Genomic DNA, 141,605 nt, shown 5'->3' on the forward strand with positions numbered 1-141,605 from the left:
CTCACCATTGCTGTTTCTATATCTCTCTCCCTCTCTTTTCCTCTCTCTGAAATCAATAAAGATGTATTTTTAAAAATACCTATGTGCTTATGGATACAGTGGTTATTAATTAAGGCCTTCTGGTAGACTCAATCTAAATGTTCATGTAAAGGTGTCAGCTTGACTAAGCAATGCACCAAGGCTATAAGGACTATTTAGTAGATAATAGCAAGAAAAAAACATACCTGTACATGGATTCGAGAGGGAAAATAAAACCTGTTTTTCTTCATCTCACGACAGCATTTTCTAAAAGAGCATCTTCAGTGTATGACCGTGAATGCCTCATTCCGTTTGATAACACAGGCCTGCTCCCACGTTTCACTACACCTGTGTCCTGTTCTCCCACTTTTCCACGGAACCCATCTGCTTCCAGTAATGCACTGCGTAACTTAACATGGGAGCATCACTTACAGTCTGCTCCCCTCAACCAGAAAAAAGTTCCATGGGAGTAAAATTATTTTAAGTTTTGTGTGCTAGTATATCACCTAGAAAAGTGTGTGACTCCCATAAGCTATAAAATTAATCTTTCTTGAGGCACTGAATAAATACGTCGCTGTAATGTTCCTGTCTGTTTGAGCCGCTCTGGCTACTCCCAACTACTCAGTCACTATCCCCTCCTTCAGCTTCAGTTCCCCCCGAGACTCAGGAATTAAAAAAGGAATCATATTTTGAAGACAAACCACCAAGGTGATTAAAAATCCAGCAGAGTTGGTGTTGACGTCCCTCACCTAATAGATCTCAGTGTCCTCTACTAAACTTCCATTGGGATTATTGATTTCAAACTTGTGGTCTCCCCCATCTGTTTCTGCTACTTCCGTTGGGTATTTTTAGTCTTCACTTTAATAGCCTTCGGTAATTTGCACAATTAACAAATGTTTTTCAGAGACAATTTCCACCCCCCTTGCAGACATTATCACTGTAATCACAGGTGAAATGATAATCACTTCCCAACAAGGAGATGAGATCATGGAAACCCCAACCTTTATCTCAGGGTCAGATGCACCTTTCCACACCTGCACAGGTGCTGCCTGGGCATCACTGCCCCAGTTGCAAATGCCAGCCAGGTAAGCAGAATTCAGTTCAGATAAATATCAGACTCTGAGATGGGCTTCCTCAGGAAGTTTAGTGTACATATGAAAAATGATTCTGTGTCTTGGGATTGGAACATAAAGCTGTATCTCTCTCTCTCTCTCTCTCTCTCTCTCTCTCACACACACACACACACACACACACACACACACGTATGTTCATTCAGGACAGATTTTATGTTGGAAAACCCTGGGCATATTGCCAGCCTCACTCGCCTGGTTTGAGGGCCTGACCTTGCTTCTCTCCTTCCAGTTAGAGCCCTGTCTGAAGTCGTCTCTCCCGTGTTCCCCGACTACACACAGGGACCCTCGGGTTTTCGCTGTCCAGGCTTCATGCTCCAGTCAAGTGATGAGCAGAAAGAGAAGATGGGCTCCAGCTGCTGATCAGCGTCTGAGTGACAGGTGCTGTACCTGCATTTGCTTTTGTTTTGTTTTTTGGGGGGAAGAATATGTTGGACTAACTGGAGTCTGTGATAATGTCTCTAACGTTTCTGTCCTTATGAAGAGAATGTTAACATTTATTAAAAGAAAATGAAGGCTTGTTCCATCTCCCATGTTTGGGTTAAAAAAAAAAAGGCTTATTTAAGGAAACCTGTGGCTATTATGTTCGACAAGATATTTTAGGCAGGTCTCAGATGTTTTTTGCTTCACACTCAAGTGTCACTTGTCTTCAAGTTTTTCTTTGTTTTAGTGAGAAATGATGTTTAGATATCACTTTACTTTAGATGGTCATTACTGTGGACCATGATGTCTAGACTCTTTCAATGAAAATAGGATACATATGTGTTTTAAAATTATATACTACATGCATTATTTCTTCCCAAATTTATAGGAGTAAAGATTTCATTTAAAGTTGTATTTCATGCACAGATCATGTTTTGTCTTATACTAAAAGTCTTGTTTACCAATTATATTAATAGGTTTTTATATGTGTTAATGCCACATAAATTATTAATATCAGTATAATTTGCAAGATATGGGTATGAACGACATTTTACTGTTTCTTTTCAGGTATTTCTGCCATCATCTATGCCTGTTTTTTGGGAACTTGGCTTTTTTCTTACAAGTGCACATAGAATACCATGCGGATAGACCATTAGGGTGATTTTTTCATATAACTGAATTTTATGGATCATGATATGTGATTTTGTTGTTTTTCAACAATTATGTAATATATTTATATTTCAATACATCAGAAATGTAACTCAGACTACTTCATAAAGCCTAGCCTGCATTTATTCTGTCAGCAAGATCTATGCCCCTACATTTATATATGTGTAATTCTTAAAAAATAATCTTACACATGTTCGGTATCTTGCCTTTTTCATGTGAGAACATACTGTGGGGAATAATTGTATCTGTGCACAGAGCGTTCCTCACTCATCTCCACACCTGCAGGGGACCCGGGTGTGCTGCTGAGGCCCTGCGTTCACCCTGGACATTATACCAAGGCTGTTTAATACCCAGGTCTTCACTGAATTGCCTATGTACACATCAGCAAAAATTGTAACTACCCACTTCAAGTAAGTATATGGGAGGGACTAAGTTTTTAGAATTGAAGGACATGGTGATTCTGACACATTTACTTTCCTTTAACTATTCCTATGACTTCACTTAACACCCATGTTCTCTAGTTTCTGAGAAGATGCCTTCTTCTGGCTCAGAAACGGGGATTATGCTTCTTACTCAGACAGGAATTGGCCTTCTGGGAAACATCTCCCTCCTGTGTCTTTGTAACTCCACTTTGCTCACTGGACATAATGTGAAACCCACAAACCTGATTCTCATGCAACTGGTCTCAGCCAACTTCCTGATTCTTTTCTCCGGAGGTATCCCTCACACAATGGCGGCTTTTGGATGGAAGTATTTCCTGGATGATACTGGATGTAAATGCATCTTCTATTTTCACAGTGTGGCCATAGGCGTTTCCTTCAGCACCATCTGTCTCTACTATGGCTTTCAGGTCATTAAGCTGAACCCCAGTATTTGGAGATGGATGGAGCTCAAGTTTAGATCCCGAAAGTTCATTTCCTTCTGTTGCTTCCTCTGCTGGATCCTGCAGCTCTTGATAAATTCATGTGTTCTCATACTAACGAATGGCCCACTGAATGGGAATTACCGGAGTGTGAAAAACAACTCGGGATTCTGTTCCTGGAACATACAGGAGAGTTTGGTAGGCTCACTAACTGTAGTAATTTATTTCTTCCCTCACTTTATGAATTTGGGCTTTTTGATCTGGGCCGGTAGCTTCCTTGTTCTTTTTCTGCACAGACACAAGCAGCGAGTCCAACGCATTTGCAGCAGCAGACTCTCCCCCAGGCCTCCCTACGAGGCCAGAGCCACACGCTCCATCCTGGTGCTGATGAGCTCTTTTGTAATGTTCTATTCAGCCTACATTATTGTGATAATCTGGGTGACTCTAGCTGCACAGCGCAGCCTGTGGGTGCTGAACAGCTTCGTGTTTATGGAACCATCTTTTCCAACACTCTTCCCCTTTGTGCTCATCAGCAGCAATACCCGTGCCTCTCAGCTCTGCTTGGCCTGCAGAGCTAGGAAATCAGTTTCCTAATCTGGTTGTAGTTCTATGAGTCTCCTCTCAGTGTCATTTAAAAAATTATTCCAACTTTGTTAATGTTTGGGGACATCTGAAATGTAAGGAATGTGTAATGCTATTGCAAATAAGGGCAGTAACGTCCCTGTCTGCAGCAATCTTACTAAAAATGAACATCGTGTCTATAATGAAGCAAAGACTCCTTATTCCAACTGTTAGGTTCTTCAGTGAAGGCCAGGATACTTAAAACACTGTAATGGAGGGAAATTCCTGAGTTTAAGGCCCCAGGAACGTCTATCACTTTGAGCCTTATAGAGAGATTCCTGGAAAGTGTTCTGTTAGCTTTATTTAAATATATTTTCAAGCATCATTGAGTTCATCTGTTTCTGAAAGGGGAAAATCATCATGAAAGACCCACATGAGGAAGTATGTGCAGCTTCATGGCAGCGGGATGAATCCCTTGTGTTGGGAGTATTGAGATGGGAGCAGCAGAAATGAAGGGGATGGTTGTTCTGGGTGACCACTTAGGACAGGCCGAGAAACCTGAACTTCAAGGTATTCTATCTGGTGGGTAAAAGAGCTGTGCTCGTAATTTCAAATTATTTCTAAAATATAACTAAAGCAATCTACTTGTTTTTACTAGTAATGCTATAACTCTTTTAGTTTAAAAGTGTTGACAATGAATTAGCCTACAAAGGAAACACATCATCAGTTTCTAATAGGCAATATTAAGAACCCAGGTAATTTACAAATTATTTTTCTCAGATATTTTCACCTAAATCAAAAATTTCAAAAGGTTTTCCTATCCTAAAGTAATATAGTTTCAAGGTCTGATTATTTCTGTCTAGAAAATTGAGTATACTTTTCAATGCCTCATTTAATAAGATTTTACTTAATAAATTTGTTTTATTTAATAAATTAAATGTCCTAATTTTTTATTATCTGATATTCCAGCTACTTATTCCAGTTTATTATTTACCAATCTCTGTAATTACCATGCCTATCAAAATGTCAATAGTGTCTGTTTATTTAGTACCAAAATCATAAGGCTTCATATCTTAATTCCAAAATTATAAAATCTATTTATTTAAATAAAAATGTACATATTCTATAAATATTAACTTTGACACAATTACCTGTGAGGAAACTTTGTTATTCTTGTTGCTTACTTTCACCAGATTTTAAATCAGTATGTGGTTAAGTTGGATATGTTTCCAATGTGTAAACAGTCTGCATTAAAAATTAATCTGGGTGGCCCCCGCTGGTTTGGCTCAGCGGTTAGAGCACCAGCCCACAGACCAAAGGGTCTCGGGTTCAATTCTTGGTCAAGGGCATGTACCCTGGTTCTGGGTCAATCCCTGGCCCCAGGTGGGGTGCGTGCGGGAGGCAACAAATCAGTCTTTCTCACATCGACGTTTCTCTCTTTCTCACCCTCCCTTCCACTCTCGCTGAAAAGCAATGGAAAAAATATCCTCGGGCGACGATTGTAAAAAAAAATTTTTTTAATTGGCTAAGATTAGAACTGTGAGTTTAGGTAAATTAGAGGTCTGAGTAGGTGTTAGCTTGAGATCACTCTGCCCCAGGGCAAGGCTAAGATGGAAGACCTGTCACTCCGCCATGGTCACCTCTCCCACAACTTCACAAGGTGGAAGTGTTTATGGCCCTGCAGGAGAGTGTCCCAGGACCTCCCTGGCTCTAATTCCTACCCCCTCCCCGCCCAGTCCCAGCACACGGATATAGACTAGCCAATAGTGGTATCCTGTAATTCTTTGTTCTTGGATCTGGGGCTTTCGGGGTTTCTCCTGCCCAGGGTTCTGAATCAGTCAGGAATTATAAGGAGCGATTCCCACTTCAGCGGGCAATGAGGCGACTGAAGGTACCTTGGGCATAGGGAGTCTCTTATCCAAACAACTGGACGTGAGAATTAGTCACAAGTATTTAGGGAACTGTAGGTCTGCGTTGTATTTATTGGAAAGGGGGAACACAGGGCAGGAGTCAGTAACCCAATAGTTGGCTGAGAGGTGGGCCTGTTTTTGAGAGAGAGAAGCCATGGAATCCTTGGAGCAGATGGAAGTGACCTGAAGGTCACACAGGCTTTCTTTGCCTAGAGTGGGGAACAGATGGTAGGCTGAGGGTCGAAGCACCTGCAACAATCCAGGTGTTTGTTTATGGCTGGGCCACAGCCCCAGCTCCCAAAATAAGAGGTTAGTTTCTCCACCTGCTGCGTTTGTAGGATCTAGATTGTTTTGGAAGGTGAAAGAAAAGAATCAGGAATGACATCTTTTGGCCTTAGCATTGAGCATATGAAAAATGACCTCAGCTGAAATGGAAAAGCCGTGGTGGGAGTCATTTTCTGAGGTGATATCAGGAGTTAAGTGTTTGGCCATGGACTCAGGCATGTTTCAGATACCCTGGGAGGTAGGGGCAAATGGGCAGCTGGGAACACAAATCTGGAGTTCAGGGGAGGGATTCAGGTTGGCGACCCTCATAAGCTTGTGGGCCCCGTGACCAGTCCACATTTAGGAAGACTCATCATCTCCTGGTGGCAGTGACATGAGGGGTCAAGGAAGGAGAGTGGGGGTTTTGGCTTGAGCACTTTGTTGGGCTCCCCACCCACTCTCATTTGCACCTGTCCCCAGAAAATGACTCTGGAGCGGACAGGGTGGGTGGGAATGAGTGGATGGAACACCCACAGTGGGCTCTGGAGGCTCCAGGTCTGAGGCCTTTCCCAGTACCCTCCCGGTGGCATGCCAAGCATGCACATGCACACACTACCATTTCTCCCCAGGGCAATTCCTAGCTGCCACAATCCCTAACGTCCCAGGGTGAAATGTCTCAAACCCAGCAGCATCCCATAGAACCAGCAAGCAGCAAAGGATGCCAGTGTGTGTGCAGCCGTCAGTGATGCCAAATCATTGGGGCCACCTGTGCTAAGGCCTTTTGGTTGTGTCCTGGCCTCTGAGGCTCCCTGGCACCTCTCTGGTTCTGTCTAGCTGGTGGTGTGGTTTTGCAGTTTGACAAATGAGGCACCTGGGCCTTGGGGGGACCCCCTCCAAGAGTGTTATGGCCTCAATGGTATGTGCCCCTCACTAGATGGCATGATGTTGCCAACCAATGTGCCCACTGGCTCCCTGCACTCTTACCAGGCCCATCTGTCCAGGAGCACCAGCTTGTCTCTGTGGAACCCAGGAAAAATACCAAGGGAGCCTAGTGACTGACTGGGACCAAATTTAAAAGCAGAGCCTTCAGCAGTCTTTTCCCCACAGGGGCCTCTCACGCAAAGTGTGTTTAGAGGGAAGCCTGCACTGAACTTCCTGCACTGTCCCTGCCATTTGAGCAGCCCTTATAAAGAAGTCCCTAAAATTGCTTCCACCAATAGGACTGAGGCTTTCCCCACCCAATAGTAGCTGTGCAAACGTATCCACATCACTTTAACCCTTTCTAATGGAGATGTTTTCCAGCTGAGGTTGAAACAACAAAACTAACACTGCACCAGAGCAGGTGGAGCAGAGCTATCTCGCTGGCAGCTGCAGGGGGGCTGCCTTGCCCCAGGGCTTACCTCACAGCTGTGCAGCCTCTGCCGCACTGGCTGACACGTCAAAGTTGAAGCAGGACATGTCTAAGTACATGCTGCTGGAACAAGCACTCATTTTCAGCCAGTTATGGATCTCTTGGACTGGGCTGACATAATTCTAGTGCTAATACAAGTCAATGGATGTTGAACCCACCCACCCCCACCAGTGGGGAGGAAATGCTTTCAGTTCTCAAAATCAACTATGTCAGCCTGCCCCCCGCCCGGAGGCTTTGGAGACTGTTCCAGAATCTGATTGCAGCCCCTCCTGGCAGCAACCCACTTAGAAATCTGCTCTATCAACTTTCGGTGGTAGTCATGGTGACCACTGAGACCACAGGTTAACACAGAATGCAACTTACCCACTGGATCAGAGGGAGGTAGTGATGAAGATAACGCAGAACTTTTGTGGCCCTGCATTGGAATGAGCCCACTTTTAAAGGTCTCTTAAGAACCAGACGGCATATCTGGTTGCCAACTGCAGAAACTACAGTTCCATGTCGTCTGAAGTGAATCTTAAATTTTGGTGAACAGTGTGCAGTCTTTGGTACAGCATTATTTCTACACTCCTTGGAAATGACGTATTTGACACCTACAAAATCAAAGTAACTATTGGGAAGTATTAACTGGGCCACCTCACAATTCCACTTACCCCTCTCCTCTCATGGGCTTTTGTTGTCTTAATGTGTATAATGCTGACATTAATAGTAAGTCATTTTTACCAGCAAAGTGTGTGTTTATTCAGGAGCAGCAAAGAGCTGTAATTCAGGAAGGAGAGGAATGTTATGGGGGCAAAAAGAAAGTTGGGAGGGGTTGTTTTGGAGAAAAGTGGGAATTCAGAGCAACAACTGCTTCTCATAGGGTGAGCAGGTGGAATAGCTGACTTCATGGATGAGACGCATTTACACTGATAGTCAAACGTCCTCTGCTGACAGACTTAAATTCATCGAGAATACTGTTCAATAAAAAGATCAAGTATTTCACAGAAGTGTGATTGACGTCTATAAGCCTCAAAATATGAGCATGAAGGAAATTGAAACATAAAACCTTTGAGAACTCATGACTTAAATCATATAAAATTCTATAAAACACAAAACCCATGAAAGACACTAGCACCAATCCCTCTTGCTGAGGGCAGAGGGAGATATTAAAAAAGGGCACAAGGTGCCCTGGCCAGTTTGGCTCAGTGGTTAGAGCATCAGCCCACAAACTGAAGGGCCATGGGTTCGATTTGGGTCAAGGGCATGTACCTCAGCTGCAGCCTCAATACCTGGTTGGGGAAATGTGGGAGGCAGCCAGATCAATGTGTCTCTCTCACATCGATGTTTCTGTCTCTCCCCCTCCCTTCCATTCTCCCCTAAAAAAAGGAAAAATATCCTCGGTGAGGGTTAACAAAAAATAAATAAAATAAAGGTAGGTTTTTAAAAAATAAAAACGGCCTAAGAATGAGACAACTGTTCATTATGATTTTGATAAGTTTCGTGGATACATGCCAACACTAAACAACTAAAAGGTGTAGTCCCATAGCACGTCAATGTATAAAAATTGTTCAAATGATAAATCTGGATCCCCCTGCATTGTTTTTCACACGCATTCTTTGGGAAGCACAGCTCGGCCTGGAAATAGAAATGACCTTATTTGCCAGTTTTCCTGACAGTTACTTGGCTGGGACACAAAAACTGCTACATCCCTGGTCTCTCACTCCTATTTTCATTTCCTTGCCTGTGCAACATGTTCAGATGGAATAGCAACGTGTTCTGACACCACTATAATAACCAAATAACCAAAGCTATACTTGCTGACAATGGCCTCACTCACTGGACACTCATCCCCACACAGCCTTTAGTCACTGGAACATGCATGGAGGGTACACCCTCTCTCGATGCCCCAGTATCACTGTGTTTTGAAACAAATTATGGTTTCAGCCCAGCCTCTGCAGTCTTACAACCACTAAGAGCAGACTACCCAACTCGAGACATGAAAGGCACATGATTCCTCTGTGTAGCACCTGGGAAACAGCTTCCTTACAATAGTGCTCAGCATATGATGTGACATCCCTGGGAAAGGGAACCAATTTATACTTGCAAAAGCACTGGAGGTTGTCACAAATCTCACCCTCTTCCTCTGGGCTGATATCCAGGGTAAAAATGAGGGCCAAAAGGTGCTGTCGGTCTCTCATAGGAGGCCTTAGGGAGCAATGCGAGTTAGAGCATAAGTGGAAGAAACTAACCCTTTTCTTCAAGATACCATTACCCATCCTGATCTTGGCTAACAAAACTGGGTCCAGATTATGCCCTAATCAGTCAGAAAGGAGAATGAGTCTCCCTTCCTCAACTCAGAAACATCTGAGGAACCTCAAGGTGGTTGGCAGAAGTGAGAGATGGCTTGTGGCAGGGGCATGAATTCAGGCAAAGGGAACTGGCAGGGTAGAAACAAAAGCTTCCCACGCACCCAGAATTCATGGGGGAGAATCTCCCTACTGTAGACGTTGAAGCATAAAGTTCAATTTCAAGCAGAGGGCTTCCTAACAAAAAGTAGCATGTTCCCTGAGAGAGGTCTCAGGCTTTTCTCCTATGTGGACTTTCTGGGGCCAAACGACGTTAATATCTTTAGATAAAGTATCTCTGGGTTTAAGCTGTCATGCTGAAATGACAGCAGAGCGGGGGCTGACAAGTTTCCCCAGAGGCATTGCATATTTGTGAGGTTATCTGGTGTGAAGTTTTCTGTGTTGAATGATGTGGGAGCTTTGGCTAAAGGATTTCCCACATTCCCCACACTCATAAGGCCTTTCTCCTGTGTGAACTCTCTGGTGCTGAATGAGGTTAGACTTTTGGCTGAAGGATTTCTCACACTCATCACACTTATAAGGCCTGGCTCCAGTGTGAATTCTCCTGTGTTGATTGAGAGTAGAGCTGTGGCTGAAAGATCTCCCACAATCCCCACATTCATAAGGCCTTTCGCCAGTGTGAATCCGCAGGTGCTGAACAAGTTTGCACTTGTAGCTGAAAGATTTTCCACATTCACTGCATTTATAAGGCCTCGCCCCATTGTGAATTTTCTGATGTTGGACAAGGTTGGAGCTCTGACTGAAGGAGTTCCCACACTCCCCACACTTATAAGGCCTGGCTCCCGTGTGCACCCTCTGGTGTTTAATGAGAGTGGAACTGTAGCTAAAGGATTTCCTACACTCCCCACATTCATAAGGCTTGACTCTATTGTGAATTTGCAGATGCTGAACAAGCCTGAGTTTGTAAGTGAAGGCTTTTCCACACTCACTGCATTTGTAAGGCCTGGCTCCAGTGTGAATTCTGTGGTGCTGAATGAGGTGGTAGCTTTGGCTGAAGGATCTCCCACATTCGTTGCATTCATAAGACCTTGCTCCCGTGTCAGGTCTCTGGCAATCACTAATGGGGGAGCTTTGGTTAAATGGTTTCTCACATACATCACAGTCATAATGACTTTGAGGGTGAAGCTGCGGATGCTGAAGGAGTCTGTATTCGTAACTGAGTGGTTTCCCATAGTCACTGTCCATGTAATGACTCCTCCCGCTGTGAAAGGCCTCCTCATCCCCACACTGGAAATTGCTGGGTGACTTTGCCACTCTGAGAGTGGCTTGATGCTGGAGAAGGCTCAACATGGCCAGGAAGTCCTTCCTGACTGCCCCACAAGTGAAGGTAAAGGGCTTCCCTGACATGTGGAACTTGCAGCCTGTCATAAATGAGGCTGTGTCCATGTCCCTCCAGAGCAGCTTCTCTTCATCGGGCTTCTCGTGCAGGTCTGGGCTAAGACAGGGTTGTCTTCCACAGGGCTCACAGGTGTGTGACTTCTGGCGAGAATGTGATCCTGGGTATCCTGTCAGGTACAAAACATCTCCCCTGACCAGGACACACTTCTCACAGGGTTGAGTCTCTTGAATGGCTGGGTCTAGACTTGGATTCTGGCCCAGTGACGTTTCTGCTATAGAAACACTCTGCACAGACAGTGCTGCCTCTTCCTCCATTCCGTACCAGCAACCTGAGGACACAGAAAGGCTGGTGAGTGCATGCTGACTCTGCGGGGTGGGAGCAGACTCATCACAGACGCGTGTGAGGGACACCAAAGAATCGAATTCAGTGGACTGTTTTGTACTAATCCTGGGACTCTAGAAGCCCCAAGAATTAAGGGGGGGTTCCCAATTGATTCCTCTTCCTTATGGCCTTGAGAGATTGTTTTAAAGACATGTGCAATCCTTGCAGCAAGTGTGATGCAACCGAGGAACAGAATCAGGGTAGAAATGAGAACTGGGGGAAATCTCAAGAATGGGGAAGGGCAGGCAGACACGAAATGGGCATAGGACAGGTTCCTGGTGTGATCTGAGCACACCCTCCTGCTATGTGCTGCCCCAGCTGCCTTTCATCGTCATGTCCATCCTGTGAGGCTCCCAGGACTCTTCTTCCTAAACCCCAGGTGAACAACTGTGTGGAACCTGGATGACAGAAGCCCTAAGGAAACAGGTGAGGAACTAGCACTGGCCCAGAGCAATTCTGCACATAGCAGACAACAGGAAACAACTAAATGTTACAAAAAGAACCTCAGACAAATCTTGAAAGAACAGCCCTTGGGACATACCAGTGACAGCACGTGCTGGCATAGGTGGGGAAAAATGAAAGGTAGGGAGAATGGCCTGGACAATGTCCCAGCTGGGGGAGGGCAGGCAAGGTAAACTGGGGCAACACATTTTGGGCTCTAGGTTTAGGATCAGTCTATCTGGCCAGGGACTGGGAAATAAGTGCAAATGTGAGAAGAGCAGTGTAGCCCTGGGAGAAAAAGCAAAGATGGAGTCTCCAGCTGGGTACTGGAAATAGCAGGGGAAACACACTGTCAAGTATTGTCTGAAACTAATACAATAATGTTGAATGCCAACTGTAATTTAAAGATATGGAATCTAGGCCATGCACTGGGGTGGGTATGAGGACTTACCCAATGAGGTCACAAGGGCAAAGTTCTCCAGCATCACGTCATGGTAGAGGCATCGCTGCGTCTCATCCAGGAGCCCCCATTCCTCCCAGGAGAAGTACACAACCACATCCTCAAAGGTCACACGGCCCTGCCATGAGATGGAGAGATGAAACTACAAACAACTCCTCTGCCAAGGCCCTGCAATCCATCTCCCCACACATCTGCCTCAAGCATCCCAACTCAGAGGAGATACCAAGCCTTCTTCATCAGGAGGCGGCCCAAACACACATACTCACCAGCCACCCTGAGCCACGCAATTTCCCTAAAATATCCTCCATAGTATACCTCCCAGGTACACCTAAATGTACCCTCAACCTTGACTTAAGTCTCTAATGCCAAGGACCTGGGGGCATTGGCTCAAATGCACCCTCATGTGCACTTCTCTAGCACCTGTTACCCACCACATGGCATCAAGAGTGCTTGGCACAAACAGGACCTAGTGCTACTACAGACCTGACGGACCCGAAGTCCACTGTGAAGGCCCTGTCTGCTTGGGACCCTTGCTTCACCCTCAGCCCCGTCGCACATACCCATGGTCTTCTATTCCTGTGTTGTGCCGATGTTCCCTCACCAGTCGGTCCTTTCTTTCTTTCCAGGGGCCATGCTAATCTACTCTGTATTGTTCCAATTTTAGTGCATGTGCTGCCAAAGCGAGCACTCAGCCCTTTTCTTTACACCTTCCCTCATTTGCTCCTTAGCTATGCTGCTTTGCTAGGGGCTATCATAACAAAGTACCCTGTCATATTGTAGTAGAGCCCACCTATTACCTCATTTTAACGTAATTACCACCTTAAGAACCCTATCGCCAACTATAGCCACGTCCTGAGGTACTAGGGATGAAGTACTTTAACATAAACTTTAGGGGGACACAATTCAGCCCCTTACCTCACAAACGAGCACATCTAACGGCCTGAGTAAAAAACCCCCAGCTCCATGAAAAACTGCATTAAAGTTCTGGTGAGTCAAGAATGACCTTTAGGTCGGTCACCTTGCCTTAACTACTTCTAGCTTTCTGTATCTTCTGTCCATTCTTCCCTTGGAGGCATTGGCCACCTGCTAGATCACCCTCTTCCCCGCCCTCACCTGTGTTTGACCATTCCCTCCAACCAGGTGCCCAGAAAGAGACCCAGACTTCACACTGACCCTCTCCTTCCCAGACTGTTAATAACATACCAGCCAAATTCCCCGTCCTGTGACACACACAGCTCTCTTCCAGTACACACAGTAGGTGTCTAATGCTGAACCTCACCTCAAATTTGTAGTCCAGCTGCCTCCACTGAGTATTTTCTTGACCGAAATTACTCCCAGTACCGACTGCTCCAGTCCAGTTAAGGGAGCTCTCATACCCCTAGGTACTAAGATAGGATCCGTAGGGTGGTCATCCCTGACTCCTCCCATTCTGTTCCTTACTCTCCAAAAACTTCTCCCTCCTCCATGGCTACATTTTACATTCATCTCACCTGGACTTTATGGCAGCTTCCTCCCCAATCTTCCCAGGCTTTTTCATGGGTAAGACCACCACCACTTTACTCATCTCTCTGTTCCCACCATTTTGCACATACTGGTCCTGTGCCTAGAAATGCCTCCATACAGCCAGCCTGGGTTTGATGCTTCTCCAGGGGCTCAGAGAATGGCAGATGAAGAGCACCAGGACACCCCTCCCCTAACATGTATCGAGTTACACAAATCAGTGGGCAGAGAGTAGGGGCAGAGGCAATCGTGGTGGAGCTCACCTGCTCATTCACGGTGTCAGGAGACCTCATGCCAACTGTCTACACTTTGAGATTCAATCCTCAGTGCTGACTCTTAACTCAACCTCCCTGTGCCTCCTCACTGTCATCAACCCTCTTTACTCTGTTCTTCCTGTAAAGAGCCTCTTGGCAAGCTTTTATCCCCAACTCAGATACTGTTTCCCCTTTGGTGCATTCCCCCGACTCCCAGGACCCTCAGCCTGTTATTTCCCAGTGTCACTCCAGCTCACACTCTCTGCTCCCTAAGGGGAGAAGGTGAACCTCAGGTTCCCAAATCTTCCTGGGTCAGTCCTAGCTCCACGTCTTTGCATGGTTGGCCCCTGTGAGGTGTCACCATTGTCCTGGGCGCTGGGGTCTGGGCTGCAGGACATGACCGATGCCCTGCACCTGGGGCTTTAGGGTTTAGGGCATGGGCGGGGGTTGTGCACTCACCTCAGCTGGGCCCCTCAGTGCAGCCACTGCCATTGTACTCTGTGCAACAAGGACAACAGCTCCTGTCCCGCCTTCTGTGCCTGGTCGTCGCATCTGGAATCTCTGAACAAGGAGCGGCCACAAGGAGGATGCTGGCAGTCCTGGACCTTCATTGGCTCTACACAGATGCCACTCCACACAGGGTCCTTGGGGTGATGGCGTTCTCACAGCTCCAGAGGCCTTCAAGTCAGGCGGCCCACAGTGGAACTTCCTGGAACAGAGGAAAAGCAGCAGTGAGAGGGGTGTCCTGGCTGTAAGGCCAGGGCAGGTGACTCTTTCTTAAAGGGGCCATGCCCACATTCTGAGGGAGCTGCCTGTAACTAATTGCTTATGTGTTTAGAGACATTATTTAAGACTCCAGGAAGTAGCCAGAAGCTACTATTATTTCAGGAACCCCCCCATTCCCCCAACTTTTATATTATCCAATTTTATAATCACATAGTCACTGACACCAACTAAACTCACTAGCTTCTATGGCTTCTGAAGCTGAGCCTTTGTCTATTATTTCTATTTCATTACTAGACCAGCCAAAAGAACCTTGAGGGTAGGGAGAGTTTCTTCCTCCCCCACAGGATACAACAAAAATGAATGAGGAAAGGAGCCACATGTGCTGACCAGGGTCAGGATGGTGCCTGGTTTCCTAGGAAGGCTGGAATGCAGTCCAGTGCTGATTGTGCAGCACTCACCTTTTAAATCTGTCGAGCACAAAGACAACAAAGCCATTAGCCCACACAAGGCCAAACACATTACACAAAAATCACAGATTTTGACAATATTTCCTGAACCTCTCCATTCTATCTGGAATATCCCAGGGAAATGTGCGTGTCACTCTCATAAAAATGTCAGTAAATACACCAAGAGTTTCAGGATCCAGTGGAGGAAAGAGCAGGAGCTGAGGTACTGGGACAAAACTAATGACCTAGTACATACTCAGGGGGCAAGTCTTGCTGGGGGAAAGCCCATGCCCATTCTGCGCAAAACAGAAGATGAGGTAACATCCAGCAAACCTCCCTTTAGAAAAACAATCATTTGTCAGCAAGTTGCTACCAAGGGCCCCATGTCTTTGGGTTTCAACACCTGCCCCCTTTTTGTTATTGTTATAAAAAAAAGTGAGGAATTTCCAAGAACCCCAATCCCTGTGTGAATGAGGAAGTATCCAATTTTAAGCATGTTCAGAGGCTGACTGTATTTGAATGAGAGGAATGTGATGACAGAACAGAGAGTCCACTATCATCACACCAGAAAATGGCTCGACTCACACAACAAATTCCTTTATAATTACAAAGCTGTTTTCTGTAGATTAGAATAAATCCTGTACCATCATGGTACTAGACATGCTCAATAAATTTTGCATAAGGCTGAACCGGCAGATCATAATCTTACATTAAAAAAATTATCAGAATATCATGCATAGTTAGCTTTTTTATAGAAGGGGATGTAAACTTGTGTCACATTAAACATTTAAAAAAGTCATCTCAAATCTCTCAACGGTACACAAAACTCCAAACAAGCAGCGGCTAGCCTCGGCATGACCTGCACTTCTTGCTAAGCATCCCCAAGCCAGCCTAAGTTCTCAGCATAGCCTCTCTCAGGTGCCTCCACTTTGCACTTTGTGGAGATCACTTTGTAGCTCCTATCAGGCAGGAGCTGACCCTGGCCTCCACTGGAGGCCCTCCCAAGAGGCCCCAGAACCACACCAGAGTACCACCGAATTGGCATAAGTGACAAACCCAATGGGTGGACTCGATAGGCACCAGAGCCCCACTAAAGTAAATCCTGCTCCTCGGGATAAACCCCCACTCAACAGTGTACAATGTAGTCAGGACCAATCCCACCCACTGAAGTGCCAACAGCAATCCAGGCTCAACTACAAAAGAAGGGCACACACAACTCACACATGGGATGCTCCTGGAGCACCCAGTTTAAGTGATCAGGAAGGAAGACTGCACAACTGAGCCCCACAAAACATCTACCTAAAGCCACCCTGCCAAGACACAGAAGATCTATAGAAACAAAGACATGCAGCCAAAACAAAGAAACATGCCCCAAATAAAAGAACTAAACAAAATGGAGGCATGCAATCTATCAGACACACAGTTCAAAACACTAGTTATAGCCCTGGCCAGAGTGGCTCTGTGGTTTGAGCACTGGCCCACTCACCCAAGGGTCATGGGTTCGATTTCCAGTCAAGGTACCTACCTGGGTTCCAGGTTGGAATACTAACCTGGTTGGGGCATATGTGGGAGGCAACTAATCAATGTGTCTCTCTCATACTAATGTTTCTCTGTCTCTCTCTCTCCCTTCCCCCTCCCTCCCACTCTCTCTAAAGATCAATGGAAAAAATATCTTTGGGTTTAGATTAACAAAAAAATTAATTAAAAAAAATAATGATAATAATGGAAAAAAACACCACTGGTTATAAGGATGCTCAATGAACTTAGGAGAAGAGTAAATGAAATCAGTGAGCACTTCTACCCTAAAAGAGAACCAGTCTGAAATGAACACGTCTGATGGACTCAAGGGTAGATTACACGAAGCAGGGAATCAAATGAGCGATTTGGAGACCAGGCAGAGGAAAACACCCTAACGGAACAGCAAGAAAAGAAAAAAACAGAAACAGTTTAAGGGGCCTCTGGAACAATATAAAGCATACCAACATTTGCATAATAGAGGTGCCAGGAGCACAAAGGACTGAAAACCTAGTTGAAGGTTTATGATGAAAAAGTCCCTTAATTTGGCAAAGAAAATAAGCATACCAGTTCACAGAGCACAGTGTGTACGAAAGATTAAGGACAAAGAGAAAAGCTTAAAAGCAGCAAGAGAAAGACAGTTACCTACAAGGGAGCTCCCATAATACTGTCAGCTGATTTCTCAACAGAAACTTTGCAGGCCAGAAGGACTTGGCACCAGATAGTCAAACTAATGAAAAGCAAGGACTTATAAACCATTTAGAATCTTAGGAGAGATAAAGGGCTTCCCAAAGGAGCTCGGCACCACCAAACCAGTATTACAAGAAATGTTAAAGGGACTTCTTTAAGAAAAGAAAAAAAAGCCCTGGTCAGGTAGCTAAATTGGTGAGAGCGTTGTCCTGGTATACCAAGGTTTCGGGTTTGATCCCCGATCAGGGTACATACAAGAATCAACCAATAAATGCATAAATAAGTGGGACAACAAATCGATGTTTTCCTCTCCCCCTTCCTCTCTAAAATCAATCCATAAAAAAAAATTTTTAAAAAGAAAAAATATAAATAAAATGGCAATAACAATATATCTATCAATAATTACTTTAAATGTAAATGGATTAAATGCTCCAATCAAAGGACACAGGGTGACTAAACCAAGAAGAAAACAAGACCCACTTCAGGTAGAAAGACTGGATGCAAAATATTATTTATGAAAATAGAACAACAAAAAGCTGGGGTAGCAATACTTCTATCAGACAAAATAGACTTTGAAACAAAAGCTGTAAAACAAGAAACAAAAAAGGATACATAATGATAAAGGAATGAACCCAACAAGAGGATATAATAACCATTGTAAACATTTACACACAACACAGGCACACCTAAGTATATAAAGCAAATATTGTCAGACATAAAGGAGAGACTGACAGTAATACAGTCATAGTAGGGGACTTTAAGACCCCACTGACACCAATTAGATCATACAGACAGTAAATCAACAAGGAAACAGCAGCCTCAAATGACACATTAGACTACATTAATTTAATTGATATTTTTAGAACATGTTATCCCCAAAGCAGCAGACTATACATGTTTTTTAAGCGCATATAGAACACGGTAGGCTACAAAACAAGTCTCAACAAATTTAAGAAGACAGAAATCACATCAACCATATTCTCTGATCACAATGGTATAAGAAACCTGAAAACACAAACACATGGAGCATAAACAATGTTACTAAACAACGAGTGGCTTAGCAACAAGATCAAGGTAGAAATAAAAAGATATCTTGAGACAGCATTTGAGATCTTACTTCCTGGCATGCTAAATAACCTTTTTTTTTTTCCTTTTGGTTAACACACTCATCCTAGGATAATTTTTCCATTGATTTTTAGAGACAGTGGAAGAGATGGAGGCAGAGGGAGAGGGAGCGAGAAACATCAATGTGAGAGAGACACATTGATTGGTTGCCTCCCCCACACACCCCCCATCCGGGACTGGGGTTTAAACCTGCAACCCAGGCACATGCCCTTGACCAGGAATTGAACCCACGACCGTTCAGTTCGAGGGCCAACACTCTAACCACAGAGCCGAACAGGCTAGGGCATCTTCTGCATTTTTATTTCCGAAAGCTGGCAGTCCTAAGTAAACCAATAATGTACTATTTTAATTGGGTATAATTTTAATATGTGAAACTGGTATAGTAAGGTTATTATTTCTGTTACAACAAATTATATAAAATTTGAGATACATGTTCTCGGTTGGAAATATTTTGCAAATGTGTTATGGTCTCTGCCTTTTCATTTTTAAGTCATTTGAAAATCAAAGTTTTTAATTTCAAAAATCCCTCATCTTCTAGCCCCCAGAACTGTGAAAAATTCCTGCTATTTATTAGTCACCTAGATTATGGTGTTTTGTTATAGCAACAGAAGCACCCAAAGACACTTTCCTTCCACATTAGGAAATCTAGTTGTTCCTTAACAAAAACACATCCAGAATCCGGCCACTTCTCCTAAGCCACGTCTCTGGTTCCATGAACCCTGTACTGAATTACTGCAGTAGTCTCCACCCTGGTTTCCTTCCGCTTCCTTTACCCTCACAATACACTCTTCACTGTGCAACGATGGAGCCTAGGACCTGAGTAAGGTCATCTGCCTCCTCTGATCAAATGTCCCAGAATAGATAACCAGCTTCTCGCAAGTCATTCCAGCCCTGAATCCTGTCCTTCTGCTGAGTTCCCATCTGAAAGGAGCCCTATCCATCCTGAATGCTCCCAGCTCAGCTTTACCTCTAAGCAGTTTTACATCCGGGCCCTAGGATAACCTTTCCACACCTCTGTACATCGGGTGCCAGGAAGGAAAATAAAATACAACCACGCCAGGTTTAAATGGGTTCGTACCTGGCCCTTGAGCCAGGTAGACAAGGGCTGGCTGTCTAACCTCTGTGCCTCAGTGTCTCACCTTACTGGCTCTGTGTCCCTGAACAAAGATTTAAACGCCTGGTGTCTCGATGTTTTCATTACCTTCCTTCCGCTGAACAGCCTCTGGGAAACTTGTAAAACCCTAATGTAGTTCGTGTCCCTCCTTTGTTTAAAATCCATCCTGGCCCGAGAGCTCAGCGGGGTAGATAGATATCCTGATACACCAACGGCGCGGATTCCACCTGGTCAGGGCGCGTCCAAGAACCACGCCTGAATGCATCGAAAAGGGGAACGAATCCGTGTTCCCCTCCCTTCCCCTCTCTCTAAAGTCAACACGTAAGATAAATAAGTAAAACAGCTCCCGCCCGGCTTCCACAGCGGGCAGGTGGGACGCGCGGCCCGCCTTCCGGGCTGACCCCGCCGCCACGCGGCCTCGCACGCCCCGCGCCCAGCGGTCCGGGCCCCTCCGGCTCCTCACGCCCCCGGGCGTCGGCACCCGCCGCCCCGCCCCTGGTCCCCCCCGCGCGGGACGGCGACTGCTGCAGCCGCGACCCCGAGCAGGGCCCACCTACGAGCGCCTCCGGGTCCCGCACGCCGAGCCTGGCGGGCGGCAGGGCTGGGCGGGCGAGGCAGGGAGGCCCGCGGGACGCGCGCTCACCTCAGCCGGGCGCCTCGGCGCGGCCGCCGCCATCCGGGCCTGGGGGCGGAGCGGGACGACGGCTCGTCTCTCGGTCCCGGTGCCGCTGTGTCGGGCGGCGCCGCGGCCGAGGGTCAGACTCGCCTTTGTGAGGCGGCCACGACCCCGCCTGACCTCTTCCCAGTCTCGTTCACCTAGCCCCACGCCCGCCCCCGGGAGGAACACACCCAAGCAGCCAAAATGACCGCCGGGGAGGAGGACGCCGGAAGTCCCGCCCCGCGCTCGACACCACACACGGAAACGCCTCGGACCCGAGCCCTCATTGGCCCAGCTTAGCTGCCACTCAACGCAGAGCACACGGGGTACTGTAGTTCCCGCGGGCTGCTGCGGGCGCTGGGGCTCCAGGAGACGGCGTCGGCGGTCCGAGGGCTGCGGACAGTCTCCGTCCCTTCGTAGAGCAGAACTCAGGCCTCCGGGGAGAGCTGTGCGTGGCCTGCCCCTGTTCGCCCAAATGTTTGGGTTCATTATCGCAAACTCCAAGAAGTTCAGCTAGTTCCCAGGAGCCAAACATACTACTTGATGCCCCCGCGAAGGGCACGGATCAAAATGCAGCGCGCAGGCCGTAGTCCACCCCTCGCTGTTCCGCCGGAGCCGGTGCCGCCGCCGCCTTTGGATCAGTCCGCGCACCTTGTTAGTAGCTCTGTGTAATTTGCACTTCACATGCTGGGAGTACCTTAAATGAGTTCAGCGCCTCCCTGGGAACTCATTTCCACTTTTCTTGTCCCTGCAGGGACTCAAATCCAAGAGATCACACAGCCCCTCACTGTCATTAAGGGTAGACCGTTACCTACCCAGCACCCACCTAAATAAAAGAGGTGTCTGCCACTTCACTTTTTATCCAGTCCCAGGGGTTTCCCCCTCCCCCCTTGGCTTGCTCCCGCCTCCCTAATCCAGCACCAACGGAGTCCATGTAACCCACTTATGTCTCCTCTTTAGACTGTAACGTTTAAAACGAGGTGCCAAATGGCCACTCTCAGGAGCATCATCACAATCCTTTGAGAGTGTCTTCCTGACATATGTGGACAGTCTGGCTCAAATAAAGTCACAAAAATTCTTCAGATAATGTAGGCCAGCCAAAGCTGGACATATTCTTACTGCTCTTCAAATGTGTAGCCTGAGTTGTATACCCCTGTTTTGCTTTAATAGAATTGGACAAGAACAATCGAAATAACTCCATACACAGTCATGGCTGTCAAGAAAGCAGAGGGATAGTCTGAGTTAGGCAAATAAGCAGCAATTTGTGCATGGAAATGGGGGTTCTATGGAAAGCAACCTCCCAGGGTGATTTGGTCATTAACTGGGCACAGCTGGAGAGTACTGAGCCCAAAGCCTAAACCTTCCCATTCTTTATTTTTTTCTTTCTTCCTTTCTCTCTTTTTCTCTCTTTTCTTTCCTTTCTTTTTCACTTTCATGCAAGAGGGGGACTTACTCTTGTGTATAAGACAAACTTGGCTGCACAGCAAGGGAGCAGAGATGCTGAGGGGCTGCTGTCTGAGCGTGCGGCTGACCAGGAGAGGTCTAAACCTTTTCAGTGAAACGTTTTAAGGCAGCCCTGTTCATTGTTCTTGGGTATCTAGAACATCTTTGAAATACCCTAATAGCCCTCTAAAGAAGGATTAACCCTCAAGAGATCATTCACACAATTTTGTTAACTATCCTGTAATCCGATCCCCACTTTGCTTTCCCCAAACCCCACGTGGATTCCTTGCATTCCTTCCTTAATTTCAGCTGCTTAAAAGAAACTGCAAAACTGTTGTTCTTGAGAGCATGTGCGATCCTGCTCCCAGGTGTATGTCGTTAATTTTGGCTCAAACAAACTCATAAAAATTCTCTACAGCTTTGGACGTTTCTAATATTGACAAGTTCTAACTCTAGTTTCCACAGAAACCTTTCTCATGCCTGTAGAGTCAATGATTGTGCCCTAACCATTGACGAACACTTTAATTCAAATATTTCTTAGTCCATAACTAAGATATACAGTTGTCCCTCAGTGTCCACGAGGAGTTGGTTCCAGGTACCTGCAGATACCACTATGGATGCTCAACTCTTTTATATAATATGGCATAGTATTTCCATATACCCTAGCCTATATACATCCTCATGTATACTTTATTTTTTAAAATAAAGTCCTTTTTTAAAAAATATTTCTTTATTGATTTCAGAGAGAGGAAAGGAGAGGGAGAGAGAGAGATAAAAACATCAATGATGAGAGAGTCATTGATCGGCTGCCTCCTGCACGCCCCCAACTGGGGATACAGCCCGCAACCTGGGCATGTGCCCTGACCGGGAATCGAACCACGATCGCCTGGTCAATGCTCAACCGCTGAGCCATGCCTGGCATCATGTATACTTTAAATGACCTCTAGTTTACATATAATATGTAATACAATAAAAATGATATGTAAAAAGTCTTCATATTGTATTTTTAGGGAATAAAGGCAAGAAAATAGTCTGTTCGTGTTTGGTACATACACAACCATGCAACCATGGTAGGCCTAACTACATAGTACACGCCAGGAACATAACATTCATTTTAGAATATTTTCCATTCTGAGCTGAATACAAGAATGTAAAACCCACAGTACGATGCAGAGGATCGACCATACTTTTTTTTTTCTAATTCTCACTCGAGGAAATTTTTTCCATGGCTTTTCAGAGTGGGAGAGAGAAACATTGATGTGAGAGAGACACATTGATTGGTTGCCTACTGCAAGTGCCCCAACCTGGACCGGGGGTTGAGCCTGAAACCTAGGTACATGTCCTTGGCCAAAATCGAACCAGGGATCCTTCAGTCCTAGGGCAGAGGCTCTAACCACTAAGCAAATGGCTAGGGCTGTACTTTTTCCTTTTTATGAACAGAAATCTCAAATGTAGAGCATCTTAATAGTATTTTGGTATGGGTCAGTGGATGCAACTTTCAGTCACAGCACTTGTGCAAAGGGAGCACCTGAACACGGAGATAAAGGGGGCACCTTAAAGCTATGATCTCCTTTCTGGTAATTATCATTTTCCATTGATAGCAGATACAGTTCTTCGTGAGAAACAGGTTGTATGAAAAAAAGTTTTGAGATGCAAGTCTCTGAAACTTATTAACATATTTAGGTAATTATTCAAAGCAAGTGGCATAAATAGCTCTGGGTAAATATCAGAGGATGTTGAAGAAAGTTAACATCTCAGATAAGTTTTTTTAATTTATTTTTAAAATGTTTTTATTGATTTTTATAGAGGGAGAGGGAGAGAGAAAAACACCCACAAGAGAAAAACATCCATGGGATGCCCATTGCACACCCCCACTAGGATAGAGCCTGAAACCTGTGCATGTGCCCTGACCTGGAATCAAACCCGCGTCTACTGGGTGCATAGATTGACGCTCAACCAACTGAGCCACACCAGACGGGGCTATTTTTTTTCCCCCACAAAGAACTTTTATTAGGACTTATATTCTTGAAAACATTAAAGAATACCAGCATGGAGAAAGAGTTGAAGGGGATATTTATAGTAAATTAGTTAAAATATACAAGAACTTCTGGTGCTATGTTTACTCATGGTTCTGATAAATGTTCTCTGAGCAAGTACTCAGCATCAGGCATTGCTGTAGGTGCATGAGAGACATGACAAAGACCCCATGCACGCTCATACAGCTTAAATTCTTCAATGCACACAGACAGGAAATATAAAAAAAAAGTGTGATTATACAATAAATTACAATGTGATATAAAGAAGCCCAAAGACTCATCTAAATATTATCTAAGTCAGATATGAGTGAGAATCAACATCCAATTCATCCTGAAATGAAATTCCTCTCCACCTATCAACCTGTGAAATTAAGTCATGTGCTTCCAAAAGACAGTGCTGGCACAGGCATGGATACACACGTGTCCATTCCAGAAGAATGAAATAGAAAGGGATGAGGTGCTGAAAGTAAGTTCAAAATTGAGCAAACTTCATGAGATGACACAGCTCATGAATAATCTTCTTTGGCTTGAAGCTCTGCCTTCCAGACCCACTGGGACAATGGTCCAGTCTCCGCAGCTGCAGTGGACAAGAGTTCTGACCCCGGGGATTGGCCTGTTGGGAACCACACACCCAGGGCTCAGTACAGATGCTCTAGTTGGTTCCATCCACGGGACATTGAGGTGAGTGTTGATGATCCTGTCCATCAGGACCACCTAGGGACTCATTAGAAACAATATTTCTCACTCTAACCAGTTTGGCTCAGTGGTTAGAGTGCCAGCCTATGGGCTAGAGTGTCCCTGGTTCAATTCCCATCAGGGGCACATACCCCTGTTGCTGGCTCCATATGGGTGCCTCTGGGAGGCAAGCAACCAATGCATCTCTCTTCCATTGATGTTTTTCTCTCCCTTCCACTCTCTGAAAGAGTAATGGAGGGCAATTATTAAAAAAAAGAAACGCTACTTCTCACCTGGCCAGAGTCACGGTTTGTAGAGCATCGTCCTATGCATCAAAGGACTGCTGGGCTGATTCCTGGTCAGGGCACATACCGAGGTTTTGGGCTTTATTGTCAGTTGGGGTGAGTATTGGAAGCAATTGATCATTGTTTCTCTCTCCTATCGATGTTTGTCTCTCTCCCTTCCTTTCTCTAAACATATGCTAGGTAAGGATTAAGGAAAAGAATGGCTCACCCATCGGGCCTGGCTCAGTGGTGGAGCATCGACCTCGGATCCAGAAGACTGCAGTTCAATCCCCAGTCAGGGCACGTGCAGGCTTGGGGCTCGATCCCCAGTCCGGAGCGTGCAGGAGGCAGCCGACCAGTGACTCTCTCATCATTGATGTTTCTCTCTCTCTTCCTCTCCCTTCCCCTCTCTGAAATCAATAAAAATATATTAAAAAAATAAAAAGAAAAAAAACAGACTCAAGATTTTTTAAAAAAACCTTATGTTCTAATCTTTTTGGAAAATGGGTTTGGCCACCCTATATTCACTCCACCATCTCTCCCCTCACGCTCTCTAGGGGTCAGTATTCCCTAAATAACACAAAATATGTTAAGTAATGAACCTTTCCATCTGAGGAAGCAGGAAGGAGGCCTGGCCCAACAGCCACATCCCGGGACTACAGGTCCCTTTTCCTTCTTTCCTGTTGTGCAGTACTGGCTTTGAGGCAGACATCACTGAGTGACTATAGGAATCCACAAAACTATTTAATCAATTTTATTTCTTCTGACAATGAGGTCAGCTACACAAGATAAACATGCCTGGGGGTCCTGAGTTCTGTGCACACGGATCATGCAGTCACTGTTGCAGATGCACTACTGGACGCACATTTAGAAGAGGCATGTTCCATCTAGTTAGCTGCAGTCTCCTCCAATCCCTATTATGGCAGTGTTTCTGTACCAACTATGGTTTTCCCTGGAGCCAGACTTTCCATCACTGACCCTAGCCCAGTGAATGGTGGACATCAGGGAACATCAGCCTTTATAGACCTGAGAAAGATATCCCCTCAACAGTGCTGGTATAATCTGCAATATCTGCTTTGGGTGAAGGAAACATGCTACTTTTGTAAGTACCTGAGGATCTCATATCTGCCTTCTCCTCAGGGTCATCTCTAAGACGCCTCAAACACATAACATCCAAATGAGGACCAGAAAGCCCTTTAGTCCGAGGAGTCTGTGGACAGGCACTCAAATTTGGTCAAAAATGGCCCACTATTTCATGCCATCATACAGTCCCCTCCACAAGCAGAGAAAATTTGAGGCCATAAAAAGCCGTCAGTAGTATATCACCTCTTCATGCTTGCAGAGCCCAAGGCAGGTTACATACGACCCCATACATTTCAAAGAACAAGCAAGTGCCCAGCCAGCGTGGCTCAGTGGCTGAGCATTGACCTAGGATCCAGGAGATCTTGGTTCGATTCCTGGTCAGGGCACATGCCCAGGTTGTGGGTTCGATCCCCAGCGGGGCATGTGCAGGAGGAAGCTGATCGATGACTCTCATCATTGATGTTTCTCTCTCTCTCTCCCCCCTCCCTTCCTCTCTCTGAAATCAATAAAGATATATTAAAAAAAAAAAAAAAGATTAAAAAGAATTAAAAGCCCTGACTGGCTGGTGTCTCAGTGGTTAGAGCATCAGCCCGCACACATTAGGGTGGTGGTTTGAATTCCCAGTCACGGGCATGCACCTGGGTTGCAGATTCCATCCCTGCACCGGCTGGGGAGTGTGCAGGAGGCAACCAATAGATGTGTCTCATATCAATGTTTCTTGTTTTTTTTTAATGTTTCTATTGATTTTAGAGAGAGAGGAAGGAAGGGGGAGAGACAGAAACATTAATGAGCATTGATCGGCTGCCTCCTGCACACCCCCCACTAGGTATCGAGCCCTTAACCCGAGTATGTGCCCTAATCAGGAATCAATCTGGTGACCTCTTGGTTCATGGGTCAATACTCAACCACTGAGCAACACCAGTGGAGCTCTCTCTCTCTCTCTCTAAAAATCAATATGAAAAGATACCCTTGGGTGAGGATTAACCCCCTGCCCCAAAAGAATTAAAAGAGTAAGGTCTCAATTACTGTAAAAGCCAAAGACATGAGCAGCAGGCAGTTCCCAAGTTCATGAACTGGAAGCTGGAATATCTCATCACAGGCATCACTTTAGATGAACACGTCCTTGGAACACATAGTCATTTCTCTGCAAGCTGCAATTCATATTGTCAGGGCCAACACATGGACCCAGGTCTATGTCCAAATTAGTCATAATAGAAAAGCTGACCCATTAAGGGTTCTATTCATTTCTATCTAGCTACAGTATACGTTCGAACAAAGGTCAGCTTCCCAGAGCACATTAGGGTGTTGACACAAAGTCTGTGTACCTGCCAGGTGGTAAAGGTGAAAGGAATATAGCCTCAGAATCTAGCAGCACCATAACCTAGGAGGAGCCTTGGGTAAGTCAGAAGGTGCAACATACTTACACACGCTTCCTACATAAATAAAACTTACAGGGAATCTCCCCACTGTGCATATTTAGATGTAAGAATTTCAATTCAGACAATGGGCTCCTCAACATGTTTCCTCAAATGTTGTTACACTGAACAGAGTATTGCTCATTCCCAGCACTTTGTCCAGTGTGAACTCGTTGATGATAACGAAGTTTGGAACTACTGATAAAAGATTTCCCACATTCACTGCACTTATAAGGCCTTTCGCCAGCATGAACTCTCTGATGGTAACGAAATATGGAGCTGTAGATAAAAGATTTCCCACATTCACTGCACTTATAAGGTTTTTCACCAGTGTGAACTCGCTGATGATAACGAAGTTTGGAACTATAGATAAAAGATTTCCCACACTCACTGCACTTATAAGGTTTTTCACCGGTGTGAACTCGCTGATGATAACGAAGTTTGGAACTATAGATAAAAGTTTTCCCACATTCATTGCACTCATAAGGCCTTTCGCCCGTGTGAATTCTTTGATGATAACGGAGGGAGGAACCAGAGGCAAAAGCCTTTCCACACTGGTTGCACTTGAAAGGCTTTTCTACTGTGTGAACTCCCTGGTGATAACAGAAAATATCACTACTGGCAAATGATTTCCCGATTTCACTGCAGTCATAAGGACTTTCTCCAGGATGCACTCTTCGATGTTTTGCGAGGCTACTGCTTGTGGCAAAAGACTTTCCACATTCACTGCACTCATAAGGCCTTTCTCCAGTGTGAACTCTCTTATGACAATGAAGGGCATAGATCCTGGTAAAAGATTTCCCACATTCACTGCACTCATAAGGTCTTTCTCCAGTGTGAAGTCTCTGATGATAAAGGAGGCTACTTCTACGGGTAAAAGATTTCCCACAGTCACTGCACTCATAAGGCTTTTCTCCTGAATGAGTTTTCTGATGAGAGTGGAAGGTAGATCGACAGATAAAAGATTTCCCACATTCACTGCATTTATAAGGTCTGGTTCCTGTGTGAATACTGAGATGATAACGAAGGCCAGAGCTAGTGGTAAAAGATTTCTGACATTCACTGCACTCATAAGGCCTTTTACCCAGGTGGCCTTGCTCATGATACCGAAGGGTGAAGCTATTGGTAAAAGACTTGCCACATGTACTGCACACAAAAGGCTTTTCTCCTGTGTGAATTCTCTGGTGTCGAACAAGTTTCCACTTATTGTTAAAGGATTTCCCACACTCATTGCAGTCATAAGACCTTTCTCCAGTGTGAACTCTAAGATGATAATGAAAGGCCCTACGAGTAATATAAGATTTCCCACATTCACTGCACACATAAGGCCCATCTCCTGTGTGAATTCTCTGGTGTCGAACAAGTTTCCACTTATTGTTAAAGGATTTCCCACACTCATTGCACTCATAAGACCTTTCTCCAGTGTGAATTCTATGATGATAACGAAGGGCTCTACGAGTGACATAAGATTTCCCACATTCACTGCACACATAAGGCCTATCTCCTCTGTGAGAGCTCTGATGATAAATGAGGCCAGCAACAGAGGTAAACGACTTGGCACAGTAATTACACTTATAAGGCTTTTCTCCAGCTTGAACTCTCTGATATCGAATGAACACTGAGCTATGACTAAAAGATTGTGTACATTCACTGCACATGTAACTGTTTTCTCCACTGTGCCGTTCCCGGGGATAGATAAAGGCATGTTTCTGGCTTAAGGATTTTCCACATCTGCTGCACTTGTACTGCTTTGCTCCTGTATTAATTTTTCTATGCTGACTGACAGTTGAGCTTCCACTAAAGAATTTTCCACTTTTGCCACACACATGAAAACTTTTTCCAGTGTAGACTGTGCAGTGCCTAACAAATGAGGATTTATACTTGAATGTCTTTTCACATTCACTGGACACAAAACACTGTCTCCCAATATGGACATCCTGGTCCTGAGCAAGTATGTGTTGGGGGTTAAATGCTTTCTTGTATTCTCCTGAAGTGTAAAGACTTTTTCTGCTTTGTAAAGTTGCTTCCCATTGGGTGCCTTTGTTTGGCTCCTTCACTTTATGAGTGTCCTGTTGCTGCTGATGTCCCAAGCTGGACAGGAAGTTCTTCTCACCCTGCTCACAGGTAAAGCTGTTCCCGGATATGTGGATGCTGGAGCTGCTCACAAATGAAGACCCATCCACACTACTTCTGAAGGGTTTCTCTCTCATGTGCTCCTCCTGGTGCTGGTGACAGTTCACACTGAAATAAAATCGTTTTGCACATGCCCCACACCTCAGCAGTTTCTGGCTATGTTGTGTTCCCCGCTGCTCAACCAAATGGAAAATGTCTCTTAAGACTGGGCCACAACTCTCACATGGGTGTCTCTTCCGTGAAGACAAAGCTGCCTTGGGATTCTTTGCCTCTGACACTCCAACAGAAACGCTCTGTTCAATGGTGTCTTCCACATTGTCTGCTCCACAGCAGCAACCTGAATGCAAAGAAACGCTGGTGAAGTCCATGTTGACTAAAGGGACGGAAGAAACACATCATATATATTCATGTGTCACATGGAGGCATGAATATGTGACATGCTTTTCAATACAAAAAAATTCAGTTGTAGGACGCCCTGACTGTTGTGTGTTACTAAGCTTCTAAGTTCACAAAATAATTCGAAACCACACCATGGGGAAGACACATGGACATGGGATGTAAACGAAGAGAGGCAGGGCATACAGTGTGTGTGTGACGGTAAAAGAGTAGTTTTTGTATGCAATTGAAGTTATCAGCTTAAAATAGAATGTTTTAACTATAAGAAGTTTTAAATAAGCCTCTAGTAACCACAGAGAAAAAACATAAAGTAGATACACAAAAGACAAAGCAATGGAAAACAAACCTCTAAACCATCAAATTACAAAGAAAAACCAAGAGAGGAAGAAATAAACTACAAAGCAGCCAGACATAGTAATAAACAAGATGGTAACAGTAGGACCTAATAAAATTCTCCAATCAAGAGACATTGGCTGAACAAAACAAAAAAACAAAACCCAATTTTATGCTGCCTTTCAGGGTAACTTAAGCTTTAAAGACACAAGCAAGCTAAAAGTGCAGGGATTGAGATATTCCACACAAATGGAAACCAAGAGAGCAGGGGGCCCAGGCCATGTGGCTCAATGGTTGAGCACCAACCCAGGAACCAAGAGGTCCCCGGTTAGATTCCCGGTCAGGGCACATGCCAGGGTTGCCAGCTCGATCCCCAGCCAGGGGCCTGCGGGAGGCGGCCAATCCATGACTCTCTCGTCAAGGATGTTTCTCTCACTCTCCCTCCCCCTTCCTCTCTCTGGGGGAGAAGACAAAAAAAAAGTTCCTGGTGAGAAGAGAGCCTTCAGCCTAGCCTTTGTCCTGAGGGATTCCCCCCCCCCCCGCCCCCCTCCCGCGCGGGCGAGAATCTTACGGGTTTTGGCAGAATATTCATCAGCTTTCCAGGTGTGGTTTTTGTGTGTTTGTTTTTTTAATATATCTTTATTGATTTCAGAGAGAGGAAAGGAGAGGGAGAGAGATAGAAACATCAATGATGACAGAGTCATTAATCGGCTGCAGCCCGCAACCCCGGCATGTGCCCTGACCGGGAATCAAAACCCGATCGCCTGGATCCTAGGTCGATGCTCAACCGCTGAGCTAGGCCCGGCTGGGCTCCAGGTGTTTTCAATATGCTGATGCGTCAAAATGAGCGTATGGGGAATTTTGCACTACTTTTTGATGTGCTTTACTGTTTTACTTTTATCTTGGGTCTGTCTGGCTTTAAAGAGGTTTTTGCTACTTGTTTCCCTGACTTTGTGTCCTTGGGTCTGGCTGGCACAAATGGCCTTAACTGGCCTTTGTTCTCTCCCCCTGACCACGGTGATTTAAGCTCCGTGTTCTCCGGTCAGGGAGGGGAGGTTTATACCGTCTGTTCTTAAGCATCTTTGGGTGGGGAAGATAAGGTCTCGCAATTCACAAGCTGGTTGTAATGGTTCGAATTGTTCGGCTTTAGCTTCCGGACTCTACTGGCCCAGGAACATTCCTAGCTCCTTAGCACCCCAACACATTTCCCCTTACAGACTTCTATCCCTGAAATCACTTAGGGGCTGATGAGGGAGTACAGCCTATTTTCAGGGACTGCTCCCTGCTGAACACAGCAGTAGACGCTGCCTGGGTGTGGAAGTGTCTGCGGCTGATATAATGAGGCGAGGGAATGGTACCTGAGACTGGGACAGAGAGGCCATTGGCTGATTCTCCTAAAGGAGGGATGGGCTGAAATCCCCAATCCTGCTGACAGGGAACTGGCTATATCCTAAAGGTGACTAATTTGACAAGCAGTGTTGTGGAGACTAACAGGGACAGAAAAACTCCTTTCCTGGGGGAGGAGGCTGAGCGTATCGATAGGCTGGTAGAAAGTGTCAGAAATATGAGAAAGACAATTATATTAAGGCCTAGTTATTACTTAGGTTACAGGTTTTTTATTTTCTCAAGAGAAACTTGAGGTCCTTGAGTGGTTCACAAAAGTAGGTCTCAGGTAGTGGTTTCAGTGGGAAGTCACCAAAAAACAGGTTTAATTCAAGATAAATGAATCTAACTGGCTGTTCCCGAGAGCAGAGCAGTTGGGGTGCTTAGTAGGACCTGATGTAGGCCTTTCCGCCTGGGCTGTAGTTGGGACTCAGGACAGTTGTCCCCTGGTTTAACTTGTGTTGGGAGTCTTTACTGAGGGCATGTAAAATTGTTTCCATAGCCCCGTGGTGCCTTTTGTACCCACCTAGATTAAAAGTGTAAGGTAACAGCTGTTTTCCCAGGTCAGGTCTGAGAAAACACCTACCACAGCTGAGTTCAAAGGGGCTCATGTGTAACCTTCAGGTGTAGCTTTTATTCTCATGGGACCTACACGTCCCAAAGACACTGGGACTCAGATTTTTGGCATAGTTTGTACAGAAACCACCCCTCTTATATGTTTATTATTAATTTCAGAGAGAAGGGAGAGGGAGAAATAGAAACACCCACTATAATAAAGTCATTGACCGGCTGCCTCCTGCAGGCCCCACCACTGGGAGTCGAGCCCGAAACCTGGGCATGTGCCCTGACCCAGAATCGGACCATGACCTCCTGGTTTATAGGTCGAAGCTCGACCACTGAGCAACGCCCGTGGGCTAGAATTCTTTTTAGGGCTTGATTAGCCATTTTCTATCTTATCAGAGACCTGAGTGTTCCATTCGTTTAAGTGATAGTTGATTTTCAAAGTTTGAGCCAGCTGTTGAGTAATTTTGATCTTTGGTTTTTTAAAAAATATTTTATTTCAGAGGAAGGGAGAGGGAGAGAGAAACATCAACGAGAGGCATTGATTGGCTGCCTCCTGCACACCCCCCGCTGGGGATTGAACCAATATCTCCTGGATCATAGGTTGATGTTCAACTGCTGAGCCACACCAGGCAAGTTGGGTAATTTTGGTTATAAAAGGCCTATTATCAACTCTGTAAGCTTCTTGGTAGTCCAAATCTAGGTAAAATTTCTTTTTTAATAAGTTCTTGGCTACCCTAGTAGCTTAACTTTTGGTAGGAAAGGCTGCCGTCTATCTAGTCAAAGTGTCTATAAATACGAGCTTTAGAAGGCATCTGAGTGAAATCAATTTGCCATTCCTTCCCAGGGTATGTGCCCTGGTGTTTCACTGGCATCGGGGGAGGGGGAGAGGTTATGGTAACTTTAGGGGTTATGGTAGTTCTTAGACAAGATGTGCCCTCCTAATAAGGGAAGGGGACACCCTGGAACTACAAGAAAGGCAGGACTAAAGGTGAGATTCCTGAAGCTATAGCTGAGGGTTAGAGTGAAATGGTAGCACTGAGGATGCCCATTCACCCCAGTGATCACACAGGCTTTGGAAGAGGCCCTGGGGAGGGAGTCAGCGCAGAGAGCAAGCAGCCCCACATCTAAAAGAAATGCAATGGGTTTACCTGCCACATCAAGGGTTAACTGAGGCTCCTCTGGTATAATGATTAGATGGTAGGTGGGGGTGGTAGGAGCCTCAGGGACAGACAATTCTTGGTTGCTTTGACCGCCACTGGTTTGAAGGCTCTAGGTTCCCTTCGGAGCATAGGACACTCCTCTAATGGCCTTCCCTCTAGTGGAGGGGGCATGGTCCTGGAGGTAGTTGACCCCAAGTCTGTTGAGAGCGCTCCTTCATGTGCCCTTGTCCACCAGAATAGCACTGCCCCTTTAATGTCCCTTGTAGTTAGGGGCTGGGTGACCCCGCGGCGGCACGAGGCTTAAAGACGAGGCTCACAGGTGAGCCTCTTGCTTCCATCGGTGGCTTTTTGCCCTTCCTCTGCTCAGCAGTTAACACTGAAAGTTCTTTCTACCACTTGCTCAGTCAGGATCTGGGGTCCCAGGGCAAGTTTTGTAACTTTCTGATGTCTGGGGCTGCCTGCTGGTTAAAATGTATCCCCAGAAGTGCTCTGCCTTCAGCTGACTTGGGGTCGATTTTCTTGTACTTTTAGAAAGCTTCTGCTAGTTGCCCTCCAAAAATGGTGGGGTTTTCAGTCTTTGAGTAACCTTTTTTAAGTTATCATAATTAACAGGCATAATAGTATATTTTTTCATCCCATCTGAGACAACCATACAGTGCAGTGGTCCCTTCCCTCTTGGCCTTCACCTGTCTCAGTTTGATAGCCACCATTAGGGTCCCGATCTGGGACTGTGTCCACCCCTGGTCAGTATACCCGATGTTGAGCATGACGACCAGCTAATTCAGCAGCATAAGCTCTTGCAGCTCCAATTATGTGCTGCTTTTCATCTACAGCTCAGCAACGGGAGGACCATCTGTAAATCACTTCAAGTTAAGTCATGAGTCAGTGTTAAGTGATTAAACTTCTCTGCAAGGTCTTTGGAAAACTGACTGAGTTTTTGTTTTCAAAGGACCAGACATAGAAAAGGGAACATGTACTTGAATAATTCCCTTAGCTGGCCTCCCTCAGAGGTAACATATTGGGGCTTGGGTGATGAGCTCCACTCCTGGCAATGGCAGAACCATGAGGAGGGGTGGGTGCCAGCAGTCCTGTACTGGAGGGAAAATTAAACACTGGCAGCTGCTCTTTGGAAGGTGGCAGGCAGTGAGCTGGAAAGCAGGCTGTTCCGCCCTCCAGGTGGGGTTTCATTCTCTAGACAGAGGCTGGAATCCTGCCAGGGCTGTGAAGGTGCCTTTTATTCACCTGACGTGGTGGCAACACACATTCTACAAGTTTTCCTTAAATCCCTATCTTGGTAAAGGGCCATAAACACCTGAACATAAGGTATTTCACTCTATTTGTCTTGAGTTTTGTAAAACAAGTCTAAATAGAGAAGCATTATAATTCAGAGATCTATTTACAGGTCAGAATTCCCTGTCCTTGAGTTTGTGCTGAGGCTAGGCAATATCATAAAATAAAATGCCTTTTTAAAAAATTGCCCTTAAAGGTAAACCAACTGTTAAGAAGATACTCTACGAGGGGAATCTCAAGGAATGCTTTGGTGCCGCCCACTGTCTCTGTTTCACCTAGTTAGTACAGCAGATGGCCGATTATGAGGCCTTCAGTACCAGGATGTGGGACATGGGAAGGAGTGTTAATTTAGTTATAGTTATTGTTTTTAAAGCTCTATAAAGCTTTGCCTAGTTTAAAGGTATATCTGAAAACATTTAGAATAGGTCAGAGTTTATTCTATGGACTTTTAAGATGAAATGTATTTTATTTTAATTGACAAAAAACAACAACAAAATGACAGAGTCAGTTTTGATTATAATCCAGTTGATATGAAATTCTGCCCTTTCTGCAAGATATAACATTCCAAAATAACAATCAGAATTATAAATGAAAGTATGTCAGAATTGTGTGGACTCTTGGAGATTATGTTATATAATCTCTGTAACATCTATTTTAACAATAAAAATATATGCATACAAATAAAAAACAGCTATCATTTTTTTATTTAACAAAGCTTTCTATATATATCCAAGCATATTAAATAAACCTGATTAGCCCAAAATTTCTCTTTTTTAAGGAGAAAGAATAAATCCTTGAGGTCCTCCAGAGGCCCTTTGGAGTAACTCAAAGCCACTTCTAGGTTAAGAAAAAGTCTTAAAATTTAAATCCTGAAAAGCCTGTCAAACATATTTGACCTAAAAATTATATATTGTTATGAAATAATATATCACTATTTACCTAAGGTGGAAATAAAAAGTATGAAACATTAACAGACTGGCATAACTTTTAATTCTTAAGATTGAAAGAGATGATGTGCTTGAAAGCTGACCAAGTACCTGAATAACAATATGACAGGTAATTTTTTTAATCTTCACCTGAGAATACTGTTTCCATTTCTCTTTAGAGACGGCGGTGGGGGGGGGGGCACGACATTGATGTGAAAGAGGCATGTTGACTGGCTGCCTCCTGCACGTGACCCCAGGGACAGGACCTGCGACCCAGGTTCGTGCCCTTGTCCAGAACTGAACAGGGGACCGTTAGCCCGCAGCCGATGTTCTGACCACTGAGAGAGCCGGCAAGGGCACCCACAACCACTTTAATAAAACACAGGAAAAACGACCCCCACCTTTAACAGACTGAAAAGAACTAAAGTAGTTCTGGATTAGTTTACTTTTGATACTTAGATTTATTTATCTACTTAAATGTACTATTTAGCTAAACCATATAATTTTCTATCAAGATTTTTCTTTATAAACTTTCTAAAACTTTTCTAGTCCCCTTTAGTTTGCCTTTTTAAAACTTATTTAGAAATAAACAACTTTAGAACAATATACTTTTCCCTATTTTCTTAAAATGCATTTAATTTCTTATACTTTCTATGACCAAATCCATACAATTCCTTTTCAGCCTAATTAGAATTCTTAACTCCTAGAAACCTTAATTTTCAATGACAACAAAGTAAGCAATTAGCATTCCTTAGATTGACAAATACATTTCATAAATTCTAGAAACATAGGCTACTCCATTGGTAAACACACTCATACTTTCAAGAAACATACTTATGCCCTAGCCAATCTGGCTCAGTGGTATCGGCCTGCAGACGAAAGGGTCCCTGGGTTCGATTCCGGCCAAGGGCATGTACTTGGCTGCATGCTCGATCCCCAGCTGGGAGGCGTGTAGGAGGCAACCAATCTATGTGTCTCTCTCTCACATTGATGATTCTCTCCCTCCCTTTCTCTCTCCCCATTCCACTCTAAAAAGCAATGGAAAAAATATCCCTGGGTGGGAATTAAAAAAAAGAGAGACATACTTACAATAAAGAATAAGACATTTATAATTTTAAAAAAAGAATAAGATATTTATTAACAACTCTAAGCTTATTTTCTAGCTTCTCTGTAATAAAAGTCAAAAGTAGGTAAATCAATTAATATTTTAGTACTGTTACTTTAAAATATCTAAATATTTAATAATTTTCACCATTTAACCCAGCAAAACTCCAAAGTTCCAAGTCACTAAAGACTTTGGAAAACTATTTAGGTATATATATATTTAATTACTAATGAAAAGCATTATCAAAAATCCTTCATTTTAGTTACATCTATTTATTATTTCTTAAAAACTCTTATGAGATTTTAAAAATTATTACCGATGCCATTTTCTTGACAAATTCTGTAAGAGAAATAAAAACATGAACTTATTCCTGCAACCCAAGGCAAAATATATTATGTTAATAACTTTAAAAGACATTAACCAAACTAAGACTAGCTTTAATATCAAGTATTCTTCCAGAACATGACTCAGGAAAAAAATATTGGAGATAATACTAATTTTTTACTCTGCACACAAACGGTAGTATTAATAGTTGTAGAGAAAACAAGGTTTTTAAGTTTCTCCTTGACACCTTTTAAGAGGCTTGAGAAGAGCAGGAGAGATGCCTTTACAGGGTTTGGGGTGGCTACACCCCTAACGTTGCTAGGACCACAGTAGTTCCTAGGCCTCCAGGAGGACTTAGGGTGTTTAACACTCACCACTTTTCCTTCACTTCTAATTACCCAGTAGGAAGACTTGTTGAGGCTCTTAATCAAAGTTGCAAAGGCCGAGACTGAGCTGTGGAAACAAAGTCTAGGCCTAATTTAAAGAATTAGATACATAATATCCCAAAGAGTATTCAAAGGGGTAAAAAAGAAACCCAGTGACAGAAGATGAGATGGGGCAAGACAAGAATGAAGTTGTCAAAACTGGTGTATAAATGCCTTAGATACAGAATCTGGAATTATAGTATGCGTAGAGAAATGTGCTGTGAATGTATTTACCCTGTCCCCTGAAGGTGGACTTACCAATAACCAGGGTTAGATGCTCCAAGGATGGATTTATCCCAATCAGACAGGGGACTCAACTCCACAATGGCAGAAAAAGAAATACAAACAGAAATCACGGTCTGGGCGGCATGGCTCAGCGGTTGAGTGTCAACCCATGAACCAGGAGATCACTGTACCTTATCTCACAGGTGTCACTTAGGAACAGTCATGTGGGTGGGTGATGCTGTGTCTAGAGTGCAGATTTACCTTCAATCTCAGTGCTGACGAGGCGCATTTTGATGAAGGACTTACTCCACAGTGACAGGTAGCATTTCCCGCAAATTGATGATAAGAAGTGACAGGAGGAGGAACTGGAGAGAGCAAACTAAAGAGAAAATAACCCCAGTGTCCCACATTGGGCACCGGAACGTTACCAGAAAGGGGCTGGCCTGGAGTAGGTCTGCCACAGGCCAGTTGGTAGTATGTGGGATCTTGACTTCGTGTAGGAACGATTTCCCAATACGAGTCCAGGGGATTCTGACAGTACATTTATTAAAAGGGGGCAGTGAAACAAAGGAAGAACTTAAAGCAGAAAAATCAACGAGACCTTAGGTGGTAATCTGCTTTGGCTCATTAGAAAAGGTATAGAAAATAAGTGAGCCAAGGCAGGGCTGTTTTTAGGTCACTGGGAAGTCAGAGAAAAAGGAGGGCTTGGAGACAGGATCAGGGGGTAAGCCTGAGTGGAGCTACCACTTTCCACTGCTCCCTGGTTACAAGTTTCATGGGGACACTTCGAGTTCAGGAAGAAAGCACACCCATACTAAGTCTTTGTCTTGAGGGAATTTTATTATTTCTTTTTCCTCCGAGCAAGAGTCTTAAGGAAGGGTTTCCGTATTCGTCAGCTTTCCAGGTGTGTTTCTAATATGCTGATGCATCAATATGAGCATATGGGGAGTTTTGCGCACTACCCTCTGGTCAGCTGTACTGTTATGCTTTTACATCAGGTCTGTCTGGCTTTAAAGGGGTTTTTATTATCTGTTTCCCTGACTTCATGGTCCTTGGATTTGGCTGGCACAAATGGCATTAATTGGGTCTTGGTGCTCTATTTCTCAGACCATGGTAATTTAAGCTATGTGTTCTCTGGTCAGGGAGGAGGGTATAAACCATTTGCTCTCAAGTGTCCTTTGCTGGGGAAGATAAGATCTTGCGATTCACAGGCTGACTGGAAGTAGTTCTAACTGCTCGGCAGTGTTTAATTTTCTTGTCTCAGTTTCCCTATTCCAGTTGCCCAGGAATTTTCCTAGCTTCTTAATATCCTGACACAAAAGACGACTGAGAAATTTTGGAAGACTGAAATCATACCAAGTGCCTCTTCCTAACAATGGATAAAACCAGTAATCAACACCAAGAAGAAAGCTGAAAAAAAACCCCTAAAACTATGTGGACATTAAACAACACACTGCTGACCATTCAATCAAAGAAAAAATAAATCAAACGGAAAATTGAAAAATATGTAAGAAAAACGAAAATGGAAACAAGTCTGGCCATAGTGGCTCAGTTAGTTGAGTGTCATCCTGGGGACCGAAGAGTTGCTGGGGTGACTCTAGGCCAGAACACATGCCTGGGCTGTGGGCTGGCTCGCCAGCTGGGGCATGCACAGAAGGTAACCCGTCAATGTTTCTCTCAGTTTCTCCTCTCTCTCCCCCACGCCCCTCTCTCTAATCAGGTCCTTGAGTGAAAATTACAAAATAAGTAAATACATAAATAATGGTAACATAACATACAGAACATGGAAAAGTTCAGAGAAACGTTCAGAGCTATAACCACCAATATGAAGAAAGTAGAAAGATTCCAAACACTCTAACGTTACACCTTGAGAAACTCGTACAAGAGTGAAGTTAGCAGCCCCAGCCAGGCGGCTCTGGTGGTTGGAGCATTGCCCCGGAAACCAAAAAGGCTGTGTGCTTGACATCTGGTTCCGGGTCAGGGAACATGCCTAGATTTCCGATTCGATCTCCAGTTGGGGAACGTATGCAACCAGTTGATGTTTCTCTTTCTCTTTCCCTTTGTCTTTCTCTAAATTCAATAAACATATCCTTGGGTGAGGATTGAAAAATAACAACAATGGGCCCGGCCGGGCGTGGCTCAGCGGCTGAGCGTCGACCTGGGATCCAGGCCACCAGGGTTCGATTCCCGGTCAGGGCACATGCCCGGGTTGTGGGCTCGATCAATGACTCTCTCATCATTGATGTTTCTGTCTCTCCCTCTCCTTTCCTCTCTCTGAAATCAATAAAGATGTATTTAAAAAAAAAAAAAGCAAAATATCTGTTTTAAAAAAAAATAAAAATAACAATGGTAATTCTAGCTTTAAAAAAACAGTTGTAGCACAGCCAGTGTGACTCAGCAGCTGAGCATCAACCTATGATCCAGATCTCGGTTCCATTCCCCGTCAGGGCACATGCCCAGATTGCGAGCTTGTTCCCCAGAAAGGGGATATTGATATTTCTCTCTCCCTCTCCCTTTCTAAGTCTGAAATCCATAAAGACATATTTTAAAAAACCCAAAAACCAGGTGTATAAATGGCTGACATCTTATAGGCTTTCAATACATGTTAATCTTTTTTAAAAAATAAAATAAAGTCACCAGAGCAAAGAAAAATACAGGGATCAGAGGGAAAACAAGTAAAATAGAAACTAGAAAAACAATAAGATCAACAAATCTAAGAGCTACTTTTTTAAATATATAAATAAAATACATAAATAACCTTTAGCTAGGTTAACTTAGAATAGAGAGAATACTCAAATAAATTAATTCAGAAACAAAACAAGAGAAATTGTAACTGACAGCACAGAAACAAAAAGGATCTCAGAAGACGATCATGAAATCAGATACCCCAGAAGACACAGGTAAACTGCCAGAAACACATAACCTACCAACACTGAATCAGGAAGAAACAGAAAATCTGAATAGAATAGTATCAAGTACAAGAAAGTGAAATCAGTACAAAAAAAACTCCTCAACAAACAAAAGGGCCATGACGAGACAGATTCACTGGTGAAGTCTACTAACATTTTAAAGATGATTAATGTCAATGCTTCTTAAACTCTTCCAAAGAGTTGAAGAAAAAGAAACACTTCAAAACTCATTTTAGGAGACTAGCATCAAGCTGACATCAAAAGCAAGACAAGGACACTAGAAAACATTACTACAGTGCAACATCACTGATGAACACAGACGTACAATGGCGAAAACCCTAAACAAATTACTAACAAAAAAATTCAACAGCATTCAAAGAATCATAAACAGTGATCACGTGGGATTTATCCCTCGAATGCAAGGATGGTTCATCATAAAAAGTCAATAAATGTGCTATACCACATTAACAGAATAAAGGGGGAAAAGAGCTTATGCTCATACCAATAGAGCGAGAAAAAGCACTTAACAAAATTCAGAATATAGTCCTGATAAAACTAACAATAACATTGGGTGTAGAAGGTATGTACTTCAATGTCAGAAAGGTCATAGCCTTTCTCCAAGATCAGGAACAAGTGAAAGGTGCACACTCTCACCACAGCTTTCCAAAACAGTACTGGAAGTTCTAGCGTCAATAACAAGGCAAGAAAGAGAAATGAAAGACATACATGTCAAAAAGAAGTAAAACTGCCTGTTTGCAGATTACATAATTTTATATAAACAAAATTCAAAAAACAACAACAGAACAGCTTCAGAGTGAATAAAGCAGAACAATAAACTTGGAAAATTCCAAATCCACATACAAAAGTAACTTGAATCTATACACTAATAATGAAATATCTCAATAAGACATTAAGAAATCAATCTCACAATAGCATAAAAAACAATAAAATACTTAATGACTCTGAAAACTGTAAGACAGTGATGAAAGAAACGAAAGAAAGCTCAGCCAGTAGGTTTCAGCGTCCACCTACAATCCAGGAGGTCACAGTTTGATTCCCCGTCACGGCACATGCCCAGGTTGCGGGCTCGATCCCCAGTAGGGGTTGTGCAGGAGGCAGCTATCGATGAATCTCTCATCATTGATGTTTCTAACTCTCTCTCCCTCTCCCTTACTCTCTCTGAAATCAATAAAGACATATTTTAAAAAAATAAAACCTCAAAATTATAGATAAAGAGCAGAATGGCAGGATCTGGACAAAACAGGAACCTACTGGTTAAATGGTACAATCTTTCCTTTCCAAGATGAGTGAATTCTGAGAATGTAATTAGGAGCATGGTGACTGTAGTTAATAATGTTATACTTGAAATTTATTGAGAGTAGACCTTAAGCATTCCTAGCATAATAAAATAAAGTAACTTTATATGCTGATGGATGTTTAAATAACTTCACTATGGCAATTACTTCACTATATACCTATATATTTAAAATCAGCACGTTGTACATTTTTATTGTTTATATCTCGACAAGGGTAGAAAGAAAAAAAATCTACACTACACACTGTAGGAGTGTTAAAGAAAAGCCCATGGTTCATACAAGTAACGACCATGACAATACCTGCAACTCCTGGCACAGGTAGACAGGAGGAAATGAGTTAAAAGAAGGGATCCAACCCTGGGATAAGAAGGGATATGGATCTGGACACATTAACCCAGACATTGAGAGGGCAAGCATGGTGAATCCATTAAACTAAATGCAATACAACTGACCTTGAACCCCTTCCTAAAAGGATTCGGTAATGGGAATGCAGGGGAGAGAAGAGAGCAGTGCAAACCAACCAGCTCTAGCAATACAGCAACTACCCAGACAACAGGGGAAGCAAGCAGTGCTTGTGGTCCACACCTGAGGACAGAGAGAAGTCGGGGTGGAGGAAGTAGAGCCTAGTCCAAGTCACCAGTGAGGCTGTGAGTCTTACCCAGAGAGGATATAAGTGCAAAGTTCTCCAGCATTACACGCAGGTACAGGCGTCTCTGAGCCTCATCAAGCAGCCTCCACTCCTCCCAGGAGAAGTGCACAGCAACGTCCCCAAAAGTCACACTGGCCTGTTATAATGGGGACAGAGGAAAAACCATGAGCATTTGGTCTCTGAGCACCACAATCCATCTCCCCACACATCTACCCCACACTCACCCTCCCCCAAAGCTCCCCACCTCGGGGAATTCCATACCCAGGTGCCACTGATGCCCACTCTACCCTCAGGGTCCCTTATTATGTCCAGCCCTCAGCAACATCAGGCAGGAAGGCACAGAGATGTAACCCAATTCTGGTCCTGGCTTGTAGGGTCCCATCCATCCTGTCACTAATTCCCTTGGGGTCTCCAGGCCGTGACAAGACACAGCCAAGGGTAGGCTCTCGCGTCACCATTCCGCCCCCAACCCTAGGGCCCTGGGACCCTAACTTCCTCCCCATTCGCACATCATTCTGTAGACTGTCTCTCCCCCACCGTCACTGCCCAGCTGCACGCCCACAGCTGCGCCCTTGGGGAGATGCTGCTCTGGAGGCCTCCTCTATACCTCTGGCCTGGCTCAGTATCAGCCTCCCGGGAGCGCGTGAATCTCCGGTGCCCACGACCCCCTTCCACCTCCGTGCCGTCCCCTCCGCAGCCACAACGTCCTCTCCCCACTCGACCTTCCCTAAAGCCCAGTCCTGACGGTCCCTGTTAGACAGACATGAGCAGAGGTGGGAGGCCCGGCGGGTAAGAAACTCACCAGCGCAGAAAGCCCGGGATGCCTACCTAGCAAGGGGCAAAACTGGTAAAACAAGAACCTTGTCCCCAGGTAACCCGTCCTCCCCTAACACAGCGCTGGTCACGCGGTTTAGACCCCTGACCTTTCCTTCCTGAAAAAAAAACCACACAAAACCTAGGCCTCAGTTGTATCTCAACGCCAGGCCCAGAAAAGCAGCAAAACCAGACAAGTGACTCCCAGGCCCTCTCAGGACCAGCTGCGCTGACTAATGGCCCCGTCGGGCACCAGCCAATCCATGGGGAGCGCGGCCTGAAAGGCCACCTGGCACCTGGTGAAGGCTCCACGGCACCCTCCCCGCGCCCCCCCAAGATTCCTGCCTCCAGGAGAGAAACAGCCCAGGACAAAGCACCGCGCCCTCCTTTCCCCTTCTCCCCTGAAGGGCCCTGCAGGCCGTGCAACCAGGGGACCGGCGGGCAGCACCGGCTCCTCCCGGTCGCCCCCGAACCTGTTCCGGGGCCCCTCCTCTCTGCCCGGCGCCCGGCCCGGGCCCGCCCGCCGCCTCCTCGTCCTGAGCGGCCCCGACCCCAGGGGCCTGGGGCTCGGCAGCCTGTCCGCCCGCAGCCCCCTCAATAAGCCCACGTTTCCTCGACGCGCCGTCGCGACTCCAGCCTTTCGGCCTCCGTGCCAGGCGCAGTGACCCTCGAAAATGACCCCGTGCCCCTGACCTTAGCCACCAGACAGGCTGAGGCTCCAACCCCCCCAAGCACCCCAAAAAGTTCTGGGGAGCCGCAGCAGGGAGTCGGGGCTCCGCCTGTCAGCGCATCTCGGCGAAGCCCCCTCCTCCAGAGCCTCGGCCCCGCACCCCGTTATCCGCCTCACCCGCGGTTCTCACCCGGGACCGGGACCCCGCCCTCCCTCGTCGGCGGCCCGCGCCCAGCAGACGCGGCGCAAGAACCTCGTGAGCTCTGCTCCTTCCGACCAACCGGCGGCACCGCCCCATGACCGGCCTCCCACCTAGACGGGACCGGGCGGCAGGGCCGGGGGCGCGCACTCACCTCAGCGGGGCGCCTCGGCGCGGCCGCCGCCATCGGCCTGAGGGCGGAGCAGCAGGCAGGGCGGCGCCCCGGGCCCGCGGTCCCTGTCCCGGCCCCGGCGGCGGTCACCCGGGCAGGTCGGAGCCTCAGACCGGCGCCAGGCGGCCCTCGAGTCTCCCGCGCGTCGGCCGCTTTGTTACCTGGAAACGGACACAGCGGCTGGCGCCAGATTCCACTCCGACCAACCAGCAAAGATGGACGCTTGGAGAAAGATGCCGGAAGTCCCGCCCCCGGGCCGCGAACCCCGCCGGCGACCGACGCGCCATTGGCTCCCCAGCGCAGCGCCTCCTGGGTAACGTAGTTCCGAGAGCTAAAGGGACGCGCCGGGAGCTCTCCAGCCTCAGCCGCTAGAATGGCTTCCAGGGGACGGACCCTGGGAAGCGAGGCTCCGCCTGCGCGAGGGCCTGGCTGCCAGTTACCTGCAGGAAAGCTCACAGCTGACAGGATCCACCTGAAGCGCGGTGAAGGCTCAGAACCACAAGACCGCCCCCCCTCAGAGAAAGACCGCAATCAAGGCCTCAGCTGTGCTCGACAACAGGCTGCTTTAAACGCAGAACCACCGGCCGGCGGGGACTTGGCCGCTCAGTGGGTCGTCCCATGCTGCGGGTTTGATCCCTGGTCGGGGCATACAATCAACCGAAGACTGCACTAAAACAAGCGGAGCAACAAATCCATGGTTTTCCTCTCTAAAATGACGAAATAAAAGATTTTTCAAAAGGAGAACTACAGGCTTAAAGCGGCACCACTCATGCCAAAAGCCCGTGATATCAAACCTAGTTAAATACCTGATATAATTGCAGCTCAACCTCTCCCAGAAACATTTTTTTACTTTTTTTGTTGTTAAGTCTCAGCTGAGGTTATATTTTCCATTGATTTTTAGAGTGGGGGGGGGAGAGGGAGGGAGAGAAAAACACATTTGAGTCATCTATCAGCTGCTTCAGGCAGCTGACAGACCGCGGCTGGGGATCGTACCTGCACACTAGGTACATGCCCTTAACAGGGCATTAAGCCGGAGACCCTATCTATGGTGCTCAGGCTGGTGCTCTAACTACAGTGCACACTGGACAGGGCTTTTCCTTTTTCTTCTTGCCTTTGTTTTTCCTATTTTCCCAGAAACATAATTTTTTTTTTCTTTGATCAACAGTAACACCCTTCTGCAGTTTGCTCACTTTTGCAGAAACAATCTCCAGTGCCCATGCAAGCACTGTCACTGCATCCACAGGAAAAATGTTACTTCCCAGTGAGGACAAGGGTTGAATCCAAAACCTTTATTTCAGCCCTGGCCAGTGTGGATCAGTTGGTTGGGCATCGTCCCATTTACCAGGTCACTGGTTTGATTCCCAATCAGGGAATATACCTGGGTTGCAGGCTCGATCTGGCGGCCTTGCACGAGGCAGCTGATCGATGTTCCTCTCTCTCTCTAAAATCAATAAAAACATATTTTACAAAAAAACCAAGCACACCTTTATTTCAGGTTCAGGGTCATCAACGGCATTCCCATGATTGTAGGGCAGACAGTGACTGCTCTGGGTCACCAGAGGAATGGGGGAGGAATCATGATGATAATTCCAACAATGGAAACAGCAGCAAAGCTGAGTCTCTCTAGTCCTCTCCAGTCATGAGCCCAAGGCTGAAGCATTCACATGTTTAAATCTAGCCTTTTGAATCTGACATTTGTCTGTTGTGTGACTTTAAAAAACCCACTTCATATTGATCCTCACATGGGCCATGGTTAGCACCTTCATTACTTTCATATCAGTGAAGTGAGTTTTGAAGACCTCTAAAGTCAGCCAGAGATTCCCAGCTAAGAAATCCAAACTGAGACCTCAGTACCCTGAAGACACCTCCTCCATGTGGAGGGGTCTGTGGGTACTACAGCAAATCGGGGGTTTGAGAAGCCCCAATTTTTTTCACAAGTACCTGGAGCAGAAGGTCTCAGGGATGTCTGGCATATGGACAGCATGACATGTAATGGTTGGTGGTACAGCCACTATTCCTGGAATGGGCACTAAGGTCCAGAGCAGGGGGACTCTTTACCCCCATTTTACAAAGGAGAAAACTATGAGGCCCAGAGCATGGCTCACTCACCTGTTGTCATGGTGTCGGTCAAAAATCTGGGATTTAAACCATTTGTATGGCCCAAGGTATGAGGAGACTGATCACTAATCTCTTCTCTTTGACTTTCAGGAAGGTTTGGGGGCTCAAAGATTACCCATTCATCCTCATACCACCTGGTGCAATTTTGTGTCCTGCTCCAAGAAAGCATACCACAGATGACAGACCATGAAAGTGGGTGAACACTGAAAAGCATGGCTTTATTTTACTAATACTATTAAATGTCTAAACTTACAAAGGTAAGAAAGGGTGTTAATATTGCACATTATCCCTAAAGTGTATGTGTCTGTAATGATGTTTATTAACAAAAGTTTTTCAAAATAGGAAATATAATTCAACGGTTGAAAACCATTATTTCATACACCAAGAGTTATATCTATTCTCTGAGTAAAAATGGGTGACATTGCAATATAGCTTTGTTGTTTTACTGTCCTATATGTTAAAGAAAAATAGTCTCAATTCATAAAATTGGTAAATCAGCCCTTGCCAGTAAGACTCAGTTGGAAGGCATCATCCTGTGCACTGAAAGTTTGCAGGTTCAATTCCCAATCTGGGCACATTCTAGGGTTGAGGGCTCCATCCCCAGTAGGGGACTTGTAGCAGGCAACCGATCAATGTTCAAGTTTCATATCAATGTTCCTCTCTCTCTCTCTCCCTCTCCCTTCCTCTCAAGAATCAATAATAAAACATAGGTGTTAAACTAGTTGCACAAGAACAATGGACAGGATTTTCTTAAAACCTTTCACTGAAGAAGTTTTAGGCCTGGGGTCTTTGCAGGACCTAGGAAACAGATTCCACACAACGAGCCTTGAAATTATCATGTGTGGCCCAGCCGGGTGTGGCTCAGTGGTTAAGCATCGACCTAAGATACAGGAGATCAGGGTTTGATTCTCGGTCAGGGCACATGACCGGGTTGCGGGCTGCAGCCGATCAATGATTCTCTCATCATTGATGCTTCTCTCTCTTCCTCTCTGAAATTAATAAAGATATAAAAAAAAGAAAAAGATATCATGAGTGAACAAAGGAAAAATTCATGCTCTCCCTAGAACTACTTGAGAATGTCATAACTGACCTCTACTCAGGATGATTTCCTTTTCTTTTTTTTTAAATGTTTTCACTGATTTTAGAGAAAGAGGGAGAAACATGAATGAGAACCAAACATTGATCCCCTGCCTCCTGCATGCCCCCTACTGGGGCTCCAGCAAGCAACCCAGGCATGGACCCTGACTAGGAATCGAACTGACAACCTCTTGGTGCAGGGGATGATGCTCAAACAAATCAGCCACACAGGCCAGGGCTTCAGAGTGATTTCTGAATCTCCTAAAACTCACAGCATCCAGGCTTCAAATAAGAGCCAGAAAACCCTGTATTCTTTCCTAGAAGGTCACTGGCAAAAATGCAAATTTGGCAAAAACTGATAAACTATATTTTACCATTATAGTATACCTATGAAAAACAGAAAGTTGAATGTGCCCATAAAAATGTTTACACTTCACACTTGTGGAGCCAAAAAATCTGTTTATAAAACACCCCACACAGTAAATAAAACACCCAAAATGAAAGAGAACTTATAGACTTAAACAGTATTGTACAAACCAAAGAAATATACAGCAAACAGTTCAGGTTGGTGACTTAGAAACTGAAAAAATTCATGGGAGAACATGGCCCTTCATCTGGACTCATATGGTATTTTCTGACCCAACAATGGGTTGGCTTCCTGTCCAGCGTGAACTTCAAAGAGCTCAGGTTATATCTAATTTTCTCCAAAACGTGAAAAAACAGAAGTCAGATTCCCTGAGCACATTAGGATGGTAATGGACACAAAAGGTGGGGACCTGCCACGTGGTAGAGTGAGATGCCTTTGATAACAGAAAAATGGCAAGGGCCCTGGACAGGTCAGAGAGTACACACAGGTACACATGCTTCCCACATAACTGAAACTTAAGATGAATCTCCCAACTTTAACAACTGGAAATATGAGACTAAATTCAGAACGGGGGATTCTCATGGCTTCTTCCAGTGTCATTATACTGGATAAGAAAATTGCACATTCCCTTAAACATTTAAGGTCTTTCCCCAGTGTAAATGTCACACTGTATAATAAGGCAAATTCTAGGGGGAAAAATTTCCCACATTGGGTGCACTCATAAGGCCATCACCTGGGTGAACTCTCAGGGGGTGGAAGACTGTCAAGCTATGGGTAAAATATTTTTCATATTTACTATATCACAGGCCTATTCCTGTGTGAACTCTCAGATGATAAGAAACTCCAGAGATACAGGTAAAATATTTTGTGCATTCACTATGCACATAACACCATTTTCTAATATGAAGTCTCAAGTATTAAGAAAGTTTAGATTTATGGCTAAAAAACTCCCCCCCTTTGCACTGAAACAACTACCTCCAGCGTCTACTCTCTAGTGTTACTTGCATTGAGTACTATCCTTAAAAGTTTTCCCACATTCAATGTAATATTAAAACCTTTATCTTTTGTGAACTCGTTGGTGTACACGAAGGTGAGGTCTTCCCGCAAAACATTTCCCACATTCACTACACACATAAGGCCTTTCGCCTGTGTGACTTCTTTGATGTTGAATGAGCATCGATCTCTTGAGAAAAGATTTCTCACATTCATTGCACTCATAAGGCCTTAACCCAGTGTGAACACTCTGATGATAACGGAGGCCAGAGCCAGATGTAAAGGATTTCCCACACTCTCTACATTCATATGACTTTTTGCTGGCATGAAGTCTCTGATGATTACGGAAGGAATAACAAGAGGCAAAAGATTTCCCACAGTCATGGCACTCGTACGGCCCGTCTCCACTGTGAACTACCTTATGATAACGAAGTTGCCTCTGAGTGGTAAAAGATGTCCCACACACACAGCACTCGTAAGGCTTTTCTCCTGTATGATCTCTCTGATGATTTCTGAGATTAAAACCAGATGCAAAAGATTTCCCACATTCTTTGCACTGATGCCTTTCTCCCGTGTGAACTCTCTGATGTGTGCGAAGGTGGTATCTTCGGAAAAAACATTTCCCACAGTCACTGCACTCAAAAGGCCTTTCTCCAGTGTGCACTGTCCGATGTTGACTGAGGTTAGAACCTGATAAAAATGTTTTCCCACATTCACTGCACTGGTAAGGCCTTTCTCCAGTGTGAATTCTCCTATGATAATTAAAGACAGAACTAGTGGTAAAACATTTCCCACATACACTACACTGATAAGGCCTTTCTCCTGTGTGAACTCTCTGGTGCAGACGAAGGTTTTGTCTTCGGATAAAAGATTTCCCACATTCACTGCACTGATAAGGCCTTTTACCTGTGTGTACTTTCAGGTGAACAACTAATGAGGATTGACACCTGAATGCTTTCCCACATTCCCTGCACAGAAAACACTGTCTTCCAGTTTGAACATCTTGGTCCTGAGCATGTGTCCACCTGGGTCTGAACGATTTCTTACAATCTCCCCAAATGAAACAAGATTTTCTCTTTTTCTGGTGTTTTTGGAGGTTTTCACTAAAATAAAATTGTTTCATACATATCCCACAGCTGAATACTGTCTGGCTATGAGGTGTTCCTTGGTGCTCAGGCAAATGGAATATGTCTCTCAAGACTGGAGCACAACTGTCACAGAAGTGGGTGTTCTGGGAATACAGAGCTGCCTTGAAGGAGCTGGCCTGTGACACTTCTACAGAAAAACTCTGTTCAAAGGGTGCTTCTGCATCCTCTGCTCCACAGCAGTAACCTGAATGCAAATAAAAGCAGGTGAAGTACATGTTGACTCTAAGAATGGAGCAACACCATCACAAATGTTTATTTGTCATATTGAGAAATGAGTCCATGGCATGCTTTTTAAGAAAGGAGTTAATACTCTACAGGACCTTTAATGCTAGTGACGTAAGGTTGTGTTAGAAGCACAAATCCAAATAGAGGGGAAAAACAATCACATCAGAGTAGCTGCCATTAAGGCTCATTTCAAAATGCATGCTGGTCTCATGACACATGTGGGCCTATGTTGCCAAGCAATAGAGAAAGGAGAGAAATGTGTGACATATGAAGACTAGAGAGGTGTACATTCTCCATGGCCTAAATGTCAGAGTAACAGTGACACAGTAGAACAGACTAGTCAGTCAAGTAGCAATCATGAGGAAAGGAAAGTAGAAGTAAGGTTTGCCAAGGGCAATGACAATAAAACACTCATTAAATGGAAAAGGTTCCTGGTACGATAGGAACAGAGGCTGATGGCACACACTACCCAGCTTCAACATGACATTCATGTGAATTCCCCCTGTAGCCTGAGAATCCTTACAATATTAGCCATCCCCCGACCTCAGCTGACACAGCTGCACTGTGATTACATGGCTGGTTCCTCCCCAGACCCAAAACTGCCCACCCAGTAAGGCCAATGACTTTTCAATTAACCTAAGGTGAAGACCTTTCCACACCAAAATGAGCCTATAAATGCAGGAAGGGGTCACTGATCCATCAAATGTGGAGATATCAACAGGTTATAAGGAATCCCAAAATGTCGAGGAAACATGTCGTCACCAAAGGAGCACAATTAAGTTTCCAGCAAGTGAAACCAACAAAGTGTTGGACAAAGAATTCTAAATAATTGCTTCACAGAAGCTCACCAAGCTCCAAGAACATAGAGACATAACTCAGGGAAATTAGGAAAACTATATGAACACACTAAGTTCAAAGAAAAAAACTTTGTAAAATGCGTTAAAAAGAAATTCTGGTCCTGGCCTGTGTGGCTTAATTGGTTGAGCATCTTTCCCTGCATCTAGAGGTCCTTGGTTCCACTGGTCAGGACACATGCACAGGTTGCAGGCTCAGTCCTCAGTAGGGGGCGTGAAGGAGGCAGCACATGTTTCTCTCTCATTGATGTTTCTATCTATCCCTCTCCCTTCCTCTCACTCTAAAAAAAAAAAAAAAAATCAATAAAAATATATTTTAAAAGTAAAAAAATAATAAATACACTGTTATAACTCTAAGATGTTTCAGTAAACCTCATAGTAATCACAAAGCAAAAACCTACAGTAGATAAACCAAAAATATAAGTGAAGTAATCAAAGTATATGACTATGTTAAATCACCAAATCACAAAGAAAGATAGTGAGAGAAAAAAGGAACAGAGGAACTACAAAACCACAAGACAAAAATTAAGAAGATGGTGCCTGGCCCAGTGTTGTCAGTGGTTAGAACATTGGCCTGTCTTCCGAAGGATTGCCTGTTCAATTCCCAATCAAGGGCAGGAACCCAGGCACCTGAGGGAGGCAACCAATTGAAGTCTCTCTCTCACATGTGTCCCTCGAGTGAATGAAAGAATTTATCCTTAGGTGAGGATTAAAAAAACAAAACAAGTTCAAACCATATGGTCTGCGAGACACTAACTTAGACTTTATCCAAAGAATACGCTGAAAGTTTAAAAATCGGAAAGAAAAAAAAAATCTATGCAAATGTAAATCAAGAGAGAGTAGCCTGCACTTATAAGCAGCTATATTTATACTAGATAAAATAAACTCAAAACCTATCACAAAAAATCATTATATAATTATACAGCAATTGATTCAGGTCCTGGCAGGTAGGTAAGGTTGTAGGTTCAATTCTTGGTCAGAGCGCATACAACAATCAACCAATGGAGCTTCTGGCCAAGAAGCTGCAAAGGTGAAAGCAGTACTGGGCTCCAACCACAACCACATCAAAATTACTGCTAAACGAACTAGTCGGTTTCCTCAGTGGTTAGAGCGTCAGCCCATGGACTGAAAGTTCCAGGGTTTGATTACAGCCAAGGGCATGTACCTCAGTTGCAGGCTCAATCCCTGGAACCGGTCCAGGAGTGCACAAGAGACAACCAGTCGGTGTGTCACTCTCAGATAGATATTTCTCTCTCTCTCTCACCCTTCTACTCTCTCTGAAAAGCAATGTAAAAAATATCCTCAGGTGAGGATTAAAAGAAAAAAATTAACACTAAACTACAGAACAACCATCCTTCTCAAATATAGCTGAATGGGAGTTCTACAACTACAGAATTAAAGAAAAAGCCACACGGAGACTGGTAGAACGGGCGGAAACTCAGGATGGGTCAGTCCCACAACCACCTGTGGGGGATAAATATTGGAAGAAATGTCTAGGCTGCAGAGGTTCCCCCTGAACAGCAAAGGGTCCCAGCCCCCTCCCAGGTGTCCACCCCAGGGTTTCATCGCCAGCAACAGAAGTGCCCAATACTTCTGGCTATAAAAACCAGCAGGCATTGGGGATGCCTGAAACAGAGCGCGGCTGGACTACCAAGGAGTTCTCTTAAAAGTCACACACCAACTTCCTTGAATTTACTCCCTGTAAGCACCAGCACTGAGGCAGTAGCTGGAAAGGCACCAGAGATATACGGGAAGTCTGGTATTAGGAGGAGAGCTAGGAGGCAGCTGTCTCCCAGACACAGTGCTAGCAGAGGCCACTGTTTTTGTTTTTTCTGAGCCCTTCCCCCAGAGAGCAAGCAAGTGGTTTAACGATCTGACATTCCATCAAACTGGATCACATTGTTTGCCTAGCCCTTTTGATTCCAGGAAGCAGTGCCCCACCCAGCTTTCAGGGTCCCCCAAGCTGTTTCCAGTGGCTTCTCCATATAAATAACCGGTCTTGGCTTATGCTTCAGATTTTCCTACAATTTCTCACACAAGAAGCATCTGGCCTTAGCAAGCCCCATACTTCTCGTTAAGTGGCCTGGAACAAGACAATGACTGCAATTCCTAGCAAAGGGTGGCGCTCAGAAATGTCAGATAAAAAAAGGAATCGAAAGAGGTACCATGGACCGGGACACACGGGCCTGGCCAGGCAGGGAGGTCCTGGGGAACGCACAGGCTCACTGCCATCCTCCCAGGACGGGGCCGCGCCACCCACCCGGCCCTGGAAGCGCGGCCCGCGAGGGAAGGAAGCAGCGCCCGGGGTCCCCGCCAGGACAGAGCGCCCCCTGGGGGAAGGAGGGTGCGCGGCCGAGCCTCGTGCAGTCGCCCGTCAGGCGGGGGTCTTACCCAGAGAGGCCGTCAGGGCGAAGTTCTCCAGCATCACGTCGTGGTACAGGCGCCTCTGGGCCTCGTCCAGGAGCCTCCACTCCTCCGCGGAGAAGTACACGGCCACGTCGGGGAAGGTCACGCGGCCCTGCGGGCGGGGCGGGCAGCGTCCGCGTCGTCCCCCGGAGCCTCGGGCCCCTCCCCGCGCGTCCTCCAGCGCTCCCGCCCCAGGGCTCCCACCTCGGAGGGGACGCGGGCCCCGGGCGCTGGCGGCTGCCCGCCCCTCAGCTGCAGGCCCTGCGGACACCGCGGCGCCAACCCGGCGGCGGCCGCGCCTGCGGGGCCTCCTCCCGCAAAGCTGCGCCCCCGAGTCTCAGACGGTGCCCGCTGGACGCAGCCCGAGGCGGGCTCCTGCTCCACCTGCTCCCCACCCGGGGCCTCGGGCCGCCAGCTCGCGCCGCCGCCGCCCGCGCGCAGCCCGCACCCGCTGCCTCCCCGAGCCCGTCCCCGCAGCGCCAGGGGCGCGGCACCCGCACCCACGGGGCCCCGGATGCGCCGCCATCGGCCGGCTCCCCGGCCGGGAAAGGCCCCGACGGCGGCTCCGCGGTCCTGCCTCCTGCCCTCACCTTCGCCTCCCCACCGGGCGCCACCCCGGGGACTTCAGACACCGACAGGCCCGTCCACGCCGCGCGGGTCCTGCCGCCCCTCCGCCGCCGCCACCTCTGCTCCGCACCCGCGGACGCGCCTCACCTCGGGCCGGCTCCTCAGCGGACTCGGCGGGCGGGGCGGGGCGGGCGCGGCGCGCGAGGCGGCGGCCCCTGGGCTGGCCCCGTGGCGCTGCACCGGGGCGATGGCGCTCAGCCCGAGTCCCATCCTTGCGGCGGGACGAAAACCCGTCCGCGCTTCTCGATTCTTCTCACCTCCCTCCTGAGGGAACCGTGTGGTGAAAAAAATGCCGGCGGATAAGAGGACACCGGATGTCCCGCCCTCTCCCCCACCCCCAGGAATGAAATCTCACGATATTATATCCCGATGTGTTACTGGGTCAACCTGGCGCAGCGACTTCTGGGTAATGTAGTTCCCAAATCTGAGGGGGAGGATTTTTCTCGCCTAATTAGGTTTGCTACTGAAGGGAATCCTGGAAAAGCGCTGTTCTTATTTTATTGTTCACATTTTTTACTTTATCTTTTCCCAAAGTGATGAAAACTTCTTTAATTAACACATTCCAAAAGACGAAAATAGCAAAGCAATTAAGAATGTGGACTTAAGCCATATTTCTGGATTCAAATCCCAGTCCCAGCAGTTCATAGCATAAACTTATTTTTTACTTTTTTAACACTTACCTAAGGATATGTGTTTGCGGATTTTCGAGAGAGAGAGAGAGATCAGTTTCCTCCCGTAGGCACCACCACCCAGATCAAACTGTTCCGGGCAGAGAGGTTGATCATGCTGTTGATCCTGATTGTTAGCTATGGTTATAAGAAATAGTAATCATGTTCTGTTAACTGTGATTGTTCTGTTCTAATTGGAAAAAGCCATTTCTAACCTGGCTGGGAGTTGCACGCCCCGGATCATGGGATTTACCCTTGGAATGCGGTCCAGTCTTTTCGGAGAACTGCCTATCACTATGGAAAGATTAACCACCTTGTTCTGAAACCATTGAATCCTGGAGGCGCCGCTTTGCAACCCCCCAGCCCACAGTGCTTGCACCTGTTAGCGTTATACCTTGCCTACTTCCTGATGCCTGTAGCCCCTACTTTCCCATGTAATCTTTGTCCTACCCAATATGAGCAGCTGGATTATAGGGCTCCGGCAGAACAGATTTCTGTGGATGAACCTTACTTATCTCCCGTACTACAGACAATATTGAAATAAATGCTCATATAAGAGTCAACCCTGGCTATGCTTAATTGGCTCAAGCAGTGACTGGCAGCCCAGACCCATGTTGTTCGATTCCTGGTGAAGGGCACATGCATTGGTTGCAGGATTGATCCCGGTCGGGCACCTGTGTCTCTCCAACATTGATGTCCTTCCCTCTCCCTCTCTCCCCCCACCCCTCCCTTTCCTTCTCCCCCCAGCCTCCCACTCTCTCTAAAAATCAATGGGAAAAGTATCCTCTGGTGATGATTAACAAAAAAGTGTATGGTGTATGTTTCCATTACATTGTGCAGAGCAGAAAACTTTTAAAAATAAAGCGGCCTGGCTAGGGAGCTCAGTTGGTTAGTGTCATCCCAACATGTCAGAGTTGCAGATTCAATCCAGTTAGGGTGCATACAATAATCAACCAATGAATGCATAAAGATGTGGGAGAAGCCCTGGCCAGGCTGGCTCAGTTGGTTGGGTGAAGCCATGTGTACTGAAAGGTTGCCGGTTCAATCCCCAGTTGGGTATTTGCAGGAGGCAGCCAATCAGTGTATTGCTCTCACATGTTTTTCTCTCTCTCTCCCTCTCCCTCCTCTCTCTCTAAAATCAATAAAAACATATTCTTTTAAAAAATAGAAATGACCCAAATGTCCATAAAGAGATGAATGGATAAACCAATTGTATTATATCCAAAGATGGGAGGGGGGAATGTTGAGCTACTTATATCATAGACAAATCTCTAAGTAATAATACAACATAAAGGAGACCAGAAAAAAAAGTAAACATTTAATGATTCCCATCATATAGATAACAGAAAATACAAAGGTATGTAAACTAAGGGAAAGTAAACCAAGTTATGTGGAGGGCTGAGGAGAGCAGGGAGAGGTTATAAAAGGACATAGGGGGAAAATATACTTACAAGTTAAGTCATTACCATAACTGCAATGATGTTTTAAGTTCAACATGTATGTCAAAACCTATCAAATACTACACTTTAAATATGTGAAGTTTATTATAAGTAAATTATACCTTAATAAAGCTTCAAAAATGGCTCAAGATTTAAAAATCTGTGTGTCCCACTCTTTTTGAGAAATAGGTTTGGCAACTTTATGTGGACCCCACCATCTTTCTCGTACTGCTATTTGAAAGTCAGTCTTGCCTCAGTGGTAGAAAACATTGGCTACTAATAAAGGACATTTCTTTGTTTTAAATAGATCTTTATTGATTTCAGAAAGAGGAAGGGAAAGAGAGAGAGAAAAACATCAATGACGACAGAGTCATTGACCGGCTGCCTCCTGCACACCTCCTACTGGGAATCGAGCCTGCAACCCCAACCCAGGGCATGTGCCCTGACCGGGAATCAAACCTCAGTCTCCTGGATTCTAGGTCGATACTCAACCTCTGAGCCATGCCTGGCTAGGCAATAAGGAACATTTCTATTTCACTCAAAAGGAAGGCTGGCTGGGTCACAAGAGCCACATCTCTGGACTACCTTCCTTTATCTTTGTTTCCCTGGCTGTGCAACAGTGGCCTTCAGGAGATCATCATGACAGCAATACACAAAACTTTTAATTTTCTCTGAAAAAGATTTCAGCTACACAAGATAAATATGCCTGGAGATGCTGAGATTTGTGTGCACACTGATCATGTCCCATCACTTTTCCAGAAACATTTGTGGATTCACGTTTACAGGATGTACATTCCATAGTATTAGCTAAAGTCTCCTCCAATCCCTACCAATCCAGTGTTGTTTCAGTGGCAGTTATGGTCTCCGCTCACCACTATTGTCTCACAATCAGTGACAATCGCCTACTAAATTGTGAATATCAGGACAGAGGGTTCTTTGCAGGACCTAGGAAACAGACTCTCCTCAATATCCCCAGAGATTATCCTCTGTGAACAAAGGAAAAATTCATGCTTTTTCAAGAAGCACTTGAGAATGTCACATCTGACCCCTACTCAGGGTGATTTCTGAATCTCCTAAAATGCCCTGGAGTCTCCCTAGGAGGTCATTGGCAAGAATGCAAATTTGGCACACAGTGAGCTATATTTTGCCATTATACTGTCACCAGAACCACCACAAAGTGTGATACACCCATAAGAATGTTCACACTTCACACTTGTGGAGCCGAAATCTATTTATAAGCCACCACACAGTAAATAGAACACCCCAATAAAAGAGAACTTATACAGGACAGACTTAGACAGTATTATACAAACCAAAGAAATGTGCAGCAAACAGTTCAGACTGGTGACTTAGAAGCTGAAAAAACTCATGGGAGAACGTGGCCCTCCATCTGGACTCGTGAAATTTTCTGAGTCAGCAATGGGTTGGGTTCCTGTCCAATGTTAACTCCAAAGAGCTCAGGTTGATCCTAATTTTCTCCAGTATGTGAGAAAACAGAAGTCAGCTTTTTGAGCACATCAGGATGGTAATGGACACAAAAGGTGGGAACCTGCCACGTGGTAGAGAGAAATGCCTTTGACAACAGAAAATGGCAAAGAGCCCCGGGCAAGTTAGAAAGTATGCAAAATACACATGCTTCCTACGTAACTGAAACTTTAGGTGAATTTCCCAAATTTGACAACTGGAAATAGGAGATTGAATCCAGACAGATGGTTTCTCATGGTTTCATCCACTGTCATTGCACTGGACAAGAAAACTACACATTCCATCAAACATCTAAATTCTTTATCTAGTGTAAGTTTCACACTGTATAATAAAGTAATTTGTAGGGGGGGAAATCTCCCACATTCCATGCATGAGTAAGTCCTTTTTCTGGGTGAACTCTCTGGTAGTAAAAGGCTGTCAAGAACTGGGTAAAAGGTTTTTCACATTTACTACACCATACAGTCCACATCCTGTGTGAACTCTCAGGTAAAAGCAAACTCCATAGATATAGGCAAAATATTTCATACATTCACTATACTCATAAGACCTTTTTCCAATATGAAGACTCAGGTGTTAAGAAAGGTAAGAATTATGGCCAATAAATTTCCCCAATTTTTAGACTCAAACAACTACCTCCAGTGTGAACTCTCCAGTGTGAATTGCACTGGGAACTATCCTTAAAGGTTTTCCCACATTCACTACAACCATAAGGCCTTTATCTTGTGTGAACTCGTTGGTGTACAAGAAGGTGATGTCTCTGCATAAAGGAATTCCCACATTTACTGCACACATAAGGCCTTTCTCCTGTGTGAGTTCTTCGATGTCGAATGAGTGCTGAGTTCCTGAGAAAAGATTTCTCACACTCACTACACTCGTAAGGCCGTAACCCAGTGTGAACACTCTGGTGATAACGGAAGCCAGAGCCAGATGAAAAAGATTTTCCACATTCTCTACACTGATAAGGCTTTTCTCCAGTGTGAACTCTCCAGTGTTCAATGAGGTGAGAATTGGCTCTAAAGGATTTCCCACATTCAGTACATTTATAAGGCTTTTTGCTTGTGTGAAGTCTCTGATGATCACGAAGGGCATAACAAGAGGTAAAAGATTTCCCACATTCACAGCACTCATAAGGACCATCTCCACTGTGAACTCCCTGATGAAAACGAAGATTTCTCCTAGTGGTAAAAGATATCCCACATACACAGCACTCATAAGGCTTTTCTCCTGTATGAACTCTCTGATGATTTCTGAGGTTAAAGCCAGATGCAAAAGATTTACCACATTCTTTGCACTGATGCCTTTCTCCTGTGTGAACTCTCTGGTGTGCATGTAGGTGGTATCTTCGGGAAAAGGATTTCCCACAGTCACTACACTCATAAGGTCTTTCTCCTGTGTGTGCTCTCTGATGAGTACTGAGGTTCGAACTTGATAAAAAAGATTTCCCACATTCACTGCACTGATAGGGCCTTTCTCCAGTGTGAATTTTCTTATGATAATTAAAAACAGAGCTAGAGGTAAAACATTTCCCACATTCACTACATTGATAAGGTCTTTCGCCTGTGTGAACTCTCTGATGTTGAATGAGATTAAACTTTGAACAATAAGATTTACCACACTGACTACACTGATAAGGAGCCTGACCTCCGTGAACTCTCTGGTGTACAAGAAGGTGTTGTCTTAGGATAAAGGATTTCCCACATTCACTGCACTGATAAGGTCTTTCTTTGGTGTGTACTCTCTGATGACTATTCAGGTTGTAACCAGATGTAAAAGATTTCCCACATTCATTGCACAGGTAAGGTCTTTCTCCTGTGTGAACTCTCTGGTGTGTAAGAAGGTGATGTCTTCGTAGAAAGGATTTCCCACATTCACTGCATTGATAAGGTCTTTCTCCTGTGTGTACTCTTTGATGAATACTGAGGTAGGAACCACAGAGGAAAGATTTCCCACACTGACTGCAGAGATAAGGCCTTTTTCCAGTGTGAACTCTCAAATGGTAACGAAGGCCATTATGAGAGGTAAAAGATTTCCCACACTCAGTACATTCATAAGACTTTCTTTCATTATGAACTATCCTGTGTTGAGTGAAGTAAGATTGGCAGCTAAAGGATTTCCAACAGTCACTGCACTCATAAGGCCTTTCTCCTGTGTGCACTCTCTGGTGTAGAATGAGTACTGAACTCCTGGGGAAGGACTTCCTACATTTACTGCACTGAAAAGGCCTTTCTCCCATATGTACCCTCTGGTGTAGGGTAAGTACTGAACCACTGGTAAAGGTTTTCCCACACTCATTGCATTCATGAGGCGTTTCTCCAGTGTGAATTCTACAATGTAAAATGAGGTAAAATTTTCTTCTAAAGGATTTCCCACAATGTGTGCACTCATAACGCCTTTCTCCAGAGGGAGCTGTCCGTTGTCGAATAAGGATGCATTTACGGCCAAAAGATTGTGCACATTCACGGCACCACTCACATTTTTGTCCACTATGACTTCTCCAGGGATAAATGAAGACCAATTTTTGGTTAAAATACTTCCCACATTTTCCACACTTGTACTGCTTTGACCCACATTGAATTCTTCGATGCTGACTGAGGGTTGAGCTTCGCCCAAAAGACTGGCCACATTGGTCACACACATGAAGCCTTTTACCACTGTGCACTCTCTGGTGAACAACTAATGAGGATTGACACCTGAATGCTTTCCCACATTCACTGCACAGAAAACACTGTCTTCCAGTTTGAACATCTTGGTCCTGAGCATGTTTGTGTCTGGGACTGAAAGCTTCTTTATATTTTCCCCAGGTAAAACAATTTTTTCTCTTTTTCTGGTGTTTCTGGAGGTTTTCACTAAAATAAAATTGTTTCATATATACCCCACAGCTGAACACTGTCTGGCTGTGTGGTGTTCCTTGGGGCTCAGGCAAGTGGAGTATGTATCTCAAGACTGAACCACAACTGTCACAGAAGTGGGTGTTCTGGGAATGCAGAGCTACCTTGAAGGAGCTGGCCTGTGACACTTCTACAGAAACACTCTGTTCAAAGGGTGCTTCTGCATCCTCTGCTCCACAGCAGTAACCTGAATGCAAATAAAAGCAGGTGAAGTACATGTTGACTCTAAGAATGGAGCAACACCATCACAAATGTTTGTCACATTGAGAAATGAGTCCATGGCATGCTTTTTAAGAAAGGAGTTAAAATTCAGTTGAGGAAGTTGCTACTGGGCATTACTATACTTCTAAGGCAAAAGAGTGGTAGAGTACTCACCAAAGAAAGGACATAAGAATGGGTGTATGTAACACAAAAAAGATAGATATGTTCTAATTTAGATTCATTCACACCTCTTATACCTATTTCTTTGGGTCAGCTCAACAAAAAATATTTTTTTCCTGTGCTTCAGAATTTTCGTAAATAGTTTATGTGTACCATGAGATGGAAAAGGTTGAAAATTGCTGGATTAATACAATGCAGTGCAATGAGGTCAAACACTGAGGGGGCTGAAGCCTAGGACGGCCACCTCCTGCATACTTCCCAAGCAGGGATCTAATCTGCAACCTGACCGGAAATTGAACCTGAAGTGCATGGGAGGATGCTCAACCAACTGAACCACACTGGCCTGCCAGAGTTACCATTTTATTTTTATTCATCTTTTTTCCACACCAGCCAGGGCCATACACCTTTCAAAAATATATATATTTATTGATTTCAAACAGAGGAACAGAGAGATGGAAACATCAATGATGAGAGAGAATCATCTATCTGCTGCTTCCTCCATGTCCCCTACTGGGGATTAAGCAGGCAACTTGGTCATGTGTCCTGCCTGGGAATCCAACCGTGACCTGTTGGTTCATAGGTTGAGGCTCAACCACTGAGCCATGCCAGTCGGGCAGAAACATTTTTTTTAAATGAATTAAAAAGAAATTCTGGCCCTTGCTTGTGTAGCTAAGTTGGCTGAGCATCATCACATGCATCAAGAGGTCACTGGTTCAATTCCTTATCCGGGCAAATGCCTGGGTTGTGGGCTTGATCCCCAGGGGCAGCCAGGAGACAGCAGATTGATGTTTTTGTGTCTCATCTACGTTTCTCTATCTCTCCCTCCCACGCCTTTGCTCTCTCTAGAACAATGAAAAAAACATCTCTGGGTGTGGATTAAAAAAAACAAAGAAACAGGTTCAAATTAGACGTTGTATGCAAGAAATTCACATCAGCTTTAACAAGGAAATGGGATGAAAGTGTAGAAATTAAAAAGAAAAAATCTATGCAAATGGAAGTCAAAAGAGAGTAACGTACACTTATAAGAAGCTATACTTATACTAGACAAAATAGGCTTTAACGCAAAACCTGTATAAAGAGATGAAGAGTCATTATATAATCATAAAGAAATTGATTCAGGTCCTGGCTAGGTAATGGTTGGTTAGAGCATCATCCTGATACACCCAGGTTGCAGGTTCGATCCTTTGGCAGGGTACATAAATGAACCAATGGAGCTTCTGGTCAAGATGGCTGCATAGATGAACACAGCACTAGGCTCCTCCCACAACCATATCAAAATTACACTTAAATTACAGAACTGCCATCATTCAGAATCACCTGAAATCTGGCTGAATGGAAGTACTACAAGAACAGAATTAACCTTTAAAAGACGGCATTTAAATTCCGTAGTGGGGTCTCCCGGCCGGAGCTTTTTTGGGTATTTAAATTCAGCTCTGCAGGCATTTACTTTTTTGCCTCTATCTTATCTATTTTTTGAGTTATTTATGAAAAGTAAAAACATTTATAAAGAAAATGTATTGTAAAGTTATCTTTTAATATATGTTACTGATGTTAAAAAATGTAAAAATTACATTTACAATTTAAATTACATTTTTTCAATACAAAAAATAAACACTTCATTTTTTATTATTACATTTTCTTAACATTTCACTCTTGGAAATGGTCTTCAAAAAGTTCTTTTTATTCTAAATTAGTTTTTGTGTGAAATAATTTGAAACAGTTGTCTACACACAGGCCTACGTTGCACTTTGAGCATCGAAAAACCGTGCGACTTTCTTTGCCTCGAAGTGAGCATAAGCGGCATCTGGCTTTCTTTCCTCTCTCTATCCAGTGCTCATTATCTCTCGCATCAAGGCGAACGACGCTTGTTGACGCAGCAGCAGGCCGGCCTATCAGGCAATAAGTAGGTTGACTCTCCTCCCTAGCGGCCTCCAAAAGATTTCTCACGAGCACCAAACGAAAATCTCGATGGGTCAACTTGCTCCCTACAGAAACAAAGGCAATCCATGAATTTAGAATAGTCAGGTCAAGGAGGTGAAAGAATAACTTTTTCGTCCACTTCCAAGTTCGTCTGCTAATGGAGTAACTATTAGCCATTCTGTCGGATTTATCAATGTAGCCCATATGTTTGTTGTATTCTTTTATGACTCCAGGTTTCAGAGGTTTCCCCTGGCTATCACAGAAGTTCCCCTCTTCAGGTGGCACATGCATATTTGTCAACATATGGACATTTCTTTTATCTCTCCAAATAATCACCGTTAGATCTCGTCTGCATCTCACCTTCACATCTCCGCGTTTCATTTTCAATTTCTTGTCTTTGAATTCTTTCGGCAAACCAATTCGATTTGCTCTAACTGTCCCACAGCAATTTATTTTTATTTTCCTTAGGTCATCGAAAAGTTCAGGAGAAGAAAAAATATTATCCATCATAAGCTTATGCCCCCTTCCTTCCACTCTTCTCGTCAAAGTTTTCACAGTCGCATGCGTAGCTGTTATATCTTTTGCTGCGTTTTGCCTGTCCTTCTCCAGGTAAACAGTCATATCTACTGTATATCCCGCTGAGTCACACAACTTATAGATTTTTATTCCGAACCTCTTATGTTTTTTTGGAATGTATTGTTTGAAAATCACTCTGACTTCATCCACTGCTAGGTACTCTGAAGGCCTGTAAAGTTTAGAATATTTTTCAATGAGAACATCAAAAAGGTTTCTTATCTTCCAGAGTCTATCATAACTTTCATCATTCCTGTTTGGTTCATTCTCATTGTTTGTGAAATGTAAAAATCTAAGGATATGTAAGAACCTATCGCATGCCATTGCATTACCATAGAAAGGGGTGTAAAATTGTTCCAATCGTGCCCAATAGTCTTTTAGAGAATCTCTGATATCATGTCCCATTTGAATCACAATTGCCAAAAAAGTACACATTTCGGAGTATTTTATGTCAGGTTCCGGAGATGATCCAACTTCCTTTTTCTGTATAAACTGGGAGTAATATCTGTTTGTCTCAAGCACTAGCAGGTGAATAACTTCTTGAAAATAGAGGAAAAATACTGTCATGGGTGAGGAACTTGCCGTGATATTAGGAGCTTCATTTGCATTCAAACCCTTTTCACCACCGGAAAAAATGAATGGATGTTGAAATACGTAGCTCCTTGACTTTTTCACCCATTCCTTTGCCTGAGTTTGAGCTAAGTCTTGGTCGATGGTGCCATCCTCTCCCTCGGAGCTGTCATTGTCGTCTGTAATATGTGCGTCGGAATTGCTGTCTGCGAAAAGTTCCTCCGTAATTTCACTCTCTTGTAATTTTCTTTTGCGATTCACGGTGATGTTAGAGTGGTTTTTTCCTGAATCAAAATGCAGCGAATAAATACAAAAATATACGCACACAAAGATTTTTATCCAAGTGAGGATTGCTTCGTGGAGAAAATTTTCAATTACGAAATGTAAGTAATACATACCAAAATAAATGGAGCAGCTGATAAAAAGCCAGCCAAAGAATCAGGAGAGTTTGAATAAATGCTTATAACACTCGGACAACTTTGAAGGAACTGTTCACCATCGAAGTTAGCAGGGGAACTAAAAAATCTTAGCCCAGAAGAGATAGCAACAGTGAGGGGAATCCAAGGCCTAAGCTTGTTGTTGTATCCTCCTAAGATAAGTAAGGGCCAGCTTGCACGTCAAAAGGGGCCTGTGTTGAGCGAGGGGAATTCAAGGCCAAAAGTTCGTTGTCAGATACTCATAAGGAAGTGCCAGCGCAGCCTGTCAAAAGGGGGAAGTGTTGAGCGAGGAGGGGAGTTCCAAGACAATGTTTGTTGTTATAGATACTGCCCAGAAAAAGGGGGGGCGGGTTAGCAGGTCAAAAGGGACATTTGTTGAGAGATAAATAGTCCTGACATCATTACGCACTCCAACCATCATCAAAGAAGGAGCAAGAAATAACTCAAATGAAGTGGGAACGAAAGTTCCCATTCGGCCAGCGGGACCCACTCCTTGCCGGGAACAAAAGTTCCCTTTTGGGCGATAAAGGTTAAAGAAGAAGCCACATTGAGACTGCTAGATAGGGCACAGATGAAGAATGGGCTGGTCCCACACCCGTATGTGGTACATAAAAACTAGGAGGGAGATGTGGGCTGTGGAAGTACACCCTAAGGAGCAAGGGATCCCAGGCCCACACCAGACCCCTGGCCAAATTCTGGCTGAAAAAACCAGAGGGCACAGAGGCTGAGTGAAACAGAGGGCTGCTGGAGTCCCACGGAGTTCCTCTTAAAAGGCCCACACAGGGGCTTACTTGGACTTACCCCCCCCCCCCCCCCAGGTTTCACTGCTACAACAGCAACTAGAAAGGCACCACAGACAACAGAGGAGTCTGGTAGCAGGATGAGAGCTGGAAGCAGCTTTCTCCCACAAAGAACTGCTAGTAGAGGCCATTGGTTTTTCTGAGCCCTACCCCAGAGAGCCAGCAGGTGGGCTTCATATCTAAGACTCCATCCACCTGGCTCATACTGTTTGCCTTGCTCTTTTTTTTGGCCCCCAAAAAACTACATTTATTTAAAATTTTACAGGACCAAATTATATTTCTTAAGAAATCACAAGACAGTGTTGTGTGTGTGTGTGTAGTAAAATACAAAAATAGGTATTGAAATGATACACATGGAGATTTTGGCACAGTAGTTGTACTGGGGGAGGGAGAAGTAGGGGATGAGACGCAGATGGAATTGTACTAATCTCTGGAAGTTCTCCCTCCCTTCATTTCCTTCCTTCTGCCCGCCTAGCTCTTCTGATTCCCTGAGTCAGCACCCCACCTAACTTTCACGGCTACCCAAGCTGTTTCCAGTGGCTTTTACGTACAAATAACCTGTCTTGTCTTATGCTTAAGGTTTTCCTACAACTTCTCACACAAGAAGCATCTGGCCTTAGCAAGCCCCATACTTCTCGTTAAGTGGCCTGGAACAAGACAATGACTGCAATTCCTAGCAAAGGGTGGCGCTCAGAAATGTCAGATAAAAAAAGGAATCGAAAGAGGTACCATGGACCCGGACACACGGGCCTGGCCAGGCAGGGAGGTCCTGGGGAACGCACAGGCTCACTGCCATCCACCCCGACGAGAGCGCAGTGCAGCAGGTGTCGGGGCTGCGGCAGACAGGACAGGGCAGCGCCGCCCACCCGGCCCTGGAAGCGCGGCCCGCGAGGGAAGGAAGCAGCGCCCGGGGTCCCCGCCAGGACAGAGCGCCCCCTGGGGAAAGGAGGGTGCGCGGCCGAGCCTCGTGCAGTCGCCCGTCAGGCGGGGGTCTTACCCAGAGAGGCCGTCAGGGCGAAGTTCTCCAGCATCACGTCGTGGTACAGGCGCCTCTGGGCCTCGTCCAGGAGCCTCCACTCCTCCGCGGAGAAGTACACGGCCACGTCGGGGAAGGTCACGCGGCCCTGCGGGCGGGGCGGGCAGCGTCCGCGTCGTCCCCCGGAGCCTCGGGTCCCTCCCCGCGCGTCCTCCAGCGCTCCCGCCCCAGGGCTCCCACCTCGGAGGGACGCGGGCCCCGGGCGCTGGCGGCTGCCCGCCCCTCCCGGCTCCACGGCCGCGCTCGGCCCTCAGCTGCAGGCCCTGCGGACACCGCGGCGCCACCCCGGCGGCGGCCGCGCCTGCGGGGCCTCCTCCCGCAAAGCTGCGCCCCCGAGTCTCAGACGGTGCCCGCTGGACGCAGCCCGAGGCGGGCTCCTGCTCCACCTGCTCCCCACCCGGGGCCTCGGGCCGCCAGCTCGCGCCGCCGCCGCCCGCGCGCAGCCCGCACCCGCTGCCTCCCCGAGCCCGTCCCCGCAGCGCCAGGGGCGCGGCACCCGCACCCACGGGGCCCCGGATGCGCCGCCATCGGCCGGCTCCCCGGCCGGGAAAGGCCCCGACGGCGGCTCCGCGGTCCTGCCTCCTGCCCTCACCTTCGCCTCCCCACCGGGCGCCACCCCGGGGACTTCAGACACCGACAGGCCCGTCCACGCCGCGCGGGCCCCGCCGCCGCCGCCTCCCGTCCGCCCTGCACCTTCCTCGCGGGCCGCCCGCCGGGCCTGGGCCGCAGGGTCGGTGGGAGGCCCCGGGGCGCACTCACCTCCGCCGGGCGCCTCCGCGCGGCCGCCGCCATCGGACTCGGGGCGACGGGCGGGAGCGAGGCGGCGGCCCGGGCAGCGCGATCCGGTCCCGGCCCCGGCGCGGGTCCCCGGCGGTCGTGCCGCGCGTCGCACCCGCGTCCGTGCGGCGGAGACGCGGTTCCTTCGCGCCCTCTCGGTCCCGGTCCCTCCGAGTGGCGGACGCCGGCGGATTGAGAAGTGAGGGCCACTCGGACACCGAGCGTCCCGCCCCGGTGATGACGTCACCGGGGCCGCCCGCAGCGGCCTGTCATTGGCCCGCCCCGCGCACGGGCTGCTGGGCCGTGGAGTTCCCAGGGCTCTCGGGCTGCGAGGGCGGGTCCCGCAGCCGGGCTGGGGGAGGTTTCTTTCTGGACAATCCTGCCAAAGTGCAGGTTCTATCCTTTTATTGTTTATATTTTGAATCCTTCTCTTCAGTCCTAACCTGAGGGTATGTTTTATTAATTCACATATATTTTAAATTTACTTCAGCTAGAGAGGGAGAGCGAGACAGGGAAACCTCAGTTGGCGGCCTGCACACCCCTATGGGGACCGAGCAGAAGCCGGGCCAGGCACCCACCGGGAGCCGAACCTCCGACCTCCTGGGGCCGGGCCGTCCCCGAACCGACTGAGCAACACCAGCCCGGCAACTCTCCTCCTGTTTAGAGCAGGTTGCAAAACTGCCATTTATCTCAATCCATTGAGGTTTCCGCTTTCTGGCAACTGGACCAACTAAACTCACAAAAATTATCTGCAGGTGTGAATGTTTTCTTACATGGACCCTCTGGTTAAAGCCCAAAGCTAACAGAGGCACGTCAGTTACCAGGTAGCGTCAGGATGAGCTCTGCCTGACAAATGGTGCTGTGACGTCCACTGACTTGAAGACTAGTTATGTTTATTTTGAACATATACACATGATGTGCTTTATCTCCTTAGCTAGATACAGGGGTGAGGGTTGTCTGTGTTTGGAATTTCTTAGTGGATTGTCATGCACATCAAACTCTGGCTAAATGGTTATGTCCTAACAAAATTCCTTCTGTCTCTACTAGCTCTGTAGAGAGGATTTCTGGGCTAAGAAAATATTTTGTTTGCACTTCCAAGAGTCAACATCACACACCTCAAGCACCCATCTCTCCAAAAGGGATGGGCTCTAACAGTGTTGCAGAGAGCAGTAAGGAAGACCTCCTTACTAAGAGCACGATAGGCAAGGATGGCCCCTGTGGGAATTCCTTTCTGGGAAGCAGGGGGTGTAGAATATGTTTTTAAAGATAAACTGAAGTACATTAAAATTCTGAAGGTTTTATTTGAGCAAACATCCGTTCCAGACAGACAGCAGCAAACCAGACTAGGGGAAAAGCTTTCCTTAAGCAGAAAGGAGGTAAAGCAAGGAAATTATTCGATTGGCTATAGCTTAAGCAGTTGCCTCATTTGGGAGAGCCTAGTTGGTTGTTTGCAATTGGCTGTAATCCTTAGGTATGTTTCCTTTTTTGTTTAACACTCACCCAACAATATGTTTTAATTGATTTTAGAGAGAGAAGTGAAGAGAGAAACATCGATCCACTGCCTGCTGTACAAACCCTGAAGGATATCCAACCCCCAACCTAGGTGTGTGCCCTGACCAGGAATCCAACCTGCAATCTTTCAGTGTATGGAGTGATGCTCCAATTGGTGAACCCAGACAGGCCTCGATTTCTCTTTTTGTAATCCTCACCAAAGGATATTCTCTCCATTGCTTTTCAGAGAGAGTAGAAGAGAAACATTGATGTGAAAGAGACACATCAATTGATTGCCTCCCACATGCGCCCTAACTGGGGCCAGGGATAGAGCCCGCAACCAAGGTCGGTATGTGCCCTTGGCCGAAATCAAACCAGGGACCCTTCAGTCCATGGGCCAATGCTCTAACCACTGAACAACCCGGCTAGGGCTTTAAATTTACAAGAGTTTAAATATTGCAGTTTGCTGTTGTAGGCTGCATGGCATTGGAGTCACCTCAGTCTATTGGCCTCCTGTTTAATTACAGTTCCAAGCCAAAGAAGCAGGTGGCTTCAGTGTCTAGAGCCCACACGGGACTCCTCAGCAGTGGAGGGCCTGAAATATGAGCCCTTTTTGCCATTAGGCAGCTTGGCTCACTGCAGACACTTAGAGGGTGTCCACTCAAAACATTAGCTCCGGTGCTCTCTCCAAGTGTGCACATCAACAGCCCTATGGACTGGAACAGAAGGGAAGCAGCTTGATGTTCCCTAGTCAACTCCTCAGGGTTTCACCTCTGCACTGCTCCTGTCCATCAGTGCTCCCTAGGGAGTCATTAAAAATGCTACTTCTTGCCCAGCTTACATGGCTCAGCAGTTGAGCATCAACCTATGATCCAGGAGATCTAGGTTGGATTCCTGGTCAGGGCACATGCCTGGGTTGTGGGCTTGATTCCCAGCAGGAGGTGTGCACGAGACAGCCAATCAATGACACTCTCATCATTGATGTTTCTATCTCTCTCTCCCTCTTCAATATCAATAAAGAGCAATGAAAACATATTTTTTAAAAAACACAGATGCAGAGCAAAAGGAATTGCGTCTCTTGCTGTGGTTTCTGTGGCCGGGGCACCTGAGACCACGTGATTAACATAGATCTCCTCTACAGCTGCGGGATTTCACAACTGAGGTTACAAGAGTTTAGCACATTATCTTAATAAGGAAAAAACACACAGAAAAAGGTACAGAATGTCCAAATTTCTATTGTTTATTAATGGATTACTACCCCTTTTATGAACACAGGAGAAAGACCTCTTTAATCATCTTCCTCCTGGAAAAAAATCAATGCTTGAAAGACAGTCCCCATTTAAATTTCTTTTTGCACATGAATAGATTGCTACATGTGGGTGTTCAAATAAAGTGACATTTTACCAATCTGTACTGTCATTTTCTCCCTTAATACATGTCGGAAAACAAAATCATTGAGGATTTAGAGTCTGCCTTTTGCACATCCCGAAGCAAAACGAGATGCACACCACCTTAAAAACAAGTGGGAAAAGCAGGAGCTAAGCAAGAAAGGTCCACCGTAAATCACTTCTGGGCAGGGGTGCAACTTATCTTCCCACTGGCTCCCAGGTCACCCCTGACCTCCCATCACAAGTACAATGAGTCTGTGGCTCCTCACTGTGGTCCCCAGCAACGCCTATCCTGCACTCAACCTGGCTCACCCCATTCTTTTCTGTCCCCTCCAAGATGAGGCCTCAGATCACACATGGCACTGTGACTTGAAGTGCCTGCATCCACAGAGGAAAAGGGCTTGCATGGTACCCTCAGGGATGCAGGAGCAGGGAGAGTGTGATGTGGGCCCCGCCGCACATGGCATGCCCAGAGGACCATCTACCCAGCTGCTTTTGGGCCTATTCCTTCTCAGAGGCCCCATCAGGGACAGAAGAGACAGCAGTGACCCCAGTGCCCAGTATGTCTTCCTGGGGTCAGGGTGTCTACAAAAACAGCCCCAAAGGGTAAACATGGCAGGTAAACACCTGTTGAAGACCAACAATTACAGAAAAGATGAAAATCACATGGGACTGTTCAGAAGTGAAAACTCCTTAAAAAGTATGAGTGGGGTCTGAGGACACAACTGAGAATGAAGTGTGTCTGCTCTGGTACTTAGGTGAGGCCAAAGTCTCCAAAACCTTGCAACGTGTTCAGACAGATCCCTCTACTCTGGCATGCCTAGATTCTAATGTCTCCAGCCTGTGGAGGCTCTGCAACCTCCAATCAGCCAGAAGGCTCATCTGGTAGATGCCTGGCTTTGTCAAGTCTCCTCCTACTCTCATAAGTATGTGAGGCTCTCATACTGGCCCCCTCATCAGAGTCTCTAAGACTCCTAAAACACATAGAATTCAAGAGGACCAGAAAGCCCTTCAGTCCCTCCTATGGGGCTGTGGACAGCCACGCAAATTTGGTCAAAACTGGCAAGTTATTTCCTCCTATCGTACAGTCCCTCCACAAGCAGAGAAAGTTGGAGACTACTAAAATGTTCACCCTTTCATGCTTGTAGAGGCCAAATCCATTTATAAACTACCTCATACACTAAAAAGAACCACCAAGATTAAAGGTAATTAAAAGACTAAGGCCTTGATTATTGTACAAACCAAAGCGATGTGCAGCAGGCATGTCCCCAGTTCATGAAATGGAAACTGGAAAAGCTGATCACAGGTATCACATGAGGACAACATGCAGTTATTTCTCTGCAAGCTGCCAGTGAACTTGATATTCTCTGGGCCTACACGGAACCAAATCCACGTCCAAATGAATCATAAAGGAAAAGCTGACTGCTAAGGGCTCAGGTTCCTCTTATACAATACACGTGAACCAGAAATCAGCTTCCTTGAGCACATTAGGGTGTTGACTGTTGCAAAGTCTGTGGAATGTCTGGTGGGAAAGGTGAAAGTACTTTAGCCACAAAACTAGCAGCAACATAAACCTAGGAAGTGCCTTGGGCAAGTCAGAAAGTGTAACATTTAAAAACGCCTGGCCAGGCATGGCTCAGCGGTTGAGTGTCAACCTAGAATCCAGGCAATCGGGGTTCGATTCCCGGTCAGGGCACATGCCTGGGTTGCGGGCTAGCCGATCAATGACTCTCTCATCATTGATGTTTCTCTCTCTCTCTCTCCCTCTCCTTTCCTCTCTCTGAAATCAATACAGATACATTAAAAAAATAAATAAAAGACAAAAAAAACACATTCTTCCTATATAAATGAACCTGATGGGGAATAGCCCCACTGTGCATATCCAGAGGTATCAGTTTCAATTCACACAACTGGCTCCTCAAGGAATTTCCTGCTGGGTTGTTACACTGAAGAGAAAATTGCACATTCCTGGCATATTTAAGGCTTTTTTCTAGTGTGAAGTCTGATAACAACATTTGGAATTACAGATGAAAAATTTTCCACATTGACTGCGCCCATGAGGCCTTTCACCTGCACGAACCCACCACTAATGATAAGGGTGAAACCAGAGACAAAAGATTTTCCACAATATCAGCATTTGTTTGGCTTTTTTCCTCAATGAACTCTCTGAAGATGAGAGGGTGTTACTATGGGCAAAAGATTTCCCACATTCACTGTGCTCATTAGGCCTTTCTGCAGTGTGAACTCTGATGATTATAAAGGCTTTTCCTCCAAATAAAAGATTTGCCACACTCACTGCACTCGTAAGGTCTTTCTCCTGTGTGAACTCTCTGATGATAATGAAGTTCAGAAATACAGATAAAGGATTTCCCACAATCAGTGCACTCATAAGGCCTTTCTCCTGTGTGAACTCTCTGATGATAACGGAGGGTGGAAGAAGAGGCAAAAGATTTTCCACACTGACTGCACTCAAAAGGCTTATTTCCTGTGTGAACCCTCTGATGATAGGAGAAGCTGTCCTTACTGGCAAAAGATTTCCCACATTCACTGCACTCATAAGGTTTTTCTCCAGAATGAATTCGCTGATGTTTCCCAAGGCTACTTCTTGTGAAAAAAGAATTCCCACATTCACTGCACTCATAAGGCCTTTCTCCAGTGTGAAGTCTTTCATGACAACGAAGGCCATAGATCCTGGTAAAAGATTTCCCACATTCCCTACACTCATAAGGCCTTTCTCCTAAATGAATTTTTTGATGAGACCGGAAGTTAGACAGAATTTTAAAACATTTCCCACATGTACTACATTCATAAGGTCTTTTTTCTGTGTGAACTCTCTTATGACAATGGAGGTAAGAGCTAATGGTAAAAGATTTCCCACATTCACTGCACTCATAAGGCCTTTTTCCTAGGTGGCATTGCTCATGATGCCGAAGGGCATGGCTATTAGTAAAAGACTTGCCACACATGCTGCAGTCATATGGCCTTTCTCCAGTGTGAACTCTATGATGACGACGGAGACTGGAGCTAACGGTAAACGATTTCCCACATTCACTGCACTGAAAGGGCCTTTCTCCAGTGTGAACTCTTCGATGACAATGAAGAGCAGTACGAGTGATAAAAGATTTCCCACATTCACTGCACACATAAGGCCTATCTCCAGTGTGAGAGCTCTTATGATACCTGAGGCCAGCACCAGAGGTAAAAGATTTGTCACAGTCATTACACTTATAAGGCTTTTCTCCAGTTTGAACTCTCTGATATTGAATGTCCACTGAGCTAGGACTAAACGATGGTGTACATTCACTGCACACATAACTATTTTCTCCATTGTGCCATCCCTGAGGACGGATGAGGACAGGCTTGTGGCTTAAGGGTTTTCCACATCTGCTGCACCTGTACTGCTTTGCTGCTGTATGAATTTTTTGATGCTGACTGACAGTTGAGCTGCCACTAAAGGATTTTCGACTTTTGCCACACACAGGAAAACTTTTTCCAGTGTGGACTGTGCAGTGCTTAACAAATAAGGATTTATACTTGAATGTTTTTCCACATTCACTGCAGACAAAACACTGTCTCCCAATATGGACATCCTGGTCCTGAACAAGTATGTGTTGGGGGTTAAATGCTTTCTTGGACTTTCCTGAAGTGTAAAGACGTTTTCTGCTTTGTAAAGTTGCTTCCCATTGGGTGCCTTTGTTTGGCTCCTTCACTTTATGAATGTCCTGTTGCTGCTCATGCTTCCTTGACACATGGATTCTGCAAGTCTTCACAAATGAAGAATCGTCCACGCTACTTCTGAAGGGTTTCTCTCTCATGTGCTGCCCCTCATGCTGGTGACAGTTCACACTGAAATAAAATCGTTTTGCACATGCCCCACACCTCAGAAGTTTCTGGCTATGTTGTTTTTCCTGATGCTCAACCAAGTGAAAAATGTCTCTTAAGACTGGGCCACAACTCTCACATGGGTGTCTCTGCTGTGAAGCTGCCTTGGGATTCTTTGCCTCTGACACTCCAACAGAAACGCTCTGTTCAGTGGGGCCTTCCACACTGTCTGCGCCACAGCAGCAACCTGAAGGCAAAGAAATGCTGGTGAATTACATGTTGACTAAAGGAACGGGAGAAACACATCATACATATTCATGTGTCACATGGAGGCCTGAATACATGAAATGTTTTTCAGAACAAAAATATACAGCTGAAGGACTGGCTGACTGTTGTGTATCACTGGGGTCTAAGTTCACAAAATGGTGGAAACTCCACCGGGGAAGGATACACTGACAGGGTTTGACACAGGAAGAGAGGCAGGACACACAATGTATTTCCTCTACCAAAAGCATGCTTCCTGTCCTTTTCTAGGACTGATGTGAGGCTGGGTAGAAGCATGCATCCAAGCCCATCAGCATTTAATTGCAAGGTTTTAGCTACTGTCCAAAGTCAATATAGGGATTTGTGAACATCTCACAGCACACGTGAGGGACAATGTTGAAGAGGACTGAAGAAACAGCGGTCAGAGAACGGGTAATATGGGGACTGAAAAGAGGTGGAAATATCCCTGGGGCTAGAAACCACAGTAGAAATGAGTAGTAGAATGGAAAAGTCGACAAAGTGTCAAAGCTGGTGGTTCGATTCCCAGTCAGGGCACATGCCCAGGTTGCAGGTTCAATCATCACTGGGGGGGCGTGCAGGGGGCAGCTGATCAACAACTCTCTCTCATCATTGATGTTTCTATCTCTCTCTCCCTTCTTCTCTCTGAAATCAATAAAGATTTTTTTTTTTTAAGAACAAAACAAAATGGAGACAAGCAATCTACTAGGATGCACAGTTCAAAATACTGGCTATAAGGATGGTCAAAGACATAGTAATTACCTCAACAGCATAAAGAAGAACCAGTCAGATATGAAAAATACACTAATTGAAATGAATAATTTACAGCAAATCAACAGTGGAGAAGAGAAGCCAAGAACAAAATCAGCGATTTGGGATATAAGGAAGCAAAAAACACCAAATCAGAACAGCAAAAGGAAAAATGAATCCAAAAAAATTAGAAGAGCATAAGGAGCCTTTGAGATAACTTGAAGTGTACCAACGTTCACGTCACAGGGATACTGGAGGTGAAGAGAGGAAGCGAGAAATTGAAAACTGCCTTAGCAAGTATGGCTCAATGGTTAGAGCACCAGTATGCAGACTGAAGGGTTTCAGGTCCGATTCTGGCCAAGGGCACACACCTCGGTTGTAGGCTCAATCTCCGGCCCCGGTGAATGTTAAACTTCACTACAGCAATTATTTCACAATATATATAAAATCAGCACAATGCACACAAATATTTATCTTGACAAAGCTAAGAGAGAAAAAAGGAAAACAGATCAAACCCTACATACTGTGCAAGAGAGTATTAAAGAAAAGCCCATGCTTCAAATAATTGAGCATGACAACACCTGCAACTCCTGGCACAGGTAGGCAGGAGGAAATGACAGATAAAAAAAGGATCAAACCCTGGCATACAGAAGTGATATGAATCTGGAAACATTAACCCACACATTGAGAGGGCAAGCATGGTGAATCCATTGCATGGTGAAATCATTAAGCTCAATGCAATAATACTGACCTTGAATCTCTTCCTAAAAGGGTTCAATATTGGGGTATGGGGGAAAAAAATAAAAGGTTTCAGTATTGGGACTGCAGGGGAATGAAGAGAACAGTGCAAACCGCCAGCCCTAGGAATACAGCAACTACCCAGACAACGAGGGAAGCAAGCAGTGCCTGTGGTCCACACCTGAGGACTGAGAGAGAAGTTTGGATGGAGGAAGTAGAGTCTAGTCCAAGTCACTGGTGAGGTGGTGAGTCTTACCCAGAGAAGATACAAGTGCAAAGTTCTCCAGCATCACATGCAGGTATAGAAGTCTCTGAGACTCATCAAGCAGCCTCCATTCCTCCCACGAGAAGTGCACAGCAACGTCCTCAAAGATCACGCTGGCCTGCTATGAGAACAGAGGAAAAACCATGAGCATTTGGTCTCTGAGCACCCACAACCCATCTTCCCACACATCTATGCCACACTCATCCTCTCCCAAAGCTCCCCACCTCGGGGAACTCCATACCCAGGTGCCACTGATGCCCACCCTACCCTCAGGATCTCTTTATTCATTAAGTTCAGCTTTCAGCATCATCAGGCAGGAAGGCACAGAGATGTAACCCAATTCTGGTCCTGGCTTGCAGGGTCCCATCCATTCTGTCATTAATTCCCCTTGGGGTCTCTAGATTGTGACAAGATACAGCCAGGGGTAGGCTCTCGCTTCACCATCCAATCCCCAATATTAGGGGCCTGGGACCATAATTTCCACTAAATACGCACATCATTCTGTAGATTGTACCTCTCCCACCTTCACTCCCCAGTTGCAATCCCAAAGCTATGCATTTGGGGAGATGCTGCTTTGAAGGCCTCCTCTATATATCTAGTCCTTGCTTCAACATTAGCCTCCCAGAAGCACATGTGAATTTCTGTTGCCCCCGACCCCTTTCCGATTCTGTGCTGTCCCCTCAGCAGCCACAACATCCTCTCTCCACTTAACCTTCCTTAAAACCCGTCCTGATGGTCTCCATGCCACACCCAGCCCCAGCAGAGTATACCATAAGCTGTGGAAGGTGGAAAACTTCAAACAGGGTATTCAAGGCCAGTCACAAACATCAGACATTGACCTGCACCAGATACCCTCCAAAAAACTGAGTCCTAGCAGAACTACCTAATACATAGAAACAAATCCAAACAGGCAGCCAAAATGGGGAGACAAAAAAACAAGCCCGAAATGAAAAAACAAAAGAATTCTCCAGAAAAAGCGCTAAATGAAATAGAGATAAGCAATCTGTCAGATACAAAGTTCAGAATACTGATCATAAAGATGCTCAACGGCATTAAAGAAGATACAGAAGCTATGAAGGAAATTAAGAATGACAGACATTTTTTAAAAAATCACTGGAAAAAATGAACAGCAGATTAGGGGAAGCTGAGGATCAGATCAGCAAATTAGAAGACAGGGTAGAAAAAAGTCACTCAATCAGAGAACCAAAAAGAAAAAACAATAAAAAAAGGGAGGACAGTTTAAGGTAGCTGTGGGACAACATGAAACATCACTATATTCACATTATAGGAGTGTCAAAAGAGGTTGAAAGTAAGCAAGGGTTAGAGAACCTGTTTGAAGAAATAATGGCAGAAAACTTCCCTAACCAGGTGAAGGAAAAAGTCACACAAGTTCAGGAAGCACAGAGAGTCCCAAGTAAGAAGAATCCAAAGAGGCCCACTCCCAGACACATCATAATTAAAATGCCAAAAATTCAAGACAAAGAGAGAATCTGAAAGGCAGAGAAAAGAGAAAAGCAATTTGTAACCTATAATTGAACTCCTATAAGGCTGTCAGCTGATTTCTCATCAGATATTCTACAGACCAGAAGGGAGTGGCATGAAGTATTTAACGTAATGCAAAGCAAGGAATGAAACCAAGACTGCTCTATCCAGCAAGGCTATCATTCAAAATAGATGGTGAGCCTAGCCGGGCATGGTTCAGTGGTTGAGCACTGACCTAGGATCCAGGAGATCATGGTTCAGTTTCCGGCCAGGGCACATGCCTGCGTTGTGGGCTTGATCCCCAGTGTGGGGCATGCAGGAGGCAGCTGACCAATGACTCTCTCTCATCACTGATGTTTCTAACTCTCTCTCCCTCTCTCCCTTCCTCTCTCTGAAATCAATAAAGATATTTTTAAAAAATAAAAAGGTAGTTGGAATAGAGAGAACGAGAAACATAGGCATAAGGAAATAAAATGCCAATAGGTAAGTACCTATCAGGAATAACCTTAAATATAAATGGATTAAATGTCCCAATTAAAAGACATACGGTAGCTGAATGGATTTTAAAAAGACCCAAATATATGCTGTCTACAAGAGACCCACATCAGAAGAAAAGACTCACACAGGCTGGGGGAAAAACAAACTTCTGGCCGACTTCAAAGGAGAGATCAACAGCAATACAGTCACAGTAGAAACTTTAACACCCACTGCCTTCACTGGCTAGATCTTCCAGACAAAAAATCAACAAGGAAACAGTGACTCTAAATGACACACTTGATCAGATGGACTTCACTGACATTTACAGAACATATCACCCCAAAGCTGCAGAATATGCATTCTCTTCAACTGCACATGGGACATTCTCAAAGACAGACCACATGTTAGGACACAAAACAAGTCTCTACAAGTTCAAGAAGACTGAAATCATATCAAGCATCTTCTTGGACATTTACAACATGGAATACTATGGACATTTACATGGAATACTATGCAGCCATGAAAAAGAAGGATCCCTTATCCTTTGGGACAGCGTGGAGGGACCTGGAGAGTATTGTGCTGAGTGAAATAAGCCAGTCAGAGAAAGACAAGTATCGCATGATATCACTTACCTGGAACCTAATGAACAAAATACTGTAAACCGATGAACAACAGTAACAAAAAGACCACATGTGCCCCAGACCTTAGCCACCAGACAGGCTGGGGCCCTAACCCTCCCCTCTAAGCACCCCACAAAATTCTGGGGAGACCGGAGCAGGGAGTCGGGGGCTCCGCCTGTCAGCGTATCTCAGCGACGCCCCCGGCTCCAGAGCCTCGCGCCCTGCACCCCGTTATCCGCCTCACCCGCGGTTCTCCCCAGGGACCGGGACCCCGCTCTCCCTCGTCTGCGGCCCGCGCCCAGCAGACGCGGCGCAAGAACCTCCTGAGCTCTGCTCCTTCCGACCAACCGGCGGCACCGCCCCATGACCGGCCTCCCACCTAGACGGGACCGGGCGGCAGGGCCGAGGGAGAGGCGGGGAGGGCGGGGCGCGCACTCACCTCAGCCGGGCGCCTGGGCGCGGCCGCCGCCATCGGCCCGAGGGCGGAGCGCGCGGGCGCCGGGTGGGGGCGGCGTGGAGCTGGCGCTGGGTCACTGCGGTTTCGGCTTCGGCCCTGGCGCGGGTGACCCGGGCGGCGTCGCCGCGCCCCAGACCCGCGGATGAGCACGACTCCTGCCGCCTTGACCGCTCTGTCGCCTCACAGTGTCGCCTCACGTTTTAGCCCGGAATAGACTCAGACGACTCCGCAGGCGGGGCCGCGGAAGGAGGACGCCGGAAGTCCCTCCCAAGTCCATGAGGCCTCACGGAAATGCTTTCATCTTGATCTGTCATTGGCTCAACTCAGCGCACTGTCTTATGGGTAATGTAGTTCCCAGCGCACTACAGACCACAGCCAAGGGAGTTCTCCATCCTGAGCCCCTATAACTTTTTCCACTGGAGTGATCTCCTAAAATGATGGTACTACGTGGAGAGAAGGGTATTTTGTTGTTAACTTCAGCAAAATCTTAATTCTGACATCATCTGCCTAAAGATACTTAAGGGCTCTGTCCCACAAGGCTGCCCCCCACCCCACTTCAGGTACCAATTGCAAGTCCAGATGGTGCCTGTGCTTCAGAAAAACAGGTTGTTTTAAACAGAAATCCAGTACCCACCCTGGCCAACTAGCTCAGTTGGTTAGATCGGTGTCCCCATATGTCAACACTGCAGGTTTCATCCCCAGCCAGGGCCCATATAAGAATCAACCGATGAATGCATAAATAAATGGAACAGCAAATTGGTGTCTCTCTCCCTCTCTATTCCTTTCTATTTCTAAAATCAATAAACAGCCTGGCCGGGCGTGGCTCAGCGGTTGAGCATCGACCTAGGATCCAGGCGATCAGGGTTTGATTCCGGGTCAAGGCACATGCCGGGTTGCGGGCTGCAGTTGATCAATGACTCATCATTGATGTTTCTCTCTCTCTCTCCCTCTCCCTTCCTCTCTCTGAAATCAATAAAGATATATTTTAAAATAAATAAATAAATAAAAATAAAATCAATAAACAATAACAATAAAGAGAACCAAAGGCCAAAATGGCATCACTCATGCTGCAAACCAATGATACCAAACCTAGTTTAATACCTGACATAAATGCAATTTCAACCACTTTCAGGAACATAATTTTGTGTTTTTTAATATTCTTTATTTTCCCATACACAAAATATATTTTTTAACAACATTATACCTTTCTGTAGTTTGCTAACTCCAGAGCACTTTTCCTGAAATAATCTCCAGTCCCCATGCAAACACTGTCGCTGCATTCACAGGAGAAATGTTCATTACTTCCCAGTGAGAACATTAGAAGTTTGAATCCAAAAACCTTTATCTCAGGTTGAGTTGCACACTTTCCACACTTCCATGGATGCAAAAACTGCAGGATCTTCAGAGCAAATATAAATTTGCTATGTAGCCACATTCCCAGACACTTGTCACATTCCATAAAAAATGAATTCTGGTTGTGGAATTCTTAGATATTAAATAGCAACCAAAACAATGGGCAGTTATCAAAATTCCAGGGCATCATAAAGCTATCACCATGGAAGCAAAAGGAAATCACTTCACCAACACTGCAGCTAGGAAGGCAGCATTGAAAGGTCAAGTAATCCAGACCTGAGAATGTCCTTTTGCTTTCTATTAAATCAGTAAAAGATTATCTTTTGCAGTTTCAACACACAACTACAAAGGAAGAAAATAGGGTATGGTAAGAAAAGGGGGAACCTTTATCCGGCCCGGGTGGCTCAATTAGTTAAGCTTCTTCCCAGGTACCAGGAGGTCACTGGTTTGACTCCAAGTCAGGGCACATGCCTGGGTTGCAGGCTTGATTCCCCGGGGGAGGCGTGCAAGAGGTGGCCAATCAGTGTTTCTATTTCTCTCTCCCTCTCCCTTCTCTCTTAAATCAATAAAAATATCTGTTTTAAAAATCAATGGAAAAGGCATCCTCCAGTTATGATTCACAACAACGAGAAAAGGGTGGTAAACTGACATTTTCCAGAGCATTTTCTCAATCCCTTGAAATTGCTTTCTGGAAATTGTCTTCAATGCGGCTCAAATTAACTCATAAACATGATTACAGGTGGGGACGGGTCCTACATTGACCTAACAAGGGGCAGAGGCCCTCGCCGGAGGCAAGAGGCGGGAGCACCCCGTTCGCGAACTACATTACCCAGAGGACGCCGCGCCGGCTGCCGGGACGGTCGGGATCCGGGTCAGTGCTGAGGTTTCTCGCCTGCGGCCTCCCCGTCTAGCGGGCAGTTTTTTCTTTTTTTTTTTTGCCCCCCGGTATCAGTTGGGAGAGAGGTGAGGTGACAACCGACAGGGCACAAAGGAGCCCTTGTTCTCCCTGCGAAAACGCGGGTGCGACGCGCGGCACGACCGCCGGGGACCCGCGCCGGGGCCGGGACCGGATCGCGCTGCCCGGGCCGCCGCCTCGCTCCCGCCCGTCGCCCCGAGTCCGATGGAGGCGGCCGCGCGGAGGCGCCCGGCGGAGGTGAGTGCGCCCCGGGGCCTCCCACCGACCCTGCGGCCCAGGCCCGGCGGGCGGCCCGCGAGGAAGGTGCAGGGCGGACGGGAGGCGGCGGCGGCGGGGCCCGCGCGGCGTGGACGGGCCTGTCGGTGTCTGAAGTCCCCGGGGTGGCGCCCGGTGGGGAGGCGAAGGTGAGGGCAGGAGGCAGGACCGCGGAGCCGCCGTCGGGGCCTTTCCCGGCCGGGAGCCGGCCGATGGCGGCGCATCCGGGGCCCCGTGGGTGCGGGTGCCGCGCCCCTGGCGCTGCGGGGACGGGCTCGGGGAGGCAGCGGGTGCGGGCTGCGCGCGGGCGGCGGCGGCGCGAGCTGGCGGCCCGAGGCCCCGGGTGGGGAGCAGGCGGAGCAGGAGCCCGCCTCGGGCTGCGTCCAGCGGGCACCGTCTGAGACTCGGGGGCGCAGCTTTGCGGGAGGAGGCCCCGCAGGCGCGGCCGCCGCCGGGGTGGCGCCGCGGTGTCCGCAGGGCCTGCAGCTGAGGGCCGAGCGCGGCCGTGGAGCCGGGAGGGGCGGGCAGCCGCCAGCGCCCGGGGCCCGCGTCCCCTCCGAGGTGGGAGCCCTGGGGCGGGAGCGCTGGAGGACGCGCGGGGAGGGACCCGAGGCTCCGGGGGACGACGCGGACGCTGCCCGCCCCGCCCGCAGGGCCGCGTGACCTTCCCCGACGTGGCCGTGTACTTCTCCGCGGAGGAGTGGAGGCTCCTGGACGAGGCCCAGAGGCGCCTGTACCACGACGTGATGCTGGAGAACTTCGCCCTGACGGCCTCTCTGGGTAAGAGCCCCGCCTGACGGGCGACTGCACGAGGCTCGGCCGCGCACCCTCCTTTCCCCAGGGGGCGCTCTGTCCTGGCGGGGACCCCGGGCGCTGCTTCCAGGGCCGGGTGGGTGGCTCGGCCCCGTCCTGTCTGCCGACACCTGTTGCACTGCGCTCTCGTCGGGGGCGGATGGCAGTGAGCCTGTGCGTTCCCCAGGCCTGCCCTGCCTGGCCGGGTCCGTGTGTCCGGGTCCATGGTACCTCTTTGGATCCCTCTTTAGCTGACATTTCCTAGGGCCTGGGTGTGCCAGGAATTGCAGGCATTCTTATGATCACTGCTTAGCTGGACAATTGGCTATTTCTTCAAGACCCTTTGCGCCTTTATAGTTATTTTTAGATCTTTTTTTTTTGTTCCAGGGTTGCTGATATTCAAAACAGTATATATTTAAAGTGTACAATGTGATGATTTGATGTATATATATATGAAATAATTGCCATAATCAAGTTAATGAACACTTCCATCACCTGCTATAATCACTTTTTAAGAAAGTAATAGCACTTAAGGTATTCTCTCCCAGTAACTTTTAAGTGTAAAATATAGTATTACTAACTGTAGCCACCATGTTTTACATTTGGTCCTTACAACTTATTTATCTTATAACTGAAGTTTGCACCTTTTGACCAATAACTTCCATTTCCTTGGTTGTCTGGCCCTGACATTATATTACTGTCAGTTGAACTTTTTTGTTTAGATCCCACATCTCAGTGATAGCATAGAGTATTTATCTTTCTGTGACTGGCTTATTTCATTTAGAATAATGCCCTCCAGATTCATCCAAGTTGATGAATGTGACAGGATTTTTTTCATTTTTTTCCTGTTTTTAATTTTTTTAAATTTTTTATTATTGGTTTCTGGGAGTGGGGGGATTCCTTCTTTTTTAAGGCTTAATATTACTTTAAGGGAATGTGTGTGTGTCTATGGACACTTATGTTGTTTCTATGTCTTGTGTATTGTGTGTAAGAGTGGTGCAGTGAACATGAGTGCAGATTTCTTTCACATTCTGATTTCATTTCCTTCAGACATATGCCTAGAAGTAGGCTTGCTGGCCTATAGGGAAATTCTTCTATGTATTTTTTGAGGTGTTTTTATACTGTTTTTCATAATGCCTTGAACAATTTATATTCCCACCAACAGTGTGTAAGCATTCTCTTCTCTCTACAGGTTTGCTGACACACTTACCTCGTGTCTTTTTGGTGATAGCCTCCTAAAGTGTATGACATAATATGTCACTGTAGTTTGAATTTACATTTTCTTTTTTTTTTTTTTAAATATATCTTTATTGATTTCAGAGAGAGGAAAGGAGAGGGAGAGAGAGAGATAGAAACGTCAATGATGAGCGAGTCATTGATCGAGCCCTCAACCTGGGCATGTGCCCTGACCAGGAATCGAACCCTGATCGCCTGGATCCCAGGTCGACACTCAACCGCTGAGCCATTCCCGGCCGGGCTGAATTTACATTTTCTTGAGAATTAGTGAGGAAGAACAATTTTTCATGGACACTTACCTGTTAGACACTTAACTCAGATCCTTTGCACATACTTTATTTTGTTTGTTTTAAAATGTATCTTCATTGATTGCTGAGAGAGAGAAACATCAATGATGAGAAAGTCATTGATCAGCTGCATCCTGCCCACCCCCCACTGGGGATCGAGTCTATAGCCTGGGCATGTGCCCTGGCTGGACTTGAACCGAAATCTCCTGGATCCTAGGTCAATGCTCAACTGCTGAGCCACGCCCGGCCAGGCCTTTGCATATATTTTAATCAGATTGTTCTTTAGCTGTATGAGTACCTTATATTTTAAAAATATTACCCCTTTATCAGATACATGGCTTGCAAATATTTTCTCCCATTCTTTATGTTGCCTTTTTTTTTTCAATCCTCACCTGAGGATATTTTTTCCATTGCTTTTCAGATCGAATGGAATGGAGAGAGAGAGAGAGAGAGAGACATTGATATGAGAGAGACACATCAATTGGTAGCTTCCTGCTTGTGCCCTGACCAGGGACAGAGATCGAGCCTGCGAACAAGGTATGTGCCCTTGAACAGGAATAAAGCCCACAACTCTTCAGCTCCAGGACCAACGCTCTAACCACTGAATAACACAGTCAGGGCCCTACAGGAATCTTTAGGCAGATCAACAAGTATTAGAACATGCCTGTCTCCTTTGTGTTCTGCCCTATTCTTGCAACCTTCCCCTGGTGAAGGCGACCATTTTTTTGCCTTAGAGGTATAGTCATGCCTAATAGCCACTTCCCCAACCAGATATTAATTACCTTCATTGAAAAGTATCCCATAGCCTGACCAGCATGGCTCAGCAGTTGAGCATCCACCTACGATCCAGGAGATCACAGTTTGATTCTCGGTCAGGGCACTTCCCCAGGTTGCCGGCTCCATCCCCAGAAGGGGATATGCAGAAGGCAGCTGATCAATGACTCTCTCATCATTGATGTTTCTCTCTCTCTCCCTCTCCCTTCCTCTCTCTGAAATCAATAAAAAAGTACATTAAAAAAAAAAAGCATCCCACAGACTCATTCCTAGACATGACTGATGCACATTTATGATGCCATTGCCCATTCTTATAGTCAACATGTACTTCCTTACCATTTACTTGTGTTCAGGTTGCTGCTGTGGACCTGAGGATATGAAAGCACCCTTTGAACAGAGTGTTTCTGTAGAAGTATCACAGGCCAGCACCTCCAAGGCAGCTCTGTCTTCCCTGAAGACCCAATTCTGTGAGAGCTGTGGTCCAGTCTTGAGAAACATATTCCAGTTGACTGAGCACCAAGAAACACCACACACACAGACAGTGTTCAGGTGTGAGGAATTTATGAAACAATTGTATTTTAGTGCAAACTTCCAAAAACACCAGAAACAGCACCTGGCAGAGAAACCCTTCAGAAGCACTGTGGACAGGGCCCTGCTTTTGAAGAGCTATAATTTTCATGTTTCAGAGAAGCCTTTTACCTGTGATGAAGTTGGGAAGGACTTCCTGGCCACCTCAGAACATGTCCAGCAGCAGACAACTCATACCAGGGAGGAGGCGAACAGAATCACCCAGTGGTGCGCAACTATACAAAACAGAAAAAGTCATTTCACCAGGGGAGAATATAAGAATGCCTTCAGCCCCAGACAAACACATGCTCGGGACCTGGAAGTCCACACTGGAAGACAGTGTGTTGTGCACCGTGAATGTGGGAAAACATTCAGATATCAGTCCTCATTAATTGTTCACCAGAGAGTTCACACAAATGGAAAGCTGCTTGTGTGTGGTGAATGTGGGAAGTCTTTTAGGCAAACCTCAACCCTCAGTCAGCATCGAAGAATTCAATGTGGGTCAAGGCAGTACAAGTGTGGAAAATGTGGGAAGTCCTTTAACCAAAATTTGGTCTTCATTTATCCCTGGAGAAGTCATAATGGAAAAAAATGTGAGTGGTGCTGTGAATGTGCACAATCTTTTGGCCGTAAATGCATCCTTATTCGACAACGGACAGTTCCCTCTGGAGAAAGGCGTTATGAGTGCACACATTGTGGGAAATCCTTTAGAAGAAAATTTTACCTCATTTTACATTGGAGAGTTCACACTGGAGAAAGGCCTCATGAATGCAGTGAGTGTGGGAAAACCTTTACCAGTGGTTCAGTACTTACCCTACACCAGAGGGTACATATGGGAGAAAGGCCTTTTCAGTGCAGTCAATGTAGGAAATCCTTCCCCAAGAGTTCAGTACTCATTCTACACCAGAGAGTGCACACAGGAGAAAGGCCTTATGAGTGCAGTGACTGTTGGAAGTCCTTTAGCTGTCAATCTTACCTCACTCGGCACAGGATAGTTCATAATGAAAGAAAATCTTATGCATGTAGTGACTGTGGGAAATCTTTCACCTCTCACCCTGGCCTTCGTTACCATTTAAGAGTTCACACTGGGAAAAGGCCTTATCAATGTGATGAATGTGGGAAATCTTTTTTATCTGGTTCCAACCTCAGTAGTCATCAGAGGGTACACACAGGAGAAAGGCCTTACCAATGCAGTGAATGTGGTAAATCCTTTACTCGAAGAAATTATCTTATTACACACCAGAGCGTTCACACAGGAGAAAGACCTTATCAGTGCAATGAATGTGGAAAATCTTTTTTATCTTGTTCCAAACTCAGTAGTCATCAGAGTGTACACATACCAGAAAAACTTTATCAGTGTAGTGAATGTGGGAAATCTTTTAGCACAAACTCCACAATGGTTCGACACCAGAGAGTTCATACTGGAGAAAGACATTATCAGTGCAATGAATGTGGAAAGTTTTTTTTATCTAGTTCCAACCTCAGTAATCATCAGAGGACACACACTGGAAAAAGACTTTATCAATGTAGTGAATGTTGGAAATCTTTTAGCAGAAAGTCAAAAATGGTTCAACACCAGAGAGTGCACACAGGAGAAAGGCCTTATGAGTGCAGTGAATGTTCCAAATCCTTTAGCCAACAATCTTATCTCACTCAACACAGGATAGTTCATAGTGGAAGAAAGTCTTATGAGTGTAGTGAATGTAGGAAATCTTTTACCTCTCGCCCTGGCCTTCATTATCATCTGAGAGTTCACAGTGGGAAAAGGCCTTATAAGTGTGGTCAATGTGGGAAATCTTTTCTATCTGGGTCCACCCTCAGTAGTCATCAGAGAGTACACACAGGAGAAAGGCCTTATCAGTGCACTGAATGTGGGAAATCCTTTACCCGAAGAAATTACCTTATCATACACCAGAGAATTCACACAGGAGAAAGGCCTTATCAGTGCAGTGAATGTGGGAAATCATTTTCATGTGGTTCCAACCTCAGTAGCCATCAGAGAGTACACACAGGAGAAAGACCTTATCAATGCAATGAATGTGGGAAATCTTTTACCCAACGTAATTGCCTTCTTACACACCAGAAAATTCACACAGGAGACAGGCCTTATCAGTGCTGTCAATGTGGGAAATCATTTCTTCGAAAAAATTCCCTTCTTATACACAAGAGAGTTCATATGGGAGAAATGCCTGGTTTATCAATGCAGTGAATGTGGGAAGTCTTTTTTATCTGGTTCCAACCTCAGTAAGTATTAGAGAGTACACACAAGAAAAAGATTTTTATCACCATAGTGAATGTGGGAAATCTTTTTGCAGGAGTTCAACAATGGTCCGACACTAGAGTTCACACTGGAGAAAGGCCTTATGAGTGCAGTAAATGTTCAAAATCTTTTATCTGTAGTTTCAAACTTTATCATCAGAGAGTTCCCACTAGAGAAAGGCCTTAAATGGGTGGGAATGTGCAATTTTATGTTCTGTGTAACAAGCCTGGAGGAAATTCTTTTGAGGAGCCATCTGTCTCTTTTGAAACTCATGTAACTGAAATATACATAATGGGGAGATCCCCATAGTTTCACTTATATGGGAAGCATGTGTAATATGTTACACTTCCTGACTTGCCTATGGGTCTTTCCTAGGTTTAAGTTGCAGTCTATGCATGTGCAAAATGTAATTTAAATGGACGCTGTCTTCTAAACATTGTTTTTCTTCAGGACTTAAAATGATTAGAAAAAGGAAAAATGATTAGAGACATTTTCACTTTTGATGTTTATAAGCGGCTTATAATATATTAATAAAAAATGGAAATTTGGACATTCTATATATTACGCTTTTTCTCCTAAATTATGTGCCCTACTAAACTTTTGTAACCTCAGTTGTGAAATCCCGCAGCTATAGTTCATGTTAGTCACATGATCTCAAGTACCCTGTCCACAGGAACCACAGCAAGAGATGCAATTCCTTTTGTTTTGCATGTATACCACCTGAAGGTGCCTCAAAACACTGATTCTTGCCTCTCACTCCATAGGTTTGGGTTTCAGCTAAGAAGTAGCATGTCTAATGAGTCCCTAGGTGGTGCTGATGGACAGGGTTGGTACAGAAGTGAAACCTTGAGAAGCTGACTGGGGAACAACAGCCTACTTCCATCCTGTTCCAGTCCATGGGGCTGTTGATGTGTACACTCAGAGAGAGCAGTGACGCTAAGGTTTCTTGGGGACACCCTTTGAGTGTCTGCAGTGAGCCAATCCGTCTACTGGTGAAAGGGCTCTAGTCCCAGGACCTCCTCTGCCGAGGAGTCCACTGAGGCCTCCAGACACTGAAGCCATCTGCATGGAACTGTAATTAAACGAGGTAATCAGACTGAGGTGGCTCCATTGCCATGCAGCCTACACGATCAAACTGAAATACCTAATTCACAGTAGATTCTTGTAAATGCCTCCATGGTAAGAAATTTAAATCTAAAAATAACAAATCACAAACAACCTACTAGGCTCTCCCAAATGAAGCAACTCTGTAAGCTATAGCCAATTAAGTAATTTTCTTGCTTTACTTTCTTTCTGCTCAAAGAAAGTCTTTCCCCTAGTCTGGTTAGGTGTTGCCTGACTGCAGCTAAAGGTCCGGAGAGAGATCTCAGCTGTGGGGGGTTACCACTGAGAACTCTGGGGCCTAAACCCCTGGCGGGGCTCCCCAGCCCAGAGCACCAGACCTGAGACAGGTGCCCACATAACGTGACTGTGAAAAGCGGGTTTCTTTCTGCCAGGGAGAGACGCCTGGAAATGCAGGCTCCCTCTTAAAGAGCCAGTACACAAAGTTTCGAAGGCAGAGTGGACTGGAGCTGTGTGAGGACAATCTAGGGCTGTGGGCCCTGGACATGGAGCTCAAAGGGCAGGCCTCTGGATTCCTGGGCTGAGTCATTCCCCAAGACTGCAGAGGCAGACATTTGCCTTCCCAGCAGCTTTTGCCTTGGGGGTGGGGGGGAGCAATTACTCCACCTTGCTGGAAAGCCTCAGGCCCCTCCCTACAAAGTTTCTACAGCCTGAGGCTCATTAAGAGAATCAGATTAATCAGCCTGCAGGAGAGGCAGACCCCAGAGTGCTTTGAGTCTTTGCCTGATCTGCTTCTGGACCCAGGCCTTGGAAGAGAAGACTTTGGTGTGCATCTCGGTCCTGTCCAAACACAGCCCCAGTGAGGGAACCTCAAGCAGTGGGTTGTTGATAGCTCCAAAGGGTATTCAAGGCCACTCACAAACAGCATCTGACATTGGCCTGCACTTGAGACCCCCTAAAAAGACTGAGAGTCCTAGCAGATCTACCCAATACACAGAAAATTACCCAAACAAAAGTGAAAATGGGGAGACAAAAAAAACAAGCCGCCGATGAACGAACCAGATGAGTCTCCAGGTGAAGAGCTATGTGAAATGGAGACAAGCAATCTATCAGATACAGAGTTCAGAATACTGTAGGGATGATGAGAGAAGATGGGGAAACTATGAAGGAAATTAAGAATGACCTAGCAGCCAGGCCGGCCTGGCTCAGCGGATGAGCATCAACCTAGGATCCAGGAGATTGTGGTTTGATTCCCGTTCAGGGCACATACTTGGGCTGAGTGTTTGATCTTTGATCGGAATTGGGGTGTGTACAGGAGGCAGGTGATTGAAGTTTCTTCCTCACATCAAGGAAGAAACTCTCAAATCAATAAAATAATACATATCCTCTGGTGAGGATTGAAAATATGGGGGGGGGGGACCCGTATTTACATAGCTTTTATATTGCATTACGTATTAAAATTATCTAGAGATGACTGAAAGTGTGTAAGCTACATGCAAATACTAGGCTGTTTTATGTGAGGGACTTGGGCATCCAGAGACTTTGCTCTGCAGGGACCTGGAACCAGTCCCTGTGGATACAGAGGGATCAGCTGCAGATATTAGCTTATGGAGCCAGAAATACTACGTGACTGGGGCACAGTCACCGGCTACAGGCCAGAGGTTTTGCGTGGGAACCGGAGGCAGACCTTGAGGACACAGCGAACATCCACAGCTGTAGGGAATTTTTACGAGTTTGTTGGAGCCAGAATTACGACATGCTCCTGGGAGCAGGATCTCAAGTGCTCCTGGGGGTAACAATTTTGCAGCTGAAACTAAAAAGGGAACGTAATAAAAATACACAGTTTGAAAGCAGCCAATTGGGGACTGGGCTGCAGGGTGATTAGCCACCGTGTGCGCGCTCGGGTCGCACGGCGCCCTGGGTGTCTCCGCGGTGTTTCCGAAGGGCGTTCACCCAAGGGCGCCGGCGACGGGCGGGCTCCTTCCAAACACCCGCTGAGGAGCCCGGGGCCGGCTGCGTGCTCGGAGCCCCCGCGAAACGAGGCCGGGGCTGCGGGTCCGGCGGGGGCGCCGGGGCGTGCGGGGGGCTGCCGGTCACGGCTCCTCGCTGGTGTTCCCCCCTCGGAAATCAATTTTTAAAAAAAGGAGTGAAACTACCAAAAAAAATAAAAACAAGAGGCCCCGGGGTGGCACCGGCACGCTGCGCCCACTTAGAGATCCGGCACCGGGTCCCGGGGCCTCGCCACAGCCGCCCCCGACCCCCCGGCGCGAGCGCGGCTCCTCACCTGACGCGGGGCCCCGCGTCCCGCCGGCCGATTGGGGCGTTACTTCCGCGGCGCCCGCCCCGCCCCCGCTGAAGCCCCACCCCCGGAAACGCGTCACCCAGGGCGGCGGGCGGTGCCCGGAGGTTTCAAAGCTGAGGCGGGACTTCGGTCGCCCTCCTCGCGGACGTTGCCTCAGGTCAGCCGGGTCCTTGGGGCGCAGGGGACGGCACCACGAAGGTGCGAAGGAGCCGCCGCCCGGAACCGATGGCAGCCGCGCGGAGACGCCCCCCTGAGGCGCCCGAGGTGAGGCGCGTCCCCGGGTGCGGACGGGAGGCGGCAGCGGCGGGGGCAGCAGGACCCGCGCGGCGTGGACGGGCCTGTCGGTGTCTGAAGTCCCCGGGGTGGCGCCCGGTGGGGAGGCGAAGGTGAGGGCAGGAGGCAGGACCGCGGAGCCGCCGTCGGGGCCTTTCCCGGCCGGGGCTTCGTCCGACCTGGGCCGCGCCCGATGGCGGCGCATCCGGGGCCCCGTGGGTGCGGGTGCCGCGCCCCTGGCGCCGCGGGTGCGGGCTGCGCGCGGGCGGCGGCGGCGCGAGCTGGCGGCCCGAGGCCCCGGGTGGGGAGCAGGCGGAGCAGGAGCCCGCCTCGGGCTGCGTCCAGCGGGCACCGTCTGAGACTCGGGGGCGCAGCTTTGCGGGAGGAGGCCCCGCAGGCGCGGCCGCCGCCGGGGTGGCGCCGCGGTGTCCGCAGGGCCTGCAGCTGAGGGCCGAGCGCGGCCGTGGAGCCGGGAGGGGCGGGCAGCCGCCAGCGCCCGGGGCCCGCGTCCCCTCCGAGGTGGGAGCCCTGGGGCGGGAGCGCTGGAGGACGCGCGGGGAGGGACCCGAGGCTCCGGGGGACGACGCGGACGCTGCCCGCCCCGCCCGCAGGGCCGCGTGACCTTCCCCGACGTGGCCGTGTACTTCTCCGCGGAGGAGTGGAGGCTCCTGGACGAGGCCCAGAGGCGCCTGTACCACGACGTGATGCTGGAGAACTTCGCCCTGACGGCCTCTCTGGGTAAGACCCCCGCCTGACGGGCGACTGCACGAGGCGCGGCCCGGTCCTGTCTGCCGACACCTGCTGCACTGCGCTCTTGTCGGAGAGGATGGCAGGAGCCTGTACCTTCGCCAGGCCTGCCCTGTCTGGCCAGGTCCGTGTGTCCAGGTCCATGGTACCTCTTTGGCTGACATTTCCTAGGGCCTGGGTGTGCCAGGAATACAGATACTGTCATGGTCACTATGACCATCGGGTTTTGTTTTTTTTAATCCTCACATTAGGATATTTTCTCCATTTCTTTTCAGAGAGAGTGGAAGGGAGCGAGGGAAGGGGGCGGAGAGAGAAACATTGATGTGTGAGAGAGACATTGACTGGCTGCCTCCCGCACTGGGCAGGGAGCAAACCCAAACCCCAGGTACATACCCCTTACCGGGACTTGAACACGAGTCCCTCCAGTGCTCTGGTGGACACTCACACCACTGAGCCACACCAGCCAGGGTTGGGCTGTTTTTCAAGACCCTGGTGCAGGGTTTATAAAGTTTTTTTAGGTCTTTTTCCTTTTCTTTTTATCCCAGTGTTGCAGATCTGTCAAATGGTATTTATTATTTACCATTTTTAAAGGCTATTTTATTGAGTTTTAGAGAGAGAGAGGAAGGGAGAGAGAGAAACATAATATGAGAGTGAAACATCAATCAGCTGCCTCCTATACACTCTCTACTGGGGATGGAGCCCTCAACCCCGAAAGGAATCAAACCTGCAACCTTTCCTTGCATGGGACAGCACCCAACCAAGCGGCCAGGACAAAATGGTATATACCTAAAGTGTAGGATGTGATGATTTGTTATATGTGTATATGGTGAAATAATTGCCATAATCAAGTTAATGAAAACTTCCATCACCTGATATAATCACTTTTTAAGAAAATAATAGCACTTAAGAAATTACTCTCCCAATAACTTTTAAGTGTATATTACAGTATTATTAACTGTAATCACTGTGGTTTACAGTAGATCCTCATAACATTCATCTCCAAACTGAAGGTTTGTACCTTTTGATCGATAACTCCCCATTTCCTTGTTTCCCTGGCTCTGAATTTCTACTCCGTTTCTGTGAGTTCAAGTATAATTTAGTTTAGATCCCACATCTAAGTGATATCATGCAGTATTTATCTTTCTGTGACTGGCTTATTTCATTTAGCATAATGCCCTCCAGGTTCATACAATTGTCACATGTGGCAGGATTTTCTTCATTTTTTTTTTTCTTTGTTATTTTTATTTTATTTATTTTAGTGTGGGAATTTTTTACTTTTTTATGACTAATATTTTCAGAGTGTGTGTGTACCATCCCTTTTTTTAATCCAGTTATCCATGGATGGACACTTAGGTTGTTTCCATATCTTGTGTATTAAGTGTAAGAATGGTGCAGTGGCCCTAGCTGGTTTGTTCAGTGGTTAAAGTGTCAGCCCATAGACTGAAGGGTCACGGCTTCAATTCCAGCCAAGGGCACATACCTCAGTTGCAGGCTCCACACATGCAGGAGGCAACCAATTGATGTGTCTCTCTCACATCTCTCTCTCTCCCCCTCTCTCTCCCTCTCCCCCTCTCTCTCTCTCTCCCCCCCCCCTCCCCCTCTCTCTCCTCCCTTCCACTCTCTCTCCCTCCTCCCTTCCACTCTCTCTGAAAAGCAATGAAAAAAATATCCCCAGGTGAGAGTTAAAAAAAAGAATGGTGCAGCAAACAGAGTGTAGATATGTGTTCCAAATTCTGATTACATTTTCTTTGGATATATGCCAAGAAGTAGGCTTGCTGGCTTATATGGTAGTTCTACTTTCCTTTTTTTTAAAAAAGAAATATATGTGTGTGATTGTATGTGTATGTATATTGATTTCAGAAAGAGAAAGGAAGAGGGGGAAAGAGAGAAACATCAATGATGAGAGATTGTCATTGATCGGCTGCCTCCTGCAGGACACCTACTAGGGATCAGGCCACAACCGAGACATGTGTCCTGATTGGGAATCAAACCTTGATCTCCTGGATCATATGTCAGTGCTCCACCACTGAGCTACGCCCGCCAGGGTGCTGTTGCATTTTTAAAGTTTTGACATGTTTTGTTTCTAATGTTTGTCACGGTAGTTTTATTTTTTCTTTTACTTTAACCCACTGATTGTTCATTAATGTATTGTTTAATGTCCACGTATTTCTGAACTTCTCAGCTTTTATTCTTTTACTGTTTTCTACTTTCAAACCCTTGTGGTCAGATAAGATTCTTGATATGATTTCAGGCCTACTAAATTTGTTAAGACTTACAATGAAATTTATGATCTCTTTTTTTAGAGAATGTTCTCTGTTGCTTGAGATGTATATTCTGCTTTAGCTGCACAGAATGTTCTATGTATATTTGTTAAATTTATTTGGTATAAAGTGTTGTTCAAATCAAATATTTCCTTATTGATTTCTATCTGGATGATCTACCCATACCAGAAAGATGAGTATTAAAGTGTGCTATTATTATTCCACAGGAGAAGGACCTTATCCATGCAACGAATGTGGGAAATCCTATACCCGAAGAAATTATCTTACCATACACAAGAGAATTCACACAGGAGAAAGGCCTTATCAGTGCAGTGAGTGTGGGAAATCGTTTTCAAGTGGTTCCCAACTCAGTAGTCATCTGAGAGTACACACAGGAGAAAGACCTTATCCATGCAGTGAATGTGGGAGATCTTTTACCCGAAGAAATTATCTTATTTTACACCAGAGAATTCATGCTGAAGAAAGCCCTTATCACTGCAGTGAATGTGGGAAATCTTTTACTGGAAGAAATAATCTTACTATACACCAGAGAATTCACACAGGAGAAAGCCTTTATCAGTGCAGTGAATGTGGGAAATCCATTACCGGAAGAAATAATCTTACTATACACCAGAGAATTCACACAGGAGAAAGACCTTACCAATGCAGTGAATGTGGGAAATCTTTTAGCAGGAAGTCGAGAATGGTTCGACACCAGCGAGTTCACACTGGAGAAAGGCCTTATCAGTGCAATGAATGTGGGAAATCTTTTACCCAAAGAGATTATCTTATTATCCACCAGAGAATTCACACAGGAGAAAGGCCTTACCAGTGCAGTGAATGTGGGAAATCGTTTTCATGTCGTTCCAACCTCAGTAACCATCAGATAGTTCACACAGGAAAAAGACATTATCAGTGTAGTGAGTGTGGGAAATCTTTTAGCAGGAAGTCAAAAATGGTTCAACACCAGAGAGTTCACACAGGAGAAAGGCCTTATCAGTGCAGTGAATGTGGGAAATCATTTTCATGTCGATTCAACCTCAGTAATCATCAGATAGTACACACAGGAGAAAGGCTTTATCAGTGTAATGAGTGTGGGAAATCTTTTAGCAGGAAGTCGAAAATGGTTCGACACCAGAGAGTTCACACTGGAGAAATGCCTTGAGTGCAGTAAATGTGGGAAATCTCTTAACTGTTGTTCTACTTTGTTACCATCAGAGAGTTCACACTAGAGAAAGGCCTTAAGTGTGCTGGGAATGGGCAACTTTTCCAAGTAACAACCCTGGAGGAAACTGTTTTGAGGAACCATCTGTTTGTATTGAAAGTCATATACCTGAATATGCATAGTGGGGAGATCCCCATAGTTTCATTTATATGGGAAGCATGTGTAATATGTTATACTTCCTGACTTGCCCATGGGTCTTCCTAGGTTTAAGTTGCAACCTATGCATGTGGAAAATGCAATTTAAATGGACACTGTCACCTGGCCTGAATGGCTCAGCAGTTGAGCATTGATCTATGATCCAGGAGATCGAGGTTCGATTCTTGGTCAGGGCACATTCCCAGGTTGTGGGCTTGATCCCTGGTGGTGGGCATGCAGGGGGCAGCCGATCAATGACTCTCATTGATGTTTCTCTCTCCCTTCCTTACTCTCTCTGAAATAAAAGATATTTTAAAAATAAAACTATATAAATAAATGTACACTGTCTTCAAACATTGTTTTTCTTCAGGACTTACAATGATTAAAGACTTTTCACCTTTGATGTTTATAAATGGCTTACAATTCATTAATAAAAAGTAGATATTTGGCCATTTTATACAAATATATAAATATAAATATATATATAATTAACATGCCCTGCTGAACCTTTGTAGCCTCAGCTGTGAAATCCTGCAGCTGTAGAAGAGACTCATGTTAGTCACATGATCTCAGGTACCCTGACCACGGGAACCACAGCAAGAGATGCAACTCCTTTTTCTCTGCATCTACACCACCTGAAGGTGCCTCAAAGCACTGATTGTTGGGTCTCACCCCCAAAGTGACTTCATAGGTTTGGGTTTAGAGCTGAGACATAGCATTTCTAATAAGTCCCTAGGTGGTGCTGATGGACAGGGTCTGAACAGGTGAAACCTTGAGAAGTTAACAAGGGAACGGCAGCCTCCTGTTCCAGTCCATGGGGCTGTTGATGTGCACACTCAGCAGTGCAGCTAAGGTTTCTAGGGGATACCCTCTGAGTGTCTGCAGTGAACCAAGGTTCTCAGTGACAAAAGAGCTCAATTCCTAGGACCTCCACTGCCAAGGAGCATTGGGAGGGCTCCAGACACTGAAGCCACGTGCTTCTTTGCCTTGGAACTGTAATTAAACAAGGAAGCAATTAGACTGAGGTAGCTCCAATGCCATGCAGCCTACATGTGCAAACTGGAAAACCTAACCCAAGAAAATTCTTGTGAATGCCTCAGTGGTAAGAAATTGAAACCTAAGAGCAACCCATCACAACCAACCAGATTCTCCCAAATGAGGCAACTCCTTAAACTATAGCCAGTTAAATAATTTTCTTGCTTTACTTTCTGCTCAAAGAAATCCTTTCCCCTAGCCTGGTTAAGTGCTGCCTGTCTCGAATTGTTTTCTCAAACTCTTCAAAATTTTAACGTTCCTGTTTAAACAGGACAGAGTACCACCTCCTTCCAAAAAAATACCACATGGCTCCTGCTTGTTAATGATGCTCTCAGTAAGGCGGCCTTCATTACCTCTCCATGCAATATTGTTACATCCCATTTCTACTGATGAGCTGGGTGCTAGAGGTTTGGTCTCTACCATCACATGTGTGATGGTGACTGTTGGGGAAATACAATCTTTTCCCAGCCCAGAAATCCTCTCTACAAGGGTAGTAGTGACAGAAACAGTTTTGTTATTAAATAATCTTTAAACCTCAGCTTGATGTGCATCATAGGCAATCCCCTAAGAAATTCCAAAGACAGACAAATCTCACTCCTCTGTATAACTAAGCAGAGAGACTAATTTCATGAATGTATTCAAAATAAACCAATGTTACTAAAAGCTCCGTTTCACTTGTTGTCAACCACCTTTCATCCAGAAGCCCTTCTTATAGTTCCACACCTGTGTGTCCATCTCTGTACTAAGTAATCATCCACCTTTGTTCTCTGAAATATCTCATACACTGAACATGGCCAAATAGACAACTACTGATAACCCCATTAAAAAGTACAGCCCTGCCCGGCAGGGCGTGGCTCAGCCGTTGAGCATCGACCTAGGATCCAGGCAATCAGGATTCGATTCCCAGTCAGGGCACATGCCGATCAATGACTCTCATCATTGATGTTTCTATCTCTCCCTCTCCTTTCCTCTCTGAAATCAATAAAGATATATTTTAAATAAATAAATAATAAATAAATAAATAAATAAATAGAAAGAAAGAAAGAAGAAGGAAGGAAGGAAGGAAGGAAGGAAGGAAGGAAGGAAGGAAGGAAGAAAGGAAGAAAGGAAGAAAGGAAGAAAGGAAGAAAGGAAGAAAGGAAGAAAGAAAAGAAAGAAAATAAAAAGTACAGCCCGGCCTGGCCAGGTGTGGCTCAGCGGTTAAGCATTGACCTATGACCCAGGAGATTGCGGTCTGGTTCCAGATGAGAGCACAGGCCCAGGTTGTGGGCTCGATTCCCAGCAGGGGGCATGCAAGAGGCAGCCAATCAATGTTTCTCTCTCATCGATGTTTCTATCTCTCCCTGTTCCTTCCTCTCTCTGAAATCAATAAAGATATATTAAAAAAAAAAAAGTACTCCCACTATTGACCACCCATTTCACTGACAGAGCCTCCTTTCTTTTAGATGCTAACACAGGGAATCTTGGTGTCATCCCTCTTACCTTTTTCTCACCATCACTGTCAGAAAATGTGGGCTGCCCTATTTTAAAACTGATAGAAAATCCATTTCCTTTTTTTACCACAACAGTGGACCACACCAGCAACAACTCACCTCAATGTCTTGTGGATAGAAACAACCAGAGCCTCTGTACTAAGCTCTGGGTGTGAAATTTACACCAGACCAATTTCTGGGGGCAGGAGTCTTGTCCACGGCGGCTGCAGAGACTGGATCACTGTCCCAGTGGGTCCGAAAGGCAGAGCTAAAAGTCAAAGAAGATTATTCATGAGCCATACAGTTTCGCGAAGTTTACCTAACAGTTCCTCTTGTGTGTCAAACTCTGCAGTTATCCCATGAACAAAAATGGCTGGTTGGGCAGTATTTGCTATGTCCATTGTCTCGTCACAAGCCAGAGAGAAATATTGGAAATCTCCTGCAGAATCCTTCAGTGTTTTTTCAACATCTTGTGCTAAGTCAATATTCCAACCTGAGATGGTTCTCAGACAAACTAACACTGAAATGATTTTACTTTGTCTGGTGGTAACAACTCCGCAGCGGCCACCGTGCACTTTCACAAAGTCTCCCTCTGCATGAGGCCTCAGCTTCTTTGCGATTAACTCACTCACTACATAACTCATCTGAATAACGTCTCTGTCACAACAAGGCCCAGTGAAAGCTGCTTGTTGTGATTCCAAACTCAGCTGAAGAGCATTGATTTTACCCTAACACATTTGGGCTCCCAATTCATTGAGTTGAGCATGTTTTAAACTGTAATGATCCTTCAGATTGGCTTTTTTCATTACTGCTAACACATTGCCACAAACCATTTCTCTTAGAAAGATTGACACTGCATCAACTTCTCTTTTCTTTGTAGTTGCCATTTTTAGGATGTCACACCACTTAAGTTTTAATAACTATCAGTGCATGTGTGTCACCAGTGTTGCAATTATTTTGCTTTGATCGCTGTTCTAATCCTCATCTTGGATTTGGGACATATACAACATCCGTATCATTGACTCTTGAGGTCACTTCTGTGTACTGTAACTTCCTTACTCTTCCTCTGAAATTCAGTTTTTGCGAGGATTGTTGGTTGTGGATGTGTGTGCAAAGGTAGAATTGGAGTTATCGTCTGTGTGGACAAAGAAGTTGACAACATCATCCTCAACCATCAGAGGCAATGTCATCAACATCTGGAGGAATCTTCCCATCAAATCTCATCTAATCACGGGGTTGCCATAGTTTCAACACAGTGTTAACCCTTTCGCAGTGTGTATTCTCCCAGCCTGCCTGGCACTGACAGTCCTGTGAGTCACTGTAGTATAGGCAGATTGGCCACGGGCAGCCGATGAGAAACATATGTGTCTGTCCCGTCATGTGCACGTATGTGTCCTGTCTGTCCCGTAACAGATGTTTCTTGTTTGTTCCCTCAAAATTTACGTTACTATGATTCACTTAATATAAATTTATGTTGCTATGGGAAAAGCTCCTAGATTTATTAAATTTTGAGTCCTGCCTGCGGTTTCCTTGGCTGTTTTGTCTTAATCTTTTCTTTTTAAACCCAGAACATTGCCAAAGCTGCTAAACAATCCCTTTCCTCCCACAGCCTCCCCCCACCCTCATCACTCAGATGTGACCACTTTTGTGGTACGTAGTTCTCACCTGAGGATATTTTCCATTGATTTTTAGAGAGAGTGGAAGTGGGGGAGAGAGAGCAAGAAAAACATTAACCAGTTGCCTTCAGCAATCCCCAACGATGTGGGATCCAACCTGAAACCCAGGTTTGTGCCCTTGACCAGGAATTGAACTCATGACACTTAGGTACCCAAACCGATGTTCCAACCACTGAACCACACTGAGCAGGGCAGCTGTTTGGTCTTAATTCTGGTTATTAGTATCGGTAGTGTTTGTAAGTCCAGTATCTCTGTCATGTCCCCCCCCCTTCCTCCAGGAAAAAAAAGATGAATCCTCTGTGGGTTCCCAAGTCTTGGGTCCCAATTTGCCCTGACCTTGTCCGCCCGTCCCCGCAGTGTGACACTCGCTTTCTTTTCAGATCCACTGCCCTGCAGGCCAAGGTTCCTACCTTCTAATTACTACCCCACAGACGTTGCGAGAGTCCTTCAGTAGCAGCCACCTGTGTCAGGTGGGGTTCCCTTTCTGCTCGGAGGTCCTCCTCCAAACAATGAGGACTGCTAGCGGCTAGTGCTAGTGCTTCTTCCAAGTAGAACCTCCATGCACGAAGGAGGACCCAGCTACATGGCCACTGTGGGCTCCCCGTCTTTCTTATCTCCAGCCACTTCCATAACTCTACCACCCTGGCAGGCGTTTTCAGGGTGTCTCCATACTCAGGCATTGGTCCTTAAGCCTCCAATGCCTGTGCCAACTGACCCAAAGCATGAGTACTTGGCCATCCTGGAACTTCCCACAGTGGACCCCATTCCCTCCCCCCCACCTTGCCCGACTTTCGTGGGTTCTTCAGAATCCTGCTTACAGTGCCAAATGTTGAAGGAAAGCCAGAAAAGTCTAAGTTCAGGATTGATTCCGAAGAACCGACATGTAGTCTTATTCAAATTCACATGGGCTTTAATAGGAGAAACTTACATACACGGGGAAAGCAGCTGCTCCCAGGGGGGGCCAGCTGGGAACAAGTCCACACCCTCCCAAGACAGGACTTCTTTTTTACAGGGGTTAATAGTAAAAGCATAGGGTGGGTAGTCATGTAGACGACCAGAAAGAACAATGTATTTGTAAGTTAACAGGTAACATCAATCAGTTACCCACACTCTATGCATTCATTCACCTCCTTCGTGGGGCCTGGCATTTCTCTTTGGGCAACATTCCAGCTTTCTGGGTAGTCAGCCAAACATGAGGCTACAGAGTTAACCAGTCACAGGAGGTTAAACAGAGAGCCCAACAGTTCCCAGACACCTTTACTGCTAGAGACAAATCCCACCTCTGAGCTCCCCTACACATGGGATGGGTATTTTCATTCCAAAAACTGGAAATAAGAAATAAAGGGAAAGAGGTGCCCAAAGCAAGTTCAAAATCTAGCAAAGCAAACTTCATGAGATGACATGGCTCATGAATAATCTTCTTTGGCTTGAAGCTCTGCCTTCCAGACCCACTGGGACAGTGGTCCTGTCTCCGCAGCTGCAGTGGACAAGAGTCCTGCCCCCAGGGATTGGCCTCATAGAATCCCACACCCAGGGTTCTGTACAGACACCCTTGTTGGTTCCATCTACAAGACACTGAGATGAGGGTTGATGGTGTGACCCATCATGAAGTGGGTGGGAAAAGTAAATGGATTTCGTATCAGTTTTTAAAATAGGACAACTTGGCCCCTGGCAGGGTAATTCAGTTGGTTGCAGCGTCACCCGATTCACCAGAATTGCGAGTTTGACCTCCAGTTGAATTAGGATGAGCTGTGTGTGACAAATGGTGCTGTCAAGTCCTCTCACTTGAGGACTAGTTATTTTGTATCTGTGCATGTAATGGGTCTTCCTGCTCAGCTATACGGAGGGTTAGGTTTGTCTTTGGAATTTATTGGGTTGCCTGTGATGCACATCAAACTCTGCCTTAATGATCACTTAATAACAGGGCTGTTTCTGTGTCTACTACCCTTGTAGAGAGGATTTCTGGGCTGGGAAAGACTTTGTATTTCCCCAACAGTCACCATCACACACCTGATGGCAGAGATCAAACTTTCAGCACCCAGCTCATTAATAGGGAGATGTAATAGTATTATAAAAGATAAGGAAGGCCTCCTTATTAAGAGCTTCTTTGGCAAGGATGAGCCCTGTGAATATATATATTTATACACATACTTTTAGCAAAGGGTGGAAAATCTGTTGTTTAAAGATAAACTGAGGTAACTTAAAATTTTGAAGAGCTTGTTTGAGCAAGTATCAGTTGCAGTCAGGCAGCACCTAACCAGACTAGGGGAAAGGCTTTTTCTCGAGCAGAAGGGAAGTAAAACAAGAAAATTGGCCAAAACTTAAGGAGTTGCCTCATTTGGGAGAGCCTAGTTGGTTGGTTGTAACAGGTTGCTCTTAGGTTTCAATTTCTTACCATGTAGGCATTTACAAGAATTTACAATTAAACATTTCAGTTTGCTCATGGAGCCACCTGTCTAATGGCCGCTTTGTTTAATTGCAGTTCCAAACCAAAGCAGCAGGTGAGCAGGTGGCTTCAGTGTCTGGAGCCCACAGAGAACTCCTCGGCAGTGCAGAGGGTGTCCACTAGGACCCTTAGCTGCACTGGTCTGTGTATGCACATCGACAGTCCCATGAAGTGGAACTGGAGGGAAGCAGCCTATTGTTCCCTAGTCAACTTCTACAGTTTCACCTCTGCACCAATCCTGTCCATCAGCACCACCTAGGGACTCATTAGAAATGCTACTCCTCAGCCCCAAACCAAACCTGCAGTCTCAAGAATCAGTGTTTTGAGGCACCTTCAGGTGGTGGAGATGCACAGTAAAAGGAACTGCATCTCATTCTGGATGCTGTGGGTGGGTCAGCTGAAACAATGTGACTAACTTGAATCTCCTCTACAGCTGAGGAACTTCACAACTGAAGTTCAAATTTCACAGGGTACATTATCTTAATTTAAAAAAATTAAGGTATAGCATGTCCACATTTCTATTGTTTATTAATGATTATTATGCTTTTATAAATATCAAGAGTAAAAAGCATCTCTAATCATCTACCTCCTGGAGAAAGGCAACATGAAGGACAGGGTCCATTTAAATGGCTTTTACACAGGCACAGACTGCTGTGTGTGGGTGTCCAAATATGTGCCTATAGTCTTCCTTAGTACAATGAAGTGACGCTTTATCAATCTGAACTGACACTTTTTCCCTTAACAATGTATTTTGGAAAACTGAACCACTGAGGAGTTGGAGCCTGGCTTTTGCACATCCCTAAGAGACCTGGGCTGCGTATTGCCTTAGAAATGAGGGGTGAGAAATAATACTTCACAGGCACAAGTGGGAATTCAGCCAGGCAGGTTTTCTAAATCACTTCTGTGGGAGTGCAACTGTTTTTGTGTCCCTATTTGCCCCATTTTGCCTATGCCCTCCTCACAGGCACAGTGGGTTTGTGGCTCCTCACTGTGGTCTCCAGCAACTCTCATCCTGCACTCCACCTTGTTTGCCCCATTCCTTGCTGTGCCCTGCAAGTTGTGGCCTCAGATCACATGTGGCACTATGACTTGAAGTACCTGCATCCACAGAGGCAAAGGACACACCAGGTGCCCTCACGGATGTAAAAGCAGGGAGATCCTGTTGTGAGCCCCGCCCCTCATGGGGTACCTAGAGGACCACACACCCAGTTGCTCCTTGGCCCTCTTCTCAGAGGCTGCCCCTAAATGGGGAGATAAGCAGTGACCCCAGTGCCCGGTGTGTCTCCCTGGGGTCAGGGTGTCTGGAAAGGCATCCCCAATTGGTTGTAATATGCACAGAAGGTAAACACCTGTTGGAGACCAACGATTACAGAAAGGGATTAAAATCACCCGGACTGTTTGGAAGGTGAAACTCATTTAAAAGTATGGGTGGGGTGAGAGGAAACAACTCAGAAACAGCGTGTCTGCTCTGGTACTTAGACGAGGCCATTTGGCGTCTCCAAGACACCCCAACATGTACAAGCAGCTCCTTCCACTCTGGCATGCCTGTAGTGTCTCGTCTGTGGAGGCTCTGCAACCTCCAACCAGCTGGCACCCCATCTCTTGTGTTTGGCTTTGCAAAGTCTCCTGTACAGAGTTTAGCTTTCCACCTAACACAATGGGACACCAGTGGGATTTTTCACCCCCTTCTCTGAGCATGTCATGTTCGCAGTGGGAGAACTTACAGTTTGGGAACAGGCACACGACAAAGCCTAACTTGAGTGATGAAGACCGTCAATACATAGACTAAAACCTAAACATCTATGGTGCTGGTGGACATGATATTGACACAAAAAATTTGAGGAAAATAAGGGAATTTAGAAACAATGCACATACAAAAAAAGGGTGCTGATGATATATAACAAGTAAAACTCTAACCTGTTTGTTGTCTCAGGATCTTATTTGTAAATGAGAAGGAAATAGTTGGAACTTATAAAATAGGCTAATGGTATGAAGTGAAATGTACTAAAGATACACAGGTGGGCCCTGGCCAGTGTAGCTCAGTGGTTAAGAGTGTCAGCCTTCACACCAAAGGGTCGTGGGTTCAGTTCCTGGTAAAGGGCACCTACCTGGGTTGCAGGTTCGATCCCCAGACCTTGATGGGGCATGTGCAAGAGGCAACCAATCCACGTCTCCCTCCCTCCCACTCTTTCTAAAAAATCAACGGAAAAATATCCTCAGGTGAAGATTAACAACAAAAAAGATATACAGGTGGCAAATAAACATGAGAAAATCCTGAAAGTCACAAATTACTGGGGAAATGCAGCTAAAACCACACTGATAGCACTACACATGAACTGAAAGAAATAATATTAAAGACTGAACATATGAAGTACTGGCAGGGATGTGGAGGAACTGGAACTCCTACAAACTGGTGGTGGGAATGCAAACAGGAACAATCATTTTGAACCAGAATTTGGCAGCTTCTTAAAATTTAAACACTCACCTAGTCTGAGGTCATTTTAGCATTTCACTTTGAGCTGTAACAAAGGCAAAATAAAACACCCCTCCACATCAAGAATTGTAATGGAAATGTTCAGAGCAGTATTATTTGTAACAGCCTAGAAACTGAAAATAGCCCAATTACCCCAGAGATCACTGGATAGTGGTATATATTCAGAGAAGAAACTACTACTCAGAAATTAAAGATTTAACTATTCGTATAAGCATCACTGGTGTATCTCTAAAACTTATGCATAAGAGAATGGAGGGAAGAAAATAATAAACTTTTAAATTCCAATCCTATAAGTCTATAGAATGCAAACTGATCTGAAGAAATCAGTGGTGGTTGTGAGGCCCAGGAAAGGCATTATTTAAAAGAACACGAGGCAACAAACATGAGTGACAGATGCTATTATGGCTATGATACCACTGATATCTCTCCCTTCCTCTATGGAGTCAATAAAAACATATATGCAGGTAGGACATGTAAGTTGGTAGTGAAGTTTGATAAAATGGTTCGATTAAAAAATATCTCTGTCCCAATCTCTCTCTCCCCATGCCCTCTAGGGGTCAGTATTGCCTCAATGGCAGCAAATACGGTTACTAATGAACTTTTCCACCTGAGTAAACAGGAATGCTGCCTGTGTCAAGAGCCACATCCCTAGAATACAGTTCTCCCTTTTCTTCTTCCCTGTTGTGCAGTAATGGCTTTGAGGTGGACATTGCTGAGAAGCTAAGGGAACCTACAAAACCTTTTGACTATTTTATCTGACAGTGACGTTAGCTATACAAGAAAAACATGCCTGGGGGGGTCCTAAAATCTGTACACAGTAATCATGCAGTCACTGTCACAGAAATATTTCTGGATGCACATTTAGAAGAGGGACATTACATCTAACTGGCTGCAGTCTCCTCCAATCCCTACTAGGCCAGTGTTTCTGTACCAACTATGGTTTCCCGAGATACAGTCAGCAACTAACGCTAGCCCAGTGAATTGTGGACATCAGGGCATATGACTCTTTGTAGACATGAGGAACCTATCTTCTCAACAGTGCTGGTATCATCTGCGATATCTGCTTTAGGTGAAGGAAAATCCATGCTACATATGAGGATCTCATACCTGCCCCCTCCTCAGGGTCTCTAAGACTCCTAAAACACACAGCAACCAAATGAGGACCAAAAAGCAGTTCAGTCCTTCCTGGGCAGCTGTGGACAACCATGTAAATTTGGTCAAAACTGGCAAGTTATTTTCTGTCATCATACCCCCTAAAAAGTTGTTTACCTCTTCATGCTTGTAGCACTTGAATCAGTTTATAAACTACCTCATACAGTAAAAAGAAATCACCAAGGTTAAAGGGGAATTAAAAGACTAAGGCCTCCACTATTTTACAAGGCAAAGCAATGTGCAGCAGGCACTTCCCAAGTTCATGAACTGGAAGCTGGTAAATTTCATCACAAGTATCATGGGAGACCAACACATCCCTGGAACATGTAGTCATTTCTCTGCAAGCTTTAAGAAGTCATGACATTCTCTGTGCCAACACATGGACCCAGGTCCATGTCCAAATTATTCATAAAAGGACCCCTAAGAGCTCAATATGTGTGAGACCAGAGGGTCAGCTTGCCTGAGCACATTAGAGCATTCACTATCACAATAAGTCTACGGACTTCCCAGTTGGGAACGGGGAAAGAACTTTAGCCACAGAAACTGGCAACCACATAAACCTAGGAAGAGCCCTGGGCAAATGAGTTAACATATCTATACACCCTTCTCACATTAATGAAACTTATGGGGAATCACCCCACTGTACATACTCAGATGTGTAAGTTTCAGTTCAGATAGATGGCTCCTCAAAGAATTTCCTCCAAGGTTGTTACACTGAACAGAAAATTGCACATTTCCAGCACTTCTAAGGCCTTTCTCTAGTGTGAACTCTCTGATGTTGAGAGAGGGTAGATTTTCGCATAAAAAATTTCCCACATTCACTGCACTCAAAAGGCCTTTCTCCAGTATGACCTCTCCGGTGCTGACTAAATTGGGAACTATCCCTAAACAACTTGCCACATTCACTGCATTCGTAAGGCCTTTCACCAGTGTGAACTCGCTGATGATAACGAAGTTTAGAACTACAGATAAAAGATTTCCCACATTCACTGCATTCATAAGGCCTTTCTCCTGTGTGAACTCTTTGATGATAACGGAGGGTGGAACCAGAGGCAAAAGATTTTCCACACTGATTGCATTTGTAAGGCTTTTTTCCTGTGTGAACTCTCTGATGATAAGAGAGAGTGTCACTACTGGCAAAAGATTTCCCACATTCACTGCACTCATAAGGCCTTTCTCCAGTGTGAACTCTCTGGTGTCGAACAAGTATCGAGCTACTGGTAAATGATTTCCCACATTCAATGCACTGATATGGCCTTTCTCCCCTGTGAAGTCTCCGATGATAACCAAGGCCAGAGGTAGAGGTAAAAGATTTACCACACTCACTACACTTGTAGGACCTTTCTCTATTATGAATTCTCTGATGTATTGAGAGGGAAGACTTATGGCTAAAGGATTTCCCACATTCATTACACTCATAAGGCCTCTCTCCAGTGTGACCTCTCTGGTGTTTAGTGAATTGTGATCTATCCTTAAAAGATTTTCCACATTCACTGCACTCGTATGGCCTTTCTCCAGTATGCACTCTGTGATGGTAACGGAGGCTTGAGCTAAAGGTAAAAGACTTCCCACATTGAGTGCATTTATAAGGCCTTTCTCCTGTGTGAACTCTCTGATGGTAATTTAGGGTGGAACTAGATGTAAAGGATTTCCCACATTCATTGCATTCATAAGGCCTTTTTCCTGCATGAGTTCTGAGATGATAACAGAGGGTGGAGCTAGAGGTAAAAGATTTTCCACATTCACTGCACACATAAGGTTTTTCTCCTGTGTGAACTCTCCGGTGTTGAATGAGTGTCGACTTATTGTTAAAAGATTTCCCACATTCACTACACACATAAGGTCTTTCTCCTGTATGAACTCTCTGATGTAAAATGAGGTTATTTCTTCGAATAAATGATTTCCCACATTCACTACACTCATAAGGCCTTTCTCCTGAGTGAGTTTTCTGATGATACTGGAAGTCAGATCTAGAGATAAAAGATTTCCCACATTCACTGCACTCATAAGGTCTTTCTCCTGTGTGAACACTCTGATGATAACGGAGGGCAGAGCTAGTAGTAAAAGATCTCCCACATTCACTGCACTCATAAGGCCTTTCTCCAAGGTGGCCTCGTTCATGATACTGAAGTGTGGAACTACAAGTAAAAGATTTCCCACAATTACTGCACACATAAGGCTTTTCCCCAGTGTGAATTCTCTGGTGTCGAACAAGTGTCCACCTATTGTTAAAGGATTTCCTACACTCACTGCAGTCATAAGGCCTTTCTCCAGTGTGAACTCTATGATGATAACGGAGGCTAGAACTAAAGGTGAAAGATTTCCCACATTCATTGCACTCATAAGGCCTGTACCCTGAGTGAACTCTAAGATGTATAAGGAGGTTATTTCTTCGGGTAAAGGTCTTCCCACATTCACTACATTCATAAGGCCTTTCTCCAGTGTGAACTCTCTGATGATAACGAAGAGCTGTACGAGTGATAAAAGATTTCCCACATTCACTGCACTCATGAGGCCTTTCTCCAGAGTGAACTCTCTGGTGATAACGGAGGTCAGACCTAGAGATAAAAGATTTCCCACAATCACTGCACCCGTAAGGTCTTTCTCCTGTGTGAGAGCTCTGATGATAACTGAGGGCAGCAACAGAGGTAAAAGATTTGTCACAGTCATTACACTTATAAGGTTTTTCCCCAGTTTGAACTCTCTGATAATGAATGAACACTGAGCTATGACTAAAAGATTGTGTACATTCACTGCACACGTAACTGTTTTCTCCATTGTGCCGTTCCCGGGGATTAATGAGAACAGATTTTTGGCTTAAGGATTTTCCACATTTGCTGCATTTGTACTGCTTTGCTCCTGTATTAATTTTTCGATGCTGACTGAGAGCTGAGCTTCCACTAAAGGATTTTTCATTTTCGCCACACACATGAAAAGTTTTTCCAGTGTGAATTCTGCAGTGCTTAACAAATGAGGATTTGTATCTGAATGTTTTTCCACATTCACTGCACACAAAACACTGTCTTCCAGCATGGGCATCTTGGTCCTGAACAAGTATATGTTGGGACTTAAAGGCTTTCTTACATTCTCCTGAAATGTAAAGACATTTTCTGCTATGTAAAGTTGCTTCCCACTGAGTGCCTTTGTTTGGCTCCTTTACTTTATGAGTGTCCTGTTGCTTCTGATGTCCCAAGCTGGCCAGGAAGTCCTCCTCAACCTGCCCAAAGGTAAAGGTCTTCTGTGACACATGGATTCTGGAGCTCTTCACAAATGAGGCCTTGTCCACATTACTTCTGAAGGATTTTTCTCTCATATGCACCTCTTGGTGCTGGTGACAGTTCACATTGAAATAAAATCGTTTTGCACATGCCCCACACCTCAGCAGTTTCTGGCTGTGTTGTGTTCCCTGTTGCTTAACTAACTGGAAAATGTTTCTCAAAACTGAGCCACAACTCTCACATGGGTGTCTCTTCTGTGAAGACGAAGCTGCCTTGAGATTCTTTGCCTGTGACACTCCAACATAAATGCTCTGTTCAAGGTGGGCTTCCACATTGTCTGCTCCACAGCAGCAACCTGAAGGCAAAGAAATGCTGGTGAAGTCCATGTTGACTAAAGGGAGGGGAGAAAAACATCATATATACGAAATGCTTCTCAAAACAAGAAAATTCAGTTGCAGGACTGCCTACTTTGTATTACTAGGCTTCTAAGGTTAGAAAATGGTGAAAACCTCACCAGAGGAAGGATACGTATGGACAGGGTATGACACAACGAAGAGAGGCATAGCATACAATGCACTTCCTCTGCGAATGGATTCCTGCCTGCATACCCTTGGCTGCTGCTGATGTGAGGCTGGGTAGAAGTATGCATTTAACACCATTACTATCCAACTGCAATATATTAGCTGCTACCCAAGGTCAACATAGAAATTTGTGAACATCTCAGATCACATGTGAGGGCCAATGTTGAAAAATATTGCAGAAAGAGCAGTGAGAGAACAAGTGAGATGTGGAGTCAAGGAAGGGGGAAATATTCCTGGGCTAGAAACCACAGCAGATATGATGAGTAGCAAAACTGAGAAGTTGGCAGTGTCAAAGCTAGAAGAGGAAGAGTAGAAATGGGTTTGGCTAATAGCAATGACACAAAAGCTCCGGTTGAGTAAAGACAGGATCCTGGTTTGATCTGAACAATGTCTGACAGTACAATTTCCACAGCTGCCATCCACCAGGACCACATGCCCTGAGAGCCTACATTGCCATGGCTGGGGAGATATCCATCCTGTGATACATGCAGAAAGGACTCTTCTCTGAAAGTCCTAGCAGGGCAACTACACAGAACATGGATGATACAAGGGAAAAACAGGACAAGTGAATGGCCAGGTCTGTCCCAGAGTAACTCAGTACACAACAGATCCAGAAAACACTTCTAGGTGAGTAATGTCAGCATAATGGTGGAAGAAACCAGCTTCATTAGCAAAAACAAAATATTAAGACAGTTATCTACAAACAAAATTGGGTCTTGGAGGGCTCAAGAGTACAATTAGGATACTATAGCAACACTGTGGAGCATAAAATCGAGAATAACCACACAAAGAGGATTGCTGGGGACATCAGCTTAGTGAAGACACCTGGAGAAGGAAAAGAAATAAGAGCAGGAGCCATGGGCGATGCCACAGCCTTCCCAATGTCCTGCTCTGCGAAGGACCCCAGAAGCCTTTGCCACAGAGATCATCAACAGCTCCTGCTGAGGAACCTCAGTTTGCACAGCAGAGGAGAATGAGTAACTATAGGAATGGATCCCAGCTGCCTGCTCCACAGAGGATACTAGCAGCTTCCACACTGAGGAAACCAACAGCCAACACCATGGCAGACCTGCCAGAGACATTGGCTGAATGAAATAAAAAAACAATACCCAACTATATGTTATCTTCCACAAAGTAACTTCAGTGTGAAAGATACACACAGGCTAAAAGTGAATGGATTAAGAGATATTCCAGCCCTGACTGGTGTGGCTTAGTTGGCTGAGCATCCTTCCATGTACCAAGAAGTTTCAGGTTCTAATCCCGGTCAGGAGACATACCCCGGCTGTGGGGATGATCCCCAGTAGGGGGTGGCCTAGTGATGTTTCTCTCTCATTGATGTTTTTCTCTCTCCCTCTCCTTAAAAAAAAAAAATCAGTAATAATAATAATTTTAAAAATATCAAGCACAGCACCTCAGTGCACATTGGTTCTTCTTCCTCTGTCCCCTCCATTTCTGCATGGACAAGTATCACTGGGCAATGTACCTAAAAGGTAAGAGGAGTTCTACACAGGCAAAGGTTTTAACACCAGGATCACAGGTGCTGAGCAACGAAGCTAAGCACCAGAATTCTGGCTTCCTGTGCTTTTCAGAACCTCACTAGTACGATCTCAGAAGACCATAATCAAATCAGATAGGCCAAGAAATCAGATACCCCAGAAGACACAAATAAATTGCCAGAAACATACAACCTACCAAAACTGAATCATGCAGAAACAAAATCTGAAAAGACCAGTAACAAGAAAATGAAATCAGTAAAAAACTTTCCCAACAAACAAAAGGGCCATGACCAGATAGATTCACTAGTGAAGTCTATTAACATTTTAAGAATGAATAATGTCAATGCTTTTTAAACTCTCCCATTTGAAGAAAAAGAAACTTCCAAACTCATTTTAGGAGACCAACATTAACCTGACACCAAAGTCAGACAAGGACACTAGAAAAGATTATTACAATGTAACATCACTGATGAACACAGATGTAAAACAACAACAACAAAACCCTAAGCAAATTACTAACAAAAATTCAACAGCATGAGAAAAGAATTATAAACTGTGATCACATGGCATTTATCCCTTGAATGCAAGGATGGTTCATCATAAATCAATAAATGTGCTATACCACATTAACAGAATAAAGGTTAAAAAAAATCTTATGGTCTTATCAATAGATGCAGAAAAAGCATTTAACAAAATACAGAATACTTTCATGATGAAAACATACAAAATATTAGCTGTAGAAGGTATGTACTTCAATATCAGAAAGGCCATATATGACAAGGCCACAGCTACCTATATATTCAACAGTGAAAAGGTAAACACTTTTTCTCCAAGATCAGGAACAAGTGAAGAATGCACGCCCTCACCATGGCTTTTCAAAATAGTACTGGAAGTTCTAGCATAAATAATAAGGCAGGAAAGAGAAATGAAAGATATCCAAATGAAAAGAAGTAAAACTGCCTGTGTTTGCAATTGATGATACTATCTTATATAAAGAAAATCCTAAAAACTCCACACACACAAAAACAAAACAAAAAAACCTCCAGCAGGAATAAACAAGCCCAATAAATTTGCAGAATTCCAAATTCACATACAAAAGTCAGTTGCATCTATATACTAACAAAATATCTCAATAAGAAATTAAGAAATCAATTTCACTTATAATACCACTAAAAACAATAAAATACTTTGGAATAAATTTAATTAAGAAGGTGAAACATCTAGACTGTGAAAACTGTAAGACAACTGATGAACTGAAGATACAAATTAATGAAAAGACAGCCTGTGTTCTTGGATTGGAAGCATTATTATTGTTAAAATATCTCTATTAACCAAACCAACATAATCATTCCATGCACTCTCTACCAAAATCCAACGGAATTTTTACCAGAAATAGAAAACAAGTCCTAAAATTCAAACCACAAATAATCTCTAACAGTCAAAGCAATTTTTTTTAACCTTCAACCAAGGATATTTTTTCCATTGCTTTTCAGAGAGAGTAGAAGGGAGACAGAGACAGAAACATCGATATGAAAGAGACACATCAATTGGTTGCCTCCCACACGCACCCTGACCAGGGCCAGGGATAGAGCCTGCAACCAAGGTATGTGCCCTTGGCCAGAATCATACCTGGGACCCTACAGTCCACAGGCTGATGCTCTAAAGGCTGAGCCAAACCAGCTAGGGCAGCAATTTGATAAACAAGATCTAGGGTAGAGTTAGAGGCATTACACTTCATGATTAAATCATACTACAAAACAAAGTAACCAAAACTAACGCAAATAGACACATAGACCACACATCTAAGAAACAGAAGATAGGCCAGAAATATACCCACATATATGGTCAAGTACTCTTTGACAAGGACACCAAGAACACATAATGGGGGGAAAAGGTTTCTTCAATAAACAGTGTTGGATCCTGGCCAGGAAGCTCAGCTGGTTAGAGCATGATCCCCATAAGCCAAGGTTTTTGGTGCTATTGCTGGTCAGGGCACATAAAAGGATCAACCAATGAGTGCATAAATAAGTTCAACAATAAACTGATGTTTCTCTCTCTCTTCCTTCCCTCTCTGTCTCTAAAGATCAATAAATGAAAAATAAATAGTGTTGAGAAAACTGGATATACACCTGGAAGAAAAGAAACTGGGGCCCTACCTGAAACCACTCACAAAAATTAATTCCAAATGCATCAAAACCTTAAATATAACACATGAAAATGTAAAACTCCTTGGGGGGAAAAAAAGTTCCTTGACATTGGTTCTGACAATGATTTTTTGGATGACACCAAAGGCAGACAACAAAGGCAAAAATAAATGACCCGGCTACATCAAATTAAAAAGCATCTACATAGCAAGAAAGCAATCAACAAAATGAAAAGGAAATATTAGTATAGGCTGTGTCATAAGGGATAAATATATAAAATATATAAGGTGTTCTTACAACTCAATTAAAAAAGAACATTCCAATTTAAAAATGGGAAGCACTGGCCAATATGGCTCAGTTGGTTGAGCGTCGTCCCACAGCCCAGGAGATCACCAGTTTGGTTTCCAGTCAGAGCACATGCCTGGGTTGTGGGCTGGATCCCCACTGGGGGTTGTGCAGGAGGGAGCCAACTGACGTTTCTCTCTCTTTTCCTCTCTTTTTCAAATCAATTGGGGGGGGGGGCATTTTTAAAAATTGGCAGAAACAGTCAATAAACATTTCATCAAAGATCTAAAATTGGCCAAGAGTTACATAAAAAATGTTCAGGATTTCAGTAGACCTCCCAACCCCCCCACACACAAATCTTCCTCACTAATCATCAGAAAATGCAAATCAGAAGTACAATGATATCACCTCTCACCTAATACGATGACTATCATCAAAAGAGCAGACATAAGTGTTGGTGCAGGTGTAAACGTAATGGAACCTTTGTACACTATGGTTGGAATGTAAAAAAAAAAAGGTCAAAATAATAGAAAAAGAGTAGAATGCCAGGGCCCGGGGTGCAGTGGAAAGTGGGAACCTGTTGGTCATAAGGTACAAACTTCCCTTTATAAGATGAGTGGGTTCTGAGAATGTAATTAGGACCGTGATGACTATAGTTAATAATGTTATACTTGAAATTTATTGAGAGTTTACCTTAAAATAATCAGGCAACTTTATTATATGTTGATGGATGTTTAAGTAACTTCACTGTGGCAATTATTTCACTATATATCCATATGTGTATATATATATACACATATACATATATAAAATCAACACACCATAAACTTTAATATATAGAAGCTTGTATCTCAACAAGGCTAGGGGGAAAAAAAAGGAAAAGAGATCTAAACACTACGCACCCTGCAAGAGAGTGTTAAAAAAAAGCCCATGATTCATACAAGTAACGACCATGACAACACCTGCAACTCCTGGCACAGGTAGGCAGGAGGAAATGAGTTAAAAGAAGGGATCCAACCCTGGGATAAGAAGAGATGTGGATCTGGACACATTAACCCAGACACTGAGAGGGCAAGCATGGTGAATCCATTAAACTAAATGCAATACAACTGACCTTGAACCCCTTCCTAAAAGGATTCGGTAATGGGAATGCAGGGGAGAGAAGAGAGCAGTGCAAACCAACCAGCTCTAGCAATACAGCAACTACCCAGACAACCGGGGAAGCAAGCAGTGCCTGTGGTCCACACCTGAGGACAGAGAGAGAAGTCAGGGTGGAGGAAGTAGAGCCTAGTCCAAGTCACTGGTGAGGCTGTGAGTCTTACCCAGAGAGGATATAAGTGCAAAGTTCTCCAGCATTACACGCAGGTACAGGCGTCTCTGAGCCTCATCAAGCAGCCTCCACTCCTCCCAGGAGAAGTGCACAGCAACGTCCCCAAAAGTCACACTGGCCTGTTATAATGGGGACAGAGGAAAAACCATGAGCATTTGGTCCCTGAGCACCACAATCCATCTCCCCACACATCTACCCCACACTCACCCTCCCCCAAAGCTCCCCACCTCGGGGAATTCCATACCCAGGTGCCACTGATGCCCACTCTACCCTCAGGGTCCCTTTACTCATTATGTCCTGCCCTTGTAACCCAATTCTAGTCCTGGCTTGTCGGGTCCCATCCATCCTGTCACTAATTCCCTTGGGGTCTCCAGACCGTGACAAGACACAGCCAAGGGTAGGCTCTCGCGTCACCATTCCGCCCCCAACCCTAGGGCCCTGGGACCCTAACTTCCTCCCCATTCGCACATCATTCTGTAGACTGTCTCTCCCCCACCGTCACTGCCCAGCTGCACGCCCACAGCTGCGCCCTTGGGGAGATGCTGCTCTGGAGGCCTCCTCTATACCTCTGGCCTGGCTCAGTATCAGCCTCCCGGGAGCGCGTGAATCTCCGGTGCCCACGACCCCTTTCCACCTCGGTGCCGCCCCTCCGCAGCCACAACGTCCTCTCCCCACTCGACCTTCCCTAAAGCCCAGTCCTGACGGCCTCCGTGCCAAGCGCAGTGACCCTCAAAAATGACCCCGTGCCCCTGACCTTTGCCACCAGACAGGCTGACGCTCGAAACCCCCTCTAAGCACCCCGGAGCCCGCAGCAGGGAGTCGGGGCTCCGCCTGTCAGCGCATCTCAGCGACGCCCCCGCCTCCAGAGCCTGGGCCCCGCACCCCGTTTATCCGCCTCACCCGCGGTTCTCCCCAGCGACCGGGACCCCGCCCTCCCTCGTCTGCGGCCCGCGCCCAGCAGACGCAGTGCAAGAACCTCGTGAGCTCTGCTCCTTCCGACCAACCGGCGGCACCGCCCCATGACCGGCCTCCCACCTAGACGGGACCGGGCGGCAGGGCCGGGGCCGGGGGCAAGGCGGGGAGGGCGGGGGCGCGCACTCACCTCAGCCGGGCGCCTCGGCGCGGCCGCCGCCATCGGCCTGAGGGCGGAGCGCGCGGGCGCCGGGATGGGGGGCCTGGGCGGGGGGACCCTGTCCCGGGCCACCCGGGCGGCGTCGCGCGCCTCAGACCCGAGTCTTTGAGGCGGGGACCACGCCTCCTTGGCCACTTCTCCGTTTTGTCACCTTAAAACGGATACAATCCAAACCCAAAACAGACCAAGCAGCCAGAATGGCCGCCAGGAGGAGGACGCCGGAAGTCCCGCCCCAGGTGGATGAAGTCTGACGGAAATGCTTTCATCCCGACCTGTCATTGGTTGGACTCAGCACGTAGTCTTCTGGGTAATGTAGTCCCGCGAGCTTTAGAGGCCACCAGGAGCGCGTTCGCCTTGAGCGGAATCGAACTGGCCCCCTTTGGGCGCGCGGGCCGCTGCCCGGCCCGAGGAGCCCGCTGGCCAGGGCGGCCGTTTCCGTTTCACAAGGCGCTGGGGCAGAAGGTTCCAGGGCGCTCTCTGGGCGCCCACCGGGTGCCTGGTGGCAGAGCCAACGCCTGTAGAACGTGAACAAGGCCCAGAACGGGTGCAAAGTGAGGCCCAGAGAGCCGGGCCTTGGCCTGCGGTCATGGCGATTGCCAGGGATTTGGGATTTGAACCCAAATTTCAGGGGACAGGTTCGGAGGAGTCTGGTCACTGATCGCTTTTGTTTGGCTCCTGGGCGGGCTCTGGGTCTCAACAAATACCACCCACCCTCAGCACCGGTGCACCTCTTAAGTCTTGCTCCAAACCACCAACCCCGGGTAATAAGTCACGAAGATGGGTGAACACTGAAAGCAAGACATTACCAAATGCTTGAACTTAAAAAAGTGATTAAGTGTATTAATAACGCAGATTGTTTTAAGTGTAGGATATGTGTCTATAACACTGTGTACACCAAAAAAATTTTTTTTAGTAGGAAGTATTTTTCCAGTATTGAAAATTATTCGAGAAAATGAGTTACATCTGTTAAGGAGTAAAAATGAGTGACATTGTAACATATCTGTTATTTCACTCCTTTGTTCTTTTTGTTTTTACTGTTTTCTTAGTTAAAATAGCCTAAATTCATAAAAACATAGGTAAATTATTTGATCGCACATTTTACTAAAATCTTATCAGTACTAAATACAAATGTCCAAAAATGCTCATCTCAAATTTTTATGAAAATGCAACTAAAGCAGCAGAGATAGCACAGCAAACTTATTTAAAAACTAAAATTAATAAAGTTGAAACAAGTCATTAGCTTGGTTCAGGGAAATGGAACCCTACTACACCACTAAGGGTGCAAAAATTTACAATCAGTTTTACCACAATTTTTTACATTCTTTAAAAATTAAACGTATGGGAAATGTCTGCACTGCAAACATTCATATTAAGTTTAACTCAGATAGATAGCTACTCAGTTTCCTTCGATGTTGTTACACTGAACAAGACAATAACACATTTCCAGAGTATGAACTACTCAATGTCAAGATAGGCTAATTTTATGGCTAAATAATTTCCTACATTCACTTCATGACTGAAACATTTAACCAGTGTGAACTATCTGGTAACAGAGGCTACAGCCACTGGTAAAAGATTTCCCACATTTGCTGCCAATATTAGGCCTTTCTCTTGTGTGACCTGGTATCAAAAAATACTACGAGGGAAAAGATTTCCCACCTTTTTGCACTCAAAAGGCCTGTGTGAATTCTCTGATGACAAAGGCATAGTTACAGGTAAAAGATCTATTTAAGGGACTCATAACACCTTTCTACAATGTTAACTCTTATGATAATGAAGGTTACTGATACGAAGCTTTTCCACAATCACTACAGACAAAAGACCCTTCTCTTATGTGAATTCTGATAACAGAGGATAGAGCTACTGGTAAAATATTTTACCCATTCACTGCACTCATCACACCTTTCTCCAGTGTGAACATTTTGATGAGAACGAAGGTTAGCACGCTGGATACAAGATTTCCCACATTCATGGCATGCATAAGGCCTTTCTCCAGTGACTTCTCTCATGAAAACAGAGACTTCTAAAGGAAAAGGTTTTCCCACATTCGTGGCCCATATAAGGCCCTTCTCCAGTGTGAACTCTTTCATAATGGAGGCCACGGCTTATAAAAGATTTTCCACATTCACTACACTTATAAGGCCTTTTTCCAGGATGAAGTCTCTGATAATAACAAAGGCCAGAGATTGTGTAAAATATTTTCCACATTCACTGCACTCTTAAGGGTTTTCCTCAGTGTGAACCCTCTGATGTTTAATGAAGCTGGAACTTTGGCTAAAGGATTTCCAACATTCAGTACACCCATAGTTTTTCTCCAGTGTGACCTCTCTGGTGTTGAGTGAAGTTAGCACATTGGCTAAAGGATTTAAAAGAGCCCACCAGGAGGTTGAGGGTCTCACCCAGTGAGGATATAAAAGCAAAGTTCTGCAGCATCACATCACAGCACAGGCATCTCTGAGACCCATCAAGGGTCTCCATTCTGTCCTTGAGCATATCACCGTGTACTTCTCCAAGTTCACACCAAACTGTCAGAATACAAATGAATTCAGAACAGCCTGAGAACTCACAATCCTATTCTTCTCCATGCCAACCCATTCCAGGGTACCCCATTTCAGAGAAGACAAGGAGCCTTGGTGCCAGTGCTGCTTGCTCTCTCATCACAGTCCCACCAATCACTCTTACAGGCCTCAGCAACAACAGGTAAAATAAGAGCAAGGGGAAAAGGTCGGATAAATGCCATTTAAACTCTGAGACATGCCAGCAGGGCTCCATCCTTCCTGCCAAGCAAGTCTACTGGAGTGTCCCAGATCATTCCTACAAGACACAGCAAAACATGGGCTTATGCTTCACCCTTAAATCCACACACCAGGTACCCAGGACCACCAGCTCAAACATCCTCTAGCTGTGCTCAACATTTAGTAATCTCCACCTCCACATCTTCAGACCCCAGGTTCACTCCCTCGGCTCTGCCGCCTTGGCCCTGGAGCAGAAAAGAGCACGTCTCCATCCTGGACCCTTCCCCAGATTTTAGACCCTTGCGTCAGCTGCTCACTCCATGTTTCCACTCACTGGTGAAACTTCTCAAAATCTTAACCAAAAGAACCTTTCAATTCCCAAAGAAAATGAAACCTACCACCATCTTTCCCAGCACAGATGATGGAGCCTCCATTGCTTTAGCTGCTAGGACCAAAATCCTTGGGGTTGTTCTCATCTTCTTCCCTTCTCCCCCACAGCTATGTGGACAAAAAGGGGCCACAAGCTAACATGACAAGCTCAGGGAAGGCCAGGGTGGCGGCCTTGCAAACTTGGAGACATAAAGAAACCACAAAGTAAAAATACATTTTTACTCTTATCCAATACGACGGTTTTTCCTGCTTTGCTTTTTCCTGACTGCCTAACCTACTACCATAAAAGGATTTTATGTTCCCCTCTTGTTTTCCCCTTTGATTTTGATGTACAAAATAGGTGGAAAAGCTGCCACTTTGATGTTTCTCTCGCTCTACCCCTCCCTCCGTCTCTGAAAAAGCAATGGAAAATATCCTCGCGTGAGGATTAACAAAGATCAAACCGTTAACTTGTGCATTAGCATAAAAAATTTGAAATATACTAGATTATTCCAATATGAAAAACAATAATTCTATAAAGCAAAAAAGGCTCAAAATGAGTGAAATTCAAACATGCATCTTTGTTCTTTCACTGTCCTTTTTTAAAAGAAAATTGAAAAACTGAGATTAGGTTAAACGTATTATTATTTTACCAAACATACAGAGACAGCAAATACACATCTGAAAAAAGGTTCTCCATAAATCCTTAAGGAAATGCAATCAAAGAACAGTGAGGTAACATGACGAAGTTATAAAAAGGGTTGAAATAAAGGATGATTGATCAAACCAAATATTCTCTAGGATGGGGAGGAACTGAATCCCTCAAACACTGTTGGAAGAATGCAGAAAGAACAATCAGTTTAGATCACAACTTGCTAATATCTTTAAACATTTATCTAGCCTAAAACTTAGACAATGCACTGAGTTACTGACAAAAGTAAATGAAACATACCTCCATATAAAGAATAATACACACATACTTGTACCAGCTTTCTCATTTTTAAAAACATTTATTGATTTTAAAGACAGAGAGGGAGATAGACAGAAGCATTGATTTGCCATTCCACTTACTTATGCATTCACTGGTTGACTCCCCAATGTGCCCTGACTGGGGATTGAACCCAGAACCTTGGCTAATTGGGATGGCACTCTACCCAACCAAGCTACCTGGCCAGGACCCAGTTTTATTTTCAATAGTCAAAAATTAGAAATAACACAATGTTCATGAACTAATGAAAGAATAAACTAAGGGTGATATATATCCAAAGATAAAAAGACTATTTCTCAGCAAAAGAAACAATGACCTACTACTACATCATTAAATAAATCTCCAAGTAGTTATACAACATAAATGAAAGCAGGAAAAAACACTTTTATTGCCATGATATAAATTCTATGAAATTTAAGTTGTCTATTAATATAAAAAGTAAAGTAATGGTTATTTGTACAGCTGTGAAGTACAGGGAGAGATTATAAAAGGACATTAAGTAAGTACACAGTGATAGATATGGTCAGTACTATGACTTTGGTGATGGTTTAATACATGTCAAAATTCATCAGATACTATACTTGAAATATGTCATTTACTATGTTTATTATACTATACTAAAGCTTTTTAAAAATGTCAAGATAAAAAAAAAATTGTCTCTCCAACTTTTTAAAAAATACATTTGGCAATTCTATATGCCTTCTGAAGGCCAGTCTTGCCTTAGTGTCAGCAAAAATAGCAATTAAAGACTTTCACCAAAATCAACAGGAATGCTAGCTGGGTCACAAACACTACTACACCCCTGGACTATACATACCCCTTTTCTTTATTTTTGACTTTCTGCTTGGGTACCAATTGTCTTGAGGTGAACATCTGAGACCCTATAAAAATTCACAAAATCTTCTGATTATTTTCAATAAAAATTACTTCAGCGATGGAAGATAAACATGCCTGGATATCCTCAGATTTCTGTACACAATGATATATTCTCTTTACAGAAGTGTTTCTGGATGCATGTTTACAAGTGGCACATTCCATCCAGTTCACTGCAGTGTCTTACAATATCTAATAGACTAGTGATTCTGTAGCACTCATGGTTTCCCTTAAACCCTATGGTCCTACAACCATAGAGACCATCAACCATGTAACTGTAGACATCAGGGCACATGGCTCTTTACAAGAACTTTGATAGCGATAACCTTCAAAAGTACTGGCAGGCCTTGTGAAGTGAACAAGGTACATATTTTTGCTGCTCCCAGAAGCACTTGAGGTTGCAACACCTCCAATGCCTCAGGGTGATTTCTGAGTCTCCTAAAACTCATAGCATTCAGGCTATACTTGACCAGAAAGTCCTGCAGCCTTTCCAAGGAGGATATGAACAGCAATGCAAATTTAGGGAAACATGGTGACCTAATTTCTGCCACCATCCCATCCCATGAGACAGAGAAATTTTGAGACCCCCCCCCATAAAAGTTGTCCACCTCTTCATGCTTGTAGAGCCCAAATTTGCTTATAAACTACACCACAGAGTCAACAGTACACCCAAAATTAAAGAGGACTTAAACAATAAGATATTCATTATTTTACAAACCAAAGGGATATCGACCTGGCAGTTCTTACATTGGTGACTTTGACGCTGAAAATATTCATCACAGGTACCTAGGGAAACCAGGTCCATGAAAAAAACAGTCCTTCTCAAGCTGTCAGCTGAACTCAGATGATGTTCTCTGGGGTCAACACTGAGTCAGGTCTGTGTCCCAACTAGTCAGAGTATAGGGAATGCAGATGACATAAGGGCTCAGGCTATTCCTAATTTCCTCCAACAAATCAGAGAACAGAGTTAGCTGCCCTGAGCACATTAGGATGTACAAACTGCGGGGACCTGCTAGGTGGTGCAGGTGAAAGCTTAGACCAGAGAAATCTGAGGTTACAAAAATCTGGCAAGAGATGTCTGTAAATTAGAAAGTGCAACATGACACACATGCTTCCCACGTAACTAAAACTTATGGGAAAATCTCCCTACTGTTGTTTGAAGATTAAATTCAGATGAATGGGCCTGTTTCCTCCACTGCTGTTAACACTGAAGACACTCCCTCCCCCCAACTTGTACATTTCCTACACATCTAAGGCCTTCCTCCAGTGTGAACTCTCATGTGCTGAGAAAGGTTAGATTTTCGGCTAAAAGATTTGCCACATTCACTGCACTCATAAGGCCTTTCTCCCGTGTGAACTCTCTGATGATAATGGAGAGTGGAACGAGAAGTAAAAGATTTCCCACATTCACTGCACTCATAAGGCCTTTCTCCTGTGTGAACTCTCTGGTGAATAATGAGGTGAATTCTTTGGGTAAAGGATTTCCCACATTCACTGCATTCATGAGGCTTTTCTCCAGTGTGAACTCTCCGGTGTCTAATGAGTATTGAGCTATTTGTAAAAGACTTCTCACATTCATTGCACTTATAAGGCCTTTCTCCTGTGTGAACTCTTTGATGATAGCCAAGGGCAGAGACAGAAGTAAAAGATTTCCTACATTCACCACACTCATGAGGCCTTTCTCCAGTGTGAATCCTCCTGTGTTTAGAGAGGTACGCATTCTGGCTAAACGATCTCCCACAATCAGTACATTCATAAGGTTTTTCTCCAGTGTGAACTCTCTGGTGTTGATTCAACTGGGAACTATCCCTAAAAGATTTCCCACATTCACTGCAGTCAAAAGGCTTTTCTCCTGTGTGAACTTTTTGATGACAACGAAGGGCAGAGCTAGAGGTAAAAGACTTCTCACATTCACTACACTCATAAGGCCTTTCTCCAATGTGAACTTTCTGATGGTAACGAAGGGCAGAGCCAGAGGTAAAACATTTTCCACATTCACGACATTCATATGGCCTTTCTCCTGTGTGAACTCTCTGGTGTATATTGAGGTGATTTCTTTGGGTAAAGGACTTCCCACATTCACTGCATTCATAAGGCCTTTCTCCTGTGTGAATTCTAAGGTGTCGAATGAGTATTGGTCCATTGGTAAAAGATTTCCCACATTCACTGCACTCATAGGGTTTTTCTCCAGAGTGAACTCTCTGATGATAACAGAGGGCGGAGCCAGAGGTAAAAGATTTCCCACATTCACTACATTCAAAAGGCCTTTCTCCAGTGTGAACTCTCTGGTGTTGGGAGAGGTAAGATTTGTGGCTAAAGGATTTCCCACATTCACTGCACTCATAAGGCCTTTCTCCTGTGTGAATTCTTCGGTGTATAATGAGGTGATTTATTTGCGTAAAAGATTTCCCACAATCATTACACTCATATGGCCTTTCTCCTGTATGAACTCTCTGATGATAACGGAGGCCAGAACTAGAAGTAAAAGACTTCCCACATTCACTACATTTGTAAGGCTTTTCTCCAGTGTGAACTCTCTGATGATAACGAAGGGCAGAGCTAGAAGTAAAAGATTTCCCACATTCACTGCACTCAAAAGGCCTTTCTCCTGTGTGAACTCTCCCGTGTTCAATGAGGTCAGTTTTTCGTTTAAAGATCTTCCCGCATTCAGTGCACTCAAAACTCATCTCTCCAGGATCAACTGTCTGTTGTTGAATAAGAACAGAGCTCTGCCTGAAAGATGGTGCACATTCACAACACACATAACAACTTTCTCCGGTGTGACTTCTCTGAGGATAAATGAGGACAAATTTTTGGTTAAAGGATTTCCCACATTTACCACACTTGTGCTGCCTTGCCCCAGAGTGAATTCTTCGGTGTTGATTGAAGGTTGAGCTTCCCCTAAAGGATTTTCCACAGTCATCACATACATGAATTCTGTCATCCGTGTGGACTCTCTGGTGAATAACAAATGAGGATTTGTACCTGAATGTTTTCCCACACTCATGGCATACAAAACACTGTCTTTTAGTGTGTATATTAGAGTCCTTAACATGTGTGTGTTTGGAACTGAAGACTTTCTTGCATTCTTTACTTTTTATGTGTTGAAAAGTCACCCTACTTTTGGAGATTTTGTTTGGCTTCTCCCTGGTGTGAGTAGCCTGTTGCTGGAGATGTCCTGAGGTGGTCAGGCAGTCCTTCCCAACCTCTTCATGGGTAAAGGGCTTCCGTGACATACGGAAATTGCAGCTCTTTGCAGATGAGGCTCTGTCCACATTGTGCTGCTCCTGATTCTGATGACAGTTTGCACTGAAATAAAATTGTTTTGCACATGCTCCACATCTCAACAGTTTGAGTCTGTGTAGAGTTTCTTGGTGCTCAGTCAAGTGGAAGATGTCTCTCAAGACCAGACCACACATCTCACAGGGGTGGGTTTTCTGGGAAGATGGAGATTCCTCTGGAGTCCTTGACAGTGACACTTCCACAGAAACATTCTGTTCAAATGGTGCCTCCACATTCTTTGTTCCACAACAGCAACCTGAGTGCAAAGAAATGAAGTACACGTTGATGAAGTACACGTTGACTTTATTGGCAAGAAGCAACCCAACCACAAATGTGCAAGTGAAAACCAAAAAGGAGCAGGGGTAACTATGCTAAGCAGTCACACAACATAAGATTTTATGTGAAAAACTCACAAGAGACAAAGAATCTCCTTAAATAACGATAAAGCAGCCAAGTCATCAAGAAAATGTAACATTTATAAGTACATATGTACCCAATATCAGAGCACCTAAATATATTAGAAAGTACTAACTGATCTGAAGACAGAAATAGACAGCAATACAATAACAGTAGAGGACTTCAATACTCCACTTTCAACAATGGATAGATCACGGACACAAAAATATCAGCATGAGAATATCGAACTTGAATTTCACTTAAGAGCAATGGACTTGGCCCTGGCTGGGTAACTCGGATGGTTAGAGCGTGGTCCCGATATGCCAGGTCAGGGCATTTACCAGAATCCATCAACGAATTTATACATAAATAAGTGGAACAACAAATCGATATTTCTCTATCTTCCCCTACCTCACTCTGTCTCTCTTCCTCCGAACCCTCTCTAAAACCAATAAATAAAAATTTAAAAAAACAACAGACATATACAGAAGCTGCAGCAGAATACACATTCTTCTGAAGTGCACAAAGAACATATGGAATAACAAATCACATGTTAGGCCACAAAACAAGTCTTAACAAACTTAAGAAGACTGAAATCATACTATTATTGTATTGCTGTCTACTTCTATCTTTCTCAACCAAAATGGCATGAAACTGGCAATCATTAGATGAAGAAAGCTGAAAAATCACAAAGTTGAAATATGTCAAATATAAACAACAAACTCCTGAACAATCAATGGGTAAAAGACATAATATATACTCAGACAAATGAAAATGTCACTGTACAGACATAACACAGTACAGATGGTAACAAAAGCAGCAGTTAGGAGCAAAGTCTATAGTAATAAATGCGTACATTAAGATAAAAGAAAGATCTCAAACAACCTCCCTTTATACTTTAAAGTGTAAGAAAAAAAACTAAGATCAAAGTAAGCAGAAGAAAGCAAATAAAGATTAAAGTAGAAATAAGTGAAAGAGAGACAAAAAACAATAGAAAAGATCAATGAAACTAAGAGTTGGTGTTTTGAAAAGATAAACATATTGACAAGGTTTTAGATGAACTAAATGACTGAAATAAAATCAGAAATGAAAGGAGACCTCACAACTGATAGCACAGGAATACAATCAATCAGAAGAAACTACTAGGAACAACTATATGTCAGCAAACCGGGTAACCTAGATATATTAAAAAATTTTCTAGAAACATATGAACCATCAAAACTGAGTTATGCAGCCTGGCTGGCAAGGCTCGGTGGTTGAGCATTGACCTATGAACCAGGAGTCAGGGTTCGATTCCCAGTCAGGGCACATGCCCAGGTTGCAGGCTCCATCCCCAGTACGGGGCGTGCAGGAGGCAGCCAATCAATGACTCATCGTTGATGTTTATCTCTCTCTCTCCCTCTCTACCTCCCTCTCTCTGAAATCAATTAAGACACTTTTAAAAATTAAAAAACAAACAACCACCCACCCTCGGGTGAGGATTTCCAAAAAAAATCATATAATCATATCAGTAGGTACAGAAAAAGCAGATGACAAAATTCAGTACCTTTTCATGATTAAAAAAACAACCTCAAAAACGTGGTATCAAAGCTAACCCAAAGTTAACATCATCCTCAATTATTAAAGCTAAAAGTTTTTCCTCAAACATTAGGAACAAGACAAGAATGCCCATTCTCTCCACTTTTATTTAACATAGTACTGGAAGTCCTAGCCAAAAGTAAATTACGAAAACAACAAATATAGAGCACCCAAATTAGAATGGAAGAAGCAAAACTGTCTGTCTGCAGATGATATCATCTCATATATAAAAACCCCTAAAGACTCCACCAAAACGCCATCAGAACTAATCAATGAATTAGGTAAAATCCCGGATAAAAGAATATCAATATACCAAAACTCAGCTGCCTTGGCCAGGTAGCTCAGTTGGCTAGAGCTTCCTGTCAACATGCCAAGGTTGCAGGTTCAATCTCTGGTCACAGCACATACAAAAAGCAACCAATGAACACAAATATGTGGAATAACAAATCGATGTTTTTCTCTCTCTCCCTCTCCCTACCTCCCAGGCCTTCTGCTCTCTCTCTCTAAAAAAAACAAAACAAAACAAAAAACCAGGAAAAATAAAATCTCAGTTGTGTTTATATACACTAATAATAAACTACCTGCAATAAATAAGTAAATAAATAAATAAATAAGAAAGCAATCCCATTTTAAAATAGCATCAATGCTCTGACCAGTGTGGCTCGCTGGTTAGAGCATTGGAAGGGTCATGAGTTTGATTTTCTGTCAAGAGCACTGCAGCTTCAATACTGGGCCTCGATCGGGGTGTGTTAGCAGGCAACCAATCAAGGTGCCCCTCTCACATCAATGTTTCTCTCTCCCTAAGAAAATCAACAGAAAAAATATCCTCGGATAAGGACTAAGAAAACAAAACAAAACAAAACACAAAGCATCAGAAATAATAAAACACTTGGGAATAAATTTAACTTAGGAGGTGAGAGATCTGTATTTTGAAATTTTTAATACATTGATGAAAGAAATTTAAAACACGGCCCTAGCCAGCCTTGCTCAGTGATTAGAGCGTCAGCCCGCAGACTGAAGGATCCCGGGTTCGAATCTGGCCAAGGGCACGTACCTCGGTTGCAGGTCAGGGTACCTGCAGGAGGCAACCAATTGATGTCTCTCACATCAATGTTTCTCTCTCTCTCCCTTCCACTCTCTGAAAAGCAATGGAAAAAATATCCTCGGGAGAGGATTAAAAAAAGATATTGAACAAATAAATAGAAAAATATCCAGTGTCCTTGAATTGAAAGAATAAATATTGCTATAATGTTCATTTTACCCAAGGTAATCTACTCAGTGGGATCTGCAGATTCTACACAATTCGTATCAAAATTCCAATGATATTTTTCACAGATATAGGTAAAGCAATCCACTTGATTTGGGGTGGTGCACACACAACATAGTGTACAGATGTGTTGCAGAATTGTTCACCTGAAACCTGTATAATTTTGTTAACCAGTGTCACCCCAATAAATTCAATAGAAAGGGGGGACAATCCTAAAATCCATATGGAACCATCAAAAAAACCCAAATAGCCAAAGTAATCTTAAAAACAAAAAAAACAAAACAAAGCTAAAGGTATCACACTTCCCATTTCAAAACATTACAAAGCGGTAATAGATATATCTGATAAGGAGTTAATATCCAGAATAAATAAAGAACTCACACACCTCGACAACAAAAAAAATTTAGAAATGGTCAAAGGATGTATATAGACATTTATTCAAAGATATACAAATGGCCAAGATATATCATGGAAATGCAAATTGAAACCACCATGAGGTACCACCTCATACCTGTTATGCTGGCTATTAACAAAAAGACAGTAAGTATTGATCAAGATATGAAGAAAAGGAAACCTTTGTATCAACTTTCATTTGGATTAGAGCAGTTGCCTCCTTCTAGGCTCCCTGCCTCCTCCCTTAACTCTATAATCTGTTTTCCATGCGCAGCCAGATGAAGCCTGTTACATCCGGGAGACCAACTCCTTCTTCTTGTCCAAATGTCCATTTACCTCCATTTAGGAATGTAACTCAATACCACCACTATGGACAACAGCACAGAAGTTCCTCAAAACATTAAAAATAGAACTACCATATGGTCCAACAATCACACTTCTGTGTATACTATATCCAAAAGAAACAAAAATCAGTACCTCAAAGAGATATTTGCACTCCTATGTTTATTGCAACATTATTCACAATAGCCACAATACAAAAATTACCTAAAGTATCTGTCTAGAGATGAATGGATAAAGTCAGTCTGGTATATACAAACAATAGGGTATTTTTCAGCCATAAAAGGGGAAATCATCCATTTGTGACACATCAATGAGCCTGGAAAGCACAGTGCAAAATGAAATAAGCCTGATTGAGAAACACAAATACTGTATAATATCACTTATATGTGGAATCTTAAAAAAAGAAAAGAAAAAAAACAAAGAGTCGAACCATAGAAACAAAAAGAATGCTGGGGCTAGGGGTTAAGGGAAATTGAGAGATGTTGGTGGGTTGTAAGATTAAGTTCTTAAAATCTAATGTAAAACATGGTGACTACAGTTAATACTGCTGTATTGTATACTTGAAATTCGCTAAGAGACCATATATTAAGTTTTATCTTACACATGAAAAAGATAAATACAATAGTCCTCTCTTATCATGAGGGGGTATATTGCAAGAAACCACGAATAGTATCCAGCCCTGTATTTGAGGACGATAGATGTGTTAATTTGGTTACACTAATCATTTGACAATGTATATGTACAGTAAATCAGGACATTATACATTTCAAATATGTACATTTATTTGTCAATTATACCTCAATACAGGTAGAATAAAGAAAAAATATCTAAACACTACAAATAGAACCGTACAGGACAGTCTTAAAAAATGCCTGTAATTTCGGGCATAGGCAAACCCAAGGAAATGTCAAATTAAAAAAAGGGGGGAAACGGACACAGAAGCACTATCTATCTGGATACATGACTCAGCCTGGGAGAGGGGAAACAAGGTGGAATCATTGGGCTCCTATGAGGATTCAGTACAGCATGTATTGGGGCTGCAGGGAGAGATGAGGGCAGTGCAAAATACCCAGCCCTACCAAGGAGAGCAACTACCCAGAAAACTGGGGAAGCAAGCAGTGCCCACAGTCCACATGTAAGGACAGATCACCCTGGGGAAAAGTGAGCATAGGTGAAATGCAAAGGCTAGGCCAGGTCACTGGGGAGAGTGAGGGTCTTACCCAGAGAGGATACAAGTCCAAAGTTCTCCAGCATCACATCAAGGTACAGGCGTCTCTGAGCCTCATCAAGGAGGCACCATTCCTCCCGGGAGAAGTGCACAGCGACATCCTCAAAGGTCATACCAACCTGTCAGGATTAAAACAAAATCTGCTACTCAACTCCTCACATACCTTCCCATTGCTCACCCTTATCCTGGTATCACCACAGGAGATACCAGGCCCTGGTGCCAGTGATGCTGTCTGCTCACAGTTCCAAGAATCACTGTTTTCACCCTCAGCAACAACATGAAGGGGAGGCAGATAAATGCCACCAAAGCTCTGAACCTGGCCTGCATCCCTCCTGACAAGCAATTTACCTAGGGTTTCCCACATTGTGCCTCTAAGACACAGTCAACCATGGGACACTCAGCTCACACTTCCTCTTCATGTGCACAACCTTTAGTACGCCAAACCTCTCTCACATCTTCAGACTGCAGTTTCAGTTCAATAGCTCTATCATCTTCCTGATCCATACCACAGGCATGGACTCACCCATGTATTTGGATGAGTCTCTCTGGACTCACCCATGTATTTGGCACATGGCTTGACATTCAAGCCAGATCCCACACAACCCCAGGCCTCCCAACCAAGAAAAGCCCCAAATGAGGCTCTAAAGACCTTCTTGCCTGCCTCTGATTTTTACTTCAGTATTGTGTCACTGTGATGTTTCTCTTTCCTTCTCTCCCTAATCAATAAACATGTCCTCGGGTGAGGATTTATTTTAAAAAAATTAAAAAAAAAAAAAAAAAGAATGGAGATTTGCATTATCTCCTTCCAGCTCAGTGGCACCTCCAAGCATTTGCACATGCTGGTGTCGGGCTCTGGGGTAATTCCACACCTGTTTACACCGGTTGTCAGAAATGGGAGCACCTTCATATCACCCGTGCCCTGCACTCAGGACAGAGATTGGGAGTATCCCAAGGCTCCCCACATCCACGAGCTGAGAAAGTACCAAGGGAAGAGTCTGCAGACACCACAATCTCAGACAGGCTTCCAGATCTCAGACCTAACTTGGAAAACAGGTGAAAGGTTCTGAGCACAATAATCCCAGACACCACATGGGTGATGTCCGGACCAGGGAGGGACTGGGATACCCTGTCTTTCCTTGTGTAGTTCTATGAGGTTTTTCAACCTTGGGAACCTGTGGGAAGAACCAGAAGAGCATCCTTCAGCTCCAGGTGAGCAGGTGTCCTCTGTACCCCACCCAGCCCTGGAGCCTGGTGATCTCCGGCCCACTGCCTGTCCTCAGCGCTGCCCCTCACCACCTGCGACCCTGGGCAAGGACTCGTTCTGAGCCCCACCATTCCCACTCTAACCTTGTTCTCTCTTAGCAGCCTCTGGAAAACACATCCTGACAGCCTGTGTCGCTCTTCTGTCCACGACCTTCCATGGCTCCCGGGCTCTGAGCGGAGGCACAACCCCCGCCAGTGCAGTTGCCCCTTCTCCTCTCCCTGTTCCCTGCTCCTCCCGGCTCAGCCGCCCCTCCGGCCCCCATGAGGCGACCCCTCAGCCTGTCTGCCCCTCCCACTTTGTCGCCCTCCAGCGCCTCCCCGTCAGCACGCCGGGCCTGGGCTGCAGGGAGGGCCCGGGCGCGCACTCACCTCAGCCGGGCGCCTCGGCGCGGCAGCCGCCATTGGACTCCGGGGCGGGTGGCAGCGGCGGCGCGGGGGGCCGGGCACGTGGCCCCAGTCCCAGCCCTGCCGAGGGTCGCGCGGGCGGAGAGGGGACTCAGGCCCGCGTCGGTGCGGCGGAGACCAGGCCTATCGCGCCCTCCAGGCTCCTGCAGGTCGTATGGGCCACCGCTCCCGAACCTGTGACGGGATCAAAGGACCCGTGAGGAGCCAAAATGCCCGCCTCCGGATCAGTGGCCGGAAGCCCAGCCTCGGCGGGACGCACAGGCAGGAAGATGCTTCCAGGTCACCGTTGACGCATCCAGTAGGTCTCCGCGCAAGGCCCTCTGGGTAATGTAGTTCCCACCGCTCCAGGCCCGCAAGGAGAGCGCTCACACTATGACCAGAGAAAAACGGGAGGGAAAGGGGCCAGGCGGGAAGACGACTGAATGGAGCGGATATACTTTTCCAACGTGTGTTTCAAAGCCTACTCTTTTTGTTCGGAAACTCTGGGGTAGAGTTAAGGGTCTACACGTACAATAAGCACTACTTCCTCCTTCTCATATCCCACTCCCCAGCCTCTATAACAAAGGAGTTATCAATTATTGAGTTCCCTCCCAGAAATATTTTTTTCCTTGTTGGTATGTTTATGGACACTATGCTGTACTTTCTCAAGTCTTATGTTCCCTAAACTCTAATCCCAATTACTCATTATTTAATAACTTATTGACAATAATATTTTGGATTTTAAGTAAGTGATGCTATGGTAAGTTTGAATTTGAACTGTCTGGGAACATACACATTTTGTGTTTTAAAAAAAATTGCTGTTAACCTAAATGTGGCTAATAAACTGCTTGTGTGTTGTGTGTTTTACACAACCATGAACAGACACCTCACCATAGAATACATACATATTTAAAGATGCTCAACATCACTTGTTATTAAGAATTTCAAAATAAAACTATGTATCATCACATATCTATTAGATATGGCTAAAATCCAGAATGATAACAAGACCTAATGCTTTTGAAAATATGGAGCAACAGAAGCTCTCATTCATTGTTGGTGGGAATGCGTAATGGTACAGCCACTTTGGAGGACAGTTTGACACTTACAGAACTAATTATACTCTTATACGATCTAGCATTGAGCTCCTTGGTATTTACCCAAAGCAACTGAAGATATAGCCACATAAAAACCTGCAAATGGACGTTTATAGCAACTTTACTTATAACTGTCTAAACTAGGAAGAACGAAGATGTTCTTCAGTAACTGAACTGATAAACTGTGAAATATTATCAGCACTGAAAAGAAATCAGTTCTTAACTCATGAGAACACATGCAAGGAAATCTAAATGCATACTATTAAGTGAAAGAAGGCAACCTGACCTTGGCCAGGTAGCTCAACTGGTTAGTTGTCCTGATATGTAAAGGCTAAGTTAGATCCCCAATGCGCAGCCCCATGTGGCTCAGTTGGTTGAAGCATCATCCTGTACACCGAAATTCTTGGGTTCGATTTCCAGTCAAGGCCCATACCTGAGTTGGGGGTTCAGTCCCTGGATAGGGTGTGTATGGGAGGCAACTGATTGAGGCTTCTCTCGCTAAAATAAATATTTTTTCAAAAATTCCCCAAACAATATTGTTTTTCTTTTTTTAAATGTATTTTTAATTGATTTCAGAGAGAGAGGGAGGGAGAGGGAGAGACACAAACAATGACAAACCGGAAAGGTGCGGCTCAGTTCTTTGAGCGTCCACCAGGAGATTGCAGGTTCCATTCCTGGTCAGGGCACATGCCGGGCTGGATCCCCAGTAGGGGGCGTGAGGAGGCAGCCAATCAATGACTCTCTCATCATTGATGTTTCTATCTCTCTCTCTTGTCCTTCCTGTCTCTGAAATCAATCAAAACATATTTTTAAAAAACACAAAAAGTGATGAGTCATTGGTCAGCTGCCTCCTACATGACCCCTTACTGGGGATGGAGCCCACAACCCGGGCATGTGCTCTGAGAATTGAACCATGACCTCCAGGATCATAGGTTTATGCTCAACCACTGAGCCACTCTGGCTGGGCAATATTGTTTTTCTGACGTGAAATTTCTGATATCAAATGAGATAAAACTGAGGGCTTCTCACAGTCAGTGCACTGTGAAGCTTTTTCCCAGTGTGAACTCTCAGATGATGAATGAGGCTTGAGTTTTGGCTAAATGATTTTCCACACTCACTACACTCAGCTAAGACTGGAGGATGGCAGCCTAAGTAATACCGTAAGACCCAAGGACAGGTACAGAAACAATCATTTTATTCCTATTCCATTCACAACATAAATCTCATGACTAAGCCAGAAGGAAAGATGGGAATACGAGTGGGCAGGCATAGGCCCAGGAAGGGGAGGTACATTAGTAGAAAATTCACAGTCTCCACCACAGAAACATTTTTTAAATTTTATCCTGGATACCAGTAATTTTTTTTTTTGGGGGGGGGGATTATAAGGCAAATAATAGATTTTTTAAATTTCCTTTTTGCCATGTGATTTTCATTTGTGGAAGTGTAATTTATATTTGGGTACTAATCTTAAATATGGTTAACTTGATGAATTGTCATAAATACCCCCGATATTCTTTTTGTTGTTATTAATCCTCACCAGAAGATATATTTTTTCCATTGATCTTTAGAGACAGTGCAAGGGAGGGAGAGAAGTGAGGAGAAAGGGAGGGGAAGGAGGGAGGAAACATTGATGTGAGAGAAACACATCAATTGGTTGCCACCCCCCACACTGACAGGGGGTGGGGATCAAATGTACAACCGAGGTATGTGCCCTTGACAGGGAATCAAACCTGTGATCCTTTGGTACATGTGCCGAGGCTCTAACCACTAAGACACACACCAGGCAGAGTACCCCAGGTATTCTTGAAGTTATTTACTGAAAACTTTCTAGGTCAATAATCATACGACTTGAGAGAAATTATAGGTCTGTAAATGGTATTCTGATTATTTTGATTTTCCTTTGTCTGTATATAGCACCAGCTAGAATGTCTAGTGTAATATTTAAGCATTTAGTAACAGCCACATTTATTTGCTACTTGGAAAGCCAAAATTTCTGATATTACTAAAATTCAGGTTTATTGTAATGTTTTCACTGATAAATTTCAATAGTTAAGGGTGCATATTTCTATGCAGTGTGAATGGATTTGTATTTTATTTTTTCTGCACCTAGGAGAAACACGTATTTAAAAAAAAGATAAACATGTTTTCTAGTCCATTTGCTAATAATAAACCATTCCTGAGATGTTTTCACCTTGTATGACATTATGTAAACTAGCTGGATTTTGACTTGGTTTTTGTGTGTAGTGTAAAATACAGTCCAGTTTTCCCAATAGCATTTACTGAAGACTATTTGGTTGCACTATTTGGTGTGGTGTTGGGCAGAGCACTGCCAGATAGGTCAAGGAGCCTGAGGACCGAGTAGACTAACCTGTCTCTCAGGGGCCTCCCTGGGCAAACACAACAGGGAACTCTGGGCTAGGTATCACCTTAAAAACAAGCAGTGGGAGTCTGGCCTCCAGAAGGACATGTGGAAGTCAGACAGGAGGGTCCCTCCTAAATCACCTCAGTAGGAGTGTGACTCCCTCTAGGTAGGCCCTCTAGCCCCTACCCTCCTATCATGGGCACAGTGGGTCTGTAGCTCCTTGCTGTGGTTTCCCAGCATCCCAATCCTGAATTTCACCTGGCTCACCCCATTCCTTGCTGTCCCCTCCAAGATTGGGGCCTCAAGTCACATGTGGCACTGAGACTTGAAGTACCTGCATCCACAGAGGAAAAGTACTCACCAGGTTTCTTTGGTGATTTGGGAGCAGGGAGAGCCTGGTGTGGGCCCGCCCCATAGGGTGTGCTCAGCAGACCATCCACCCAGCTGCTCCTGAGACTGTTCTTCTCAGAAGCCCCACCTGGGGAATGAGACACCAGTGAACCCAGTGTCCAGTTCGTCCTCCTGGGGTCAGGGTGTCTGGAAAAGCGGCCCTAAGCAGTGGTGAGATGTATGGAAGCTAAATACCTGTTGGAAACCAACAATTACAGAAAACATGAAAATCACCTGAAGGAGACAGTTGAGAGGGTGAGAACTTAAGAGTACCTGTCAAGATAGAAGGCAACTCGGAAATGTCTGTTCTAATACCTTGTCACTAACGAGATGAGGCCTCTTGGAATCTCCACTGACCACCACCCTCATGGTGCTCAGGAAGGTACCTCATCTCTGGCAGGTCAAAATGCTAATGTTTCCAGCCTGAGACCTCTGCTACCTCCAACCAGCTAGCAACCCCATTTGCCTGGCTTTGGCCACAGAAAATGGCAATGATACAAACTTGGCAAGAACCCTGAGCAGGTTAGAAAATACAACATAGCCCATACCTTCCCCAAAGTGAATATTATGGGGAAATCTCCACATTGTACATGTTCACATGTATGAGAATCTATTCAGACAGATGGCTCCCACAGAGTCACCACCAGTGTCCTTACACAAAACAATGAAATTGCACATTCCTTGCACATCTGTGCCTTTTTCTACTGTGAACTGCCCGATGTACCGTGAATGCACATTTTTTCCCATTAAAAATTTCCCACATTCACTACACTCGTAAGGCCTTTCTCCTGCATGGATTCCCTGGTGATAACCAACCAAAACTAAAACTAAACGATTCCCCAAATTTGCTACATTTTAAGGACATCTTCTATTATGAATTCTCTAGTGTCTTGAGTGGTAAGACATTTGCTTAAAGAATTTCTCACGTTTGCTACACTGACAAGGTCTTTCTCCTGTGTAAGACCTTTGACAATAAAGAGGTCAAAGCTAGAGGCAAAATATTTCCCACATTCGCTACACCTGTAAGGCTTTTGTCCAGTTCGAACTCTCCAAGGTTCAATGCATTCTGAGCTATGACTAAAAGATTTTGCACATTCACAGCACACAAAGCTGTTTCCTTTAAGCCCTCACTGGGAATAAATGAAAACTGATTTCTGGCTTAAAATTTTCCCACATTTGCTGCACTTATACTGTGCTTGCCAAATATGAATTCTCCAATGTTTATTGAGAGGTGGGTTTCTCCAAAAGGATTTTCCACGTTCACCACACACGAAGCCTTTCTCGATTGTGGACTTTTAGGTGTGTAACAAATAAAGATCTACACCTGAAGCCCCGCCGGGCGTGGCTCAGCGGTTGAGCATCGACCTAGGATCCAGGCGATCGGGGTTCGATTACAGGTCAGGGCACATGCCCGGGTTGCGGGCTCGATCAATGACTCTCTCATTATCGATGTTTCTATCTCCCTCTCTCTCTCCCTCTCCTTTCCTCTCTCTGAAATCAATAAAGATATATTTAAAAAAAGAAAAAAAAAGAAAAAAAAGATCTACACCTGAAGGCTTTCCCTCATTCACTGCACACGCCGGGGTTGGGGACTCGATTCCCCGTTGGGGGCACGCAGGAGGCAGCTGATCATTGATGTTTCTCTCTCTTCTTCTCCCTTCCTCTCTCTGAAATCAATAAAAACAACAAAATCTTTTTTTTTAAGTTTTTTAAAAGATAAAACATGGACCCGTATTGAATCCCTTTCCCCACCTCCAGGGTCCAGGAACACTGCAGAGGATGGGACCGGAACCGCCTCCGCGCCCTTCCCTCCCCCACACCCTCCTCTTCTCTGCAACCGGAAGTCAGGGCGTTGGAAAGGCCGACGCCCTCCGACTCAAACCTCTCAGAACGTCCAACTGAGGCCCACTTCTCAGGCTGGACTCGGGGCCTCCCGTCTTTCTCCTAAAGTCAATGAAGACCTGCTGTCGAGTCAGCGGCCTATGGACGTCTGAACGTCCTCACACGGCGGCCCCTCAGCCCCCCTCCCCCCCCCCGTCACCGTGTCACCCACCAGCGCCTCAGGGTCCCGACGTCTGCACCCGGGCTGCAGGTTGGCCGGGTGAGGCCGGCAGGGCCCGGGGGACGCGCACTCACCTCAGGCGGGAGCCAGCGGACTCTGCGGGGGGAGCACAGAGCCTGAGTCGCGTCTGTGTGGCCAGGACCACGACACAGCGCGACGGAGCCTCCAACCGTTATTTGAGGGGCTCCAGGGGAAAGACACAAAGCTCCCGACGAGGACAACAGTCCCGCCCCGCGCACTCCCCCGGAAGTGCCACACCCTGACCCGCCATTGGCGCGGTGCCCTCTGGGTAATGTAGTTTCGCGATCTCCGGGGAACACCAGGAAAGGCGTTCTCTCTGAGGACCAGAGCACCAGCCACGCGGCGCCCAGAGGAAGCGAGGGAACGACGCCCTCACCAGGGCGAGGGGATGGCTCCGCGTTAGACGAGGTGAAGGCGGGTCACTTCAGACTCCGAGAGGTTAACTGCTGCCGAAGGATAAAAGTTTTATTTGAGAGGCTCCCAAATCCTACTACTTAAGTAAATGTATCTTTCCAGACAGCCAGTGTGACGTAAAGGCGTCCAAACAGTCTGAAACGTGACGTTTTTGCTCATCAAATGCTTGTAGCCTGAAGTGTTAGCGTCAGTTTTGCGTTTCGGGGTCATCGGTTATAAACTACTGAAAACCCCACACGGGTTTATGGCAGGGAAGGGAGAGAGATGTTGGGTCACACTGGCTTAGGACAACCTCTTAGTCCTCTGCTTCCTCCAAAGCCTCTCACACCTGTGTAGTTATTGTGTCCCAGCCACTGAGCAACACTTTAACCCATGTAATACTTATACACCTTATCCTCAGATATTCTCAGTTCCTCTTAGAAGTCTGACGTCTATCTCAATCAAGGAGCAATTTAACTGATGGTATTTTGGTTAAGCACATCTTAACCTTGAAATAAAGGCGTATCTGGCCCAGAAAGTGTGGCTCAGAGGTTAAGCACTGACCTAGGATCCAGGAGATGGAGGTTTGATTCCCCCTCAGGGCACACGCCCGGGGTTGTGGGCTCCATCCCCAGTGGGGGGCGTGTAGGAGGCAGCTGATCAATGACTCTCTCCTCATTGATGTTTCTTTTCTATCTCTCTCTCCCCCCTCTCTTCCTCTCTGAAACCAATAAAGATATATTTAAAAAATAAATAAAATTTTGAAGTTTATTTGAGCAAACATCAATTCCAATTAGGTGGCACGAAACCGAACTGGGGAAAGGATTTTATAGAGCAGAAGATGGAGCAAAGCAACAAAAATTATTTGATTGGCTCAAGCTTAAGGAGTTGTCTCCTTTGGGAGAGCCTAATTGGTCGGTTGTGATTGGTTGTACTTAGGTTTCAATTTCTTACTAGTGAGGCATTTACAGGTGGTAAATTAACACATGAGAAAATGCTCAGTCATGAGTCCTAGGAAATGTTATTAAAACCACACTGAGACAGCATTATACTAAAAGGGCTAACATTAAAGACTGACCATATAATAAATGAAAAATTAAAAAATAAAGACTGACCATATGAATTACTAGCAGGGATGTGGAGGAACATGGACTCTTATACACTGCTGGTGGGAATGCAAACAGGAACAACCCTTTTAGATCAGAGTTTGGTGATTTCTTAAAAGTTTTAACACTCACCTACCCTGTGTTAGGCATTGCACTTTGAACTGTAACAGAAGAGAAACAAAACATCTTTCTGCAAAAAAAATTGTAATGAAAATGTTCAGAGCAGCATTCTTTGCAACAGTCCAAAACTGTAAATAACCCAAATGCTCCAAAAACAAATGGATAAAAACAGTGGATATATCCAGAGAAAAAAACAGTACTTGGCGATAAAAAGAATGAACTGCTCACATAAGCACCACTGATGAATCTCAAAATAAGACTGTGCATGAGGAACTCATGGAAGACTGAGTATACACTTTATGATTACAATCATATAAAAGTCTAGGAAATGCAAACTAATTTACTGTAAAGAAAGTAAATCAATGTTTGCTAAGAGGACCAGGAAGGGCACGGAGAGAGATTACAAAAGGACAGGAGGCAAATATGTGAGTGATAGACGTTCATTACCATGGCTATAATGTGTTCACAGGTTCATATGTAGGGAAAAATTTACCAAACCGTAAACTTTAAATATTTAGTGCATGTCAATTATACCTTAACAATCCTTTTAAAAACTATTCAAAATTAGTAACTCTGGTATAGTAACTCTGTATTGACTCCACAAGCTCTTCTGTCCTAGCGAGATCAGTGGCAGCTAGCAGGCAATGAAGACTATTTCCACTTGTGTCAACAGGAGCACTGGCTAGGCTGGATCACAAAAGTGACATCCCTGGACTATGAAATGTCTCTTCTCTTTATCGTTGCTTTCCCTCCTGTACAGCAATGGCCTTGATGAGATGGATAGCCCAGGAGGAGAATGGGACTCTAAAAACCTTTACCTTGTTTTATCTGACAATGATCTGTTACACAAGATACATGGGTCTGAAGTTTGGAGAATTCCTGTGTACACTGGTCCTGCACAGTCCTGGAATATATGTGGATGCACTTTTATTTTTTTTAATTTTTTTCTTTTTAAAAGAAATATGTCTTTATTGATTTTGGAGAGGGAGACAGAAACATCAATGATGAAAGCGTCACGATTGCCTGCCTCCTGCACACCCCCTACTGGGGATGGATCCTGAAACCTGGGCATGTGACCTGACTGGGAATCGAACTGCAATCTCCTGGATCCTAGGTCAATGCTCAACCGCTGAGCCACACCAAGCCAGGCATAACTGTGTATTTATCAAAAGAAACTATTCCTTTGCCCATATATTCATGTTTCATAGATCAGGGACACAGGTGACAAACTTCTATGGAACACAATACAAAGAAATTCTTTACATTCCCAAATCACTTGCCCCGGCTGGGTAGCTTGGCTGGCTACAGCCCAATATGCCAAGTTGTGGCTTCAACCTCTGGTCAGGATGCATACAACCACCAACCAATGGCACTAGCTGGTCTGGCTCAATAGTTAAGAGCGTCAGTCCATGGACCAAAGGGTCTTGGGTTTAATTCCAGCCAAGGGCATGATGCCTTGGTTGCAGGCTTGATCTGCTGATTCCCTCATCTCCTTAAAACCTTCCAAAGAACCGTAATTCCTATAAATATTTGCATATACCTTCTTTCTTGGTTTAGCCACTGCCAACTTACAGAAAACAACCTCCAGAGATGTATTTGCTCCAACAATATAAAATTGCAGGTGCTTGGCCGGAAAGCCAACCATCTGAAGTTTCGTCAAAGCACTGGGGATCATGGCAGTTATATTCTCAACACCAACATCCTTCCTAAAAGCTGCCCTTTTTAAAAACACAGCCATTAACTCAAGATAGGCTATGGCAGTAGCCTCCACCCTGTTCTTCCTCCTCCCTCAAGTCCACACCATGTTCTCCACTGTGCACCCAGAAGCCCGTTAAGAACATGATAATAGCCCTGGCCAGTTTGCTCAGTTGGTCGGAGCATTGTTCATGCACCAAGAGGTTCAATTCCTAGTCAAGGCACATACCTAGGTAGCGAGTTCAATCCCCTGTCCAGGTGCCTACCGAAGGCAACCCATCGATGTTTTTCTCTGACATCAATGTTTCTCTAACCCCTTCTTCTCTCTCTTAAAATAAAATCCTCGGGTGAGGATTAAAAAAGAAACTGGGGATAGTATCACTTCCTCCCTCTGATCAGTTTTTTCTTGCAGCATATACACATCCTTGTAAATTTTCCACACCTGTTTACATTGGCTGTCAGTAATAGAAACACCTCTAGATACAGTCCATACAGATGGACTCAGGGCCTTGGGCTTGGGTTTCCCCGAGGTCCCCAAACTCAAGGACTGGAGGAATGGTACTAGGAGTCCTAGGCAAGCACAATCCACGGAACACCAGAGGGGGGCTGGGTTAGTGAGGGTCTGGGACACCCTCCACGTACCTGTGCGGGTTCCATGGGCACTTTGGCAGTCGTGGGAAGCAGTAGGAAGAGGTAGGCCCCAGCCCTAGCCGGTTTTGCTCAGAGGTTAGAGCTTGCTCGGCCTGCAGACTGAAGGGTGTCTGGTTCGATTCCAGTGAAGGGCCCTGCCTGGGTTACAGGCTCCATCCCCCACCTGGTCTGGCGCCCGCAGGAGGCAAGCAACTTATGTCTCTCTCTCACATCGATGTTTCTGTCTCTTCTCCTCCCTTCCACTCTCTCTAAAAAACCGAACAGGCAGGCGTCGGAGGAATGAAAGGGTCCCTGGCGGGGTTCCCTGTGCCCACGCCTCCAAGCCCCGCGCTGGCCCGGGGGCCTGGGGCCTGAGTCGGGCTGGCTAATTTCTGAGCCTCCACGCCTGTCCACTGTTCCCACAGTGCGGCCCTGAACGGAAGCCACCTCCCGGCGCCTCAACCAACAGCCGCCGCCTCCACTCTGTTCACCCTCGGAACTGCCTTTGGGGACATTGGAAACCCTAAGGGAGACCGTGTCTCTTCCGGCTCCAACCCCGCCCCCCAGGCTTCTAGCGCCCTCCCAGTAAGGGACGAGCCCGGCCGGCTCCGGCAGGTGTTACCCCGCCTCGCACGCTCTGCTCCCCGCGAGCAGGAGGACCCCGGTTTCCGTGTCCTCCGGCGGGGCCGCCCCAGCGCGTGTTCACACGGCGGCCCCTCCGCGAGGCTCCCTCGCCCGCCACCGTCACCGCGTGTCGCCCACGAGCCCTCGCGGTCCGCGCGCCGGGCCTGGGCTGCAGGACGTGACGGGCGCCCGCTCCCGCGACAGGTTGGCGGGTGGGGCGGGGCGGGCCGGGGACGCGCACTCACCTCGGCCGAGCGCCGGCGGGCTCCGCGGGCGGGCGAGGAGGCGGCCCCTGTCCCTGCCCCGGCGCGGGTCGCACGGCGGCGTCACGGAGCCTCACAGCCGCGTCTGGGCGGCGGGAACAGGG

General features: G+C 45.4%; 10 protein-coding genes, 1 long non-coding RNA gene and 1 other non-coding gene across 17 annotated transcripts; 3 read left to right on the forward strand and 9 right to left on the reverse strand.

Annotated features, from left to right (window-relative positions):
* Positions 1–2,802: 2,802 nt before the first annotated feature.
* Positions 2,803–3,771, forward strand: VN1R1 (vomeronasal 1 receptor 1). The gene has a single exon (XM_087827013.1). The coding sequence runs from the start codon at positions 2,803–2,805 to the stop codon at positions 3,694–3,696; it is 894 nt and encodes a 297-aa protein (XP_087683139.1). The 3' UTR covers positions 3,697–3,771.
* Positions 3,772–7,964: 4,193 nt separating this feature from the next.
* LOC107539421 (uncharacterized) lies at positions 7,965–42,405 on the reverse strand. 5 transcript variants are annotated; one of them, XM_087827007.1, is made up of 6 exons: positions 20,231–20,472; positions 19,675–19,842; positions 15,085–15,164; positions 14,431–14,680; positions 12,209–12,335; positions 7,965–11,263 (listed from the first exon to the last, which is right to left on the reverse strand). In XM_087827007.1, the coding sequence occupies exons 4-6, from the start codon at positions 14,521–14,523 to the stop codon at positions 9,954–9,956; spliced, it is 1,530 nt and encodes a 509-aa protein (XP_087683133.1). In that variant the 5' UTR covers positions 14,524–14,680; positions 15,085–15,164; positions 19,675–19,842; positions 20,231–20,472; the 3' UTR covers positions 7,965–9,953. The 5 variants fall into 5 exon arrangements, with proteins under 5 accessions (XP_087683133.1, XP_016071399.2, XP_087683131.1 ...); XM_016215913.2 differs by lacking the exons at positions 19,675–19,842; positions 20,231–20,472 and adding an exon at positions 42,329–42,405; XM_087827005.1 differs by lacking the exon at positions 19,675–19,842.
* LOC148091155 (U6 spliceosomal RNA) lies at positions 12,799–12,905 on the reverse strand. Its single transcript, XR_015716065.1, has one exon. It is a non-coding gene; the product is annotated as a U6 spliceosomal RNA (small nuclear RNA).
* LOC107539377 (uncharacterized) lies at positions 23,672–44,212 on the reverse strand. Of its 2 annotated transcripts, XM_087826997.1 has the most exons (3): positions 44,156–44,212; positions 42,329–42,455; positions 23,672–29,651 (listed from the first exon to the last, which is right to left on the reverse strand). In XM_087826997.1, exons 1-3 carry the CDS (start codon positions 44,186–44,188, stop codon positions 27,292–27,294), a joined length of 2,520 nt encoding a protein of 839 aa, XP_087683123.1. In that variant the 5' UTR covers positions 44,189–44,212; the 3' UTR covers positions 23,672–27,291. The 2 variants fall into 2 exon arrangements, with proteins under 2 accessions (XP_087683123.1, XP_087683124.1); XM_087826998.1 differs by lacking the exon at positions 44,156–44,212 and having other exon boundaries at positions 42,256–42,352.
* A 2,278-nt stretch (positions 44,213–46,490) lies between these two features.
* LOC148091156 (uncharacterized) lies at positions 46,491–54,198 on the reverse strand. The gene is made up of 4 exons (XM_087827084.1): positions 54,169–54,198; positions 53,952–54,047; positions 53,347–53,473; positions 46,491–50,060 (listed from the first exon to the last, which is right to left on the reverse strand). Exons 1-4 carry the CDS (start codon positions 54,196–54,198, stop codon positions 48,793–48,795), a joined length of 1,521 nt encoding a protein of 506 aa, XP_087683210.1. The 3' UTR covers positions 46,491–48,792.
* Positions 54,199–55,951: 1,753 nt separating this feature from the next.
* LOC107539424 (uncharacterized) lies at positions 55,952–66,998 on the reverse strand. Its single transcript, XM_087827014.1, has 3 exons — positions 66,945–66,998; positions 66,147–66,273; positions 55,952–60,655 (listed from the first exon to the last, which is right to left on the reverse strand). The coding sequence occupies exons 1-3, from the start codon at positions 66,975–66,977 to the stop codon at positions 58,296–58,298; spliced, it is 2,520 nt and encodes an 839-aa protein (XP_087683140.1). The 5' UTR covers positions 66,978–66,998; the 3' UTR covers positions 55,952–58,295.
* Positions 66,999–71,964: 4,966 nt separating this feature from the next.
* On the reverse strand, positions 71,965–78,925 carry LOC107539389 (uncharacterized). Its single transcript, XM_087827015.1, has 3 exons — positions 78,717–78,925; positions 75,690–75,819; positions 71,965–73,910 (listed from the first exon to the last, which is right to left on the reverse strand). Exons 1-3 carry the CDS (start codon positions 78,747–78,749, stop codon positions 72,064–72,066), a joined length of 2,010 nt encoding a protein of 669 aa, XP_087683141.1. The 5' UTR covers positions 78,750–78,925; the 3' UTR covers positions 71,965–72,063.
* A 2,261-nt stretch (positions 78,926–81,186) lies between these two features.
* LOC107539375 (uncharacterized) lies at positions 81,187–87,731 on the forward strand. Its single transcript, XM_087827020.1, has 3 exons — positions 81,187–81,240; positions 81,912–82,038; positions 84,701–87,731. The coding sequence occupies exons 1-3, from the start codon at positions 81,208–81,210 to the stop codon at positions 87,121–87,123; spliced, it is 2,583 nt and encodes an 860-aa protein (XP_087683146.1). The 5' UTR covers positions 81,187–81,207; the 3' UTR covers positions 87,124–87,731.
* A 3,006-nt stretch (positions 87,732–90,737) lies between these two features.
* LOC107539394 (uncharacterized) lies at positions 90,738–95,520 on the forward strand. The gene is given in 5 exon segments (XM_087827035.1): positions 90,738–90,802; positions 91,423–91,549; positions 94,047–94,980; positions 94,982–95,029; positions 95,031–95,520. Coding segments are annotated over 5 exon segments (1,182 nt in total). The 5' UTR covers positions 90,738–90,763; the 3' UTR covers positions 95,065–95,520.
* Positions 95,521–106,109: 10,589 nt separating this feature from the next.
* On the reverse strand, positions 106,110–115,848 carry LOC107539399 (uncharacterized). The gene is made up of 3 exons (XM_087827016.1): positions 115,611–115,848; positions 114,501–114,627; positions 106,110–109,027 (listed from the first exon to the last, which is right to left on the reverse strand). Exons 1-3 carry the CDS (start codon positions 115,641–115,643, stop codon positions 106,200–106,202), a joined length of 2,988 nt encoding a protein of 995 aa, XP_087683142.1. The 5' UTR covers positions 115,644–115,848; the 3' UTR covers positions 106,110–106,199.
* A 3,886-nt stretch (positions 115,849–119,734) lies between these two features.
* On the reverse strand, positions 119,735–131,136 carry LOC107539385 (uncharacterized). The gene is made up of 3 exons (XM_087827022.1): positions 130,724–131,136; positions 129,084–129,210; positions 119,735–124,143 (listed from the first exon to the last, which is right to left on the reverse strand). The coding sequence occupies exons 1-3, from the start codon at positions 130,754–130,756 to the stop codon at positions 121,856–121,858; spliced, it is 2,448 nt and encodes an 815-aa protein (XP_087683148.1). The 5' UTR covers positions 130,757–131,136; the 3' UTR covers positions 119,735–121,855.
* A 1,877-nt stretch (positions 131,137–133,013) lies between these two features.
* On the reverse strand, positions 133,014–141,111 carry LOC148091157 (uncharacterized). Its single transcript, XR_001603394.2, has 2 exons — positions 136,724–141,111; positions 133,014–134,782 (listed from the first exon to the last, which is right to left on the reverse strand). It is a non-coding gene; the product is annotated as an uncharacterized LOC148091157 (long non-coding RNA).
* Positions 141,112–141,605: the final 494 nt, after the last annotated feature.

The sequence above is a fragment of the Miniopterus natalensis genome, chromosome 18 (genome assembly GCF_054644295.1).
Source record: "Miniopterus natalensis isolate mMinNat1 chromosome 18, mMinNat1.hap1, whole genome shotgun sequence".
Taxonomy (NCBI): Eukaryota; Metazoa; Chordata; class Mammalia; order Chiroptera; family Miniopteridae; genus Miniopterus; species Miniopterus natalensis.

Coding starts and splice junctions, on each gene's coding strand:
- VN1R1 (XM_087827013.1), top strand. CDS start 2,803: ATGCTTCTTACTCAGACAGGAATTGGCCTTCTGGGAAACATCTCCCTC.
- LOC107539399 (XM_087827016.1), bottom strand. CDS start 115,643: ATGGCGGCGGCCGCGCCGAGGCGCCCGGCTGAG. Junction 114,628..115,610: donor CGCCGAGGCGCCCGGCTGAG/GTGAGTGCGCGC, acceptor CCATTATAACAG/GCCAGTGTGACTTTTGGGGA. Junction 109,028..114,500: donor TGCACTTATATCCTCTCTGG/GTAAGACTCACA, acceptor CTTTGCCTTCAG/GTTGCTGCTGTGGAGCAGAC.
- LOC107539421 (XM_087827008.1), bottom strand. CDS start 15,076: ATGTGGCTCCTTTCCTCATTCATTTTTGTTGTATCCTGTGGGGGAGGA. Junction 14,681..14,993: donor CCTCAAGGTTCTTTTGGCTG/GTCTAGTAATGA, acceptor CCTCTGTTCCAG/GAAGTTCCACTGTGGGCCGC. Junction 11,264..12,208: donor TGCCCTTGTGACCTCATTGG/GTAAGTCCTCAT, acceptor CTGTGTCCTCAG/GTTGCTGGTACGGAATGGAG.
- LOC107539389 (XM_087827015.1), bottom strand. CDS start 78,749: ATGGCGGCGGCCGCGCCCAGGCGCCCGGCTGAG. Junction 75,820..78,716: donor CGCCCAGGCGCCCGGCTGAG/GTGAGTGCGCGC, acceptor CTGTTCTCATAG/CAGGCCAGCGTGATCTTTGA. Junction 73,911..75,689: donor TGCACTTGTATCTTCTCTGG/GTAAGACTCACC, acceptor CTTTGCCTTCAG/GTTGCTGCTGTGGCGCAGAC.
- LOC107539375 (XM_087827020.1), top strand. CDS start 81,208: ATGGAGGCGGCCGCGCGGAGGCGCCCGGCGGAG. Junction 81,241..81,911: donor CGCGGAGGCGCCCGGCGGAG/GTGAGTGCGCCC, acceptor CCCCGCCCGCAG/GGCCGCGTGACCTTCCCCGA. Junction 82,039..84,700: donor CGCCCTGACGGCCTCTCTGG/GTAAGAGCCCCG, acceptor ACTTGTGTTCAG/GTTGCTGCTGTGGACCTGAG.
- LOC107539385 (XM_087827022.1), bottom strand. CDS start 130,756: ATGGCGGCTGCCGCGCCGAGGCGCCCGGCTGAG. Junction 129,211..130,723: donor CGCCGAGGCGCCCGGCTGAG/GTGAGTGCGCGC, acceptor TAATCCTGACAG/GTTGGTATGACCTTTGAGGA. Junction 124,144..129,083: donor TGGACTTGTATCCTCTCTGG/GTAAGACCCTCA, acceptor CTTTGCACTCAG/GTTGCTGTTGTGGAACAAAG.
- LOC107539424 (XM_087827014.1), bottom strand. CDS start 66,977: ATGGCGGCGGCCGCGCGGAGGCGCCCGGCGGAG. Junction 66,274..66,944: donor CGCGGAGGCGCCCGGCGGAG/GTGAGTGCGCCC, acceptor CCCCGCCCGCAG/GGCCGCGTGACCTTCCCCGA. Junction 60,656..66,146: donor CGCCCTGACGGCCTCTCTGG/GTAAGACCCCCG, acceptor ATTTGCATTCAG/GTTACTGCTGTGGAGCAGAG.
- LOC107539377 (XM_087826997.1), bottom strand. CDS start 44,188: ATGGCGGCGGCCGCGCCGAGGCGCCCCGCTGAG. Junction 42,456..44,155: donor CGCCGAGGCGCCCCGCTGAG/GTGAGTGCGCGC, acceptor CCATTATAACAG/GCCAGTGTGACTTTTGGGGA. Junction 29,652..42,328: donor TGCACTTATATCCTCTCTGG/GTAAGACTCACA, acceptor CTTTGCATTCAG/GTTGCTGCTGTGGAGCAGAC.
- LOC148091156 (XM_087827084.1), bottom strand. CDS start 54,198: ATGGGACTCGGGCTGAGCGCCATCGCCCCG. Junction 54,048..54,168: donor GGCTGAGCGCCATCGCCCCG/GTGCAGCGCCAC, acceptor GGTGCGGAGCAG/AGGTGGCGGCGGCGGAGGGG. Junction 53,474..53,951: donor CGCCCGGTGGGGAGGCGAAG/GTGAGGGCAGGA, acceptor CCCCGCCCGCAG/GGCCGCGTGACCTTCCCCGA.